A 144,179-nucleotide genomic window follows, 5' to 3' on the forward strand; every position below is an offset into this window, starting at 1 on the left:
TATGAATCTAAACAAAAAAAGTATAGGTTTCTAGTCGGAAAAATAAGTTACAAGTCGTTTTTGTAAAGGTAGTCATTTCAGTCGAAAGAACGACGTCTAGATGACCATTTTAGAAAACATACTTCCACTTTGAGTTTAACCATAATTTTTGGATATAGTTTCATGTTCATAATAAAAATCATTTTCTCAGAATAACAACTTTTAAATCAAAGTTTATCATAGTTTTTAATTAACTAACCCAAAACAGCCCGCGGTGTTACTACGACGGCGTAAATCCGGTTTTACGGTGTTTTTCGTGTTTCCAGGTTTTAAATCATTAAGTTAGCATATCATATAGATATAGAACATGTGTTTAGTTGATTTTAAAAGTCAAGTTAGAAGGATTAACTTTTGTTTGCGAACAAGTTTAGAATTAACTAAACTATGTTCTAGTGATTACAAGTTTAAACCTTCGAATAAGATAGCTTTATATGTATGAATCGAATGATGTTATGAACATCATTACTACCTTAAGTTCCTTGGATGAACCTACTGGAAAAGAGAAAAATGGATCTAGCTTCAACGGATCCTTGGATGGCTCGAAGTTCTTGAAGCAGAATCATGACACGAAAACAAGTTCAAGTAAGATCATCACTTGAAATAAGATTGTTATAGTTATAGAAATTGAACCAAAGTTTGAATATGATTATTACCTTGTATTAGAATGATAACCTACTGTAAGAAACAAAGATTTCTTGAGGTTGGATGATCACCTTACAAGATTGGAAGTGAGCTAGCAAACTTGAAAGTATTCTTGATTTTATGTAACTAGAACTTGTAAAATATATGAAGAACACTTAGAACTTGAAGATAGAACTTGAGAGAGATCAATTAGATGAAGAAAATTGAAGAATGAAAGTGTTTGTAGGTGTTTTTGGTCGTTGGTGTATGGATTAGATATAAAGGATATGTAATTTTGTTTTCATGTAAATAAGTCATGAATGATTACTCATATTTTTTTAATTTTATGAGATATTTCATGCTAGTTGCCAAATGATGGTTCCCACATGTGTTAGGTGACTCACATGGGCTGCTAAGAGCTGATCATTGGAGTGTATATACCAATAGTACATACATCTAAAAGCTGTGTATTGTACGAGTACGAATACGGGTGCATACGAGTAGAATTGTTGATGAAACTGAACGAGGATGTAATTGTAAGCATTTTTGTTAAGTAGAAGTATTTTGATAAGTGTCTTGAAGTCTTTCAAAAGTGTATGAATACATATTAAAACACTACATGTATATACATTTTAACTGAGTCGTTAAGTCATCGTTAGTCGTTACATGTAAATGTTGTTTTGAAACCTTTAGGTTAACGATCTTGTTAAATGTTGTTAACCCAATGTTTATAATAACAAAAGGGATTTTAAATTATTATATTATCATGATATTATGATGTACGAATATATCTTAATATGATATATATACATTAAATGTCGTTACAACGATAAACGTTACATATATGTCTCGTTTCAAAATCATTAAGTTAGTAGTCTTGTTTTTACATATGTAGTTCATTATTAATATAATTAATGATATGTTTACTTATCATAATATCATGTTAACTATATATATAACCATATATATGTCATCATATAGTTTTTTTTACAAGTTTTAACGTTCGTGAATCACCGGTCAACTTGGGTGGTCAATTGTCTATATGAAACCTATTTCAATTAATCAAGTCTTAACAAGTTTGATTGCTTAACATGTTGGAAACATTTAATCATGTAAACATCAATCTCAATTAATATATATAAACATGGAAAAGTTCGGGTCACTACAGTACCTACCCGTTAAATAAATTTCGTCCCGAAATTTTAAGCTGTTGAAGGTGTTGACGAATCTTCTGGAAATAGATGCGGGTATTTCTTCTTCATCTGATCTTCACGCTCCCAGGTGAACTCGGGTCCTCTACGAGCATTCCATCGAACCTTAACAATTGGTATCTTGTTTTGCTTAAGTCTTTTAACCTCACGATCCATTATTTCGACGGGTTCTTCGATGAATTGAAGTTTTTCGTTGATTTGGATTTCATCTAACGGAATAGTGAGATCTTCTTTAGCAAAACATTTCTTCAAATTCGAGACGTGGAAAGTGTTATGTACAGCCGCGAGTTGTTGAGGTAACTCAAGTCGGTAAGCTACTGGTCCGACACGATCAATAATCTTGAATGGTCCAATATACCTTGGATTTAATTTCCCTCGTTTACCAAATCGAACAACGCCTTTCCAAGGTGCAACTTTAAGCATGACCATCTCTCCAATTTCAAATTCTATATCTTTTCTTTTAATGTCAGCGTAGCTCTTTTGTCGACTTTGGGCGGTTTTCAACCGTTGTTGAATTTGGATGATCTTCTCGGTAGTTTCTTGTATAATCTCCGGACCCGTAATCTATCTATCCCCCACCTCACTCCAACAAATCGGAGACCTGCACTTTCTACCATAAAGTGCTTCAAACGGCGCCATCTCAATGCTTGAATGGTAGCTGTTGTTGTAGGAAAATTCTGCTAACGGTAGATGTCGATCCCAACTGTTTCCGAAATCAATAACACATGCTCGTAGCATGTCTTCAAGCGTTTGTATCGTCCTTTCGCTCTGCCCATCAGTTTGTGGATGATAGGCAGTACTCATGTCTAGACGAGTTCCTAATGCTTGCTGTAATGTCTGCCAGAATCTTGAAATAAATCTGCCATCCCTATCAGAGATAATAGAGATTGGTATTCCATGTCTGGAGACGACTTCCTTCAAATACAGTCGTGCTAACTTCTCCATCTTGTCATCTTCTCTTATTGGTAGGAAGTGTGCTGATTTGGTGAGACGATCAACTATTACCCAAATAGTATCAAAACCACTTGCAGTCCTTGGCAATTTAGTGATGAAATCCATGGTAATGTTTTCCCATTTCCATTCCGGGATTTCGGGTTGTTGAAGTAGACCTGATGGTTTCTGATGCTCAGCTTTGACCTTAGAACACGTCAAACATTCTCCTACGTATTTAGCAACATCGGCTTTCATACCCGGCCACCAAAAATGTTTCTTGAGATCCTTGTACATCTTCCCCGTTCCAGGATATATTGAGTATCTGGTTTTATGAGCTTCTCTAAGTACCATTTCTCTCATATCTCCAAATTTTGGTACCCAAATCCTTTCAGCCCTATACCGGGTTCCGTCTTCCCGAATATTAAGATGCTTCTCCGATCCTTTGGGTATTTCATCCTTTAAATTTCCCTCTTTTAAAACTCCTTGTTGCGCCTCCTTTATTTGAGTAGTAATGTTATTATGAATCATTATATTCATAGATTTTACTCGAATGGGTTCTCTATCCTTCCTGCTCAAGGCATCGGCTACCACATTTGCCTTCCCCGGGTGGTAACGAATCTCAAAATCGTAATCATTCAATAATTCAATCCACCTACGCTGCCTCATATTCAGTTGTTTCTGATTAAATATGTGTTGAAGACTTTTGTGGTCGGTATATATAATACTTTTGACCCCATATAAGTAGTGCCTCCAAGTCTTTAATGCAAAAACAACCGCGCCTAATTCCAAATCATGCGTCGTATAATTTTGTTCGTGAATCTTCAATTGTCTAGACGCATAAGCAATCACCTTCGTTCGTTGCATTAATACACAACCGAGACCTTGCTTTGATGCATCACAATAAATCACAAAATCATCATTCCCTTCAGGCAATGACAATATAGGTGCCGTAGTTAGCTTTTTCTTCAATAACTGAAACGCTTTCTCTTGTTCATCATTCCATTCAAATCTCTTCCCTTTATGCGTTAATGCAGTCAAGGGTTTTGCTATTCTGGAAAAGTCTTGGATGAACCTTCTGTAGTAACCAGCTAGTCCTAAAAACTGGCGTATGTGTTTCGGAGTTTTCGGGGTTTCCCACTTTTCAACAGTTTCTATCTTTGCCGGATCCACCTTAATACCTTCTTTGTTCACTATGTGACCGAGGAATTGAACTTCTTCCAACCAAAATGCACACTTTGAAAACTTAGCGTACAATTCTTCCTTCCTCAATACTTCTAACACCTTTCTCAAATGTTCACCGTGTTCTTGGTCATTCTTTGAGTAAATAAGTATGTCATCAATGAAAACAATGACAAACTTGTCAAGGTATGGTCCACACACTCGGTTCATAAGGTCCATGAACACAGCTGGTGCATTAGTTAAACCAAACGGCATGACCATAAACTCGTAATGACCGTAACGTGTTCTGAAAGCAGTCTTTGGAATATCATCTTCTTTCACCCGCATTTGATGATACCCGGAACGTAAGTCAATCTTTGAATAAACAGACGAGCCTTGTAGTTGATCAAATAAGTCATCGATTCTTGGTAGTGGGTAGCGGTTCTTGATGGTAAGTTTGTTCAACTCTCGGTAGTCGATACACAACCTGAATGTACCATCTTTCTTCTTGACAAACAAAACAGGAGCTCCCCACGGTGATGTGCTTGGTCGAATGAAACCACGCTCTAAAAGTTCTTGTAATTAGCTTTGCAGTTCTTTCATCTCGCTGGGTGCGAGTCTGTAAGGAGCACGAGCTATTGGTGCAGCTCCTGGTACAAGATCTATTTGAAATTCAACGGATCGATGTGGGGGTAATCCCGGTAATTCTTTCGGAAATACATCGGGAAATTCTTTTGCAATGGGAACATCATTGATGCTCTTTTCTTCAGTTTGTACTTTCTCGACGTGTGCTAGAACAGCATAGCAACCTTTTCTTATTAGTTTTTGTGCCTTCAAATTACTAATAAGATGTAGCTTCGTGTTGCCCTTTTCTCCGTACACCATTAAGGGTTTTCCTTTTTCTCGTATAATGCGAATTGCATTTTTGTAACAAACGATCTCCGCTTTCACTTCTTTCAACCAGTCCATACCGATTATCACATCAAAACTCCCTAACTCTACTGGTATCAAATCAATCTTAAATGTTTCGCTAACCAGTTTAATTTCTCGATTCCGACATATATTATCTGCTGAAATTAATTTACCATTTGCTAATTCGAGTAAAAATTTACTATCCAAAGGCGTCAATGGACAACTTAATTTAGCACAAAAATCTCTACTCATATAGCTTCTATCCGCACCAGAATCAAATAAAACGTAAGCAGATTTATTGTCAATAAGAAACGTACCCGTAACAAGCTCCGGGTCTTCCTGTGCCTCTACCGCATTAATATTGAAAACTCTTCCACGGCCTTGTCCATTCGTGTTCTCCTGGTTCGGGCAATTTCTAATAATGTGGCCTGGTTTTCCACATTTATAACAAACTACATTGGCATAACTTGCTCCGACACTACTTGCTCCGCCATTACTCGTTCCGACACCATTTGTTCCTTTCGTTCTATTAACCCCTGGTCCGTAGACCTCACACTTCGCCGCGCTATGACCATTTCTTTTACACTTGTTGCAAAATTTGGTGCAGAACCCCGAGTGATTCTTTTCACACCTTTGGCATAGCTGCTTCTGATTGTTGTTGTTGTTGCGGTTATTATTGTTGTTGGGATGATTGTTGTAGTTGCTGTTGTTGTTGTTGTTGTTGTTGTTGGGCCGTTTGTTGTAGTTGCGATTGATGTTGCGATTGTTGGGATAATTGTTGCGATTATTGTTGTAATTGCTGTTGTTGTTGTATTGGTGATTCTTATCACCGTTTTCCTCCCACTTTCTTTTGACTTGCTTCACATTGGCCTCTTCAGCAGTCTGTTCTTTAATTCTTTCTTCAATTTGGTTCACGAGTTTGTGAGCCATTCTACATGCCTGTTGTATGGAGGCGGGCTCGTGTGAACTTATATCTTCTTGGATTCTTTCCGGTAATCCTTTCACAAACGCGTCGATCTTCTCTTCCTCATCTTCGAATGCTCCCGGACACAATAGGCACAATTCTGTGAATCGTCTTTCGTACGTGGTAATATCAAATCCTTGGGTTCGTAACCCTCTAAGTTCTGTCTTGAGCTTATTGACCTCGGTTCTGGGACGGTACTTCTCGTTCATCAAGTGCTTGAATGCTGACCACGGTAGTGCGTACGCATCGTCTTGTCCCACTTGCTCTAGATAGGTATTCCACCATGTTAACGCAGAACCTGTGAAGGTATGCGTAGCGTACTTCACTTTGTCCTCTTCAGTACACTTACTTATGGCAAACACCGATTCAACCTTCTCGGTCCACCGTTTCAATCCGATCGGTCCTTCGGTTCCATCAAATTCCAAAGGTTTGCAGGCAGTGAATTCTTTGTAGGTGCATCCTACACGATTTCCTGTACTGCTAGATCCAAGGTTATTGTTGGTATGTAGCGCAGCTTGTACTGCGGCTATGTTTGAAGCTAGAAAAGTACGGAATTCCTCTTCATTCATATTCACGGTGTGTCGAGTAGTCGGTGCCATTTCCTTCAAAATAGTTAAATGGAACAAGTTAATCATACAGAATATTAAGAGTAGTTAATAGTATTTCGTAGCATAATATGAACTCATTTATAAAAGCTTTTTCTTCATATTAGCGTTTTATAAGTTTAAATTCGGGTAGTACCTACCCGTTAAGTTCATACTTAGTAGCTAATATACAATTCAACTACTACAATTCTATATGAAAAACTGATTATAATAATATTTCGCGTTCAAACTTTTATACAATATTTTACAAACTTACAATACCGCTTATTTTACATAAAGCATGAAATATAGCACACAATAACTTTGATACAAGATAGTTGTGAAGACAATTCTAGCTAGTACACAAGTCGTTCAGCAAAGGCAATAAAGACACGTAATTCATACGTCCAGAAACAAGTCATGCATTCTGGTTTTACTAGGACTACTTCCCATCCTTGGTCTTGTGCAACATAACCGTTATGGCCGTTGATAAGACAGCGTGTTGTAACGTCATCAAAGGGACGAGGGTTACGTAATGTCCAACAGTCCCGTAATAATCTAAAAACCTCATTTCTTACCCCAATTACCGACTCCGTCACTTGTGGAAACGTTTTGTTTAATAGTTGTAGCCCGATGTTCTTGTTCTCACTTTGGTGAGAAGCGAACATTACTAATCCGTAAGCATAACATGCTTCTTTATGTTGCATGTTAGCCGCTTTTTCTAAATCACGAAGTCCAATATTCGGATATATTGAGTCAAAATAATTTCTTAACCCGTTGCGTAAAATAGCATTTGGGTTCCCCGCAATATATGCATCAAAGTAAACACATCGTAACTTATGGGTTTCCCAATGTGATATCCCCCATCTTTCAAACGAAAGTCTCTTATAAACCAAGACATTCTTGGAACGTTCTTCGAATGTCTTACAAACTGATCTCGCCTTAAATAGTTGTGCCGAGGAATTCTGACCGACTCTAGACAAGATTTCATCAATCATGTCTCCGGGTAGGTCTCTTAAAATATTGGGTTGTCTATCCATTTTGCGTTTTTATACTGTAAAATAGACAAGAGTTAGATTCATAAAAAAAATACTTATTAATACAAGCAATTTTTACATATATCATAAAGCATAAGCACACTATATTACATATATTACACCACATGAATACAACTATCTTATTCCGACTCGCTGGTTTCTTCTTCTTCGGTTTTGGTTCGTTTTGCCAAGTTTCTAGGGATATATGATTTTCCCCTAATATGAGCCGTCGTTATCCACATTGGTTTAGAAAAACCTGGTGGTTTAGAGGTTCCTGGGTCATTGTTACAACTTAAGGACTTCGGGGGTTGACGAAACATATAAAGTTCATCGGGGTTGGAATTAGATTTCTCTATTTTTATGCCCTTTCCCTTATTATTTTCTTTTTCCTTTTTAAATTCAGTTGGGGTAATTTCTATAACATCATCGGAATTCTCGTCGGAATCCGATTCATCGGAGAATTGGTAATCCTCCCAATATTTTGCTTCCTTGGCGGAAACACCATTGACCATAATTAACCTTGGTCGGTTGGTTGAGGATTTTCTTTTACTTAACCGTTTTATTATTTCCCCCACCGGTTCTATTTCTTCATCCGGTTCCGATTCTTCTTCCGGTTCCGATTCTTCTTCCGGTTCCGACTCTTCTTCCGGTTCCTCTTCGGGAACTTGTGAATCAGTCCACAAATCATTCCAATTTACATTTGACTCTTCATTATTATTAGGTGAGTCAATGGGACTTGTTCTAGAGGTAGACATCTATCACATAATATCAAACGCGTTAAGAGATTAATATATCACATAATATTCACATGTTAAAAATATATAGTTTCCAACAAAATTTGTTAAGCAATCATTTTTCAAGTAAACACGGTCGAAGTCCAGACTCACTAATGCATCCTAACAAACTCGATAAGACACACTAATGCAAAATTCTGGTTCTCTAAGACCAACGCTCGGATACCAACTGAAATGTCCCGTTCTTATTGATTAAAAACGTTCCATATTAATTGATTTCGTTGCGAGGTTTTGACCTCTATATGAGACGTTTTTCAAAGACTGCATTCATTTTTAAACAAACCATAACCTTTATTTCATCAATAAAGGTTTAAAAAGCTTTACGTAGATTATCAAATAATGATAATCTAAAATATCCTGTTTACACACGACCATTACATAATGGTTTACAATACAAATATGTTACAACAAAATAAGTTTCTTGAATGCAGTTTTTACACAATATCATACAAGCATGGACTCCAAATCTTGTCCTTATTTAAGTATGCGACAGCGGAAGCTCTTAATAATCACCTGAGAATAAACATGCTTAAAACGTCAACAAAAATGCTGGTGAGTTATAGGTTTAACCTATATATATCAAATCGTAACAATAGACCACAAGATTTCATATTTCAATACACATCCCATACATAGAGATAAAAATCATTCATATGGTGAACACCTGGTAACCGACAATAACAAGATGCATATATAAGAATATCCCCATCATTCCGGGACACCCTTCGGATATGATATAAATTTCGAAGTACTAAAGCATCCGGTACTTTGGATGGGGTTTGTTAGGCCCAATAGATCTATCTTTAGGATTCGCGTCAATTAGGGTGTCTGTTCCCTAATTCTTAGATTACCAGACTTAATAAAAAGGGGCATATTCGATTTCGATAATTCAACCATAGAATGTAGTTTCACGTACTTGTGTCTATTTTGTAAATCATTTATAAAACCTGCATGTATTCTCATCCCAAAAATATTAGATTTTAAAAGTGGGACTATAACTCACTTTCGCAGATTTTTACTTCGTCGGGAAGTAAGACTTGGCCACTGGTTGATTCACGAACCTATAACAATATCTACATATACATATATATCAAAGTATGTTCAAAATATATTTACAACACTTTTAATATATTTTGATGTTTTAAGTTTATTAAGTCAGCTGTCCTCGTTAGTAACCTACAACTAGTTGTCCACAGTTAGATGTACAAAAATAAATCGATAAATATTATCTTGAATCAATCCACGACCCAGTGTATACGTATCTCAGTATTGATCACAACTCAAACTATATATATTTTGGAATCAACCTCAACCCTGTATAGCTAACTCCAACATTCACATATAGAGTGTCTATGGTTGTTCCGAAATATATATAGATGTGTCGACATGATAGGTCGAAACATTGTATACGTGTCTATGGTATCTCAAGATTACATAATATATAATACAAGTTGATTAAGTTATGGTTGGAATAGATTTGTTACCAATTTTCACGTAGCTAAAATGAGAAAAATTATCCAATCTTGTTTTACCCATAACTTCTTCATTTTAAATCCGTTTTGAGTGAATCAAATTGCTATGGTTTCATATTGAACTCTATTTTATGAATCTAAACAAAAAAAGTATAGGTTTCTAGTCGGAAAAATAAGTTACAAGTCGTTTTTGTAAAGGTAGTCATTTCAGTCGAAAGAACGACGTCTAGATGACCATTTTAGAAAACATACTTCCACTTTGAGTTTAACCATAATTTTTGGATATAGTTTCATGTTCATAATAAAAATCATTTTCTCAGAATAACAACTTTTAAATCAAAGTTTATCATAGTTTTTAATTAACTAACCCAAAACAGCCCGCGGTGTTACTACGACGGCGTAAATCCGGTTTTACGGTGTTTTTCGTGTTTCCAGGTTTTAAATCATTAAGTTAGCATATCATATAGATATAGAACATGTGTTTAGTTGATTTTAAAAGTCAAGTTAGAAGGATTAACTTTTGTTTGCGAACAAGTTTAGAATTAACTAAACTATGTTCTAGTGATTACAAGTTTAAACCTTCGAATAAGATAGCTTTATATGTATGAATCGAATGATGTTATGAACATCATTACTACCTTAAGTTCCTTGGATGAACCTACTGGAAAAGAGAAAAATGGATCTAGCTTCAACGGATCCTTGGATGGCTCGAAGTTCTTGAAGCAGAATCATGACACGAAAACAAGTTCAAGTAAGATCATCACTTGAAATAAGATTGTTATAGTTATAGAAATTGAACCAAAGTTTGAATATGATTATTACCTTGTATTAGAATGATAACCTACTGTAAGAAACAAAGATTTCTTGAGGTTGGATGATCACCTTACAAGATTGGAAGTGAGCTAGCAAACTTGAAAGTATTCTTGATTTTATGTAACTAGAACTTGTAAAATATATGAAGAACACTTAGAACTTGAAGATAGAACTTGAGAGAGATCAATTAGATGAAGAAAATTGAAGAATGAAAGTGTTTGTAGGTGTTTTTGGTCGTTGGTGTATGGATTAGATATAAAGGATATGTAATTTTGTTTTCATGTAAATAAGTCATGAATGATTACTCATATTTTTGTAATTTTATGAGATATTTCATGCTAGTTGCCAAATGATGGTTCCCACATGTGTTAGGTGACTCACATGGGCTGCTAAGAGCTGATCATTGGAGTGTATATACCAATAGTACATACATCTAAAAGCTGTGTATTGTACGAGTACGAATACGGGTGCATACGAGTAGAATTGTTGATGAAACTGAACGAGGATGTAATTGTAAGCATTTTTGTTAAGTAGAAGTATTTTGATAAGTGTCTTGAAGTCTTTCAAAAGTGTATGAATACATATTAAAACACTACATGTATATACATTTTAACTGAGTCGTTAAGTCATCGTTAGTCGTTACATGTAAATGTTGTTTTGAAACCTTTAGGTTAACGATCTTGTTAAATGTTGTTAACCCAATGTTTATAATAACAAAAGGGATTTTAAATTATTATATTATCATGATATTATGATGTACGAATATATCTTAATATGATATATATACATTAAATGTCGTTACAACGATAAACGTTACATATATGTCTCGTTTCAAAATCATTAAGTTAGTAGTCTTGTTTTTACATATGTAGTTCATTGTTAATATAATTAATGATATGTTTACTTATCATAATATCATGTTAACTATATATATAACCATATATATGTCATCATATAGTTTTTTTTACAAGTTTTAACGTTCGTGAATCACCGGTCAACTTGGGTGGTCAATTGTCTATATGAAACCTATTTCAATTAATCAAGTCTTAACAAGTTTGATTGCTTAACATGTTGGAAACATTTAATCATGTAAACATCAATCTCAATTAATATATATAAACATGGAAAAGTTCGGGTCACTACAAACTCTCTCTCCTTTCGACTCAAAGCATCAGCCACGACATTGACTTTTTCCCAGAATGGCTAAAGGAGTTCACAATCATAATCGTTCAACAATTCAACCCATCTTCGCTACCTCATATCCCACTGTCTTTGATCAAAGATATGTTGAATACTTTTGTGATCAGTGTACACTGTACCTTTGACCCCATATAGATAATGTCTACAAATCTTAAAGCGCAAACACAACAGCTCCCAACTCTAAATCATGGGTTATGTAATTCTGCTCGTGAATCTTCAATTGACGTGACGTGTACGCAATAACTTTCTTTCGTTGCATCAAAACACAACGAAAGCCTTGACGTGAAGCATCACAATAAACAACAAAATCATCATTACCATCAGGTAGTGATAATATCGGAGCGGTAGTCAATTTCTTCTTCAAAATCTGAAAAGCAGTCTCTTGTTCATCCTTCCACTCATACTTCTTCCCCTTGTGCGTTAAAGCAGTCAGAGGTTTCGCTATACGAGAGAAATATTGAATGAACCTTCTATAATAACCTGCCAACCCTAGAAACTGACGAATCTGAGCAGGAGTTTTCAGAATTTCCCACTTTTCAATCGCCTCAATCTTAGCAGGGTCAACTTGTATTCCCTGTTTACTAAAAATATGACCAAGGAATTGAACTTCTCTTAACTAGAAAGCACACTTAGAGAACTTATCGTATAACTCTTCTTTCCTCAACAGATCAAGCACTAACTTCAAATGTTCTTCGTGTTCTTCATCATTCTTAGAATAAATAAGGATGTCGTCGATGAAAACAATAACGAATTTGTCCAGATAGGGTCTACACACACGGTTCATGAGGTCCATGAACACAGCAGGTGCATTTGTCAATCCGAACGGCATAACAAGAAATTCAAAGTGACCATAATGGGTGCGAAAAGTAGTTTTCGAGACATCAGATTCTTTAACACGCAATTGATGATAACCGGAACGAAGATCAATTTTAGAATAAACAGACAAACCTTGAAGCTGATCGAACAGATCATCAATTCTAGGAAGAGGGTAACAGTTTTTAACAGTAAGCTCGTTCAACTCGCGATAATCAATACACAATCGGAACGAACCATCTTTCTTCTTAACAACAAAACAGAAGCTCCCCAAGGGGACGAACTGGGACGAATGAAATATAGTTGCAACAATGAAGGAAGAAATATATGGAGTAGTCGCATCGGTGGCATAGATATATATAAGGCAATTCTCTCAAAGGAGATAACGACGATCATGGACTTCAAAGTAAATTTTTATTACATTTCCGAAAGGAAGACGTACGAAAGGGGTGATATTTCAACGAGAGTGAACTTCCTTGTACAATGAGCGAGGAAATCTAGGATTCATCCATATTCTTAAATTTATGTGCAGATGAAAAGAACGTGAATCATGGGTTATAAAGAATGGTCGACTCCAGGTGAGATGAATCTCTAAAAATAATTTCGTATACCTCAAAGTATTGAATCCTATGATTGATGTTTACGAGGGTGTTGCGGTTGACAGCGAATATTGAGAGTAGAAACTCCTCAAATGGTTTAGTGTAATATATATCCATGATACCCACTATACAACAGTTGGGGTAGAAACCCACCTAGCGCCTTTTCTACAATAGGGTGACCACCGAGTGTACCCTAGAAAATTGATTTATCGGTCCGCGTTTCGGCCATGTCCAACCATAAGAGGGAAAATTTTATGAGCGCAAAGACTTTCCAACAAATTTTATAAACCGGCATCCAAAGTGGTGCAAGAGTTTTTATCAATAAACTTACTGGTAAGTTTCATCCTTAAACGGAGGATGAGAAGAGCCGTTATCCAAACATTCTGTAGAGTAATGCGAAAATTTGATAATATCAATCAAGGAGTTTTGAAAAAGCTTTAAACGTTTGATGTGACAACATATACGGAACGAAGTTCTTAGTAAATTTCGAAGTATGTACGATGTGTACCATTTTTTTTTAAACAAATTGACTTAATCAAACAGCTCAATAAATGAGTGGTTTTAAAATAATTTTGATGGTATGATTTAGTATATAGTAGCCAAAATAGGTAAGGGTAAATTTATTCATTTGAATCCATACGCACATATATGATTTTATAAATTGTATACATGACAAAATATTTCATTACTTCTATTCGCCCATAAATCCCGTGAGAACTGCCCAATTTAAACAAATGTGTAAAACTCCCGATGATAGGCAGAGTATCTGTATTTTAGAGGTTACAAGTTGAAGTAAAATAGTGAAAGATCGAGTAAAGGACTTGAATCGTCGTGTGACATTTGACCAACAAACGTTACGAGGTCATGAAAACCAATGTGTTAAATGTTGTTTTGACTATTATCAAGACATAAGTCCTTGGGCCAAAACTGTTCCCGACTGAAGCTGTTGCTAACAAGCGAGTTATGAAAGGATAGAGCATGAGATAGATAATCTGGTTAAAATGAGCTTCTCGTATATCCACAAATAAGATAATGAATATTTTTCCTATCCATGTAATACATCGGAACTTCTAAATGAGTAGTGTAAAAATTTTCCTTGACTCGCTTTATATTCCTCATGTCACAATATTGGGACTTCTCTATGAATTAACGTAACATAATCACGTTGGCCTGACGCCATTATATTTCACTAATTCATAGTTCCATTCCAATAGCACTACATGAGGCTAGGACACGCGATCAACCTCGGATTTCCACACAATTTCTCTAAAACAATTTCTTAAACAATGTGCTAAGGATAACACAAGAGACAAAACATCATAAGTATATAATATGGGTAACGATGACATAGAAATGTCTTCGAAGTACCAAAAATCTTTAAAAGTCAAGAATGACGTTTCCGGTTTGCAACCCAAAGCACAAAGGCACAATGGCACAAAGGCACGTAATATAACAAGAATGTTATATACCTAAACATAATAGCTGACATTGAAATGCCGAGCCCTTAGAAGTCAAGAATGGCATCTTGCGTAATATAACTCAAACGTCAAACACATAACCATAATAGATGACATAAGAATGTCGAGAATTTCACAAGTCAAGAATGACATCCCTCGGTCCGAGGTGTTCTTATAAAAGATAAACTCGCATGAGTCAGAGAATACATTTAAATCGGAATGGGAGTTCCTCCCGAATTCAGAACATAATAGAGATGTATGTATGATAACAATATACATACCAATACGATACAAATAATCACATATAATAATATATTATAGGCTGGGCTGTAGACTAGACTCACTAATGCACCTTATTGACTCGGGTAACGACATCAATGCAGCCTAATTCCCTACAACCAAAGCTCTGATACCAACTTTAATGACCCGTCAAAGTACACTTGACGACCATCGTTATCTTGGTCCCACAGCTTGATCATAACTCGATATGAATATAATAAATAACCTTGCATTCTTTATTTAAAAATGATTTCCTATAAAGGAAACCTATCAAAATATGTAAGTTTAGAAAAACCATACATTATTACTTAATCAAAAGTTGACCAAAACAAAGTCAACAACATCCACTATTAAATGTATCAAAATAGAATGCAAGTTAATGTTTAACAAAAGCTGCCATCATAAATATGCAGACTCTCTAAGCACAGCGGAAGCAATCAATCATGAACCTGAGAATAATACAAGCGAGTAACTGTCAACAAAAATGTTGAGTGAATTATAGGTTTAATATTTCAAATAATATTTAATTCAAACCATAAAAATTTATGTTAGAAAACATAAAAACTCCTTTTTGGGCCACAAAATTATATGCTAGAAAACATATAAAAACATTATTCCATTTTTCGTGAGCCACCTGGTAACTACTTAACCATTTATTTACCTTTACCAAACACAATAAATAATATACACTGAACAAGTGTATCTTCAACTAAATACGAAGTACTAATACATTCCGATTATAAATTGCTAACGCGACTAGCTCGAAATGGGGTTGTCAAACCCGATAGATCTATCCATAGGATTCGCGTTCACCAGTAGAAACCAGTAACTACAATTACCAGATTATGGAATATTTTTGTTCGACTCACAATGAATAATTTAAACCAACTTCCACTTGTGTCCAATATGAAAAATAAAATGCATGTATTCTCATCCCAAAAGATTTAAAATAGAAAAATGGGACTATAACTCACCTTAAAGCAAATGAAGTAACCACACAAAAATGCGAACAGCAAACGAAGTAAAGTGATCATGAATGATCACAACGCCAACCTATAAATAAAGCAGGTCGATATAAATAACTAACTTAGGTCAAGTCTTAGTATGATAGCTATTGTACATGTTGCAAGTTGATACAGAACAACACTCAACATGCATCGGTTTGATCGGAACAGCGTACGGACACACACTTTCTATTTTTAGAAAGTTTCTATTTTTAGCATGTTTTCATTTTTGGAAAGTTTCTATTTTAGGAAAGTTTCTATTTTAGGAAAGTTTCTATTTTTGGAAAGTTTCTATTTTTGGAAAGTTTCCTTAATTAGAAAGTCAACAAAAGTCAACTGAAAGTCAAAGTCAACTGAAAGTCAACTCAAAAGTCAACCTTGGTCAAACATAGTCATCATTGAAGTTAAAATGTAAATTATATTAATAATATAAGTTATAATGTTAATTAAAGTCAATTATGTATAATTGTGTCATAACATAAGTTTAATTAAATTAAAATGAATTATTAAAGTTAACATAAGTTTAAATGATATAATTAGTATAACATAAATATTTAATTAATTAATTAAATATTAATCATAATATAAGTATTATTAATTAATAATAAGTTTTAAATCGTATCATAAGTATTATTAATTAATAATGAATTTTTAATCATATCATAAGTTTCTAATTATAATTATTAAATCATAAGTATTTTATAATTAAATTATAATTAAATAATAACTAAGCCTTATAATAATTAAATAATTAATTAACCCTTATTATAAGTCTTATTATAATAATCTCATAATATAAGTTTAATACTTACCATAAGTATTTTTCATTAATAATAAAAGTATTATTAATCATAAGTTTAATTAAAGTTTCATTAATCATAATTAATTAATAAATGATATAATAAATATGTATATCATAAGTCTTAAATTAAAATAATTACTTTTTATATCATAAGTAATTTATTAATAATAAAAATCATTATTTTTATCATAAGTCTTATTTAATAACCATAAGTTTTAATTAAAAGTTCATCGGGTCATAACTTGAGCCCCGGGAATCAGTTTTTGGCGAGCCTTATATATATATTTGCCTAATCAAACCACCTGACACATTGGTGCACTCAAGAACACACCAAGAACAGTAACCAAGTCATGATGATCAGCCATTACACAACTTGGAACTTTAATTCGTTTCAAAACACGTTTTAGTCATAACGGGTGATCCGTGGCTCGGATTTCGATGACACGAACATGAAAGTTCATCCAATCATCAATCCTAACATACTAGTACACCCTAAACACTCTAAAAATGGTCACAAAGTCGGACCATACCTGTACCAATTCGTTTTCACATTTTAATTTCAATTAAACACCATTTTGATCATAACTTATGTTCCGGAAATCGAAATAACATGAATCCAGAGTCTAAAATTAATGTCTTGATGAGAGGAACTCATATAGACACTTTAATTTCACATTTACAACAGTCAAGTTTACAGAAATGGTCAAAAATGATGCTGTCCCAAAATAATCAAACCGAAATCATGCTATAACAAGTGTTTCTATGCATACAATCAACAATACAACAACATACAATCATCATACTATCATAATAACATATAAAAACAGTAAAATTCAATAAAAATTAAAAAGTTAGGGTTAGGGTTTATACCCTAATCAAGAATTGAAGGATATGAACATGTAGAGGAGAACGAGAGGAACGCGTTGATGTTAAAAGCCCTTTGATCCAAGCTCTAGATGATGATCAATTGAAGATGAGGATGATGAGAAAAATGGCAGCCCTAGGAGAGAAAAAGAGAGGAAGAGAGAAAAAAATAAAATGTGTTTTGGAAAAATGAAGTAGTGATTTAGGTTTAAGATTAAATCAAGTTCAAGAAATTGGCAAAACAAGTCCTCCCCCTCCCTTGGGAGATTTAGGCCGACCCCCATAGATGGGTGGGTCCCTCTTGGCCCATTTTTATGTTACTTGCAATTGCTTGTGGCCCGAAAGCTCGAACGAAGCCTGAAACGCGAAAATGCTACTACGCGATTGATTTTTCGAAGAGATAACAAATACGCTATGAATAAAATATAAAAACACTAAATATAAACATATGACATTAAAATATCATATTTAAAATAATTAGGACTTAAAAATCCCAAAAAATCGACCGTTAGTTTGAAAACCGAAAAGATTCGCCGGATAGAAATCCGCGAGACGTAGAAACGTACAACTTAAAATATGAATTCAAATATTCATATAACACATAATAATTAATATATTATTACAAAAATAATAATATAGGTCATAGAAATGACGTGGCATGAATAACAGTTAACGGTCGTTAAGTAATTAACGGTAAAAGATAACGGAAAAAGTAAGGTCGTTACACTTTGAAGCTCAAGTTATTTTTTCATCATTTCCAGTAGGTTTACCAACTTTACTTGAGGTAGTAATGATGTTCATAACATCATTCGATTCATATATATATAACTATCTTATTCGAAGATTTGAACATGTAATCACTAGAACATAGTTTAGTTAATTCTAAACTTTTTCGCAAACAAAGTTAATCCATCTAACTTGACTTTTAAAATCAACTAAATACATGTTCTATATCTATACGATATGCTAACTTAATGATTTAAAACCTGGAAACACGAAAAACACCGTAAAATCGGACATACGCCGTTGTAGTAACACCGCGGGCTGTTTTGGGTTAGATAATTAAAAACTATGATAAACTTCAATTTAAAAGTTTTTCTTCTGGGAAAATGATTTTTCTTATGAACATGAAACTATATCCAAAAATCATGGTTAAACTCAAAGTGAAAGTATGTTTTTCAAAATGGTCATCAAGATGTCGTTCTTTCGACGGAAATGACTAAATCATTAAAACGTAATAAAAAAATGTTGTGAATATATTTCGATCATACTTTGATATATATGCACATATTTGTTATAGGTTTGTGAATCGACCTGTGGTCAAGTCTTATTTCCCGACGAAGGAAAAATCTGTGAAAGTGAGTTATAGTCCCACTTTTAAAATCTAATATTTTTGGGATGAGAATACATGCAGTTTTATAAATGTTTTACAAAATAGACACAAGTACGTGAAACTTCTTTCTATGATTGAATGATTGAAGCCAAATATGCCCCTTTTTGCTTGGTAGCCTAAGAATTAGTAAACCAGTCTACTAATTGACGCGAATCCTAAAGATAGATCTATTGGGCCCAACAAACCCCATCTCTTGTAGAGGATGCTTTAGTACTTAGAAATTATCATGTCCGAAGGATGTCTCGGAATGATGGGGATATTCTATATGCATCTTGTTAATGTCGGTTACCAGGTGTTCACCATGTGAATAATTTTTATGCAGATTGCTATTATGCATGCATGTTGTTTATGAGAAATGAAAATATGAAATCTTGTGGTCTATTAATATAATTTGATAAATATATAGGTTAAACCTATAACTCACCAACATTTTTGTTGACGTTTTAAGAATGTTTATTCTCAGGTGATTGTTAAGAGCTTCCGCTGTTGCATGCTAATTTAAGGACAAGAATTGGAGTCAGCATGCTTGTAATATATTGTTTAAAAACTGCATTCAGAGATTTAAATCGATGTATAATATTATTGTAAACTAATATGTAATGTTCGTGTGTAAAATGTTATCTTTTAGATTATCATTACTTGATAATCTACGTTATGATTTTTAAACCTTTATCGATAAAATAAAGGTTATGGTTTGTTTTAAAATCGAATGCAGTTTTTGAAAAAAAAACGTCTCATATAGAGGTCAAAACCTCGCAACGAAATCAATTAATATGAAACGTTTATAATCAATATGAACGGGACATTTCAATTAGGATAACCGAACGTGTTCATGGAAGTCAAACCAACTTGGCCATGGTGTTCTTTATGGTTGAACTCTTTTTAAGGGTCTAACTATCTTTTAAAACCCAATCATTAACGAAAGCATCGAAACACATCACGGCTCTCAGATATGGCATACCTTGTATTTCATTGTGCTTAAGAAAGTTTAGATCTTTGTGGAATTTTAATAGGTTACCCAACCGAGTCGCTCAATTGGATGAGCCGTTTGAACGTGTATGCCTGTAGTCAGATTGCACGGGCATCGGGGGTAAGGGACGTTGCTGTCTATTCAGAATCTTCAAGCCTAACGCATTACCCAGTGGGTGTTAGGACCAGTGTAGTGAATGCAAGTTCAGTATCTATTCATGAGCCAGCATTCCATAATCTCAGCAAAGTAACTGACGAAACCATAGTATGTACTTGCTTTAACCTTATCTGAATTAAAAATTTTATCGCATTTACTTTTTTTATCTTATAAACTAGAAAACTCTAAATTAGGTAATAAACCACTACTCCTTCACTTTAGGATTATCTTAAGTTTTAGTTATAGGTTCGATTCTACTGATATCTTAAAAATTCGACCCTAGGTCATACCTCCCTTACTCACCATAATAAGGAGTAGTATGATTTAGACCCAGCTAAATATAAATTTAAAACTATTGCTCTCACCTCCCGATAGCTGATTCTGACGCCTTGCGGCCTAACGACACTGCATAAATAAAACCGTCCGTTTCTGTCACATCAGGAGGGAGGTAAGTTTTTGGCGCCGTTTCCCGGGAACTGGTATCAGACAATACTGCTTCTATCAAACCTAACCGCAAGCGTTTAGTGGTGTCTAAGAAAGACAATTATACACGGACTTGGTTGTTGGGTTTTCCGAACAGTCTCAAATTATATTGGAACTAAAAGGATCCTGCCTCTCCGTAGTCGGCCTGGCCACTTGGTTTGTTGAATAGTTCGTGCGAATCTCTGTTATCAAAATACCAGAGAATCAGTAGAAAGAACCAAAAACATAATTAAACCTAGGATAGTTAGCTTAGAATACCTTAGATTACCTTAGATTACTTTAGATTAAGATTGCCTTAGTTTACTTTTAGACTAAATTAGAAACTTAGTATATCTACTTAAAATTTAAAAACAAGAGGGCATACTCAGTGTATGACCCAAAACCGATCTAGACCAGGGCCGATGTTATTCGTACCTGATCCAGATGCAATAATCTCTAAAGCATGCAAAGAAGAGCGAATCAGAAATCGAATGGCGTTACGCGTTACTCTAACAAAAAACACCAAACCATCGATTGAAGGTCGAGGAGGACCAATCAGATTCCCGGAGATTCAAGGACACTCGTTCGAATTAAAGTATCACATTATACAGCTCATCCAAAATGGCTGTCAATTTCATAGACTACTGAATGATGATCCTAACTCTCACCTTGATAAATTCATATCTCTTTCAAACTCCTACAAATAGCCAGGGATAGGACAAGATATAGTCCAGCTATACTTGTTCCCCTAATCTCTCACTCCTCATGCACAAACATGGATTGAAGGATTGAAAAAAAGATTCCATCACGTCATGGACGGAGATGGCTACTAAATTTCTAACCAAATATTTCCCTCCTTCTAAACAAAACAAGCTTAAGAATGACATCATTAACTTTAAACAAAGTTATGATTAATCTCTTTACACCGCATGGGAGCGATTCAAACCTCTGCTGAAGAAATACCCTAATCACCAGCTAGAACGGTCAGCCCAAATCTGTACCTTCCACAATGGTCTTACGGTAAATCATAGGATGACGATCGACGGAGCAACTCAAGGAAATCTGTTGAACCAAACCGCAGACAAAGCATGAGAATTGCTCGAGAGTATGACAATGCGTCATCATGACTGGAACAGAGTAGAAACAAATTCATCTTCTATTTCACTCTCCGCACTTAATAATCAAATAGAGGCCATCAAATCCCTCACGGACAAGATGGAATCTCTTGCTAAACAACTAGGAGAATTGAAGACGCAACCGTAGCAGGTTAACCAGGCTCAGGCCTGTGTTAACTGTACTAACCCGCAAACTGCAACCCACTGAAGAATATCAAGTTGAGTACGAAAATCCTGACAGTTCAGCCTGTTACGTTCAATACCCATCTTGTCAATCAAATCCCGGATTCAATCAACAATCTAGGGTTAACCAATTTCAAAGAAACAACCAGCCTTTTTGCTATCGTTACCCACCTTATCCACCTCAATCTCAATTGACCTACGATCAACCACTTCCACTCGCTGGACCACCAGTTGAGGAAAATTCTCCAACCACCCAAATTACGAAAGTAACCAACCTTGCTCTCGGGACTGATGATCAGTTGACTCAGTTCATTCAAGGAAAACAACAGCTAAATCAGATAACTGTGTCTAGACAAGACCAGACAGAGATTCTCATGCGAAACTAATTGGATCTGCTCAAATGGCTGGAAATGTAGCCCGGACAGTTATCAAAACGCCTTGAAACCCGACCACAAGGAAAATTACCTAGTAATACTATCCAAAATCCCCACATAGAGGAAGCTAAGCAAATGGATTCTATAATTCTAAAGGAAGAACCACGGAGAAGGTCAGCTAGGCTCGAGAACAAATTAACATATACTCAGAAGCTGCTCACTCAAACTCCAGTTTGTGTACCTTATCCTGGAAGGCTACTGGAAGAACCATCCAAGCTTGATACCTACAAACTTGATAGGAGATTCCTGGACACCATGTCCAAAGTTCCCAACCAGAAGAGATACATTCGAAGGCTTCTCTCTACAAAGGAAAGGATACCAGATTCCAACAAAATTTCACTTAGTGGAAAAATGCTCGACATTGCTCATAAACTCTCTACCGAAAAAATAAGAGATACGGGCCGGTTCATTTTCCCATGTTCAATCTACCAATCTGGAACCATTCATGTACTGGCAGATTTAGGAGCAATTATCAACCTAATTCCCTATTCTCTCTACAAGAGATTAGAGCTAAGAGACTTGTCACCAACCAAAATGACAATCCAACTTACCGATCATACAATTCGATATCCTAAGGGCATAGTTGAGAACGTCTTGGTAAAAGTTGACAAATTCTTATATCCTACGGATTTCATAGTGATGGATATTAAGGAAGACCTACATACGCTGATAGTATTAGGGAGACCTTTCATGAATACGGCTAGGATTGTCATTGATGTGTACAATCAAACCTTGATCTTGCGATCAAATGGGGAGAGCGTTACCTTCAAAATTGACCGACCTACTTATCTTTCTGGACATGCATAGATGTTTGCTATTTCCACCAGACGGAACACTTCCGATGATGAGTCCCCACCACTTGATGTTATTAAAATGGGTTTCGAATCACAGTTTGTTGATGACCTAGAAATGAAAGACGGGGATCCCAGCGAAGAAATAGAGGAAGAGGAAGCATATGAGGAAGAAGAAGAAATGGGACACGTAAAAGAAACTGCGATAGTACCCTCTTAAAGCTTAGAACGTCACGAAGAATTAATGAGGCTAGAAACGGAGGATCACAGTTTAATTATTCGATTCAAAAAGAAAAATGCTAAGGCTGAAGTTAAAGATATAGAGATTGAACTAGCCAGTGTCGAAGTGAAACACCGGAATACTGAAGAAGCCAGTTCATCAGACGAATCTATAGAAGAAAACTATACCGATGATGACGAGGAAGAATAACAAAATGAATACATTCTGGATGATTCATATTCTCCACTCGCACCAGATCTATAGGAGCCAGACTCTTCTTCAAATCAGATTCTGGTTATATCTAATCACGCCGACATGATAACCTTCATCAATGACACCGATGAATTTGAAGATATTCTCGAAGCCATCGGTAAATCAACAATTGTTTTCACACCTCATTTAAAGGAGCGGATCAAGGCTATCAAAGAAGAATACAACCTTTATCTACAGAGAGAAGGTGATAATGTTGAAATCTTAGAAGAACGCATTCAAAACTTTATCAATACTCTTCATGATCATATCTACCATGAAGAAAGGCAACGAGAGTACAATTCATTGGTTCGCACTATTCTCGAGAAAAGATTTTGTCGAGATCGGAAGATCATTTACTCTAAGGTTTACAACGCCTTAGCCAGATCTGCACTTTTGTTCTCAGCAAACCAACGAGTGCTACTGACTCTCATCCGGAAACATATGGATCTTTTGATCGGTCGCCCAACTTATCACTCTGATTCGCAAATGATCGAAGATACTCACAGCCTCTTCATTCTCTTGGAAAGAGATAATTTCAAAAGCACACTAGACAGGCTAGTGATTTACGTAACAATTGATCACCATGCGGATCTAATTATCAAAGAGTTACGAGACATAGTAGCAGAAGAAGTAAGATGCAACAATCTGTTCTCACACCTTAAACCAGACCAAGTCAACATTGCCACCTTTGTTACGAAGCAATTAACACGTATTTTCCACGAATCTGCTGATCCTAGCTTTACATTCAAAGCTGGATGTTGGGAGATATATTCGAAGACGGTGACATTAATACTTGGGTCAGGACTGCTTTTCACTTCTTTTCAGCTTTGCCTCTTAACAAATTTGTGCAAATCTACAGACTCCTACTGTGGAGACCACCGTTTAGAAGATTTTGAGATACTGAAGATACAATTTTTGACACTATTTGAAGTCCTTCGAAATGAACATCCCGTCAGAGAAACAATCACTACAAGCACTGCCTCGATGATTGACATTCATAGATCAATTAGCATAGCCGTAGACCATGTTCTCATCGGACTTCAAGATTTTTCACTAGCAGAAACCGCACATTATCTCTCATTTAGAAGATCTTCGAGAGAAATATCGGATCTTCTACCACTCTTGGTCCTACACTTTCTCCAAATCTATCCACCAAGACTCACATTCTGTAACCACCTCACATTGGGCCTAGTGGTAATTGTCTTAATTACCCTTGTGTGTAATTATATGTTATTTTAATAATTATATGTATATAATTATTTAATTATATAGTTGAGACCAGTTTGTGACAAGGGTCACAGAACAGGTTTGGTTATTTAATTTGGACCTCATTTGGACCATTTAATGTGGTGTTTCGTAATTTACATAACTGGTAAATACCGTGTGTATCACGGAGTAGGATTCTTCACTGTGAAGAAAGCCTTGTTAAGTTAAATAACCATGCTTCCTCTTATTTTCCCTTTTTGGAAATATTCAAAAACCGAACTATTACTCTCAAATCCTCACAAACCCTAATTCTTGATTCTCGTTTTTGTGTTAAATTGAAGTTGGGAAATCATTCCTTGTGATTTCACGAATCCAATAAGGTAAACTAATCAGAATTTCATAGCCAAATCAGTTTGCAAAATGGGTTTTTGTTTAAGTTTTGGTAAAAGTGGATTTTTTGTCAAAAAGTGATTTGAATGTGTTGTTTATGTCAAATTAATGTTAGAAAACATTTGTATATGAGTTATATATGTTTCCTAAGTGATTTTTAATGTCAAAATAGTGTAAAAACGAGATTTGGGGCTCAAAATGACAAAAACAGCGACCTGATGCTGATGAACAGCTCCCGTACGGTTGCAGGATGCATTCGTATGGTTACGGGGTGTATCCGGGCCATTTAAGGTGCATTCATACGGTTTCAGGGTGAAATCGGGTGGTTGCAGGTGCAACCGTGTGGTTGCAAGTGCTCCCGCGCAGTTGCAGTCTGGCAGCTTTTTGGAAAAATTGTTTTGGCAGTAACTTTCAAACTGTAACTCCGTTTTTGATGAATAAACTACCATTGGAAACGTAATGAGATTTACTTTCTAATGGTAAAGTTTTGAAACACTGAATCAAAATTTAATTTGAGTCAAAATGATGGGATAGCGCGTATGCCTCGTTCTACACGCGTGGGAGAGTTGTAATTGGATGGGGAACCATGTAAACTTGTCATATATGGACATATTAGGCTATATGATGTTGTTTAGAATATGAATTGATGATATTATTAATTAGATATGTGCTAACTTTGGATATGATATTCTCAGGTAATAAGGGAACGGAGAAAGCTCAGTAATATAAGACTTCTGAGTTCTTGCTATTTATCAGGTGAGTGGGACTATCCTAACTTTTATATGTATGTAGTAGAGGGTTATGCTACTGATGTCCTACCTTTTATACCTAATTTTATGAGTATATGATATACTATATTGATTGATGCATATATGTGCACCTGGGTAGTGTCGGATAGTTTTCGACATCCAGCCTTGGGTTTTGGAGGCTGGGCAGAGGTCAACCTTGGGTTATGAGGTTGGGTTAAAAGTGTTACTATTCGTGGAGTATAGTATTGAATAACGCATCCCATGCGTTCGGATTACTATGCGAGGGAGACAGTAACAAGAACTATCGGTAAACTCTAGTTCGATCAGCTAGGTGTGGAATGGATTGTACAGCCGCCGATCCTCTGTTACTATGCTGATGGTTTATTTGCTGTTATGCAATTGTGCTTAGCTTGATACTAGATACCTATGACTGTTAGGATAATTCTATTCACTTAGCTTTATGCTAACCCCCCCACAGTTCCTCCCTTATAGGTTAAGCTTTGCATGCTATAGTTTTGGGAGTGGTATCTTTAGGGATATGTTTGACAGTATGTTTGACAGGCTACACTCTGATGTTTATATTTTGATATCTATATGTGTGTAAAAGCTTTTGGTTAATGTAACACCTGGATGACTGTAATAACTAAACCTTAGTTAATCACTTAAATATGTTTGTAATATAATATATGTTTATGTTTCCGCTGTGATTTAAAAAAAAAATGCACGGTGTTACAAGTTGGTATTAGAGCGTAGGTTTGGCAACGTGTACATACGGATGTCATGTTCCCAAACCTTGCTTATGTTGTGTCAAACATATATGTGGGGTAGAGTTAAGTGAATGTGGAAGTTGTATGTTAGTCTTAGGTACTAACGAGTTATCCACTGAGCTTTGGTGAGATGATGTGCAGTACAGGTTAAAGATGACTGATGATAACAGAATGTTCATGCTCCTCCGACCCCTGGTATCTTTAGAGCTCCGACAGAGGGTGAAATCTCAGACGAAGATCAAGGAGAATACATCCAGAGGTTGGAAATCGAGCTACAGGAAACTCGGGAAAAGATTACAGAACTAGAAAATACTCTTTCTTCACGTACCCTAGGGGCAAATGTGGAACCGCCACCTCCTGGTTTCCAATTCCCCAATATGAGCCTGCACCCACTGGGAGTTCATCTCAGCAATAACAACAGTACCAGTTTTTGTTACCTCCTCAATTCCAAACACTACAGCCTAATCTGATAGCCCTCCAAACTGGAAATCAATATCCTAACCAGTTTATGTACACTTACCCATTGCAAATGATATCGCAACCAGTTGTTGAAACCCGAAAGAAATGTACATTTAAACAGTTCATGGATTGTAAACCCCCAGAGTATTCTGGAAGTACAAACCTGACAGACACCTTAGATTGGTTGTGCGAAGTGGATCGAGCATTGGATGCTTGTCAATGCGAACCTGAATTACGTGTTACTTATGCAAGCTGACTTCTGAAAAAGAAAGCAATGGGCTGGTGGGATTCTTTGACCACCCAGGTATCCAAAAAACAGTTGAGTCAAGTCTCGTGGGAACAATTTTCAGCAAAGGTGTGCGAGCAGTATTGTACTCCTTACGAAATCTCCAAGATGAAGCGAGTGTTTATGAATTTAAGAATGACTGAGCAGATGTCAATAGATGAAGTGATCGAAAAATACACAGACAAACTCCATTTTGTACAACAATGGCTTCCTGATAAACAATCCTGAATTGATCAGTTTGTTGAAATGATATTGCTTGAATACCGATCGATGGTGAGATTAGCAACAACTTTGCCTCAAGTGTTTGCTATGGCAACAATGGTAGAAGGAGATGTCAAAGCCACCAAGAGTAAACAGAGAGAGCAGGTGTCGCAACCAAAACAAGCGACAAGCTAGACGAGTCAAATGAGCAATAAGTCTAGGAGGTCTCACGGTAACCAACAAAGAGGTAGGTTTACTCAAAGCAGTGGTAGTGGGAATAAGAAAGTACGGTGTAATGTATGCAAATCATCACATGTTGGTCCTTGTTCAGAGTTGACAAAAAGATTTATAAGGTGTGCAGTGATGGGTCATGATGTTCAAATTTGTTCATTCCGAGAGAATGTTTGTTGGAATTGCAAGAAACCGGGTCATCGATCAGCTGATTGTCCTTCTGCAAGGCGAGCGAGCTCTGGGGTAGGGGCTGGAGCAAGAACAATGTCAGTCAGAGGATCCTCTGCTTCTTCAACGGGATAGAAGCGAAATAATCCTGCACCACCTGAAGCGTGGGCCTTTCAAATGTCGGTTGATACAGCTACTGAAACCGACGATGCGATCAACGGTATGTTTCTGATAAATTCTTCGCCGGCTCATGTGTTATTTGATTTGGAGCGAATTGCTCTTTTATGTCTGTTACATTATGTGATAAGTTGAAATTGCCTATCAACGTATTATCTGGACATAGAAGTGGGTGATGGTAGAACAGTTCCATTCACAACCTCTGTGTCTGGAGTAACCATTGAAATAGATGGGAATGAATTCCCTATGACTTATCTTGTTATGCCTATACCGAGCTTTGATGCCGTATTAGGTATGGATTAGTTAAGCCGCCATAAGGCAAGTATAAAATGTGATAAAAAAATAATATATTTTCCTTTGGCCGATGGGACACGTGTTGTGGCCCGAGGTGAACGGGGTGGGTTTAATTGTCCATTAATTTCGATGATGAAAGCCAAGAAATCATTAGCCAAGGGATGTGATTCGTTTCTAGCATATGTGATCGATGCAAAGAAAGAGAAGAAATTCGTGTCTGATATCCTGATAGTGTCCGAATTCCCAGAAGTGTTTCCTGATGAATTACCCGGCTTACCGCTAGTAAGAGAGGTAGAGTACAAGATTGAATTATTGCCGGGTTCTACACCAGTGGCAAAAGCTCCGTATCGATTAGCACCGTCCGAGATTCGTGATATGATGTCGCAAATTCAAGAGTTGCTAGATCGTGGGTTTATTTGACCAAGTTCTTCGCCATGGGGTGTTCCAGTGTTATTCGTGAAGAAGAAAGACGGAACTCTCCGTATGTGCATTGATTATAGAGAATTAAATAAAAGGACAGTGAAGAACAAGTACCCGTTGCCGAGAATTGATGATCTGTTTGATCAGCTACAAGGGGCATTGTACTTCTCTAAAATTGATCTACGATCAGGTTATCACCAGGTTCGGGTAGCCGAGGAAGATATTCCAAAGATAGCTTTTCGTACAAGATACGGTCACTACGAGTTTTTAGTTATGTCATTCGGGTTGACAAATGCGCCAGCAATATTCATAGATTTAATGAATCGGGTGTGCCGACAGTTTCGCGACAAATTCGTGATAGTATTTATCGATGATATTTTGATTTATTCGAAAATAGAGGCCGAACATGCTACGCATCTGAGACAAGTGTTAGAACTATTGAAACGAGAAAGGTTATACACCAAATTTTCTAAATGTGAGTGTTGGTTAAGAGAAGTGCAGTTTTTGGGTCACGTTATCTGCCAAGAGGGTATCAAAGTCGATCCATCTAAAATAGAAGCGGTAATGAATTGGAATTCACCAAAGACTCCGACAGAGATTAAGTGTTTTCTTGGTTTAGCCGGTTACTACCGAAGGTTTATTAAAGATTTCTCAAAGATTGCAGGTCCATTGACCAAGTTGACCAGCAAAGATGTAACTTTTCGATGGAGTGATGAACAAGAAAATGCCTTCCAGACATTGAAACGGTTATTGTGTCAAGCTCCAATTTTAGTGTTACCTGAGGGTACAGATGATTTCGTTGTGTATTGTGATGTGTCATTAGCCGGACTGGGTTGTGTGTTAATGCAGAGAGAGAAAGTTATTGCCTATGCCTCAAGACAGTTGAAAACTCATGAGAGAAATTATCCGATACATGATCTAGAGTTGGTTGCGGTTGTATTTGCGTTGAAATTATGGAGACATTATCTTTACGGCACTCATTGTGTGATTTGTACTGACCATAAGAGTCTTCAGCATAACTTTTCGCGGAAAGAATTAAACATGCGTCAGAGACGGTGGCAAGAGCTGATCAATGATTATGATTGTGAGATTCGAAATCATCCAGGAAAGGCAAATGTCATTGCAGATGCTTTGAGTCGAAAGAAATCCACTAACAATGTGAAATTCATACGAATGAAGATTGTGTTAGACTTGATTGGTCGATTAAAGATAGCACAATTAGAAGCCTTGAAGGATGAACATTTGAAATCTGAGATATTAGTAAAGCGAAAAGTGGATTTAATTGACGATTCTCGTGGATTAAAGACTTTGAGTAACAGAATTTGGGTTCCTTTGCTCGGAGGATTAAGGGATTTAATCCTGAATGAAGCGTACAAATCGAGATTGTCTATCCATCCTGGAAGCACGAAGATGTATCATGATCTGAAACCTTTATATTGGTGGCCAACAATGAAGAAAGATATCATGCATTACGTGGAAAAGTGACATATATGCGCTCAAGTAAAAGCTGAACATCAGAAACCTTACGTGTCGTTACGTCAACTCGAGATTCCTCAGTGGAAGTGGGAGCACATAACGATGGATTTCGTGATAAAGTTACCCCAAACCCAGAAGGGTCATGACATGATTTGGGTGATAGTTGATAGATTGACTAAAAGCGCGCATTTTCTAGCTACAAGTGAGACAGCTTCGCTCAGTAAGTTAGCTCAATTATATGTAAATGAGATTATAGTTCGACATGAAATACCATTATCTATTGTATCAGATAGAGATTCGAGGTTCGTATCTAATTTTTGGCAGAGTTTACAGGAGAATTTGGGTACTCGAGTTAATCTCAGCACAACGTATCATCCTCAAATAGACGGTCAAAGTGAACGTACTATTCAGACGTTAGAGGATATGTTAAGACCTTGTGTATTAGAGTATGGAGGATCGTGGGATTCTCATCTACCTTTGATTGAATTCACTTACAACAACTCGTATCATTCTATTATAGGCATGCCGCCCTATGAAATGCTTTATGGTCGTCAATGTAGAACGCCGACTTGTTGGTTAGAAGCTGGAGAGAAACAGTTTGCGGGTCCAGAGATTGTACAGTTGACTGCAGAGAAAGTAGCTATTGCACGCGATAAATTGAAAGCCGCAAGAGATAGACAAAAGATGTATGCCAATCCGTGCAGACGGCCAGTTATTTTCACAGTAGGTGAGCAGTTATACTTGAAAGTATCGCCCTGGAAAGGAGTCATTCTTTTTGGTAAAAGAGGCAAGTTAGCTCCGAGGTACATTGGGCCATTTAGAATACAACAGGTGTTGAATGATCAGAAAGTAGTATTAGATCTTCCTGTTGAGTTAGCTGGTATTCATAACACATTCAATGTATGTTATCTTTGTAAGTGCAAGGTAGAAGATGAAAGTCAGATTCTACCACTGCAAGATTTGAAAGTTGATATGAATAAGAAGTTAGTGGAAGAGCCTGTAAGAATTGTAGACAAGAAGATTACTAAGTTACGGCATAAGCAGATACCGATGGTATTAGTTAAGTGGAAGCACAACTTAGGTTCAAACCTGACATGGGAGACAGAAGAGTTGATGAGAACTCGTTACCCTCATTTGTTTAACCTTGACCAGATTCCAAGGACGGAATCTCCTTTAAGAGGGGTAGATTTGTAACACCTCACATTGGGCCTAGTGGTAATTGTCTTAATTACCCTTGTGTGTAATTATATGTTATTTTAATAATTATATGTATATAATTATTTAATTATATAGTTGAGACCAGTTTGTGACAAGGGTCACAGAACAGGTTTGGTTATTTATTTTGGACCTCATTTGGACCATTTAATGTGGTGTTTCGTATTTCAAATAACTGGTAAATACGCGTGTGTATCACGGAGTAGGATTCTTCACTATGAAGAAAGCCTTGTTGAGTTAAATAACCCTGCTTCCTCTTATTTTCCCTTTTTGGAAATATTCAAACACCGAACTATTACTCTCAAATCCTGATAATGCTAAAAACGAACATATATTTTATAGCATTATTCCTCAAGAAAGACAAGCTTGTAGTTGCAATTGTTCTATTTACAAGTGATATTAGTTTAAATAATAAAAGGTGAAGACAAAAGACAGATTCGACGAATTGAAGACGCAAATGACCAAAAAGCTCAAAAGTACAAAATACAATCAAAGAGGTTCCAATTATTGATAAGAAACGTCTCGAAATTACAAGAGTACAAGATTCGAAACGCAAAATACAAGATATTAATTTGTACGCAAGGACGTTCGAAAATCCGGAACCGGGACCAGAGTCAACTCTCAACGCTCGACGCAACGGACTAAAAATTAAAAGTCAACTATGCGCATGAATATAATATAATATATAATTAATTCTTAAAATTTATATATATTATAATATATTTAAAAATCGTCGGCAAGAAAGGTTCCAAATTAGTGTGAGCTGGAAAAACACACTCCGCGAGTTGCGGAGTTTACAGTGCAAAAATTACGCGATTCACGGAGTTTCCCTGGACTCAAATCCCTATAAAAGGCAACGCAGTTTGATCGCTTTTAATATCATATAATCTATCTCTCTCTCAATATATACGTAATTATATATATATATATATATATATATATATATATATATATATATATATATATATATATATATATATATATATATATATATATATATATATATATTTTATATTTTAATTTTAATTTTAAATCCTAATAATAAGGGTATGTTAGCGAATGTTGTAAGGGTGTAAGTCGAAATTCTGTCCGTGTAACGCTACGCTATTTTTAATCATTGTAAGTTATGTTTATATTATTTTCGTTAATGTCTCGTAGCTAAGTTATTATTATGCTTATTTAAATCGAAGTAATCATGATGTTGGGCTAATTACTAAAATTGGGTAATTGGGCTTTGTACCATAATTGGGGTTTGGATAAAAGAACGACACTTGTGGAAATTAGACTATGGGCTATTAATGGGTTTTATATTAACTAAATAATACCTTGTTAATTTAATATACAAACTTATAATTTGACGTATTTATATATAACCACATACGCTTGACTGGGTACGGTGGGCGGGATATCTATAAATACCAATAATTATTCATTTTACCGGACACAGAACTGGATTAATAGTTAATAGACTTGTTGAAATAGGGGTGAATTACATTCAAGGGTAATTGGTGTAATTGTTAACAAAGTAGTAAAACCTTGGTTTACACGCAGTCGATAACCTGGTGTATTCATTAAACAAAGTATTAAAACCTTGTTACAATTCGAATCCCCAATTAGTTGGAATATTTGACTTCGGGAATAAGAATAATTTGACGAAGGCTTTCGCTCTTTATATTTATGACTGATGGACTATTATGGACAAATCTGTATGGACATATTAAATAATCCAGGACAAAGAACAATTAACCCATGGGCATAAAAATAAAATCAACACGTCAAACATCATGATTACGAAAGTTTAAATAAGCATAATTCTTTTATTTCATATTTAATTTCCTTTATTTTATATTTAATTGCACTTCTAATTATCGCACTTTTATTTATTGTTATTGTATTTAATTGCACTTTTAATTATCGTACTTTTTAATTATCGCAATTTTATTTTATTGCACTTTTATTTATCGCAATTTCTTTATCGTTATTTACTTTACGCTTTAAATTAAGTCTAGTATTTATTTTTAATATTTTACATTAGGTTTTAACTGCGACTAAAGTTTTAAAATCGACAAACCGGTCATTAAACGGTAAAAACCCCCCTTTTATAATAATAATATTACTTATTTATATATTTGTATTTTTATAATTTAAAACTAATATAGCGTTAAGCTTTGATTAAAAGATTCCCTGTGGAATGAACCGAACTTACTAAAAACTGCACTACTGTACGATTAGGTACACTGCCTATAAGTGTTGTAGCAAGGTTTAAGTATATCCATTCTATAAATAAATAAATATCTTTTGTAAAAATTGTATCATATTTAATAGTATTTTCCTGCTAAAATTTAATAGTATTTTATACCCCTTAGCTTTGACATCAAGTATTTTTGGCGCCGCTGCCGGGGATCTTAAAATCTAGCTTAAAAGCCGGAAGCGCAACGCTAATATAAAAAAAAAAGATTTTTATTTTTAGTTTACTTTTATAAAAATACGTTTTTATAAAAATACGTTTTAAATATCCGAAAACATAAAAAGAAAACAAAAATATAAAAATATTTTTAAGAGTTTGTTAAATATTTAAGTTTTATAAAGTTTCTTTATTTTTATTTTATAAAAATATAAGTTTTATTTAAATATTTTGTTTTTATTTAAAAAAAACCGAAAAAAATAAATATATATAAATCTATTTTTTTAGATTGTTATTTAGAAAATTATAAAGTATTCTATTTTTATTTTAGTTTTTAAATATAATTTTTTATTTAAATTATATAAATATTTTATATAAATATTAAAACAGAAAAATATAAAATAAATATATATAAAAAAAAAACCGAAACCTGTCAAACGAACCCACCAAAACTGAAATTCCAAAGCCCGCGACTTGCGGCGTTTGTAGCCACGAGGCACCGCGACTCGCGGAGCCGTCTGACACGGGTGACCAGAAACCCTAAAAGCATTTATTACGGAGTAATTATTAATTATTTATTATTATTAACCCTAATTACTTAATTATTATTATAATTAGTTTTAAATTTTTAAAATAAATTGTATTTTAAATTTTAATTAGTTTATAAAATTAATAGTTTTATAAAATAAATAATATAAAAATAATATTTTTATAAAAATTGTAATTTTTGCAACTTTTAGTATATTTTTATAATTTGTTCCTTTTTATTCATTTTAGCGTAACTTTTGTACTTTTCGCTCGTATTTAGTTTTAAGCTTAGTTTTTGCCATAGTTATTTTTACTTCTCGATTTTTAGGCTTTGCCGTAAAATCCCTTAAGTGCTTTTTCTTTAGACTAAGATTAAAGTGCTTTAGAATTTTGCGACGCCTTTTTAAGTTTTAGTTCCTTTTTAAGATATTGCCATTTGGGATATAGTTTTACTTGTAAGCTTTAATATTTTTAGAAGCAACTTTTAATTTTTAGTTTTTAGTGCCTTTTTAAGTTTCAACACGCTACTTTCTTATTTTTATTTTTCGACGCCTTTTACCTATGTATCAATTATCACTCCAATTAGTAATCTCAATTTGCGATTATAATTTTAAGTTAGTGATAGTAATAAGGTTGGGTTAGTCGAGTGTTTTTAAGTTCTATAAGTCATTTTTTTTATTTCTTATTTTTCGACGCCTTTTATTTTTCGATCTTTTCTTTTTCGACCTTTTTCGACGAGCTCTTTTTCTTTCTTATTTCTCGCTATTCTAGTTTTAGGACATAGATTTTTATTCTACTTCTTATCTAAATTTCTTAAAATTACGAAAATTTATTTTAAGTGGTTAAATTGATAGACATCAAAATTTTCTGGTTCGTAGTAATAGTTGGATTTGTACGTGGACCGGGTTATTGGAGCCAAACAGTCCTGAATTATATTGAGACCAAACGAATCCTGCCCCTCTGCTGCATCTTTTGGCTATTCGAAACGTGGGTAAAATCAGAAAAGTCTATTAATTGGATAACTTATATAATTTTTCTTTCCTTTTAAAAAACTAATAGGATATTCAGTGAATGCACCGAGCAAGACGTTCACCACCTTTTGTACGTTCACCACCTGTAACTCGATCAAGACATCTAGCTAATATTGTCGCCGTTGATTTTTCTTTAGAATCGTCATCCAGTCGACCAAGTACTCCAGTTCAAATTTCCGATAATCCATTTTTTGAACCCGACCTCACAATTGAGAATCCGGAGAATATTCAGGGACGATTCATAGATCCTGAACCATTAATTTTTCCTCTGGAACCACCAATCATTCAAACAGAGATTGTTGAGGAACGAACCATTAAATCAGAATCCTCTAGTGATTCCGATTCAACAAATTCAATTACGGAGAATCTGGAACCTTTAAGTATGGAAGACCGAATGAGAGCTAAACGCACTGGCCAAGGTCACGCAATTACTCATCCTGACATTAATGCGCCAGATTATGAAATCGAAGGACAAATTCTACACAAGGTGACTAATCAATGCCAATTTAGTGGTGCGCCGAAGGAAGATCCAAATGAACATCTTCGTACCTTTAATAGGATCTGCACACTATTTAAAATAAGAGAAGTTGAGGATGAACAGATATATCTCATGTTATTTCCCTGGACTTTAAAGGGAGAAGCCAAAGATTGGTTGGAATCGTTACCTGAAGGGGCGATTGATACATGGGATGTTTTAGTTGAAAATTTTCTTAAACAATTCTTTCCGGCATCTAAAGCCGTAAGACTTCAAGGACAAATTGTTACGTTCACACAGAAACCAAATGAAACTCTATATGAGGCATGGACAAGATTTAGAAAGTTATTAAGAGGATGTCCGCAACATGGTTTAGACACTTGTCAAATAGTACAAATATTCTACCAAGGATGCGACATCACTACAAGGAAAGACATCGATATAGCAGCTGGTGGTTCCATTATGAAGAAAACAGAAACTGATGCTTACAAAATTATTGATAACACTGCTTCCCACTCACATGAGTTGCACCAAGAAAAAGATATCGTTAGATCATCTAAAGCAGCTAGAGCCGATTCTAGCCATGACTTAGATTCCATTTTTGCAAAGATAGATGCTGTCGAGAGACGGATGGAAAAGATGACTAAAGATATACACTCAATACGAATTAGTTGTGAGCAATGTGGAGGACCACATTTGACAAAAGATTGTCTCAGTATTGAACTAACAATGGAACAAAGAGAGAATATTTCATACATAAACCAAAGGCCTGGAAATAATTATCAGAATAATTATCAACCGCCAAGACCAATTTACAATCAAAACCAGAATTATAATCGAAATATTCCATACAACAACCAACAAGGTCCTAGCAATCAACAAGTATCCAACAATACTTACAATCAGCAAAGACCTAATTTTCAAAATAAACCACCACAAACCGATGATAAAAAGCCGAATTTAGAAGATATGATGACGAAGCTAGTTGAAACTCAAACGCAGTTTTTCACATCTCAGAAACAAACTAATAAACAAAATGCTCAAGCATTTAGAAATCAACAAGCTTCTATTCAAAATTTGGAACAAGAAGTAAGTAACCTAGCAAGGTTAATAGGTGAAAGAAAACCGGGAAGTCTACCTAGTGATACAAATGCTAACCCCCGGAATGAAACAGCTGAAGCCATTACCACAAGAAGTGGTACAACACTTAAACCACATGAAATACCTGTAACTTCTAATGAAGCTATTCCTACTCCACAAGAACCACAACCTGAACAAGATAAGGAAACAGAACCGGTAGTTGAAAAGGTTAATGAAGATAACACAGTTAAGCCTAAACCTTATGTTAAACCATATCAACCACCACTTCCTTACCCGAGTAAAATGAAAAAAGAGAAACTTGAAGCAGAGCAATCCAAATTCTTGGATATGTTTAAACAGATAAATGTAAATCTTCCTTTCATTGATGTGATTTCAGGAATGCCTAGATATGCTAAATTCTTGAAAGATCTAATCACAAATAGAAAGAAAATGGAAGAACTCTCGGCTGTTACTATGAATGCTAATTGTTCAGCAGTGCTGTTGAATAAGATACCAGAAAAATTATCTGATCCAGGAAGTTTCACAATTCCATGTTTTCTGGGTAGTCTTAGTTCAATAGAAGCATTGGCAGACTTAGGTGCTAGTATAAATGAAATGTCCCGTTCTTATTGATTAAAAACGTTCCATATTAATTGATTTCGTTGCGAGGTTTTGACCTCTATATGAGACGTTTTTCAAAGACTGCATTCATTTTTAAAACAAACCATAACCTTTATTTCATAAATAAAGGTTTAAAAATCTTTACGTAGATTATCAAATAATGATAATCTAAAATATCCTGTTTACACACGACCATTACATAATGGTTTACAATACAAATATGTTACATCGAAATCAGTTTCTTGAATGCAGTTTTTACACAATATCATACAAACATGGACTCCAAATCTTGTCCTTATTTTAGTATGCAACAGCGGAAGCTCTTAATATTCACCTGAGAATAAACATGCTTTAAACGTCAACAAAAATGTTGGTGAGTTATAGGTTTAACCTATATATATCAAATCGTAACAATAGACCACAAGATTTCATATTTCAATACACATCCCATACATAGAGATAAAAATCATTCATATGGTGAACACCTGGTAACCGACATTAACAAGATGCATATATAAGAATATCCCCATCATTCCGGGACACCCTTCGGATATGATATAAATTTCGAAGTACTAAAGCATCCGGTACTTTGGATGGGGTTTGTTAGGCCCAATAGATCTATCTTTAGAATTCGCGTCAATTAGGGTGTCTGTTCCCTAATTCTTAGATTACCAGACTTAATAAAAAGGGGCATATTCGATTTCAATAATTCAACCATAGAATGTAGTTTCACGTACTTGTGTCTATTTTGTAAATCATTTATAAAACCTGCATGTATTCTCATCCCAAAAATATTGGATTTTAAAAGTGGGACTATAACTCACTTTCACAGATTTTTACTTCGTCGGGAAGTAAGACTTGGCCACTGGTTGATTCACGAACCTATAACAATATATACATATATATCAAAGTATGTTCAAAATATATTTACAACACTTTTAATATATTTTGATGTTTTAAGTTTATTAAGTCAGCTGTCCTCGTTAGTAACCTACAACTAGTTGTCCACAATTAGATGTACAGAAATAAATCGATAAATATTATCTTGAATCAATCCACGACCCAGTGTATACGTATCTCAGTATTGATCACAACTCAAACTATATATATTTTGGAATCAACCTCAACCCTGTATAGCTAACTCCAACATTCACATATAGAGTGTCTATGGTTGTTCCGAAATATATATAGATGTGTCGACATGATAGGTCGAAACATTGTATATGTGTCTATGGTATCTCAAGATTACATAATATACAATACAAGTTGATTAAGTTATGGTTGGAATAGATTTGTTACCAATTTTCACGTAGCTAAAATGAGAAAAATTATCCAATCTTGTTTTACCCATAACTTCTTCATTTTAAATCCGTTTTGAGTGAATCAAATTGCTATGGTTTCATATTGAACTCTATTTTATGAATCTAAACAGAAAAAGTATAGGTTTATAGTCGGAAAAATAAGTTACAAGTCGTTTTTGTAAAGGTAGTCATTTCAGTCGAAAAAACGACGTCTAGATGACCATTTTAGAAAACATACTTCCACTTTGAGTTTAACCATAATTTTTGGATATAGTTTCATGTTCATAATAAAAATCATTTTCTCAGAATAACAACTTTTAAATCAAAGTTTATCATAGTTTTTAATTAACTAACCCAAAACAGCCTGCGGTGTTACTACGACGGTGTAAATCCGGTTTTACGGTGTTTTTCGTGTTTCCAGGTTTTAAATCATTAATTTAGCATATCATATAGATATAGAACATGTGTTTAGTTGATTTTAAAAGTCAAGTTAGAAGGATTAACTTTTGTTTGCGAACAAGTTTAGAATTAACTAAACTATGTTCTAGTGATTACAAGTTTAAACCTTCGAATAAGATAGCTTTATATGTATGAATCGAATGATGTTATGAACATCATTACTACCTTAAGTTCCTTGGATAAACCTACTGGAAAAGAGAAAAATGGATCTAGCTTCAACGGATCCTTGGATGGCTCGAAGTTCTTGAAGCAGAATCATGACACGAAAACAAGTTCAAGTAAGATCATCACTTGAAATAAGATTGTTATAGTTATAGAAATTGAACAAAAGTTTGAATATGATTATTACCTTGTATTAGAATGATAACCTACTGTAAGAAACAAAGATTTCTTGAGGTTGGATGATCACCTTACAAGATTGGAAGTGAGCTAGCAAACTTGAAAGAATTCTTGATTTTATGTAACTAGAACTTGTAAAATATATGAAGAACACTTAGAACTTGAAGATAGAACTTGAGAGAGATCAATTAGATGAAGAAAATTGAAGAATGAAAGTGTTTGCAGGTGTTTTTGGTCGTTGGTGTATGGATTAGATATAAAGGATATGTAATTTTGTTTTCATGTAAATAAGTCATGAATGATTACTCATATTTTTGTAATTTTATGAGATATTTCATGCTAGTTGCCAAATGATGGTTCCCACATATGTTAGGTGACTCACATGGGCTGCTAAGAGCTGATCATTGGAGTGTATATACCAATAGTACATACATCTAAAAGCTGTGTATTGTACGAGTACGAATACGGGTGCATACGAGTAGAATTGTTGATGAAACTGAACGAGGATGTAATTGTAAGCATTTTTGTTAAGTAGAAGTATTTTGATAAGTGTATTGAAGTCTTTCAAAAGTGTATGAATACATATTAAAACACTACATGTATATACATTTTAACTGAGTCGTTAAGTCATCGTTAGTCGTTACATGTAAATGTTGTTTTGAAACCTTTAGGTTAACGATCTTGTTGAATGTTGTTAACCCATTGTTTATTATAACAAATGAGATGTTAAATTATTATATTATCATGATATTATGATATATAATATATCTTAGTATGATGTATATACAGTTAAATGTCGTTACAACGATAATCGTTACATATATGTCTCGTTTCAAAATCATTAAGTTAGTAGTCTTATTTTTACATATGTATTTCATTGTTAATACACTTAATAATATATTTACTTATCATTTAACATAATTAACCAAGTGTATCAATATCTTAATATGATTCATATGTACCTAGTAAGACGTTGTTATAACGATAATCGTTATATATATCGTTTTCGAGTTTCTTAAATTAATAGTCTCATTTTTATGTATATAACTCATTGTTAAAATACCTAATGAGATACATACTTATAATAAAAACATGTTAACTATATATATAACCATATATATGTCATCGTATAGTTTTTACAAGTTTTAACGTTCGTGAATCACCGGTCAACTTGGGTGGTCAATTGTCTATATGAAACATATTTCAATTAATCAAGTCTTAACAAGTTTGATTGCTTAACATGTTGGAAACATTTAATCATGTAAATATCAATCTCAATTAATATATATAAACATGGAAAAGTTCGGGTCACTACAGTACCTACCCGTTAAATAAATTTCGTCCCGAAATTTTAAGCTGTTGAAGGTGTTGACGAATCTTCTGGAAATAGATGCGGGTATTTCTTCTTCATCTGATCTTCATGCTCCCAGGTGAACTCGGATCCTCTACGAGCATTCCATCGAACTGTAACAATTGGTATCTTTTTTTGCTTAAGTCTTTTAACCTCACGATCCATTATTTCGACGGGTTCTTCGATGAATTGAAGTTTTTCGTTGATTTGGATTTCATCTAACGAAATAGTGAGATCTTCTTTAGCAAAACATTTCTTTAAATTCGAGACGTGGAAAGTGTTATGTACAGCCGCGAGTTGTTGAGGTAACTCTAGTCGGTAAGCTACTGGTCCGACACGATCAATAATCTTGAATGGTCCAATATACCTTGGATTTAATTTCCCTCGTTTACCAAATTGAACAACGCCTTTCCAAGGTGCAACTTTAAGCATGACCATCTCTCCAATTTCAAATTCTATATCTTTTCTTTTAATGTCAGCGTAGCTCTTTTGTCGACTTTGGGCGGTTTTCAACCGTTGTTGAATTTGGATGATCTTCTCGGTAGTTTCTTGTATAATCTCCGGACTCGTAATCTGTCTATCCCCCACTTCACTCCAACAAATCGGAGACCTGCACTTTCTACCATAAAGTGCTTCAAACGGCGCCATCTCAATGCTTGAATGGTAGCTGTTGTTGTAGGAAAATTCTGCTAACGGTAGATGTCGATCCCAACTGTTTCCGAAATCAATAACACATGCTCGTAGCATGTCTTCAAGCGTTTGTATCATCCTTTCGCTCTGTCCGTCAGTTTGTGGATGATAGGCAGTACTCATGTCTAGACAAGTTCCTAATGCTTGCTGTAATGTCTGCCAGAATCTTGAAATAAATCTGCCATCCCTATCAGAGATAATAGAGATTGGTATTCCATGTCTGGAGATGACTTCCTTCAAATACAGTCGTGCTAACTTCTCCATCTTGTCATCTTCTCTTATTGGCAAGAAGTGTGCTGATTTGGTGAGACGATCAACTATTACCCAAATAGTATCAAAACCACTTGCAGTCCTTGGCAATTTAGTGATGAAATCCATGGTAATGTTTTCCCATTTCCATTCCGGGATTTCGGGTTGTTGAAGTAGACCTGATGGTTTCTGATGCTCAGCTTTGACCTTAGAACACGTCAAACATTCTCCTACGTATTTAGCAACATCGGCTTTCATACCCGGCCACCAAAAATGTTTCTTGAGATCCTTGTACATCTTCCCCGTTCCAGGATGTATTGAGTATCTGGTTTTATGAGCTTCTCTAAGTACCATTTCTCTCATATCTCCAAATTTTGGTACCCAAATCCTTTCAGCCCTCTTCCCGAATATTAAGATGCTTCTCCGATCCTTTGGGTATTTCATCCTTTAAATTTCCCTCTTTTAAAACTCCTTGTTGCGCCTCCTTTATTTGAGTAGTAATGTTATTATGAATCATTATATTCATAGATTTTACTCGAATGGGTTCTCTGTCCTTCCTGCTCAAGGCATCGGCTACCACATTTGCCTTCCCCGGGTGGTAACGAATCTCAAAGTCGTAATCATTCAATAATTCAATCCACCTACGCTGCCTCATATTCAGTTGTTTCTGATTAAATATGTGTTGAAGACTTTTGTGGTCGGTATATATAATACTTTTGACCCCATATAAGTAGTGCCTCCAAGTCTTTAATGCAAAAACAACCGCGCCTAATTCCAAATCATGCGTCGTATAATTTTATTCGTGAATCTTCAATTGTCTAGACGCATAAGCAATCACCTTCGTTCGTTGCATTAATACACAACTGAGACCTTGCTTTGATGCATCACAATCAATCACAAAATCATCATTCCCTTCAGGCAATGACAATATAGGTGCCGTAGTTAGCTTTTTCTTCAATAACTGAAACGCTTTCTCTTGTTCATCATTCCATTCAAATTTCTTCCCTTTATGCGTTAATGCAGTCAAGGGTTTTGCTATTCTGGAAAAGTCTTGGATGAACCTTCTGTAGTAACCAGCTAGTCCTAAAAACTGGCGTATGTGTTTCGGAGTTTTCGGGGTTTCCCACTTTTCAACAGTTTCTATCTTTGCCGGATCCACCTTAATACCTTCTTTGTTCACTATGTGACCGAGGAATTGAACTTCTTCCAACCAAAATGCACACTTTGAAAACTTAGCATACAATTCTTCCTTCCTCAATACTTCTAACACCTTTCTCAAATGTTCACCGTGTTCTTGGTCATTATTTGAGTAAATAAGTATGTCATCAATGAAAACAATGACAAACTTGTCAAGGTATGGTCCACACACTCGGTTCATAAGGTCCATGAACACAGCTGGTGCATTAGTTAAACCAAACGGCATGACCATAAACTCGTAATGACCGTAACGTGTTCTGAAAGAAGTCTTTGGAATATCATCTTCTTTCACCCGCATTTGATGATACCCGGAACGTAAGTCAATCTTTGAATAAACAGACGAGCCTTGTAGTTGATCAAATAAGTCATCGATTCTCGGTAGTGGGTAGCGGTTCTTGATGGTAAGTTTGTTCAACTCTCGGTAGTCGATACACAACCTGAATGTACCATCTTTCTTCTTGACAAACAAAACAGGAGCTCCCCACGGTGATGTGCTTGGTTGAATGAAACCACGCTCTAAAAGTTCTTGTAATTGGCTTTGTAGTTCTTTCATCTCGCTGGGTGCGAGTCTGTAAGGAGCACGAGCTATTGGTGCAGCTCCTGGTACAAGATCTATTTGAAATTCAACGGATCGATGTGGGGGTAATCCCGGTAATTCTTTCGGAAATACATCGGGAAATTCTTTTGCGACGGGAACATCATTGATGCTCTTTTCTTCAGTTTGTACTTTCTCGACGTGTGCTAGAATAGCATAGCAACCTTTTCTTATTAGTTTTTGTGCCTTCAAATTACTAATAAGATGTAGCTTCGTGTTGCCCTTTTCTCCGTACACCATTAAGGGTTTTCCTTTTTCTCGTATAATGCGAATTGCATTTTTGTAACAAACGATCTCCGCTTTCACTTCTTTCAACCAGCCCATACCGATTATCACATCAAAACTCCCTAACTCTACTGGTATCAAATCAATCTTAAATGTTTCGCTAACCAGTTTAATTTCTCGATTCCGACATATTTTATCTGCTGAAATTAATTTACCATTTGCTAATTCGAGTAAAAATTTACTATCCAAAGGCGTCAATGGACAACTTAATTTAGCACAAAAATCTCTACTCATATAGCTTCTATCCGCACCCGAATCAAATAAAACGTAAGCAGATTTATTGTCAATAAGAAACGTACCCGTAACAAGCTCCGGGTCTTCCTGTGCCTCTGCCGCATTAATATTGAAAACTCTTCCACGGCCTTGTCCATTCGTGTTCTCCTGGTTCGGGCAATTTCTAATAATGTGGCCCGGTTTTCCACATTTATAACAAACTACATTGGCATAACTTGCTCCGACACTACTTGCTCCGCCATTACTCGTTCCGACACCATTTGTTCCTTTCGTTCTATTAACCCCTGGTCCGTAGACCTCACACTTCACCGCGCTATGACCATTTCTTTTACACTTGTTGCAAAATTTGGTGCAGAACCCCGAGTGATTCTTTTCACACCTTTGGCATAGCTGCTTCTGATTGTTGTTGTTGTTGCGGTTATTATTGTTGTTGGGATGATTGTTGTAGTTTCTGTTGTTGTTGTTGTTGTTGTTGGGCCGTTTGTTGTAGTTGCGATTGATGTTGCGATTGTTGGGATAATTGTTGCGATTATTGTTGTAATTGATGTTGTTGTTGTATTGGTGATTCTTATCACCGTTTTCCTCCCACTTTCTTTTGACTTGCTTCACATTGGCCTCTTCAGCAGTCTGTTCTTTAATTCTTTCTTCAATTTGGTTCACGAGTTTGTGTGCTATTCTACATGCCTGTTGTATGGAGGCGGGCTCGTGTGAACTTATATCTTCTTGGATTCTTTCCGGTAATCCTTTCACAAACGCGTCGATCTTCTCTTCCTCATCTTCGAATGCTCCCGGACACAATAGGCACAATTCTGTGAATCGTCTTTCGTACGTGGTAATATCAAATCCTTGGGTTCGTAACCCTCTAAGTTCTGTCTTGAGCTTATTGACCTCGGTTCTGGGACGGTACTTCTCGTTCATCAAGTGCTTGAATGCTGACCACGGTAGTGCGTACGCATCATCTTGTCCCACTTGCTCTAGATAGGTATTCCACCATGTTAACGCAGAACCTGTGAAGGTATGCGTAGCGTACTTCACTTTTTCCTCTTCAGTACACTTACTTATGGCAAACACCGATTCAACCTTCTCGGTCCACCGTTTCAATCCGATCGGTCCTTCGGTTCCATCAAATTCCAAAGGTTTGCAGGCAGTGAATTCTTTGTAGGTGCATCCTACACGATTTCCTGTACTACTAGATCCAAGGTTATTGTTGGTATGTAGCGCAGCCTGTACTGCAGCTATGTTTGAAGCTAGAAAAGTACGGAATTCCTCTTCATTCATATTCACGGTGTGTCGTGTAGTCGGTGCCATTTCCTTCAAAATAGTTAAATGGAACAAGTTAATCATACAGAATATTAAGAGTAGTTAATAGTATTTCGTAGCATAATATGAACTCATTTATAAAAGCTTTTTCTTCATATTAGCGTTTTATAAGTTTAAATTCGGGTAGTACCTACCCGTTAAGTTCATACTTAGTAGCTAATATACAATTCAACTACTACAATTCTATATGAAAAACTGATTATAATAATATTTCGCGTTCAAACTTTTATACAATATTTTACAAACTTACAATACCGCTTATTTTACATAAAGCATGAAATATAGCACACAATAACTTTGATACAAGATAGTTGTGAAGATAATTCTAGCTAGTACACAAGTCGTTCAGCAAAGGCAATAAAGACACGTAATTCATACGTCCAGAAACAAGTCATGCATTCTGGTTTTACTAGGACTACTTCCCATCCTTGGTCTTGTGCAACATAACCGTTATGGCCGTTGATAAGACAGCGTGTTGTAACGTCATCAAAGGGACGAGGGTTACGTAATGTCCAACAGTCCCGTAATAATCTAAAAACCTCATTTCTTACCCCAATTACCGACTCCGTCACTTGTGGAAACGTTTTGTTTAATAGTTGTAGCCCGATGTTCTTGTTCTCACTTTGGTGAGAAGCGAACATTACTAATCCGTAAGCATAACATGCTTCTTTATGTTGCATGTTAGCCGCTTTTTCTAAATCACGAAGTCCAATATTCGGATATATTGAGTCAAAATAATTTCTTAACCCGTTGCGTAAAATAGCATTTGGGTTCCCCGCAATATATGCGTCAAAGTAAACACATCGTAACTTATGGGTTTCCCAATGTGATATCCCCCATCTTTTAAACGAAAGTCTCTTATAAACCAAGACATTCTTGGAACGTTCTTCGAATGTCTTACAAACTGATCTCGCCTTAAATAGTTGTGCCGAGGAATTCTGGCCGACTCTAGACAAGATTTCATCAATCATGTCTCCGGGTAGGTCTCTTAAAATATTGGGTTGTCTATCCTTTTTGTGTTTTTAAACTGTAAAATAGATAAGAGTTAGATTCATAAAAAAATACTTATTAATACAAGCAATTTTTACATATATCATAAAGCATAAGAACACTATATTACATATATTACACCACACGAATACAACTATCTTATTCCGACTCGCTCGTTTCTTCTTCTTCGGTTTTGGTTCGTTTTGCCAAGTTTCTAGGGATATATGATGTTCCCCTAATACGAGCCGTCGTTGTCCACATTGGTTTAGAAAAACCTGGTGGTTTAGAGGTTCCCGGGTTATTGTTACAACTTAAGGACTTCGGGGGTTGACGATACATATAAAGTTCATCGGGGTTGGAATTAGATTTCTCTATTTTTATGCCCTTTCCCTTATTATTTTCTTTTGCCTTTTTAAATTCAGTTGGGGTAATTTCTATAACATCATCGGAATTCTCGTCGGAATCCGATTCATCGGAGAATTGGTAATCCTCCCAATATTTTGCTTCCTTGGCGGAAACACCATTGACCATAATTAACCTTGGTCGGTTGGTTGAGGATTTTCTTTTACTTAACCGTTTTATTATTTCCCCCACCGGTTCTATTTCTTCATCCGGTTCCGATTCTTCTTCCGGTTCCGATTCTTCTTCCGGTTCCGACTCTTCTTCCGGTTCCTCTTCGGGAACTTGTGAATCAGTCCACGAATCATTCCAATTTACATTTGACTCTTCATTATTATTAGGTGAGTCAATGGGACTTGTTCTAGAGGTAGACATCTATCACATAATATCAAACGCGTTAAGAGATTAATATATCACATAATATTCACATGTTAAAAATATATAGTTTCCAACAAAATTTGTTAAGCAATCATTTTTCAAGTAAACACGGTCGAAGTCCAGACTCGCTAATGCATCCTAACAAACTCGATAAGACACACTAATGCAAAATTCTGGTTCTCTAAGACCAACGCTCGTATACCAACTGAAATGTCCCGTTCTTATTGATTAAAAACGTTCCATATTAATTGATTTCGTTGCGAGGTTTTGACCTCTATATGAGACGTTTTTCAAAGACTGCATTCATTTTTAAAACAAACCATAACCTTTATTTCATAAATAAAGGTTTAAAAAGCTTTACGTAGATTATCAAATAATGATAATCTAAAATATCCTGTTTACACACGACCATTACATAATGGTTTACAATACAAATATGTTACATCGAAATCAGTTTCTTGAATGCAGTTTTTACACAATATCATACAAACATGGACTCCAAATCTTGTCCTTATTTTAGTATGCAACAGCGGAAGCTCTTAATATTCACCTGAGAATAAACATGCTTTAAACGTCAACAAAAATGTTGGTGAGTTATAGGTTTAACCTATATATATCAAATCGTAACAATAGACCACAAGATTTCATATTTCAATACACATCCCATACATAGAGATAAAAATCATTCATATGGTGAACACCTGGTAACCGACATTAACAAGATGCATATATAAGAATATCCCCATCATTCCGGGACACCCTTCGGATATGATATAAATTTCAAAGTACTAAAGCATCCGGTACTTTGGATGGGGTTTGTTAGGCCCAATAGATCTATCTTTAGAGTTCGTGTCAATTAGGGTGTCTGTTCCCTAATTCTTAGATTACCAGACTTAATAAAAAGGGCATATTCGATTTCGATAATTCAACCATAGAATGTAGTTTCACGTACTTGTGTCTATTTTGTAAATCATTTATAAAACCTGCATGTATTCTCATCCCAAAAATATTGGATTTTAAAAGTGGGACTATAACTCACTTTCACATATTTTTACTTCGTCGGGAAGTAAGACTTGGCCACTGGTTGATTCACGAACCTATAACAATATATACATATATATCAAAGTATGTTCAAAATATATTTACAACACTTTTAATATATTTTGATGTTTTAAGTTTATTAAGTCAGCTGTCCTCGTTAGTAACCTACAACTAGTTGTCCACAATTAGATGTACAGAAATAAATCGATAAATATTATCTTGAATCAATCCACGACCCAGTGTATACGTATCTCAGTATTGATCACAACTCAAACTATATATATTTTGGAATCAACCTCAACCCTGTATAGCTAACTCCAACATTCACATATAGAGTGTCTATGGTTGTTCCGAAATATATATAGATGTGTCGACATGATAGGTCGAAACATTATATACGTGTCTATGGTATCTCAAGATTACATAATATACAATACAAGTTGATTAAGTTATGGTTGGAATAGATTTGTTACCAATTTTCACGTAGCTAAAATGAGAAAAATTATCCAATCTTGTTTTACCCATAACTTCTTCATTTTAAATCCGTTTTGAGTGAATCAAATTGCTATGGTTTCATATTGAACTCTATTTTATGAATCTAAACAGAAAAAGTATAGGTTTATAGTCGGAAAAATAAGTTACAAGTCGTTTTTGTAAAGGTAGTCATTTCAGTCGAAAAAACGACGTCTAGATGACCATTTTAGAAAACATACTTCCACTTTGAGTTTAACCATAATTTTTGGATATAGTTTCATGTTCATAATAAAAATCATTTTCTCAGAATAACAACTTTTAAATCAAAGTTTATCATAGTTTTTAATTAACTAACCCAAAACAGCCCGCGGTGTTACTACGACGGTGTAAATCCGGTTTTACGATGTTTTTCGTGTTTCCAGGTTTTAAATCATTAAGTTAGCATATCATATAGATATAGAACATGTGTTTAGTTGATTTTAAAAGTCAAGTTAGAAGGATTAACTTTTGTTTGCGAACAAGTTTAGAATTAACTAAACTATGTTCTAGTGATTACAAGTTTAAACCTTCGAATAAGATAGCTTTATATGTATGAATCGAATGATGTTATGAACATCATTACTACCTTAAGTTCCTTGGATAAACCTACTGAAAAAGAGAAAAATGGATCTAGCTTCAACGGATCCTTGGATGGCTCGAAGTTCTTAAAGCAGAATCATGACACGAAAACAAGTTCAAGTAAGATCATCACTTGAAATAAGATTGTTATAGTTATAGAAATTGAACCAAAGTTTGAATATGATTATTACCTTGTATTAGAATGATAACCTACTGTAAGAAACAAAGATTTCTTGAGGTTGGATGATCACCTTACAAGATTGGAAGTGAGCTAGCAAACTTGAAAGTATTCTTGATTTTATGTAACTAGAACTTGTAAAATATATGAAGAACACTTAGAACTTGAAGATAGAAATTGAGAGAGATCAATTAGATGAAGAAAATTGAAGAATGAAAGTGTTTGTAGGTGTTTTTGGTCGTTGGTGTATGGATTAGATATAAAGGATATGTAATTTTGTTTTCATGTAAATAAGTCATGAATGATTACTCATATTTTTGTAATTTTATGAGATATTTCATGCTAGTTGCCAAATGATGGTTCCTACATGTGTTAGGTGACTCACATGGGCTGCTAAGAGCTGATCATTGGAGTGTATATACCAATAGTACATACATCTAAAAGCTGTGTATTGTACGAGTACGAATACGGGTGCATACGAGTAGAGTTGTTGATGAAACTGAACGAGGATGTAATTGTAAGCATTTTTGTTAAGTAGAAGTATTTTGATAAGTGTATTGAAGTCTTTCAAAAGTGTATGAATACATATTAAAACACTACATGTATATACATTTTAACTGAGTCGTTAAGTCATCGTTAGTCGTTACATGTAAATGTTGTTTTGAAACCTTTAGGTTAACGATCTTGTTGAATGTTGTTAACCTATTGTTTATTATAACAAATGAGATGTTAAATTATTATATTATCATGATATTATGATATATAATATATCTTAGTATGATGTATATACAGTTAAATGTCGTTACAACGATAATCGTTACATATATGTCTCGTTTCAAAATCATTAAGTTAGTAGTCTTATTTTTACATATGTATTTCATTGTTAATACACTTAATAATATATTTACTTATCATTTAACATAATTAACCAAGTGTATCAATATCTTAATATGATTCATATGTACCTAGTAAGACGTTGTTATAACGATAATCGTTATATATATCGTTTTCGAGTTTCTTAAATTAATAGTCTCATTTTTATGTATATAACTCATTGTTAAAATACCTAATGAGATACATAATTATAATAAAAACATGTTAACTATATATATAACCATATATATGTTATCGTATAGTTTTTACAAGTTTTAACGTTCGTGAATCACCGGTCAACTTGGGTGGTCAATTGTCTATATGAAATATATTTCAATTAATCAAGTCTTAACAAGTTTGATTGCTTAACATGTTGGAAACATTTAATCATGTAAATATCAATCTCAATTAATATATATAAACATGTAAAAGTTCGGGTCACTACAATAAATTTAATGCCGTATTCACTATACGCTAAACTAGACCTTGAAGAATTGAAACCAACAAGAATAAGCATACAACTAGCCGATCGATCAATAAAATATCCTAGAGGGATAATGGAGAACATGCTAGTTAAAGTTGGTACTTTAGTATTTCCAGTAGATTTTGTTGTTCTGGACATGGAAGAAGATTCTCAAGTTCCTCTCATATTAGGAAGACCATTCTTAAACACGGCTAAAGCAATGATAGACGTGTTTGGTAAGAAACTGACCCTAAGTATAGAGGACGAGAGTGTTACCTTTTTAGTTGATAGAGTAATGCAACAACCGCAATCTGCAGATGATACATGTTATTATATTCAAACTATAGATTCACATGCAGAATTATTAGAAGAATTTCCAGAATTACAAGGAACGGGAGAATGTTCTTTAGGAGAAGGAACTGAACCAATTGATGAAGCTGAAATGTTAGCTACACTAATAGCTAATGGATATGAACCAACAACAGAAGAAATTCAAATGCTAAAAGAAGAAGACAGATATCGATATAAATCATCGATAGAAGAACCTCTGACATTAGAGTTAAAGCCACTTCTTAACCATTTGGAATACGCTTATTTACATGGTGAATCTGAATTACCTGTAATAATATCGTCTTCTCTTACTAAAAATGAGAAATCACAACTCATTTCTGTGTTGAAAGCTCATAAACCAGCCATTGCATGGAAGATTCATGATATTAAAGGAATAAGTCCTTCGTATTGCACACATAAAATCCTTATGGAAGAAGGTCATAAAACGTATGTGCAACGCCAACGAAGTCTAAATCCTAATATGCAAGATGTAGTTAAAAAAGAAATTATTAAACTGCTTGATGCAGGTTTAATTTATCCAGTTTTTGATAGTCCATGGGTAAGCCCAGTTCAATGCGTGCCTAAGAAGGGTGGCATGACTGTCATCACAAATGAGAAAAATGAGCTTATTCCTACTAGAACTGTAACAGGATGGCGTGTATGTATTGATTATAGAAAATTAAATGACCCTACCAGAAAAGATCACTTTCCCTTACCGTTCATTGATCAAATGTTGGAAAGACTAGCCGGAAATAGTTACTATTGTTTTCTTGATGGATTTTTCGGATATTTTCAAATTCCAATAGCACTCGAGGACCAAGAGAAAACCACATTCACGTGTCCTTATGGTACTTTTGCTTACAAACGCATGCCATTTGGACTTTGCAACGCCCCTGCAACCTTTCAAAGGTGCATGATGGCGATTTTTCACGACATGATAGAAGAATGCATGGAAGTTTTCATGGATGACTTTTCAGTCTTCGGTGATACTTTTGAATCATGTCTAGTTAATCTGGAACGAATGCTTATTAGATGCGAACAATCAAATCTAGTACTTAATTGGGAGAAATGCCATTTCATGGTTAAAGAAGGCATCGTTCTTGGTCATAAAATTTCAAAGGAAGGAATTGAAGTGGATAGAGCTAAAGTAGATGTAATTGCTAAACTTTCACATCCCACCAATGTTAGAGGAGTTAGGAGTTTTCTAGGGCATGCCGGTTTTTACCGACGTTTCATAAAAGATTTTTCTAAAATTGCCACTCCTATGAATAAACTCCTAGAAAATGATGCTCCATTCATCTTTTCAGATGAATGTATCAAATCTTTTAATATTCTTAAAGAGAAACTCACTAATGCGCCGATCATGATAACACCAAATTGGAATCTACCATTTGAACTAATTTTCGATGCAAGTGATTTTGCAATGGGAGCCGTTTTAGGACAAAGGATTGAAAAACGATTTCAACCTATATATTATGCTAGTAAGACGTTACAAGGAGCACAAACAAATTACACAACTACTGAAAAAGAACTCCTTGCTATTGTCTTTGCTTTTGACAAATTTCGTTCATATCTCGTTCTAGCAAAAACGGTGGTCTATACCGACCATTCTGCTCTTAGATACCTATTTTCGAAACAAGATGCCAAACCAAGATTAATCCGTTGGATCTTATTCTTACAAGAGTTCGATATTGAAATCCGAGATAAAAGAGGAGCAGAAAATCTCGCCGCCGATCATCTTTCTCGTCTTGAAAATCCCGAATTAGAAGTTCTAAATGAATCGGCCATACAAGACAACTTTTTTGATGAATATCTATTGAAGATAGATTATAATGAAATTCAATGGTTTGCAGACTATGCAAACTACTTAGTATGTGGATTCCTTGAAAAAGGATTGTCGTACCAAAAACGAAAGAAATTCTTTAGTGATATAAAACACTATTTCTGGGAAGATCCACATTTGTTTAAAAGTTGTCCAGATGGAATAATACGCCGATGTGTATTCGGAGATGAAGCCAATCAAATCTTAAACCATTGTCACACAGGACCAACAGGAGGGCATTATGGGCCTCAACTAACAGCAAGAAAAGTTTATGATGCTGGATTCTATTGGCCTACAATTTTCAAAGACGCACACCTTCTTTGCAAATCCTGTGATGCTTGTCAAAGGGCCGGAAAAATAAGTCAACGTGATGAAATGCCACAAAATGTCATTCAAGTATGTGAAGTATTTGACATTTGGAGTATTGACTTTATGGGTCCATTTCCAAAATCTCATAATAATCTCTACATTCTCGTAGCCATTGATTATGTATCTAAATGGGCGGAAGCACAAGCTCTCCCAACTAACGATGCACGAGTTGTAGTCAACTTTTTAAAACGTCTTTTTGCAAGGTTTGGAACACCGAAAGCTTTAATAAGTGATCGGGGAACTCATTTCTGTAATAATCAACTTGAGAAAGTTCTCAAAAGATATGGAGTAACTCATAAAATCTCCACTGCATATCATCCACAGACAAGTGGACAAGTTGAAAATACCAACCGAGCTTTAAAACGTATTCTAGAGAAAACCGTAGGATGAAATCCGAAGGAATGGTCCATTAAATTGGAGGATGCACTCTGGGCTTTTAGAACAGCCTACAAAACTCCAATTGGAACCACACCTTTTAAACTCGTTTACGGAAAAGCATGTCATCTTCCAGTAGAAATTGAACACAACGCATTTTGGGCTTTGAAGACATGTAATCTTGATTTACATGAAGCTGGACGTCTACGGTTAAGTCAATTAAACGAATTAGAAGAATTAAGACAAGAAGCATACGAAAATTCGTTAATCTATAAGGAAAGAATGAAGAAATGGCATGATAAAAGAATCAGAAGTTCAAAAGAATTCAAAGAAGGAGACAGAGTTCTTCTTTTCAATTCACGATTCAAGCTATTTCCTGGAAAATTGAAATCAAGATGGTCTGGACCATTCATAGTCAAAAGAGTTTTCCCATACGGAACAGTAGAATTAATAAATTCAAATGGGATTGAATTTAAAGTTAATGGTCACAGAGTTAAACATTACATACATGGTCCGATGGAAGTCGACAACGAAGTTAATCACAATTTCGATACCACAGCTAACTAAGTGTGGGGAGAATCAAGTCTTTAAAGGATAATATATATTTCTGTTAGAGTTAGATTTTCTGTTTTCGTGTAGTTCTCAAAAATGGAACTCGAATGGTCTTTCCCTAGCAGACCCTAAAGAACTAGTCTTCTCCCCCCATTCCGAATTTTTATTTTTTTAGGTTTTTACGAAATGAAGACTTCCTGTGAACTAAACCATGGTCTAATGCTACACGCTTTGATCACTAAACGTACTAATGACACACTTCCAAGTGAACTAGTATCAGTAATCAGAGAAAGATTGGACGGAGTAAGAAAAGAATCCAGATGCAAAGATAATAAGTTACAATTTGGTAAAGGAAAATCAAAATCCGCAGCGAAAAGAAGAGCACGACACCTAGAAAGATGTCACAAATGCGGAAAATGGTCACATGGAGGTAAATGTTTAAATAATCAAACCTATTCAAACACCGAATTTGTTACTTTATGCAGAGACGAACCGTTCATATGTTTAGAAGGAAAAACACTGAATGCTCAAGGTTACGCCTATGTAGCCATGGAAAACCAATTAAACCAACTATCTTATGAATGGGATAGATCGTATCACTAAGAATACTATCTCACAGGTAAGTCTGTACAGCTTTTATTTTTTATTTTCATTTTTAACCTTTTGATAATAAACGCTGATTTGTTCGCTATAAAGTATTAAATTGGTATTCGATGAAATTAGGTTTGGCGACCGAAATTATTGATATCATTCAAAAATTTATTACATCACTACGAAATTTAACGTTTATTCTTAAGGTATAAATATCTTTAATCAATCAACACAAAATATTTCAAAAATTCGTCATGAGTTAAATTAGGTCATGGAACCGAAATTACTTTACCGAAAAGAGGGGCGCATGTTTTTGATAATATTTGATTGATTAAAGTGAGATAAAAGCCAAAAAAAATTTTAATTTTATTTTTACTTTATTTTTAAAATTAATATATTTAAAATTGTAAATATTTGAAAAATTGATATTTTTAATATAAGTTTGTATGTATAAAAACAAAATTAAATTTAAGTTTGGTGTGAATTTTTAATATTAATTTTTAATTTTATTCATTTTAAATTTAAGTTTGGTGTGAATTTTTAATTTTAAATATGAATTTTGAATTTTATGCATTTTAAATTTAAGTTGTGTGAATTTAAAAACCAAAATTTACTTTTTCTCATTAAGTTAAAAATATGATTTTTAAAATTCGTCGTGAGTTGAAGACTAGGTCGTTGAACCGAAATTGCTTTACCCGAGGGAGGAACGAGAACTTTTATTATCATTATATTTAATCTTATTGAATTAAAGTATGCCAAAAACATTAAAAAACCAAAAAAAAAAAATCTAAGCTTTTAAAACAATCGCTACAAAAAGACAAATTTTAAAATTTTGTCGAGGGAGGGACTAGGACATTGTTCCGAAACGACCTCGTCCTAAATAACAAGGAAAACAAAATTTTAAAATTAATTACTTAATTGTTTTATAAGTTAAAGATTGTAAAAAAAAAAAAAAAAAAAAAAAAAAAAAAAAAAAAAAAAAATTCAAACACCGCGACTCGCGGAGTTTGTAAGGGTCAAACACAGCGACTCACGGAGGACCAAAAATACAGAAAAAAATATAAGCTGCCCGAACAGATCAGTCAACACCCACACCCACAAAAATACTGCGAAAAACCCGAAAAAACACTCTAAAATCCGAAATTTTTCACCAAAAATCATCACATTTTTTACTAAAATCATGTTGAGAAGGATGCTATCAAGGAATTACTCAAGGAAAACGGTAAATTTCTACACCTAAACACCATTTAATCCGAAAATTAGTGTTCTTGAGCAATTTTTTACCCAATTCGATTTTGATGCTTTTTAGTGTAATTATGCTTAAATTGCTTATGTATTATGCTTGTATAACCTAGATTGATGCTATTTAACATGATTAGAAGCCTTAAACTTCAAATTTTTAGTAATCTAGGGTTTGTGTTCTTGAGCAAATTTGGGGCTTTTTGATATAAATAGGTTATGGCCGATTTTTGTCATGAATTATTGCTAAATTAAGTAGTGTAACATGTTTAGGTAGTTAAATGATCCAAACTTTGAGCCTAAACATGATTTTTGAGAATTAAAGTGGACTTTTTCAAGTCTAAAATTCATGAACTTGATTTTTGAAAGATAATGCCATTTGAAACTTGTTTAATTGCTAGTAATGATTATTTTGACATGTTATTTGAGTTGAATGCTTATGAACTTGGCGAACATTTTCGTGTATGCTTATTTGAAAAAGTGTAGATTTGATAAAAATATGAAAATGAGCATAAGTTTGATATAAATTGGACATGTCATTGTAATTATTTTGATTGATGATTTTGCTGACACTAATGCATATTTGGATGTACAAAAATTGTGTTTGATGTGTTTTGCAGACTGAAAGGGGTGAATCTTCATCCCAAGCTCGCAATGCTCCTCCTGAGAATGCGGAACAACAGGATGTTGATAGCTATTACAAACAAGATATACCTCATCCAGTTATGACATTTTCAGATATGCACTTGGAAGATTTGCACCCGAACTTGAGATTTGACAGACGTTGGATAGATTATCCAAAATACCAAAGGGGCTTGCATACTCTTCATTCTAAAGCTGTTGAAGTACCTAGGGTAATAGAATGGGAACCATTAGAAGCCGTAGAATTAGCCGAGCCAATTAGGGATTACTTGCACAGAGGTATGGTAATTCTACTTTTAACGATTGGGTACGATTATTCAACATGCGTAGACCTGTATATAAAGTATGGTGTGAAGATTTATTGTGTAGTATAGAAATAAATGATTGGGTAGCTAGTTTAACCAATCGATCTTTTATTAGATTTTTGTTAGGAGGTTCGATGCACCACATGTCTTTACTAGACATGGCTCAGGCCTTACGTATATATACGCCTGAGGAGTTAGCATCTGCCGATTGTCGAGGGTTGATATTGAACGGTAGGAAAATTGATGAAAATTTTGATACGCATGGTGTATGGAGTCAAATGACTAGCCATCACCGATTTAAAGGGGGAAATTACTCTTATTTGGATATAGATAGAGCTGAATTAAGAGTAATCCATAGGTTTTTAGCCAACTCGATTACACAACGAGGTAAGAATAAGGAAAAGGTAAATGAACAGGATTTGTTTTACCACATGTGTATTCGAGACCCACAAAGCGCTGTAAGTATACCTTATTGTGTGGGTTATTATTTATCAGCTATGGTTAGAGGGATGAGACCGCACAGTATAATAGGAGGTGGTATATTTATTACTTTGATTGCTGAATATCTCAATGTGGATATAAGTCGGGGGGATTATTAATCGAAGAACCAGATCCGCACGATACAATTGGTTTAAATGTATATCATGGTGCAAAGGTTTTGAAAAGGCGAAATAACGCCGCACTAAGATATAATGGAAGACATTCACAGGTTGAGAGAAATCAACAGCCAGGTAATGTGGGAGGGGGAAATGAAATGACAGAAATGCAAAGGTTTATAGCTTCACAAGAGTATGAAAATGCTAGATATCGAGCATTTGAAGATTGGCAAATTCATCAAAACCAAATCATAGCTCATTGCCAACATGTAGGTAGAAACTATATTCCTACTCCATCGCCCATATTTCCTCCCTGGTCTATAGAGATGCAACCACCGTATCCTACTTATAACCCAGCTGAAGCATTTTATAACACATACGGTTATGCATGGAACCCCTACTGGTATCAGTAATAACCCTAGTCTACTTAGTTTTATTTATTTTATTATTTGTAATGTTGATACATTTAATACTTATGTTAATATTGTAATAGTTTTTATAATTTTCTAACTTTTATTATTAGATTTTAATAATTTTTGAATGTGGGGTAATATACCAAACATCAAAAATATGTATATATGTTTGCAGTTTATCTTATGTACACAACAGGGTAAAACAACGCATTTTCAAAGACTGGCATTAAGTTCAGCAAAAGCAACTAATTTTGACGACAAGATGAAAAATAAATGTGATGTAACAACAAGACGGAATGAACAAATGATATGCACCATTTATCATTCAGCAAACAAACGCCAATATGTTTGGAAACTTTGGTAAAATTTAATCATTTTTCTACGCTAATCACCCTCAATAATTTAAATTGTTACTGATTTCTTGCAAATGAGGGCATTGCAAGATCTTAAGTGTGGGAAGAGGTTAAATTCTTTCGGAATTTTAAAATTTTTTACTTTATACACTTGGTTACCATTAGAAATACTAGTAAAGCAGTAGTTGTATTAGAATCTAGTGCTCTCTGATAATAAAGAACAGCCCTAGTCTTATATACTGACTACCCAATTCTAGTAAAAATTTTCAAAATTTTCAATTAAATGAACTCAAAATCATGTTTATACATATTTATGAACGATAAAACTAGGTGTTAACACCGAAATTATTGTTACCTCGGAAAGGGCATAAATTGAGAAACAAACCAAAATGTTAGAATTCATTTAAGAATGGAATAGAGGAAAATAAAAAGGCAAAGAAAAGAAAATAAAGGCCAAGTGTGGGAAATTTTTACCAAGTTATTCAAAATATATATCACATATTTCTGTAACAAATAATTGAAAATACTTTTGTTTTGAACAATAATTAACTATTTTACCCGATTTACTGTAAGAAAGATGGATCTACACGATGAATCAATTCCATCATTAAAAGGAAGTAAAGTCTTCCGAAAAAGAAACGCGCTTCTTGATTTAGGTCATGAAGTTGTCGTCCAGACCAGCTGTAGGTTGATGAAAAATCTAGAGAAGTCATCTCTAAAATCAGCAGGAAATCCACGGACCTCAGCATCAAACAGGGTCGCCAAGTGGTCAGACTTATCCTAACCATGAGAGGATCTGTCTTGTAAAATGGGGAGGACACCGTGCAAATTAGCTGGATAAGACTAATGAATCAGATCCCCAGAAAGGATAATCTCCTTAAAGATTAAAAATCAGCTTTTAAGACTGATATTACTCAATCCTTGAGATTGACCTTAAAGATTGAGAATTCAAACTCATGGAATTCAATGATATCTAAACTCAAGCTTGAACGAGAAAATATTTTGATCAAAAATTACAAACCGATTTGTTTTCTGAAAACCTATTTTCAATGCGTTCATTACCATTGAACGTAAAATCCTAAGAATTCACCTGGAATTCATTAGGTCACCTGAACCAAATCGGGTGTCAACCGTAAGAACGGTGGTTGCATAGCATGGTCAAAGACAGGACCTTGTGCCAGACCGACAAATTATAAGGGTGAGCTTTACTATTGCTCCTACAAAGGATAGTAATTGCGTCCGACACGTTATAGACCATAATCAAAAGCATGTCAGGGGACATTGCCTTAACAGTTGCTTGTTCAACGCTTTCCTTTACAACCGGACGGTAGTTTACCGAAAGGTAATATACGGAGCAAGTATATTGGACGTGTTGCTTTCCTAATACAAGGTTAGCAAGTGGGTGACACAAAACCATAAGTTTTGAGCCAAAATTTTCAAATCTAAAACCCACCAAACCCACAAAAAGAATTTGCAAACACCGGTGAAGGGTTATTCCGGAAAACTTATGTAGGGTAAAAGCTAGATTTAATTTTCAAAAGATCAAATGTTTTCATAAAGATCCAATTTCTTAATGGATCTAAATTTTTATAGTCATGTGAGACTGTAAATGACATCGTTACTACCATTGTTTATACCGCCGTAAAGAAATCACTGATGTACAAAGTGTGAAAAATAAAGAAGTGATTCTAGTATTTCAAGACTATATTGCTTGAGGACAAGCAACACTCAAGTGTGAGAATATTTGATAATGCTAAAAACGAGTATATATTTCATAGCATTATTCCTCAAGAAAGACAAGCTTGTAGTTGCAATTGTTCTATTTACAAGTGATATTCGTTTAAATAATAAAAGGTGAAGACAAAAGACAGATTCGACGAATTGAAGACGCAAACGACCAAAAAGCTCAAAAGTACAAAATACAATCAAAGAGGTTCCAATTATTGATAAGAAACGTCTCGAAATTACAAGAGTACAAGATTCGAAACGCAAAATACAAGATATTAATTTGTACGCAAGGACGTTCGAAAATCCGGAACCGGGACCAGAGTCAACTCTTAACGCTCGACGCAACGGACTAAAAATTACAAGTCAACTATGCACATGAATATAATATAATATATAATTAATTCTTAAAATTTAAATATATATTATAATATATTTAAAAATCGTCGGCAAGAAAGGTTCCAAATTAGTGTGAGCTGGAAAAACGAACTCCGCGAGTTGCGGAGTTTACAGTGCAAAAATTACGCGAGTCGCGGAGCTTCCCTGGACTCAAATCCCTATAAAAGGCAACGCAGTTTGATCGCTTTTAATATCATATAATCTATCTCTCTCTCAATATATACGTAATTATATATATATATTTTATATTTTAATTTTAATTTTAATTTTAAATCCTAATAATAAGGGTATGTTAGCGAATGTTGTAAGGGTGTAAGTCGAAATTATGTCCGTGTAACGCTACGCTATTTTTAATCATTGTAAGTTATGTTTATATTATTTTCATTGATGTCTCGTAGCTAAGTTATTATTATGCTTATTTAAATCGAAGTAATCATGATGTTGGGCTAATTACTAAAATTGGGTAATTGGGCTTTGTACCATAATTGGGGTTTGGATAAAAGAACGACACTTGTGAAAATTAGACTATGGGCTATTAATGGGTTTTATATTAACTAAACAATACCTTATTAATTTAATATACAAACTTATAATTTGACGTATTTATATATAACCACATACGCTTGACTGGGTACGGTGGGCGGGATATCTATAAATACCAATAATTATTCATTTTACCGAACACGGAACTGGATTAATAGTTAATAGACTTGTTGAAATAGGGGTGAATTACATTCAAGGGTAATTGGTGTAATTGTTAACAAAGTAGTAAAACCTTGGTTTACACGCAGTCGATAACCTGGTGTATTCATTAAACAGAGTATTAAAACCTTGTTACAATTCGAATCCCCAATTAGTTGAAATATTTGACTTCGGGAATAAGAATAATTTGACGAAGGCTTTCGCTCTTTATATTTATGGCTGATGGACTATTATGGACAAATTCGTATGGACATATTAAATAATCCAGGACAAAGAACAATTAACCCATGGGCATAAAAATAAAATCAACACGTCAAACATCATGATTACGGAAGTTTAAATAAGCATAATTCTTTTATTTCATATTTAATTTCCTTTATTTTATATTTAATTGCACTTCTAATTATCGCACTTTTATTTATTGTTATTGTATTTAATTGCACTTTTAATTATCGTACTTTTTAATTATCACAATTTTATTTTATCGCACTTTTATTTATCGCAATTTCTTTATCGTTATTTACTTTACGCTTTAAATTAAGTCTTGTATTTATTTTTAATATTTTACATTTGGTTTTAACTGTGACTAAAGTTTTAAAATTGACAAACCGGTCATTAAACGGTAAAACCCCCCCTTTTATAATAATAATATTACTTATTTATATATTTGTATTTTCATAATTTAAAACTAATATAGCGTTAAGCTTTGATTAAAAGATTCCCTGTGGAACGAACCGAACTTACTAAAAACTACACTACTGTACGATTAGGTACACTGCCTATAAGTGTTGTAGCAAGGTTTAAGTATATCCATTCTATAAATAAATAAATATCTTGTGTAAAAATTGTATCATATTTAATAGTATTTTCCTGCTAAAATTTAATAGTATTTTATACCCCTTAGCTTTGACATCAAATCCTCATAAACCCTAACCCTTGATTCTCGTTTTTGTGTTAAATTGAAGTTGGGAAATCATTCCTTGTGATTTCACGAATCCAACAAGGTAAACTAATCAGATTTTCATAGCCAAATCAGTTTGCAAAATGGGTTTTTGTTTAGGTTTTGGTAAAAGTGGATTTTGTGTCAAAAAGTGATTTGAATGTCTTGTTTATGTCAAATTGATGTTATAAAACGTTTGTATATGAGTTATATATGTTTCCTAAGTGATTTGTAGTGTCAAAATAGTGCAAAAACGAGATTTGGGGCTCAAAATGACGAAAACAGCGACCTGATGCTGATGAACAGCTCCCGTACGGTTGCAGGATGCATCTGTACTGTTATGGAGTGTATCCGGGCCATTTTGGGTGCATCCGTACGGTTGCAGGGTGCAACCGAGCAGTTGTAGGTGCAACCGTGCGGTTGCAAGTGCTCCCGCGTGGTTGCAATCTGGCAGCTTTTTGGAAAACTTGTTTTGATCGTAACTTTCAAACTGTATCTCTGTTTTTGATGAATAAACTACCATTGGAAATGTAATGAGATTTAATTTCTAATGGTGAAGTTTTAAAACACTGAATCAAAATTTAATTTGGGTCAAAATGATGGGATAGCGCGTATGCCTCGTTCTACACGCGTGGGAGAGTTGTAATTGGATGGGGAACCATATAAACTTGTCATATATGGATATATTAGGCTATATGATGTTGTTTAGAATATGAATTGATGATATTATTGATTAGATATGTGCTAACTTGAGATATGATATTCTCAGGTAATAAGGGAACGGAGAAGGCTCAATAATATAAGACTTCTGAGTTCTTGTTGTTTATCAGGTGAGTGGGACTGTCCTAACTTTTATATGTATGAAGTAGCGGGTTATGCTACTGATGTCCTACATTGTATACCTGATTTGATGAGTATATGATATACTATATTGATTAATGCATATATGTGCACCTGGGTAGTGTCGGATAGTTTTCGACATCCAGCCTTTGGTTTTGGAGGCTGGGCAGAGGTCAACCTTGGGTTATGAGGTTGGGTTAAAAGTGTTACTATTCGTGTAGTATAGTATTGAATAACGCATCCCCTGCGTTCGAATTACTATACGAGGGAGACAGTAACAGGAACTGTCGGTAAATTCTAGTCCGATCAGCTAGGTGTGGAATGGATTGTACAGCCGCTGATCCTCTGTTACTATGCTGATGGTTTATTTGCTGTTATTCAATTGTGCTTAGCTTGATACTAGATACCTATGACTGTTAGGATAATTCTATTCACCTAGCTTTATGCTAACCCCCCACAGTTCCTCCTTTGCAGGTTAAGCTTTGCATGCTATAGTTTTGGGAGTGGTTGCTTTAGGGATATGTTTGACAGGCTACACTCTGATGTTTATATTTTGATACCTATATGTGTGTAAAAGCTTTTGGTTAACGTAACACCTGGATGACTGTAATAACTAAACCTTAGTTAATCACTTAAATATGTTTGTAAATATAATATATGTTTATGTTTCCGCTGTGATTTAAAAAAAATGCACGGTGTTACACATTCCCTCGAGAAGACCACGATTACAACTACTTGAGGGGATTGTATGCTTTTTAGGCATCATAATGGTCGAGCCAACGACCTTAAACAAAAGCGCTTCTCTGGAGGCAACCCGTTCAATAAATTAGAGTAGAACAATAAAGGATGACGAATAAGCCGATCAATAAAGGGCGTAACTTCCAAGATTGCTGAAACAACCTGCCTTCACAAGCCAGCCAGTTTCCTCAAGCAACCACGACAATCCGCTGAGGAGTACTCATTCCTTTCCACTTGTTACTAGCTCAAATTTTAATTATGCCACATCCTAGCTTATCACCAAGTGTGGGATTCCAACCCAAATAAACACTAGACAAATATTCCCAAAAATCTTTAACTAAAACTCCTAAGTGTGGGATACTGATAATGCCAAAAATGAACACATATTTCATAGCATTATCCTTCAAGAAAGACAAGCTTTTAGTTGCAATTGTTCTATTTACGAGTGATATTCGTTTAAATAATAAAAGGTGAAGACAAAAGACAGATTCGACGATTTGAAGACGCAAACGACCAAAAAGCTAAAAAGTACAATCCAAGTGGTTCAAATTATTGATGAGAAACGTATAGAAATTACAAGAGTACAAGCCACAAAAAGCAAAGTACAAGATATTAAATTATACGAAAAGGCGTTCAAAAATCCGGAACCGAGACATGAACCAATATCAGCACGCGACGCAACGGACCAAAAATTACAAGCCAACTATGCACAAGAATATAATATAATATATAATTAATTATATATATTATTATATATTATAATTAAAAGCAGCCCACGTTTAAATCACTATGGTGAGCTGGAATCAGCTGTGATGAAGAAAAGGACCGCAGTCGCGGAGCACAACAGTTTAAAGTGGGCCTATAAAAGGCCGCGCATTCTGATCGATTTCAACACACCTTTTTCTTTTCCTTTCTCATATCATATACGATATATATATATATATATATATATATATATATATATATATATATATATATATATATATATATATATTTATATTTATATTTTATAATTATAATTTTAACTTAAGTTTAATAATAATAAGGTTATGTTGGCGAATATATTAAGTTTGTAAGTCGAAATTCTGTCCGTGTAACGCTACGCTATTAATAATCATTGTAAGTTATGTTCAACCTTTTTAAATTAATGTCTCGTAGCTAATTTATTATTATGCTTATTTAAATCGAAGTAATCGTGATGTTGGGCTAAATATTAAAGATTGGGTTATTAGGTTTTGTACCATAATTGGGGTTTGGACAAAAGATCGACACTTGTGGAAATTAGACTATGGGCTATTAATGAGCTTTATATTAACTGAACGATACCTCGTTAATTTAATATAAAGGTTACAATTTGACGTATCTATATATAACCACATACGCTTAATCGGGTACAGTGGGCATGATATTTATAAATACAAATTATTGTTCATTTGACCGGACACGGGGATGGATTAATAGTCACTGGACTCATTAAAATAGGGGTGAATTACTCAAGGGTAATTGGTGTAATTGTTAACAAAGTATTAAAACCTTGGATTACACGCAGACGATAACCTGGTGTATTCATTAAATAAATTATTAAGACCTTGTTACAGTTCGAATCCCCAATTAGTTAGAATATTTAACTTCGGGTAATAAGATTAATTTGACGAAGACTCTTGCACTTTATAATTATGACCGATGGACTATTATGGATAAAACCAGATGGACATATCGAATAATCCAGGACAAAGGACAATTAACCCATGGTAATAAATTAAAATCAACACGTCAAACATCATGATTACGGAAGTTTAAATAAGCATAATTCCTTTATTTTATATCTCATCGTACTTTTAATTATTGCAATTTTATTTATCATCATTTTATTTATCGCACTTTTAATTATCGCACTTTTATTTATCGTCATTTACTTTATGCTTTAAATTAAGTTGTATTTATATTTAATATTTTACATTAGGTTTTAATTGTGACTTAAGACATAAAATCGACAAACCGGTCACTAAACGGTAAAAGCCCCCTTTTATAATAATAATAATAATATTACTTATATATATATATTGATACAAATATAGTTTAAAATAAATATAGCGTTAAACTCGGCTAGCTCTCTGCGGAACGAACCTGACTTACTAAAAACTACACTACTTTACGATTAGGTACACTGTCTATAGTGTTGTAGCAAGGTTTAAGTATATCCACTCTATAAATAAATAAATAACTTGTGTAAAATTGTATCGTATTTAATAGTATTTCGCAATAAAAATATAACTCTTTCGTATACACCTCGCATAACATCAGATACACTAGGAACATTGGGGACAACGTCCGTCTAAGTGTGGGATGTTGGTATAATATTTTTATGCTGTATTAAAATAACCCATTACAAAGATTCCAAATTCTTAAGTCAAATTTCAAAAATTTTAACACAATAAAGTCTTTCCGAAAAAGTACTTTCGAAAACCAAAAACGTTTGTAAATAAAAATTAAGGCTTAAGTAAGGTAGAAATCTTATTGGGAAGAAATGAATCTCTAATAGAGCATTGCATGACTAGGCATTGTCGACCTAAATTGATTATGGTGAGGCACCCAAATAAGACCATATAAGCATTCATCTTTAATGCTTCACTGTTTTCCGTTAAGAGTGCCGATGTCTATACTCAGAATCAGAACTTGCTCTTGATCTGAATTTCCAAGTAATGAAATGTGATTCGTGTATAATCAGAAGAGCTAGCCATTTGTCAAGTAAACCTCTCACACCCTTCACCACTTTTACCACATCCACATCATCTTTACTATCACTCAAAAAATCCAGAAAATGAGATTCTTTCCGAAAACCCGATGTTATAAACTTCCCAAGTATCATGGTAAAGGTCTTGCAAAAATTTTACTGGCAAAAAGTTTCTCGAGATAAAATCTCTAAAAAAATGTGTATTTCAAAAGTTCTGAGAAAAGGAGCAGAACTTATAAAGAGAAACGCCGAAGAAGAACTCGACCTCATAATGTCTATCACCCCAAAAGGAGAAAAGTTCAAAAGTGCTTCTCAAAAATATCAGCACTCCTATCTATCTTTCATTTTCGAAATTCAGAATATAAGTCTTTAAAAAGACTATATTACCCTTTCTCACCCCTTAAAATAACTTCATCACCACTCTAAAATTTGCATCCTTCTTAATTGAAAAATGACCTATAAGCTATGGTTATTACTGTTTTTGCATTAGTTGCAATGATTTGAGTCTTTATCAAGCCTATGACAGTAGGTGTAACATGACTGGCTATGAGTGAATTCGATTCTTAGATCTATAGGGAACCCTAAAAACTTGTGTGATTTAAGTGACCCATGAAGCATGCTTGCAGAGATAGTTTTATCCCTAACATAGATAACTTACTTTATTTTTTGCGCACTTATAATAAAAAGCAAACCGCTTAGGCTAATAGAAATGAAACTCCAAAAAAGATTTCTTGAGTAAAAATAAGAAGTTTGCTTGAGGACAAACAAAGTCTAAGTGTGGGATATTTGATATCAGCTAAAAAGTCACGTTTTCACACCGGTATTTGTAGTGACCCGAACTTTTCCATGTTTATATATATATATATATATATATATATATATATATATATATATATATATATATATATATATATATATATATATATATATATATATATATATATTAAATGAAATTGTTATTTACATGATTAAATGTTTCCAACATGTTAAGCAATCAAACTTGTTAAGACTTGATTAATTGAAATAGGTTTAATATAGACAATTGACCACCCAAGTTGACCGGTGATTCACGAACGTTAAAACTTGTAAAAACTATATGATGACATATATATGGATATATATATAGTTAACATGATATTATGATAAGTAAACATATCATTAAGTATATTAACAATGAACTACATATGTAAAAGCAAGACTACTAACTTAATGATTTTTTGAAACGAGACATATATGTAACGATTATCGTTGTAACGACATTTAATGTATATATATCATATTAAGAGATATTCATACATCATACTATCATGATAATATAATAATTTAAAATCTCATTTGATATTATAAACATTGGGTTAACAACATTTAACAAGATCGTTAACCTAAAGGTTTCAAAACAACACTTACATGAAATGACTAACGATGACTTAACGACTCAGTTAAAATGTATATACATGTAGTGTTTTAATATGTATTCATACACTTTTGAAAGACTTCAAGACACTTGTCAAAATACTTCTACTTAACAAAAATTCTTAAAATTACATCCTCGTTCAGTTTCATCAACAATTCTACTCATATGCACCCGTATTCGTACTCGTACAATACACAACTTTTAGATGTATGTACTATTGGTATATACACTCCAATGATCAGCTCTTAGCAGCTCATTTGAGTCACCTAACACATTGGGAACCATCATTTGGCAACTAGCATGAAATATCTCATAAAATTACAAAAATATGAGTAATCATTCATGACTTATTTACATGAAAACAAAATTACATATCCTTTATATCTAACCCATACACCAACGACCAAAAACACCTACAAACACTTTCATTCTTCAATTTTATTCATCTAATTGATCTCTCTCAAGTTCTATCTTCAAGTTCTAATTGTTCTTCATAAATTCTACAAGTTCTAGTTTCATAAAATCAAGAATACTTCCAAGTTTGCTAGCTTACTTCCAATCTTGTAGAGTGATCATCCAACCTCAAGAAATCTTTCTTATTTACAGTAAGATATCTTTCTAATATAAGGAAATACTCATATTCAAACTTTGATTCAATTTCTATAACTATAACAATCTTATTTCGAGTGGAAATCTTACTTGAACTTGTTTTTCGTGTCATGATTCTGCTTCAAGAACTTTCAAGCCATCCAAGGATCCTTTGAAGCTAGATCCATTTTACTTATTTCCAGTAGCTTTATCCCGAAACCTTGAGGTAGTAATGATGTTCATAACATCATTCGATTCATACATATAAAGCTATCTTATTCGAAGGTTTAAACTTGTAATCACTAGAACATAGTTTAGTTAATTCTAAACTTGTTCGCAAACAAAAGTTAATCCTCCTAACTTGACTTTTAAAATCAACTAAACACATGTTCTATATCTATATGATATGCTAACTTAATGATTTAAAACCTGGAAACACGAAGAACACTGTAAAACCGGACATACGCCGTCGTAGTAACACCGCGGGCTGTTTTGGGTCAGTTAATTAAAAACTATGATAAACTTTGATTTAAAAGTTTTTCTTCTGGGGAAATGATTTTTCTTATGAACATGAAACTATATCCAAAAATCATGGTTAAACTCAAAGTGGAAGTATGTTTTCTAAAATGGTCATCTAGACGTCGTTCTTTCGACTGAAATGACTACCTTTACAAAAATGACTTGTAACTTATATTTTAGACTATAAACCTATACTTTTTATGTTTAGATTCATAAAATATAGTTCAATATGAAACCATATCAATTTGATTCACTCAAAACGGATTTAAAATGAAGAAGTTATGGGTAAAACAAGATTGGATAATTTTTCTTGTTGTAGCAACGTGAAAATTGGTAACAAATCTATATTAATCATATCCTAGCTAACTTATATTGTATTATACATATATTCTAATATATTATGTAATCTTGGGATACCATAGACACGTATACAAATGTTTTGACATATCATATCGACCCATGTGTATATATTATTTGGAACAACCATAGACACTCTATATGCAGTAATGAGGAAGTTAGCTATACAGAGTTGAGGTTGATTACAAAAATATATATATATTGAGTTGTGATCTAGCCTGAGACGTGTATACACTGGGTCGTGGATTGATTCAGATAATATATATCAATTTTTTTCTGTGCATCTAATGTTGGACAACTAGTTGTAGGTTACTAACGAGGACAGCTGACTTAAAACATCAAAATGTATTAAAAGTGTTGTAAATATATTTTGAATATACTTTGATATATATTTACATATTTGTTATAGGTTCGTGAATCGACCAGTGGCCAAGTCTTACTTCCCGACGAAGTAAAAATCTGTGAAAGTAAGTTATAGTCCCACTTTTAAAATCTAATATTTTTGGGATGAGAATACATGCAGGTTTTATAAATGATTTACAAAATAGACACAAGTACGTGAAACTACATTCTATGGTTGAATTATCGAAATCGAATATGCCCCTTTTTATTAAGTCTGGTAATCTAAGAATTAGGGAACAGACACCCTAATTGACGCGAATCCTAAAGATAGATCTATTGGGCCTAACAAACCCCATCCAAAGTACTGGATGCATTAGTACTTCGAAATTTATATCATATCCGAAGGGTGTCCCGGAATGATGGGGGTATTCTTATATATGCATCTTGTTAATGTCGGTTACCAGGTGTTCACCATATGAATGATTTTTATCTCTATGTATGGGATGCGTATTGAAATATGAAATCTTGTGGTCTATTGTTATGATTTGATATATATATAGGTTAAACCTATAACTCACCAACATTTTTGTTGATGTTTAAAGCATGTTTATTCTCAGGTGAATACTAAGAGCTTCCGCTGTTGCATACTAAAATAAGGACAAGATTTGGAGTCCGTGTTTGTATGATATTGTGTAAAAACTGCATTCAAGAAACATATGTTGATGTAATATATTTCTATTGTAAACCATTATGTAATGGTCGTGTGTAAACAGTATATTTTAGATTATCATTATTTGATAATCTACGTAATGCTTTTGAAACCTTTATTGATAAAATAAAGGTTATGGTTGTTTTAAAAATGAATGCAGTCTTTGAAAAACGTCTCATATAGAGGTCAAAACCTCGCAACGAAATCAATTAATATGGAACGTTTATAATCAATATGAACGGGACATTTCAGTTGGTATCCGAGCGTTGGTCTTAGAGAACCAGAATTTTGCATTAGTGTGTCTTATCGAGTTTGTTAGGATGCATTAGTGAGTCTGGACTTCGACCGTGTTTACTTGAAAAATGATTGCTTAACAAATTTTGTTGGAAACTGTATATTTTTAACATGTGAATATTATGTGATATATTAATCTCTTAACGTGTTTGATATTATGTGATAGATGTCTACCTCTAGAACAAGTCCCATTGACTCACCTAATAATAATGAAGAGTCAAATGTAAATTGGAATGATTCGTGGACTGATTCACAAGTTCCCGAAGAGGAACCGGAAGAAGAGTCGGAACCGAAAGAAGAATCGGAACCGGAAGAAGAATCGGAACCGGAAGAAGAAATAGAACCAGTGGGGGAAATAATAAAACGGTTAAGTAGAAGAAAATCCTCAACCAACCGACCAAAGTTAATTATGGTCAATGGTGTTTCCGCCAAGGAAGAAAAGTATTGGGAGGATTACCAATTCTCCGATGAATCGGATCCCGACAAGGATTCCGATGATGTTATAGAAATTACCCCAACACAATTTAATAAGGCAAAAGAGAACAATAAGGGAAAGGGCATAAAAATAGAGAAATTTGATTCCAAACCCGATGAACTTTATATGTATCGTCAACACCCGTATTTCTTAAGTTGTGACAATAACCCGGGAACCTCTAAACCACCGGGTTTTTCTAAACCAATGTGGAAAACGACGGCTCGTATTAGGGGAACATCATATATCCCTAGAAACTTGGCAAAACGAACCAAAACCGAAGAAGAAGAAACGAGCGAGTCGGAATAAGATAGTTGTATTCGTGTGGTGTAATATATGTAATATAGTGTGCTTATGCTTTATGATATATGTAAAAATTGCTTGTATTAATAAGTATTTTTTTTATGAATCTAACTCTTGTCTATTTTACAGTATAAAAACACAAAATAGATAGACAACCCAATATTTTAAGAGACCTACCCGGAGACATGATTGATGAAATCTTGTCTAGAGTCGGTCAGAATTCCTCGGCACAACTATTTAAGGCGAGATCAGTTTGTAAGACATTCGAAGAACGTTCCAAGAATGCCTTGGTTTATAAAAGGCTTTTGTTCGAAAGATGGGGGATATCACATTGGGAAATCCATAAGTTACGATGTGTTTACTTTGACGCATATATTGCGGGGAACCCAAATGCTATTTTACGCAACGGGTTAAGAAATTATTTTGACTCAATATATCCGAATATAGGACTTCGTGATTTAGAAAAAGCGGCTAACATGCAACATAAAAAAGCATGTTATGCTTACGGGTTAGTAATGTTTGCTTCTCACCAAAGTGAGAACAAGAACATCGGGCTACAATTATTAAACAAAACGTTCCCACAAGTGACGGACTCAGTAGTTGGGGTGAGAAACAAGGTTTTTAGATTGTTATGGGACTATTGGACATTACGTAACCCTCGTCCCTTTGATGATGTTACAACACGCTGTCTTATCAACGGCCATAACGGTTATGTTCCACAAGACCAAGGATGGGAAGTTGTCCTAGTAAAACCAGAATGCATGACTTGTTTCTGGACGTATGAATTACGTGTCTTTATTGCCTTTGCTGAACGACTTGTGTACTAGCTAGAATTATCTTCACAACTATCTTGTATCAAAGTTATTGTGTGCTATATTTCATGTTATATGTAAAATAAGCGGTATTGTAAGTTTGTAAAATATTGTGAAAAAGTTTGAACGCGAAATATTATTATAATCAGTTTTTCATATAGAATTGTAGTAGTTGAATTGTATATTAGCTACTAAGTATGAACTTAACGGGTAGGTACTACCCGAATTTAAAATTATAAAATGCTAATATGAAGAAAAAGCTTTTATAAATGAGTTCATCTTATGCTACTAGATACTATTGACTACTCTTAATATTCTGTATGATTAACTTGTTTCATTTGACTATTTGAAGGAAATGGCACCGACTACTCGACAAACCATGAATATGAGCGAAGAGGAATTTCGTAACTTTCTTGCTACACACATAGCCGCAGTACAGGCTACGCTACATACCAACAATAACTCCGAATCTAGCAATGCAGCTAACGGCGCAAGAAATCGTGTAGGATGCACCTACAAAGAATTCACTGCCTGCAAACCTTTGGAATTTGATGGAACCGAAGGACCGATCGGATTGAAACGGTGGACCGAGAAGGTCGAATTGGTGTTTGCCATAAGTAAGTGTACTGAAGAGGACAAAGTGAAGTACGCTACGCATACCTTCACAGGTACTGCGTTAACATAGTGGAATACCTATCTAGAGCAAGTGGGACAAGATGATGCTTACGCACTACCGTGATCAGTATTCAAGAACTTGATGAACGAGAAGTACCATCCCAGAACCGAGGTCAATAAGCTCAATATAGAACTTAGAGGGTTACGAACCCAAGGATTTGATATTACCACGTACGAAAGACGATTCACAGAATTGTGCCTATTGTGTCCGAGAGCGTTCGAAGATGAGGAAGAGAAGATCGACGCATTTGTGAAAGGATTACCGGAAAGAATCCAAGAAGATATAAGTTCACACGAGCCCGCCTCCATACAACAGGCATGTAGAATGGCTCACAAACTAGTGAACCAGATTGAGAAAAGAATTAAAGAACAGGCGGCTGAAGAGGCCAATGTGAAGCAAGTCAAAAGAAAGTGGGAGGAAAACGGTGATAAGAATCACCAATACAACAACAACAGCAATTATAACAATAATCGCAACAACTATCCCAACAATCGCAACATCAATCGCAACTACAACAAACGGCCCAACAACAACAACAACAACAACAACAACAACAACAACAGCAGCAGCAACAACAACAACAACAACAACAACAACAACAACAACAACAACAACAACAACAACAACAACAACAACTACAACTACAACAATCATCCCAACAACAATAACAACCGCAACAACAACAACAATCAGAAGCAGCTATGCCAAAGGTGTGAAAAGTATCACTCGGGGTTCTGCACCAAATTTTGCAACAAGTGTAAAAGAAATGGTCATAGCGCGGCGAAGTGTGAGGTCTACGTACCAGGGGTTAACAGAACGAAAGGAACAAATGGTGTCGGAACGAGTAATGGTAGAGCAAGTAGTGTCGGAGCAAGTTATGCCAATGTAGTTTGTTATAAATGTGGAAAACCGGACCACATTATTAGAAATTGCCCGAACCAGGAGAACACAAATGGACAAGGCCGCAGAAGAGTTTTCAATATTAATGCGCAGAGGCACAGGAAGACCCAGAGCTTGTTACGAGTACGTTTCTTATTGACAATAAATCTGCTTACGTTTTATTTGATTCGGATGCGGATAGAAGCTATATGAGTAGAGATTTTTGTGCTAAATTAAGTTGTCCATTGACGCCGTTGGATAGTAAATTTTTACTCGAATTAGCAAACGGTAAATTAATTTCAGCAGATTATATATGCCGGAATCGAGAAATTAAACTGGGTAGCGAAATATTTAAGATTGATTTGATACCAGTAGAGTTAGGGAGTTTTGATGTAATAGTTGGCATGGACTGGCTGAAGAAGGTAAAAGCAGAGATCGTATGTTATAAAAATGTAATTCGTATTATACGAGAAGAAGGAGAACCCTTAATGGTGTACGGAGAAAAGGGCAATACGAAGCTACATCTTATTAGTAATTTGAAGGCACAAAAACTAATAAGAAAAGGTTGCTATGCTGTTCTAGCACACGTCGAGAAAGTACAAACTGAAGAAAAGAGCATCAATGATGTTCCCGTCGCAAAAGAATTTCCCGATGTATTTTCGAAAGAATTACCGGGACTACCTCCACATCGATCTGTTGAATTTCAAATAGATCTTGTACCAGGAGCTGCACCAATAGCTCGTGCTCCTTATAGACTCGCACCCAGCGAGATGAAAGAACTGCAAAGCCAACTGCAAGAACTATTAGAAAGTGGTTTCATTCGACCAAGCACATCACCATGGGGAGCTCCTATTTTGTTTGTCAAGAAGAAGGATGGTACATTTAGGTTGTGTATTGACTACAGAGAGTTGAACAAACTTACCATCAAAAACCGTTATCCACTGCCGAGAATTGATGACTTATTTGATCAACTACAAGGCTCTTCGGTTTATTCGAAGATCTATTTACGTTCTGGATATCATCAAATGCGAGTAAAGGAGGATGATATTCCAAAAACTACTTTTAGGACGCGTTATGGTCATTACGAGTTTATGGTTATGCCGTTTGGATTGACTAATGCACCAGCTATGTTCATGGACCTTATGAACCGAGTGTGTGGGCCATATCTTGACAAGTTTGTCATTGTTTTCATCGATGACATACTTATTTACTCAAAGAATGATCTAGAGCACGAAGAACATTTGTGAAAAGTTCTAGAAGTATTGAGGAAAGAAAAACTGTACGCTAAATTTTCAAAGTGTGCATTTTGGTTGGAAGAAGTTCAATTCCTCGGTCACATAGTGAACAAAGAAGGTATCTAGGTGGACCCGGCAAAGATCGAAACCGTTGAAAAGTGGGAAACCCCAAAAACTCCGAAGCATATACGTCAATTTTTAGAATTGGCTGGTTACTACAGAAGATTCATCCAAGATTTCTCCAAAATAGCAAAACCCTTGACTGCATTAATGCATAAAGGGAAGAAATTTGAATGGAAGGATGAACAAGAGAAGGCGTTTCAATTATTGAAGAAAAAGCTAACTACGGCACCTATATTGTCATTGCCTGAAGGGAATGATGATTTTGTGATTTATTGTGACGCATTAAAGCAAGGTCTCGGTTGTGTATTAATGCAACGAACGAAGGTGATTGCTTATGCGTCTAGACAATTGAAGATTCACGAGCAAAATTATACGACACATGATTTGGAATTAGGCGCGGTTGTTTTTGCATTAAAGACTTGGAGGCACTACTTATATGGGGTCAAAAGTATTATATATACCGACCACAAAAGTCTTCAACATATATTTAATCAGAAACAACTGAATATGAGGCAACGTAGGTGGATTGAATAGTTGAATGATTACGACTTTGAGATTCGTTACCACCCGGGGAAGGCAAATGTGGTAGCCGACGCCTTGAGCAGAAAGGACAGAGAACCCATTCGAGTAAAATCTATGAATATAATGATTCACACTAACCTTACTACTCAAATAAAGGAGGCGCAACAAGGAGTTTTAAAAGAGGGAAATTTAAAGGATGAAATACCCAAAGGATCGGAGAAGCATCTTAATATTCGGGAAGACGGAACCCGGTATAGGGCTGAAAGAATTTGGGTACCAAAATTTGGAAATATGAGAGAAATGGTACTTAGAGAAGCTCATAAAACCAGATACTCAATACATCCTGGAACGGGGAAGATGTACAAGGATCTTAAGAAACATTTTTGGTGGCCAGGTATGAAAGCTGATATTGCTAAATATGTAGGAGAATGTTTGACGTGTTCTAAGGTTAAAGCTAAACATCAGAAACCATCAGGTCTACTACAACAACCTGAAATCCCGGAATGGAAATGGGAAAACATTACCATGGATTTCATTACTAAATTGCCAAGGACTGCAAGTGGTTATGATACTATTTGGGTAATAGTTGATCGTCTCACCAAGTCAGCACACTTCCTGCCAATAAGAGAAGATGACAAGATGGAGAAGTTAGCACGACTGTATTTGAAGGAAGTCGTCTCCAGACATGGAATACCAATCTCTATTATCTCTTATAGGGATGGCAGATTTATTTCAAGATTCTGGCAGACATGATAGCAAACATTAGGAACTCGTCTAGACATGAGTACTGCCTATCATCCATAAACTGATGGGCAGAGCGAAAGGACGATACAAATGCTTGAAGACATGCTACGAGCATGTGTTATTGATTTCGGTAACAGTTGAGATCGACATCTACCGTTAGCAGAATTTTCCTACAACAACAGCTATCATTCAAGCATTGAGATGGCGCCGTTTGAAGCACTTTATGGTAGAAAGTACAGGTCTCTGATTTCTTGGAGTGAAGTGGGGGATAGACAGATTACGGATCCGGAGATAATACAAGAAACTACCGAGAAGATCATCCAAATTCAACAACGGTTGAAAACCGCCCAAAGTCGACAAAAGAGCTACGCCGACATTAAAAGAAAAGACATAGAATTTGAAATTGGATAGATGGTCATGCTTAAGGTTGCACCTTGGAAAGGTGTTGTTCGATTTGGTAAACGAGGGAAATTAAATCCAAGGTATATTGGACCATTCAGGATTATTGATCGTGTCGGACCAGTAGCTTACCGACTTGAGTTACCTCAACAACTTGCGAATGTACATAACACTTTCCACATCTCGAATTTGAAGAAATGTTTTGCTAAAGAAGATCTCACTATTCTGTTAGACGAAATCCAAATCAATAAAAAACTTCAATTCATTGAAGAACCCGTCAGAGGTTAAGAGACTTAAACAAAACAAGATACCGATTGTTAAGGTTCGATGGAATGCTCGTAGAGGACCCGAGTTCACCTGGGAGCGTGAAGATCAGATGAAGAAGAAATACCCGCATTTATTTCCAGAAGATACGTCAACACCTCCAACTGCTTAAAATTTCGGGACGAAATTTATTTAACGGGTAGGTACTGTAGTGACCCAAACTTTTCCATGTTTATATATATATATATATTAAATGAAATTGTTATTTACATGATTAAGTGTTTCCAACATGTTAAGCAATCAAACTTGTTAAGACTTGATTAATTGAAATAGGTTTCATATAGACAATTGACCACCCAAGTTGACCGGTGATTCACGAACGTTAAAACTTGTAAAAACTATATGATGACATATATATGGATATATATATATAGTTAACATGATATTATGATAAGTAAACATATCATTAAGTATATTAATAATGAACTACATATGTAAAAGCAAGACTACTAACTTAATGATTTTGAAACGAGACATATATGTAACGATTATCGTTGTAACGACATTTAATGTATATATATATTATATTAAGAGATATTCATACATCATATTATCATGATAATATAATAATTTAAAATCTCATTTGATATTATAAACATTGGGTTAACAACATTTAACAAGATCGTTAACCTAAAGGTTTCAAAACAACACTTACATGTAACGACTAACGATGACTTAACGACTCAGTTAAATTGTATATACATGTAGTGTTTTAATATGTATTCATACACTTTTGAAAGACTTCAAGACACTTATCAAAATACTTCTACTTAACAAAAATGCTTACAATTACATCCTCGTTCAGTTTCATCAACAATTCTACTCGTATGCACCCGTATTCGTACTCGTACAATGCACAGCTTTTAGATGTATGTACTATTGGTATATACACTCTAATGATCAGCTCTTAGTAGCCCATGTGAGTCACCTAACACATGTGGGAACCATCATTTGGCAACTAGCATGAAATATCTCATAAAATTATAAAAATATGAGTAATCATTCATGACTTATTTACATGAAAACAAAATTACATATCCTTTATATCTAATCCATACACCAACGACCAAAAACACCTACAAACACTTTCATTCTTCAATTTTATTCATCTAATTGCTCTCTCTCAAGTTCTATCTTCAAGTTCTAAGTGTTCTTCATAAATTCTACAAGTTCTAGTTTCATAAAATCAATAATACTTCCAAGTTTGATAGCTTACTTCCAATCTTGTAGAGTGATCATCCAACCTCAAGAAATATTTCTTATTTACAGTAAGATATCTTTATAATATAAGGTATTACTCATATTCAAACTTTAATTCAATTTTTATAACTATAACAATCTTATTTCGAGTGGAAATCTTACTTGAACTTGTTTTTTGTGTCATGATTCTGCTTCAAGAACTTTCAAGCCATCCAAGGATCTTTTGAAGCTAGATCCATTTTTCTCATTTCCAGTAGCTTTATCCAGAAAACTTGAGGTAGTAATGATGTTCATAATATCATTCGATTCATACATATAAAGCTATCTTATTCGAAGGTTTAAACTTGTAATCACTAGAACATAGTTTAGTTAATTCTAAACTTGTTCGCAAACAAAAGTTAATCCTTCTAACTTGACTTTTAAAATCAACTAAACACATGTTCTATATCTATATGATATGCTAACTTAATGATTTAAAACCTGGAAACACGAAGAACACTGTAAAACCGGACATACGCCGTCGTAGTAACACCGCGGGCTGTTTTAGGTTAGTTAATTAAAAACTATGATAAACTTTGATTTAAAAGTTGTTCTTCTGGGAAAATGATTTTTCTTATGAACATGAAACTATATCCAAAAATCATGGTTAAACTCAAAGTGGAAGTATGTTTTCTAAAATGGTCATCTAGACGTCGTTCTTTCGACTGAAATGACTACCTTTACAAAAATGACTTGTAACTTATATTTCCGACTATAAACCTATACTTTTTCTGTTTAGATTCATAAAATATAGTTCAATATGAAACCATATCAATCTGATTCACTCAAAACGGATTTAAAATGAAGAAGTTATGGGTAAAACAAGATTGGATAATTTTTCTTGTTGTAGCAACGTGAAAATTGGTAACAAATCTATATTAATCATATCCTAGCTAACTTATATTGTATTATACATGTATTCTAATATATTATGTAATCTTGGGATACCATAGACACGTATACAAATGTTTTGACATATCATATCGACCCATGTGTATATATTATTTGGAACAACCATAGACACTCTATATGCAGTAATGAGGGAGTTAGCTATACAGGGTTGAGTTTGATTCCAAAAATATATATACTTTGAGTTGTGATCTAGCCTGAGACGTGTATACACTGGGTCGTGGATTGATTCAAGATAATATATATATCAATTTTTTTCTGTACATCTAACGTTGGACAACTAGTTGTAGGTTACTAACGAGGACAGCTGACTTAATAAACTTAAAACATCAAAATGTATTAAAAGTGTTGTAAATATATTTTGAATATACTTTGATATATATGTACATATTTGTTATAGGTTCGTGAATCGACCAGTGGCCAAGTCTTACTTCCCGACGAAGTAAAAATCTGTGAACCACTTTTAAAATCTAATATTTTTGAGATGAGAATACATGCAGGTTTTATAAATGATTTACAAAATAGACACAAGTACGTGAAACTACATTCTATGGTTGAATTATCGAAATCGAATATGCCCCTTTTTTTTAAGTCTGGTAATCTAAGAATTAGGGAACAGACACCCTAATTGACGCCAATCCTAAAGATAGATCTATTGGGCCTAACAAACCCCATTCAAAGTACCGGATGCTTTAGTACTTCGAAATTTATATCATATCCGAAGGGTGTCCCGGAATGATGGGGATATTCTTATATATGCATCTTGTTAATGTCGGTTACTAGGTGTTCACCATATGAATGATTTTTATCTCTATGTATGGGATGCGTATTGAAATATGAAATCTTGTGGTCTATTGTTACGATTTGATATATATATAGGTTAAACCTATAACTCACCAACATTTTTGTTGACGTTTAAAGCATGTTTATTCTCAGGTGAATACTAAGAGCTTCCGCTGTTGCATACTAAAATAAGGACAAGATTTGGAATTCATGTTTGTATGATATTGTGTAAAAACTGCATTCAAGAAACATATGTCGATGTAATATATTTCTATTGTAAACCATTATGTAATGGTCGTATGTAAACAGTATATTTTAGATTATCATTATTTGATAATCTACGTAATGCTTTTGAAAACTTTATTGATAAAATAAAGGTTATGGTTGTTTTAAAAATGAATGCAGTCTTTGAAAAACGTCTCATATAGAGGTCAAAACCTCGCAACGAAATCAATTAATATGGAACGTTTATAATCAATATGAACGGGTCATTTCAGTATTGAGGCCCAAAAACAATAAAGTTCCAAGCTTTATCGCCAAAATACTCGCTTTGTCGGTTAAAAGTGAAGATCAAGTGATTACGAAGCCGGTGCAAAAATCAAGAGAATCGGAGCTAAAAGGAAGATTCTAGAGCGAAAACGGTGACAGACAAGTTACGACCCTGGAAACCAAGTTACGATCCAGCAAAAACAGCAAACCAGGGCAGCCATACGGCTTGCCATCTAGGCTGCCATACGGCTTGCCACATGGGAAACGGCCTGTCATGCATTTGGGCACAAGAAACGATTTGTCGTGCCCTACGGGCAGGCCATACGGCTTGCCATACGGCCTACTAGCCGTATGACAGCAAAATCCATTTCTATTTAAAGGCCATTTGTCAACTATTTTTACACACACTTCAATTTACTTCTTTCTCTCTCTCTCTCTCTCTCTCTCTCTCTCTCTCTCTCTCTCTCTCTCTCTCTTTCTACAATATTAGTCATACTTTCAAGGTCTTCGACTCCGTGCGGGAAACCTAGTACCCGGAGAAGAATGCTGAAGATTGTATTAGGAGCGGTCTGGAGTTTGAAGTTGTCACTTTTGTATTTGGAATTCGTTTAATCTACTGGTACTCTTATCCTTTGTATTTATATAATATCTTCTATCATTATGATTTGTGATATTGTTACCATGATTATCGAGTAGTTATCTTTAGTGTATGCTATGATGTAGCTAGTTATAATGCCGAAGTAATATTATGGTTTGTGTATGTTTTTGAAATGCCTTTCGATTATGCTTTAAACTCAATCGCTTTTCCAACTAATAGAACGTAGTTATAGACTCTGTTATTGGGAAGTCACGAACCCCGATTCAGAGTACACTATTTGTGTCACCCCTTGGTAAGAGAAGTCTATCAGATACAACGTAAGTTTGACTGATGCACACCAGTTGTAGTAAGTCCACCGAGCCTTGGATTCCGACTGAGGACTCTTTCGTAGTGAAATATCTAATTAGGCCCATAGTACATTATCGGTCCTAGACCATGCTAGTGTAGTAACCAAGTATATAAACTTCGTACGTGCACGCTGAAGCACAACGGTTGTTGTAAGCTGTACCTCTGCTAAGTAAGGCCATGAAACCCGGTCAGTGCTGATTAGTACACTTTACCATAATGCGGTCTCAAACATTGCACCCCGCTTGAGGGATTTTTAGTTAATTAAGGAACTGTTTGTTTATACACATAAAGGATAGGACCGTTAGGATAACCGAACTTGTTCATGGAAGTTAAACCGACTTGGCCATGGTGTTCTTTATGGTTGAAATCCTTTTAAGGGCATAACTATCTTTTAAAACCCAATCGTTAACGAAAGCATCGAAACACATCACGTCTCTCGGATATGGTATACCTTGTATTTATTTGTGCTTAAAGAAAGTTTAGACCTTTGTGGAATGTTAATACGTCACCCAATCGAGTCGCTCAATTGGATGAGCCGTTTGAACGTGTATGCCTGTAGTCAGACTGCACGGGCATCAGGGGGTAAGGGATGTTATTATCTATTCAGAATCTACAAGTCTAACACATTAACTAGTGACATGTCTTATGACAGGGGCATTAGGACTAGTGTAGTGAATGCAAGGTCACTACCTATTCATGAGCCAACATTCCATAATCTCGGGAAAGTAACTGACGAAATGATAGTATGCACTTGCTTTAACCTTATCAGAATTACAAATTTTATCGCATTTACTTTATTTTATCTTATAAACTAGAAAACCCAAAATTAGGTAATAAACCACTACTCCTTCACTTTAGGATTATCTTAAGTTTTAGTTATAGGTTCGATTCTACTGATATCTTAAAAATTTGACCCTAGGTCATACTTCCCTTACTCACCATAATAAGGATTAGTACGATTTAGGCCCGCAAAATATAAATTTAAAACTATTGCTCTCACCTCCCGATAGCTGATTCTGACGCCTTGAGGCCTAACGATGTCGTATAAATAAAACCGTCCGTTTCGGTCATATCAACGTGGTATATGAGGTCATAATTGTTCAGGTCAGCATATGACCATGTTAAAAATTGAAATATGATGAGTCCGAACCAAATTAGGTTCGCACATAACCAACTAAAAAATGAAATATGATGAGTCCGAACAAAGTCAGGTTCGGACTCGTTCGGAAGAAGTACACAACAGGGGCAGATGTATTATATAATGAGTTGTAGCACGAGACACCTGTATAGATTTCTAGAGTAGAGATCTAGCAAGGCATTTGAAGCACAGATCATTGGTATTGGATATATCGTTAGGTTGTGTCGAGTTAAATCTGCTTCATTTTCTTTTTCCGTTGCAGAAAAAAGATCCCTTCCCCCGCTTTCAAAAATTATGAATATGAAGTCCAAGAGGCTGCAGGTACTATGGATCCTCTGACTCCCAATCGGATTACCTTCCTAGGTCTTGCCGGTGTTACCTATAAGTCGTTATGTGCCTTGAGATGGCCGTCTCCTGCCCCCCACCCCCACTGGTGGGGAATCCGCTCCACGAGGGCTGCCCTTCTTCCCCTCATTGTGCTTTCCCTAATATGAACCTTGAGTAATCAAAACCTTTCTGACTCGGCCCGACCCGGTAGCCCTACGCGACTGGCGCCTTAAAAGGTGAAACTCTCGTCGTAGTTTGGCGACCTAAGGGGCGGACACTTTTTGTTATCTAAGGGCGAAGAATCTGAAGTGGGCGAACACTCGGCCCAGAGGGCAGACATGCCGGGCTCCGGCTCCGCGCACCTGCCGACACTTTTCGAAGCACTTTCTAGTGTGCGCTTTAGTTTTTAAATGTCTCCTTCAGCGTTACGAGTCTACAAGCCTTTCTCAATTCAGTGCTCGCCCTTTGAATCGTCGGCTGGGGACTTTAGTATTTTGATTAGAGTAGGGGTCGTGAGAGAGCAGAGCGTACCGCCCTGCCATGTCGCGAATCTGTTTATAGTCGCGATTGTTTTCATAGTTAACAAGGTTGAAACTACCAAAAAAAACTTCGAATTGGGGGGGCGATCCTCAAGGTGAACTAACCGTACCCCAAACCAACACAGGTGAACAAGTAGAATATACTAGGGCGCTTGAGAGAACCATGTTAAAGAAACTCGGAAAAATGACCCCGTAACTTCGGGAGAAGGGGTGCTCTCCTATCTTTTGATTAGGAAAGCGGCAAATACCAGGGGGTAGCGACTGTTTATTAAAAAACACAAGACTCTGCTAAGTGGTAACACGATGTATAGAGTCTGACACATGCCCGGTGCTGGAAAGTCGGAAGGAGAAGTGTTATAAGATTTGAATGGAAGCCCCCATAAACGGCGGCAGTAACTCTAACTGTCCTAAGGTAGCGAAATCCCTTGTTGCATAAGTAGCGACCTGCACGACTGGTACCCATTCTGTCAACCTTATTACATGACAAACAAAATCGACTTTTTGAGCGATATCAAGTGCCAAGTTTTCGCTTTTAAAGATCCAACATTTATGCCCCCCATCATATGGTCAAAGATCGAATTGTGTCTCATTTTTTCCAGGACACTTTATAACACTCGCCTGTAGTCCCCCAAAAAAAGTTTCGCCTCATACCTTAGAGATTTTTCATAACACGAGAATGAGCTGGGAAAAGAGAGAAGAAATAAAACGACAAACTACTCAAGTCTAATTTTACAAGTGTCAATCGATCTCCAAACAACATCGAACGCGCTTTCCAATCGGCTAACCTCTTCCTAAATTTCTCAAACCCATGATCCATTACTTAGTGTACTTCATTTTTGCACCAATTGGAAGACCGAGATATATGAAAGGGGAATTTTTTTTTTATTTACATCCAAACCAATTTTCCATACATTCAATTTCCAACTCTTCCATACCTACCCTAAGAACGCAACTTTTGTTTAAATTCACCTCTAGCCCAGAAATTTCCCCAGAACAGTTCAATGTTTTTATCAAGTTTTGAAAAGTTCCTTTTGTTCCATTCTCCAAACAATACTGTATTATAGGCATATCGGAGGTGTGTTAATACACATTATCTCACCCAATCACAGAGGCAAAGATCGACCGTTTTTTAACCATGAACTTTAAGCCTTCTGCTACTATTATGAAGAAGTAGTGGAGAGCAGATTAACTTGATGAACCCCACTTCCTATCTGAAATTGCCTTGTGGGGGAACCATTGACTAATACCGAGATCGGTCGAAGTAAGACGCACATATCTATTTAGTCTATTTACACCCAAATCTCATTGTGCTCATAATCTCGACTAAGCACTCCAAATTTAGCGAATTAAATGCCTTTTCAAATCCGCTTTAAATATAAAAGCCTTCTCGCGGTTACGAATTATATTGTTGAGTGACTCGTTAGCTACCAAAACACCATCAAGGATATGCCGGACCTTTATAAAGGCGCTTTGTTCTTCTCCGGCCACATGAGAAATATGACCTTCCTTAATCAGGTTGAAAGCACCTTTGTGAGTATTTTGCAATAACTCCCGATGATGTTAATTGGATGTAGTCGGCAAGGCTTAACGGATCTTTTTTCTTGGGAATTAGAGAGATGAATGATGCATTACATCTCATGAAATTTCTTCATATTCCCAAAAACATTGGAAGGATTTCATTATATCGTCTTTAAAAATATTCTAAAATTTGATGTAGAATTTGAGGATAATTTTGTCTCGTCCCGAAGCTTTGGAGCCTCCACAACTTTTAATGGCTTGCAATATTTCTGATTCGAAGGGTTCTTCCATGTTGTTGGCATAACTTGCCTCCAATCTATTGGTGTTCGAATTTTCCAGCCTTGCTTCGCTTTGATTACGAGTAGCAGTGGCTAATCCATGATGAAAATTCAATGAGGTCCTAATTTTTTTTTCGAAACTAATTATATTTAAAGGGTATTTTAGTGATTGTTTACCTCCAAAAAACCTTACATTTTAAAAATATATGAGGTCCTATAGCTAAATTTAGTGGTGTCCTATACAATTTGAAGTGTACATTGTATAAAAAATGTTTTCCACTAATGGGGTCATAGGACCCCACACCTTATGGTGTAGATTCGCCCCTGACGAGTAGACAACTCCTTCTGATAGAAATTATAAACATCTTCTTTCATAACCAACGAGTTTTCACACCATAGCCCATTTAGATTTAACCCTCGAAGATTGTTTTCAGTTTTTTTTTCGCATAATGATGGTGTGGAAATACTTGCAATTTTCTTCCCCATCAGCCGCCCACTTGATCCTCACTTTTGTTTCAACAATCACGCCTTTTCTTTGTCCACTTGGTGGCATTTTCTTTTCGCCTCCAATAATTTCGTCGTGTCACTACTCACTTGCATTTTAAGTTGTTGATATCAGCCCTTCCTTCCCGTTCCATTGTGTCACTTGGATATAATTTGACATGAATATCGTGTCAAGAATTACAAAACCCGTCTCATATGTAGTTTTCATAAATGGATAGTAGGTTTTGTCATTTGCCTAAATTAAAAGGGGTCACTTGTAAGATTTTATTTGTATATATACATGTGCATCTATCTGAAGTGTGTACATCATAACATCTTCTATCTCACAATGAGGAAAAATAGTGAAATGAAGCTTCTTGGAACCGTTGCTAGTCCATTTGTTAACCGAGTTCAGTTCGTCCTTAACCTCAAGTCTATTGAATACGAATTTATACACGAAAATCTCTTTAACAAAAGTGAGCTCTTATTGACATCAAACCCTTTTTATAAAAAGGTTCCTGTTCTGTTTCATGCAAATAAATCACCAATTTTTGAGTCCTCTATTATAATCGAGTACCTTGATGAAATCGAACCCAACGTCCACCCAATACTCCCTTCGGACCCTTTGCTTCATGCTCATAATAGATTTTGGGCAAACTACATTGATACCAAGGTATGTGACTAAATAAGCATTCAATTTCATATAATGGATATGTTGAATCACAGTAAACATTCAAATTTTATATGATAATAAATGTGTTTCCATCCAAATATCATATGTTTGCATCGCAAGATATGAAGTTTTGATTCTTTGAATTCTCTTATCTTAACAGTTCTCTGAGTTTCACCCTATTATTTATATATATATATATATATATATATATATATATATATATATATATATATATATATATATATATATATAATTTCTATTAAAATCCTATAATGATGATGTCATTATTAGTCTAATTTCTTTGTTAAGAAAAAATCAAAAAGAAAAAGAAAAAAATCTAGGTCACTTAGATGATGTCATTAATCTTTTATATTTTATTATTAAAAAATTGTACTTATAGTAACTAATTATTTAATAACTTAAATAATGAAGTCATTATTATTTTATATATTAATTACTTAATTAAAAATTAGAAAAAACAACATAAAAACAAATAATATTTTTAAAACATGATCTTTCTGTTGAAGTATTTTTAGTCGAAATATTAAGGTTATGTTTTTATTCTAATTCATCTTTAATTCTTTTCTAATTAAAGATATGTAATATATTATACGGAGTGTATATATATTAGATATAAATAAATAAACCCCAAAGATTTTCTTGGTGTGTTAGGCGTAAAAGATGAGCAGAAACAAAAGGTCAAGTTTTAGTATTATTTTTTTCGTTCGATAAAGATAAGATAAACTGAGTATTTGTTTTTGTAAAAAAAAAAAAAAAAAAAAGTATTGTAGTAAGTTTTACTTCGATTTTCAAAGTTACAAACAATATTGGATATTGTTTTCGGGTTATATAGGGACTAACATCCGATTGGTGTTGTCGTTCATTTATTCTGACCAAGTTAAGTAAAACAATATGTTTGTAAAAATAACGACAAATTTCTTAGTTGGAATCCGTGGTTCCACGGGTAATTAAACTAAATGACTTTAACATTTACATTACATTGAACTGTTTCGTTTAAACAAACCCGTGATACCACGGGTCATTTCACTAGTATATATATATATATATATATAGATATATATATATAGATATATATATATATATATATATATATATATATATATATATATATATATATATATATATATATATATTGTAAGAATTTAGAGAACTTTTGATTGAAGAGAACACATAGAATCATGTATTTTTTTATTTATTATAGAATTGAGTCTTGAATTTAATTATAAAATGTCAAAAATACCCCTACACATAATAGGTTCTTCAAGGATATATATATATATATATATATATATAGTGGTAGGATCAAGAGGGAAGTAACCATTCGGGGGGAAGCAGGGGGAAGCAAAAACTTTTTTTTTCGTTTTTTGAAAAAACTTTGTTCACGAACATTATAGATGAGATGAAAATATGAACATTTAGTAGAGGCACTTTGTGATAAATGTTTTTATTTTGGCGAGAAAACGCTCGAAAAAGTAATATATAACAATTATTGTGTTTTTCGAGCGTATTTTGAGGTTTTAGCTATTGGGGTTTAGATATTAGGGTTTATAGGGTTTAGATATTAGGGTTTAGAAATTTAGGGTTTAGGGTTTAGATTTAGGGTTTAGATTTAGGATTTAGATTGAGTTTTTAGTACTAACGGTTTAGAGTTTTGGGTTTAGGGTTTGGTGTTTTGGGTTTTGGGTTTATGGAATAAACCCAAAACACCAAACCCTAAACCCTAAACCCTAAACTCTAAATCGGGCTAAATTTTACTTCACAAATCATGGGAAAAAAAAACGTTCATATTCTTCATGAACAATATTATCTTGAATGTTATTTTTGTCGATCGTTTTCCCGCCTAAATAATAACATTCATCACGAAGTGTCTCTTCTAAATATTCATACTTTTGTGTGATCTTGATGCTGGAAAAAAAAAATTCAAAAAAAACGGAAAAAAAAAATTTCGCTTCCCCCCGATTGGTTACTTTCCCATTGATCCTGCCCCTATATATATATATATATATATATATATATATATATATATATATATATATATATATATATATATATATATATATATATATATATATATATATATATTAGGGGTGTTCAATACCGGATATCCGAAAATTCGGATATCCGAATTTCGGATATCCGAAAATTCGGATAGTGAATTTGGCCATCCGATATCCGAATCCGAATTTCCGGATATCCGAAAATCGGATATCCGAAATTTCGAATTCGGATATCGGATTATCCGAATATCCGAATTTAAATGCAAAGTTAGTAGTTCCAATGAAAATTCTGAGTTCCAGACCTTTCTTCACATTTCCTTCAACATATATTAAAAAAATTGAAAAACTATTATAAACAACAATGATAATGATAATATTAGATGTATGCACACAGACCTCACTTAAATGATAGCTTACTGTATTATACCTCCAACTAGGCTCAAGCTCTTTCACTATCCATTTTGCAAAAGCATTTCAAATGATAAAATACAAAATTGTTCCAAGTTAATTTTAAAGAACAAAAAAACTCGAGATAAACAAATATGTAAAGTAAGACATGCTCTTCAATTATCTTCGTATATCTCAAATCTCAATCGATGAGTGCACATTTAATTACATGTATCGAACTCGATATACTTAATTTGAGTCCTCTGTATGTTGCACTGAAATTTTGGAATCGAATTGGAGTAACTAGTGGTTAATTGGTTATAGGCTTATAACTAAGAATTGAGTAAAACTAACAAATAAAATGTAGTGATGGAGGATGAAGATTGGCGATTAGATGAAAAGAGGCGCATATTACCTTTCTAGATCTAAGGGTTTTTGTTTTACAGTAACTTTAAAGCTATGTTTCCCTCATATACTTCTACATTTATACCCAATTTATAAAATAATAATATAAAATATAGTATAAATTTAAATATATTGAAAATGAGTTTATTTAATTTCGGATATTCGGATATCCGAATATCCGATTTTTTTCGAAAATGACATCCGATATCCGAATCCGAAAATCCGGGTATCCGATTTTCGGATATCCGAAAATCCGGATATCCGATTTTTCGGATATTTTCGGATCGGATTTTCGGATTATTCGGATTGCGGATTCGGATACGGATATTTTGAACACCCCTAATATATATATATATATATATATATATATATATATATATATATATATATATATATATATATATATATATATATATATATATATATATATATATATATATATATATATATAATGGATTGCTGATAAAATGATATTCTTAATATTATATTAATAGATTTTAGATAAATGCATTGCGACATCCTAATATATGTTCTAATTATAATATTATTCTAACTGAATTGTTTAATTTGGGCCACTGCTTGACTAGACTTTGTAAGCCCACTTTTATAATAATTTTAGGTCATTCGTTGGCCACTTGACCCAATACAGTAAAATACAATACGATATATATGGTCTTTCGAGCCCTTATTATTATTATTATTATTATTATTATTATTATTATTATTATTATTATTATTATTATTATTATTATTATTATTATGATTATTATTATGATTATTATTATTATTATTATTATGATTATTATTATTATTATTATTATTATTATTATTATTATTATTATTATTATTATTATTATTATTATTATTATTAAAATAAAGTCATATAAGAACAGTAAATAAATCGGAGGATGATGATTTGATGACTAAATGCTGAGACCGGATTGAAAGTGAGATTACCTATAGATCAATATATTGTTATAAAATGTCACCATTGTTATAATAATAATAATAATATAGATATGGATAGTCAATTTTGGTGTATACATATAGTCAATTTTGGTACACAAAGTATGTATTTTTATATTGAGATTTTAGGCTATAAATACTCATGAATGCAAGCATTAAACTTGCACCATTTCTCACACTTACAAAGTGTTTCTTTCTTTCTCTCCATTATCATCTTTGTTCTTACACTTCATTATTAGTATTCTAAATCAAGAATCAAATCACTAAAGGTAGTTATAAGCCTACTGAATTATAACATCAAGAATCAAACCACTAAAGGTAGTTATAAGCCTACTGAATTATAACATCAAGAATCAAACCACTAAAGGTAGTTATAAGCCTACTGAATTATAACACGTTATCAGCACGATAATCTTAATACTAAATATGGTTGGCTCTGCCACCAAAATGATATATGGTCGGTTATACCACCAAAATGATATATGGTCGGTTATACCACCAAAATGATATATGGTCGGTTATACCACCAAAATGATATATGGTCGGTTATACCACCAGAATGATATAGGTCGGTTATACCACCTGAAAAAATATATGGTCGACACTGTCGCCAAATTTTCATTTATGTTTACTAATATTTATATTTTTGTTATATAACATTTATTTATGATTGCTTACACATGGTCGACACTGTCACCTACTTATCATTTATGTTATATTAAATTTATGTTTAATGTTTATATACTTATGAATATAAATTGACTCTAATTTATCATGATGTTTGTTTTAATTTTTGATAATAGAAAATGTCGAATCTGGAAAAGCTTAAATTTACTCCTTTAGAATCAACTGGAAACAACTACATGCCATGGGTTATAAAAGTAAAAATGCATCTTAAATCAATGGGCATTCTTGAAACCATAAATGAAAACAACACTTGTTCTGAAAAAGAACAAGCTACGGCATGTTGCTTTATTCATCAGCATATTGATGAATGCTTACAAAATAATTATGTGACTGTAGAAGATCCCCATGTTTTATGGGAAGGTCTCAAAAGCAGATTCAATAATCAAAGAGAAATTTTACTTCCAGCTGCAATGGAACAATGGAGAACATTAAGGTTCCAAGACTTTAAGAAAGTAAATGAATACAGCTCAGCTCTGTATAATACATGTTCACAACTTAAATTCTGTGGACATGAAATTAGTGATGCAGACATGATGGAGAAAACTTTCTTCACAATGAATGCTGCAAACATCACAGTGCAAAGAAATTTGAGAATGCTAAAGTTCAAAACATATCCTGAACTTAATTCATATCTCTTAGTTGCAGAGCAAAATGATGAGCTATTAATGAAAAATCAGCAATCCCGTCCTACTGGTACACTTGCAATCCCTGAAGCAAATACTGCAAATAATTATAAACAGGGACAAGGACGCGGGCAAGGTCGTGGTTATAATAACCATCACCATCATCATGCCAAAAGCCATAACTATGGTAGAAACCATCCTTATGGTAATGGTAATGGGCGTGGACGTGGTCGTGGTCGTGGCCGTGGTGGTCAAAGAAATAGTAATCCACGAAAATATAAATATCAACCACAAAACAAGCCCATTAAACAAGATGTTGAAGAAAATTCTTCTAAAAATTCTGAAGAATCTTGCTACAGATGTGGTAGAATGGGCCACTGGGCTAATACTTGCCGAACATCTAAACATCTTGTTAAGATGTATCAGGATTCGCTGAAAGGTAAAGAAAAGGAAGTAAATTTTGTGGATAATATTGATCCAACAGTCACTGAGAAACCATCTGATTTATATGAAGATTTCTTGAATGTTTAAGTTGTGTGTCTTTTGAAAAATAAACGATTTAATATCGTCTGTCTTTGTCATTATGTTTGCTAAATGTTTCAGTACTATCTATTTGCGTTTAAAATATTGTGTAATATTAATGTACTCACTATTTATTTCTTATATATGAAGTTCAATATGAATTTTGCTGGAATACAACATCAATCAAGTGGTGGAGATCTCTGTATAGCAGACAGTGGAACTACACACACTATACTTAAATCCGAGAAATATTTTATTGATCTAAAACCAACGGAAGGAACTATACATACAATATCAGGACCTGCTAACTTGATAAAAGGGATAGGAAAGGCAAATTTCATACTACCAAATGGTACAAAATTTTTAATAAATGATGCCTTATTTTCTCCCAAGTCAAGCAGAAATTTATTGAGTTTCTCCGACATATACCTTAACGGGTATGATTATCAGTCAGTGACAACAGAAAATGAGAAATATTTAAGTATCACTGACAAGAGTCATGTGGTTGAAAAACTGCCAAGACTTAGTTCTGGATTACATTATACACATATAAATGTACCAGAAATACATATGGTAGTTAACGAAAAATATATTGATCCTGGTGTATTCAGTTTATGGCATAACAGATTAGGCCATCCAGGATCAACAATGATGAAAAGGATTATTGAATGTACTCATGGACATCCACTAAAGGATAGAAAAATCCATCATGATACAATGGTTCCATGTACATCTTGCTCTCTTGGAAAATTGATAACTAGACCCTCACCACTTAAGGTTGAGAAAGAATCACCAATGTTTCTTGAAAGAATTCAAGGTGATATATGTGGACCAATTCATCCACCATGTGGACCATTTAGATATTTCATGGTTCTAATAGACGCATCTAGCAGATGGTCTCATGTTTGTCTGTTATCAAGCCGTAATGTGGCATTTGCAAAATTTCTTGCCCAAATTATTAAATTGAGAGCTCATTTTCCTGATTACACCATTAAAAGGGTGAGACTTGATAATGCTGGTGAATTTACATCTCAAGCATTTAATGACTATTGCATGTCTATAGGAATTGTTGTTGAACATTCTGTTGCTCATGTGCATACACAAAATGGTTTAGCCGAGTCATTGATTAAACGTTTACAGTTAATCGCTAGACCATTGATAATGAGAACAAAACTCCCTGTATCTATATGGGGTCATGCAATTTTACATGCTGCTGCATTGATTCGCATCAGACCAAGTGCAAGTCATAAATATTCCCCCCTACAACTTGCTTTTGGTCAAGAGCCAAATATTTCCCATCTTAGAACATTTGGTTGTGCAGTGTATGTTCCAATTGCGACACCACAACGTACAAAAATGGGTCCTCAAAGGAGGTTGGGAATATATGTTGGATATGAAACATCTTCAATATTAAGGTATATTGAACCTATGACAGGTGACGTTTTTACAGCACGTTTTGCTGATTGTCATTTTAATGAAACATTGTTCCCTAGATTAGGGGGAGAAATGAAAAATAAAGAAAATGATGTTTCATGGTGTGAACCTCAATTAAAGTATCTTGATCCTCGCACAAAAGAATGCGAGACAGAAGTTCAAAAGATAATGCATATACAAGAACTTGCAAATCAATTGCCTGATGCATTTACAGATACAAAAACGGTGACAAAATCATATATACCAGCAGTAAATACTCCAGCTCGAATTGAAATTCCAAAAGCTGGCAATAACGTCACTCATGAATCTTTGCCACGTCAGAAACGTGGAAGACCAATCGGTTCAAAGGATAAAAATCCTCGAAAAAGAAAATCAGCTGATAATGAAGTAAAAGAAAGTGTTCAAGAAGAACCACAAATCAGTACTCCTACTGCAGAGGAGATTGATGATGTCAATACAGAAATTGCAATCAATTATGCATATTCAAAAATATTATGGAACCGAAATGAAATGAAAAATCTTGATGAGAAATTTTCATTTAATGTTGCATATGACATCATGAATAATGATGATGATCCAGAACCAACATCTATGGTTGAATGTCAAAATAGACATGATTGGGCTCAATGGAAAGAAGCAATACGAGCTGAATTAGAATCACTCAATAAAAGAAAAGTTTTCGGATCCATCATTCTCACTCCTAAAGATGTGAAACCTGTAGGATACAGATGGATTTTTGTCCGAAAAAGAAATGAGAAAAATGAAGTTACAAGGTATAAAGCTAGACTTGTAGCTCAAGGTTTTTCTCAAAGACCGGGAATTGATTATGAAGAAACTTATTCTCCTGTTATGGATGCAATTACTTTTAGGTACTTAATCAGTCTGGCAGTTTCTAAAAATTTAGAAATGCATCTCATGGATGTTGTGACTGCTTATCTATATGGATCACTTGATAGTGATATATATATGAAGTTACCTGAAGGATTTAAGGTACCAGAAGCATCAAATGCAAAACCCAAAGAAATGTATTCGATTAAATTACAAAGATCTTTATATGGGTTAAAACAATCGGGACGTATGTGGTATAACCGATTAAGTGATTACTTGATAAGCAAAGGGTATACAAATAACCTTACTTGCCCTTGTGTTTTCATTAAGAAAACAACATCCGGATATGTGATCATAGCTGTTTATGTTGATGATCTTAACATCATAGGTACAAATAAAGAGATCTATGAAGCCATTCAACTTCTAAAGAAAGAATTTGAAATGAAAGATCTCGGAAAAACCAAGTATTGCCTTGGTTTACAAATTGAGCATATGCCTAATGGTTTACTTGTACATCAAACAACATATACTGAAAAGATTTTGAAACGTTTCAATATGGACAAGGCAAAACCATTAAGTACTCCTATGGTTGTTAGATCACTCAATGTTGAAGCTGATCCATTTCGTCCATGTGAAGATCAAGAAGACATTCTTGGACCAGAAGTACCATATCTTAGTGCAATTGGAGCTCTTATGTATCTTACAAATTGTACAAGACCTGACATTTCTTTTGCAGTTAATTTGTTGGCAAGGTTCAGCTCTGCTCCTACCAAAAGACACTGGAATGGGATCAAACACATATTTCGATACCTTCGAGGAACTACTGATTTAGGATTATTTTATTCTAACGAATCAAAAAAAGATTTGGTTGGTTATGCAGATGCAGGTTATTTATCTGATCCACATAAAGCTAAATCTCAAACTGGATATGTATTCCTAAATGGAGGTACTGCAATATCATGGCGTTCTCAAAAACAAACACTTGTTGCTACATCGTCAAATCATGCCGAAGTGATTGCATTACATGAAGCTACTCGAGAATGTTTTTGGTTGAGATCAATGACACAACTCATTACTGATTCTTGTGGACTAGAACGCGATAAAAGTCCAACAACTATCTATGAAGATAATGCAGCTTGCATAGCACAGATGAAAGAAGGGTATATCAAAAGTGACCGAACAAAACACATACCACCTAGATTCTTCTCATACACTCAAAATCTCATTAAGGACAACCAGATTGAAATGAGATATGTGCAATCTAGCAAAAACTCTGCTGATCTTTTCACGAAAGCACTTCCAACTGCTATTTTCAGAACACACGTTCATAACATTGGCATGAGACATGTTCAAAAGATGTAACAGCTGAAGCGATGTCTACTTGAGGGGGAGTCAACTCCATGCTGCACTCTTTTTCCCTTAGCTAAAGTTTTTTCCCACTGGGTTTTCTTTAGCAAGGTTTTTAACGAGGCAGTAATTTATAGTTGATCTTCAACAAAATAAAATTGCTATCCAAGGGGGAGTGTTATAATAATAATAATAATATAGATATGGATAGTCAATTTTGGTGTATACATATAGTCAATTTTGGTACACAAAGTATGTATTTTTATATTGAGATTTTAGGCTATAAATACTCATGAATGCAAGCATTAAACTTGCACCATTTCTCACACTTACAAAGTGTTTCTTTCTTTCTCTCCATTATCATCTTTGTTCTTACACTTCATTATTAGTATTCTAAATCAAGAATCAAATCACTAAAGGTAGTTATAAGCCTACTGAATTATAACATCAAGAATCAAACCACTAAAGGTAGTTATAAGCCTACTGAATTATAACATCAAGAATCAAACCACTAAAGGTAGTTATAAGCCTACTGAATTATAACAACCATAATATTAATTTGTCAAATGTTACTTCTTCAAATAATTAAGGAATGTCAATTAAATATTATACATACACAGGGCCAGTCCAAAGTTTTTTATGCCCCAGGCGAAATGATTATAAAATGCCCCCAACACAATTGTGTTGCGCAAACATATATCTTTATGAGGTTTAAACTATGGAGGTTGACCACTTATATACGTCTACGATAGACTTAACAAACACTGTTTTTTGACATAAAATTAGTTATAATGTTTTTTTAAGTATTTTTTTTAAAGAAAAAAATGATATCTAATTGAAAGTTAAGAGCTAATAAAACCAGAATTATTTAAAAATAATGCATTAGTCAAGTTTCGAACATGTAGCATTTTAAAATAAGTTACATATTAGATGTTCATCCTAGCGAACTGGGCTACAAATAATTATGTTACGTAGTGGCACAAATATTATATATTAAATTTCTATTAATAATTGTTTTTCGAAATGATGCACCTAATCGCGTGATGCCCCGGGCCGCCGCCGCTTCGCCCATAGTATTATCCGGCCCTACACACACACACACACACACACACACACACACACACACACACACATATATATATATATATATATATATATATATATATATATATATATATATATATATATATATATATATATATATATATATATATATATATAATTATAACAATTATTATAATTAATAATAATTATTATAATTTATAATAATAATAATTATTATTATTATAAAAGAAATTAGCTACATCAAATTTTATATGAGATTTTAATCACCTTACATATGTTATATGTTGATGGTTTACTTGAATTATTATTATTATTATTATTATTTTTTTGTCGTTGTTGGATGATGTTTTGAAATTCTGTCAACGAATTTTAAATTCCCTATTCACTCGATACTATTACACGTATATTTCTTTCATTCGTTAACAGTCGTGTAGTGCACGAACTCAAAGCTCGATATTTAAATTTGTAATAACGTAACTTTATAACTTCAGCTGCTAATGTGGCAGCTTATTATTCATCCATGCTCACATGGTAGTACAATTAATCTCATTTTAATTACAATTATCAATTTAATTATTTCAATTTAATTATCAACGTATTTGACCTGCAAACGGATAGTAAACCCCCTAAACAATTTTCACCATCTCTCAAATTTTTATGGTACATTTTGAAGTTCTTGCAGATATATATTCAATTTCAGACATACTTTTTGAGTTGTATACTTTAATTTTTTTCGAAAGTTTCCAACTATATGTGGTCTTGTGATTTATGAGTGATTTCATCTGATAATTCTTATATTTTTTCTATTTTTTTAGTATCGCTATTTACATACGAATATGAACTGCAAATTATATTTTTTTGTACGGATTTTTACACACTCGTACATCGCACGGACTTACATACGTGGTGTTTGGTTTGTTACGGGTGGTTGGCTCTTTGCTTGCGCAACAACTTCCACCCGGCATACCTTTCGAGTTCTGTTTACAAGGTCCCTTGGCTTTATTTATTGAGGCAACATCAAACGTCGATTAAGTGGCGTCTTGACTGCCGTTTAGAGCCTAAATTGATTTCCAGACAGGCTTTTAAACCCATGAAAATTTGATTCTACTATTTTCATGACGTCTCAATTTTATTTATAATTTTATTTTACTATTTTTTATTAAAAAAAAAAGGCCGGAGGTTCACTCGGAAGCAATCTCTTTATCCGCCGAATAAAGAGAAGGATGTGGAGAAATGACTTGTTTTTATTCTCGGGTAAGGGAAAGATTGTCTACATCTCACCTCCCCCATACACCACTCATGTGGTATTGGGTACTGTTGTTGTTGTGTGTGTGTGTGTATATATATATATATATATATATATATATATATATATATATATATATATATATATACAACAAAAATTTTGATTAATTTTTAACGATGTAATTATAGTATACATTATTTCCACCAAGTATCTGTACCAGTTTATAAATGAGTGGTAGCCTGGATTTTTAAATGGGTGATGGCAATCGAATTCAATATATGATTTGAATTATACCAAAGTCCAATGATATAAGATTTTCTTTTTCTAAAAGAACAAATTGAAGTTGAGATATTTTTAGTATGGAAATTGACACAGTACAATTATTATACGAGTTTCATGAGAAAAATTATTTTTTAACTTTTTATGACAACATACACTATACGTTTTATATGAGTTTCATGAGAAAATTTACTTTCTAACATTTTGTGATAACATACACTACACGTTCGCATAACATTTGTTCGAACTATTTCAAACGTAGTACATAAAGTCGTAAAATAACTTTCGATAGCGACTCCTTATTGGTTTGAGTTGAGTCGGTACATGACGAGCCAAAACTAAAATATGCTGAGTCCGAGTAAAATTAAGTTCAGACTCGTTCGGACGTGGTATAGAAGTCATAATTGTTCGAGTCAGCATATGACCTTGTTAAAAATTGAAATATGATGAATCCGAACCAAATTAGATTCGCACATCACCAAGTAAAAAAATGAAATATGATGAGTCCGATCAAAGTTAGGTTCGGACTCGTTCGGACGAAGTACACAACAGGGGCGGATGTAATATATAATGAGTGGTAGCACGAATAAGCACGGGACATCAATAAAATACATAATATAGTGGAATTTTTTTGAGTTTTTTTAACTAATGACACCACTGGATAGTGTAAATTTTTTTAAGTGACACTATTGAAATACTCATCTAGTAGAAAAGTATTTTGGATTTCCAGTGACTATTATTTCTAGATCCACGACTTGTACACGAGGTTGTAAAATAATGGGTACAAACGTTTTAGAATAAACAGATCATGAGGACTCCGAACAATGATTGTTCGGAAGAATGATGTATTTTGTTAAAAACATTCTAGAAAGTGTATTTTCTAATAAAGCTTTTCTAAAAATTGTATTCGGGCACCGAGTTGCCCAATGAAACACACCATCCGAGTTTAATTCCTGACTATGTCAAATTGTTCAAAAAGAGAGTGTGACTAGAGGGTGCGCATAATGCGCAATTCCCTCGGTACCAGGTCTCGCGCTCGGGTGACTTGATTACCTGAGGTTTTACCTTCTATGAGAAAGCCAATGTGCTCGTTCATAGAAGAGTTTCCTTGTTTATCAAAAAAAAAAAAAAAAAACAAATTGTATTCGGGTCGATTTCCCTTGATATTAATTATTTGTAATTTGTATACAATGTTTTACAAGAATGTTAATTTCAAATCCAACCTTTTAATGATAACTTCGTTTAGAAGTTGGGATTCGTCTGTTACTTTTGTTTTACACCATCAATTCTATTTTTACAGTATTGTATAATGCTTAAAAACACGAAGAATAATGTATACACAAAAAAATGTTGAAAAAATCTCTCACTTAATTAACTAATAAGATCGATCTTTACCCACGTTGTATTAACAATATAACGTTTACTATTATTCGAAAACATAAGAAAATAAGACAATCTTCTTGATGTGTGCTACTGCTTATAACTTATAAATAGTGTTAATAGTATTATATAAATAATAATAGGAGCTTTGTACTTTCTAGTTTGGTAGTCTTGTAAATATCTCGTTGATTGATTAATAAAAGGTCTTTTACTTTTCTAGTTCTAGAAAATAATATTAATACGTTAATTATATAATAACTCGCATATGTAAAATTTTCAACAGTTTTTTCCGTTGTTCGAAGAATTGAGAAGAACACCAAGCAAGAATGGAAAAAACACTATAAAAATGCAAATGATTGAAGGAATTCAACTTTTAGAAGAAGAATTTGTCAAGTTTAGCAAAGGGAAAGCGTATTTCAGTGGAGAAAATGCAGGGTATTTAGATGTCGTTCTTGGATGTTTTCTCAGTTGGATGACAATTATTGAAAAAAATAACGATTTCAAGATGATTGATGAAGTTCGCACGCCAAAACTTGCAGAATGGACAAAGCGTATAAGATCACATGATGCGTTTAAGGATGTGTTTCCAAATAATGAAACACTAGTGAACTTTTATAAGATGCTTCAAATAGCTAAACCACCTTGTACTGCTTGAGATTAACTTTACGTTTCTATATCTTAAGTCGATACTTATCGTTGTCTTTGTATGTCAATTAGGTTTGAATCTATTCTGTTTCATTTTGTAAGGTAAAACTCACAATAGTGGCTTTTACTGTTTTTTGGTATTCAGTTAATTAATAAAAGTATGTTTACCTAATACTACGTATAAATTGTGAGAGGAAAAACAATTTGGTCCAAATTAAACACAAACAAAACTATCCTTCTTAGTATTTTGAGAAACTAGTATTATTTGAAGGAAAATGATAAACGTAACTCTTATACGTTTGAGCATCTCATAATATAACTAATTCTATATTTAAAACTAGTCGTTGTCATAAATAACACTAGTACCTGTTAGAAAACGGGTATGAAATTAATAATCCTTGATTGATTCTTAAATCATGAAACACTTTTCAAATTAAGTATTTCGACCATTTCTTGCCTCGGGTTGCACGAAATCTTAATTGCGATATGACAAAAAAGCAATTTGATTCTAGGCAAGAAGAGATCAAATTATAGTATTTGTGTGACTGTTTTGTTTTCTGTATATGTTGTAATGAAACGCAAATTTCCTAAATTCGAATTTGATATTATGTTGTAGGCAGTTAAAATGAAGGGATATAACCCTTCAATTTGGCGAGAATAACTGTTAGTTAACAGTGATGCCTTTTGGCGGAAAAATCGGTTGGAAGCACCTTCTCGGTATAGAAAAGTAGTGCATTTTCGGTACAGAACAGGAGCTGGATCCCATCCAGGGGCCCTGCCCCTTGGTCCCTGCCAGGGGCGCTGCCCCTTGGACCCCGCAAGGGGGCAACCCCCTTAACCCCCAGTATATTGCGACAGTGTCTAGTCAACCCTTACGGGCGTGTACTCCACACTATCCAAACCCGTTATTAAGTATAACTAGATAACTTTTGTTTTTTCAAGTAAATCTCAATTACCTAAAATGATTGTTAGATGACACTAAAATCACCAACAGTACCAAATTATATAACGAAAATCGATATTAAAAAATGAATGTTTATGTTTTGCAATTAATTTAACAGAGTTTTAAATATAGTATGATTAAAGAGCTACATTTAACATTCTCCTTATTTAAATACAAGTGAAATTATATTCCATCCATTTCACAACAAGTGTTCAACATAATATTTCTATTATCTCTAAAATAATTGTTCAATTGTAAAAAAAATTATTAAATATCACTAAACTTCTCAATTTATCCTCATTTATAAATTAAAAAAATTCAGTCAAGTTTATGTTTATAAGGTCATTAGAAAAACTAATTATTATTGTTATATTATTTTCTATTCAATATCTTTTAACGGTAACTCACACACCCAACAACTATTAATTCATTAATATGCCCACGACGGGGTTGAGTCTCAATCTCTTTGGTTAAAAGGTTCCTCAAATACCGCTAAGCTATAAACTCTTTTGATTAATTTTTCAATCAATTATCCTATACCCATTATATACCTAATGTAGTGTGTAATTAATTATTCCCTCCATATCAAATTTTAAGGTAACGAACAATGATCGTATGAGGCCCTATTGGCAAGAATGGGGTTAGCTAAGGAATTGGGGGTGAAAAAACTGCAAGCATACGTTGCTTCTCAGCTAGTTGCCAATCAGGTTGTCGGTACTTTTGACGCTAACGAAGGGTCAACGCAGTCATACTTAGCGTTGGTACACTCGTTGGCTGATGAATTCAATGATTTCAGAATCAGTTAGATACCGCGGAGTCAAAACAAGCAAGCAAATGTATTAAGCAAACTGGCGTTGACATTCAATTACTTAGAGAAAAAAGTCTTGGTTGAGTAAATGTTTAGAAAATCCACCAAGCCCGAGCCAGTCGTGGCTGTAATAGAAGAGGAAGAAAGTAATTGGATGACCAACATTATCGATTTCCTTATAACGGGTACCTTACTCCAGGGTGAGAAAAAGGCATACAAAATACGAGTACGAGCCCGATACTCCACTTCCGCATGATGAATTTTGAATTTTCGAAGAAATTTCTTCCTCTTCGCATCCCTAGAAAGGTCAGCGTCAAGTTTCTTCTGCAGTTCGGCCCTCTTCGTGGTCGCTCTGTCAAGCATGGCGCAGTGACTCATGATCATATCTCGTAGCATAGGTGATGTGCAAAAGTGTGTGCCATGTAGTGCTTAATTTGTTTCAACTTTTAAATTTATATTTTCTTAATCTACCTTTCTCTTTTAACACCCTTACGAGCAACAAAACCCGATCAAGGTAGTATAGTAATTAGTAAGTTAAGAATTCATCCCAAGAGATTACGGGTAGCGGATATAAGTTGTTTGTAGTCTAACTCTTATGGAAGAATTAAAATTAATTAATATTATTATTATATATTATCTTTATTTAGTTATGATAAGACTATCTTAGGAAAGATAGAATATGAATTGATTTGAATTAAATATATTAAAAGGAGGTGGTTACTTAGACTTATGAATTATAACGGGTTCTTTATTAAATAGTTTCATTACTCAAATAAATAATTAGCAAAATAATAATCATAGACCAATTATTATCCCTTAAATAAGTTGAAACTAAATATCAAATAAAGTTCACAAAGTAGGACCTAAAACACATATTAACTAAGTGGATGTTCAAACCAGAAACTGCCCAATTCAAAGTTCGAAGTCGGCGGCTCTTTGAGATCCAACCAGCGGCTAAGATCATCACAACTGGTGGCTTCATCTGGAATCCCAAATAATTTTAGTTTTCGTCCAAATTGTGACGACCCGGGAATTTCCGACCAAATTTAAACTTAATCTTATTATGATTCCGACATGGTAAGCAAAGTCTGTAATATTGAGTCTCAAAATTTTGAACTGTTTGCATATATGCAATTGACTTCGACTATCTCCGACGATTCACGAACAACTAATTGTAAATAGATGTGTATAAATAAATATATATGTATATAATAACTTGAAACAATATTATACGATTTAGTTGTTATAAATAAATATGTAAAATAGGATATAATAAAACTTGTTACTAAAACGTAATTATATATATTACTTTAAATAAATATTTAAAACTTTGGATACATTAAAAAAAATATAGAAATACTGAATTTTTGCGAGTTTCTTTAATTGAAAGCCATTTATGTTTCTAACCTATTCCACCCTTTTAAAATCTAAAAATTTTATGGTTATAATCTATCTATACTTCGCACTCGATATTAATATCTAGTTATGATATTACTTATAACATCTTATACAAACTCTAAATGATATATCTACAATTTATAATTAGATTATCTTGTGTACTCTTGTAATTAATTTGTAACTTATATGCAACTTAAATAATAATGTTCGCTTAATAATTATATTTGTTGAATACTTTAATCTATTTTTTTTCTGAAATGTTTAGCCTTAATATTCATCTTATATCTTATATAAGAAACATATTAATCATCTAATCAAATTTTGGCCCTCCTAATCCATATCTTCAAGTTCCGCTAATCGACTCCCTCACCAAAAGCACTTGAAACATATATGCATATATCACCATTAAATTATTAATAGTGTTTTCATTTTACCATGCCCTACCCGACAACCATCACAAATTTTTTTGTTTAATTAATACTAAAAACCAATACACTTTCAAAAGCAAATCACGGATGCTAACTGTTAAATTATCAAAGTTGATTACTTTTTTATGTTTGTTTTTGGTTTCAAATTCACATGCATCTCCATACTTATATTTATATAATTATAGATGTTAGGTATATGTACATAAGAAAAATTGAACCACCACTTGTCTTCTTCTTTTTGCTTCTAACTCAAACAACCACTAGTTTCTTTCCTTCTTCTATTTTCGTTAGGCAATTATCTTCTTTAAACACCACGTTTCCCAATCCTTTTCCTGTGTTGTTTTCAATTAACAATACATAACAATTATGCACCTCATCATCTAATTTTTTTTATCATTTACAAGAATGATCACCATATCATCATCACCTTCATCAACTATATTACTCAATCATCGACCCATGATCACATCTTCAACTAACTACCATTGAGCCACTTTTACTAACACTATTTGACTTCTGTTGCTATATTTTTGTTGTTACAAACCAAAAACTACACAAGCCTACAGCTCGATTACTACTGTAGTGTTCGGTTTGCAACCCAAAATCGAACCATCATGGTTATTAATGTTGCCAATGAGACACAAACCCACAAATATATCACCTACTATTTTGAGCTACTATTGTGTACCATCATCACCCTCATCAACCGTCCACATAAACAACCACCCATTTAACTACTATCGATTCACCACCTTAGACCACAATCACCATCCTCTAGTCGCTACCACCATTCTTCATCTCTTTCTCTCTCTATTTTCTTCTATGAACATCATCACCATCACAAACCCACCACCTTTTAAACGCCACCATCAAAGTTTGATCGCCTTCCACGGCCAACACCTTCAATCACCATGAACAAAACGACACCATCACCATTCGGAGTTCCATCACCTCGTTCTATAAATATATATACGTACACTTATATTCTGGTATCTTTTCAAACCAACGGAACAAACCCACACCATATCGCAACCTTTCTTCTTCGACTTACCAACACAACAATCATCATCATTAAAACACCCTCACCACCACCTCTCTCTCTCTTAGTTGAAACCACGAAACTGCCACCTTTGATCACCTCATAACCGTCACCCTGCTGCACTCCTGTTTCTTGTTTCTTTTATTACTCACTACTATAGTTGCTCCTGCTACTGCTCTTCTATTCCGTTACTGATAAGAGACAACATTGATATAAAATAAAAATGGAACTATGAATGGAGCAAAGTAGATAAAGACAATGATTGATAAAGGTTAAGGTTGATTACAGCTGTAGTACTACTAGCATCATGTGCTCCTATTTTAACTACATTAAACAATCATAAGAAGCCCCACTTCAATCACCTAACCCCACTGAATTGTTTTGATCGAATTACTTGTGTACCGAATTTTATTTTTTTGCTTGATGGGCCGTTAACTTTCCTAGTGAAATTGGGCCGTTAAATTTCCTAATGAGTTTGGGCCGTGAACCTTGTTTTTTTTTGAAACTGGACTGAGACAACCATTTAAACTTAAGTTGGGCCGAAGATTCTTGCTCTCTGATGGACTGAACTACGCAAGAACTGGTGGATGGAAATGGTAACAAGATGATATTTATCATCACATAAAATGACGGGCTATATGAGGATGATGATTGTGATGTTTGTGTTTGATTAGGATGATGAGTTACGTACTACGATAGAAGATACGTATGATGATGATGACGAATGAATATGTTGATGATAAGAAAATGATGTTGATATGATGATAGTATGATGTTATGATGATAGTTGTGAGACGATGATGATAACGTGATTATTATGATGGTGATGAAGCGAGATCATAATGATTATGATTATGTTAGGTGATTATGTTAATGATAATGATGTTGCTGATGATTTAAAAAAAAGAGAAAAAGAAAATGAAAACGAAAATATAAGCTTTATAAAATATTAAGTATGAATTAATTCAAGAAATGAGGTAACAGAGGGATGGTTAGGACGTTGATAGGTTAAACGAGAGGTCGCGGGATCGAGCCTTGTCTAGGACATTTTATTTTTGGGAAAAGTTTTTGAGGTTCATGAATCCGAGACCAACCCTACACTTATTCAATGACGTCATATGTATTTTTACTACAAAATACAGTATGGTGAGTTTCATTTGCTCCCTTTTTAAATGCTTTTGCAATATATTTTTGGGACTGAGAATACATGTGCTGCTTTTATGAATGTTTTACGAAATGACACAAGTAATCGAAACTACATTCTATGGTTGGATTATCGAACCGAATATGCCCCTTTTTAGCTTGGTAGCCTAAGAATTAGTGTTTATTATAATTGCCACTAATTGACGTGAATCCTAAAGATAGATCTATGGACCTTGACACGTCCCATTCGGGTTACGAATGCTTTAATACTTCGATTATCATGTCCGATGAGAGTCCCGAAATGATGGGGATATTCTATATAAATCCTGTTAGTTCGGTTATCAAGCGTTCACCATATGAATGATTTTTTATCTCTATGCAGTTTGTGAAATGCCTGATATGAGATTATGTTTAAGAAAAACTGAAATATGAAATCTTTTGGTCTATTAAAATGATGGAAATGAATGTTTATGATAAACTAATGAACTCACCAACCTTTTGGTTGACACTTTAAAGCATGTTTATTCTCAGGTTTGAAAGAAATCTTCCGCTGTGCATTTGCTCATTTTAGAGATATTACTTGGAGTCATTCATGACATATTTCAAAAGACGTTGCATTCGAGTCGTCGAGTTTATCAAGATTATTATTAAGTCAATTATAGTTGGATGTATTATGAAATGGTATGCATGCCGTCAACTTTCATTGTAAAGAAAGTTTGTCTTTTAAAAAAAAACGAATGCAATGCTTGTAAAATGTATCATATAGAGGTTAAATACCTCGCGATGTAATCAACTATTTTGAATCGTTTATAATGTATATGAACGGGTCCTTTCAGTTGGTATCAGAGCGGTGGTCTTAGTGAACCAGGCCTTGCATTAGTGTGTCTAACTGATAGTTGTTTACATGCATTAGTGAGTCTGGACTTCGACCGTGTCTGCATGTCAAAAGTTTTGCTTATCATTTCGTATCGAAAATCATCTACTTATCATCCTTAGAAAATTACCTGCTTATCATTCCTAGTCTAGACACATCTTACTGCATCGATTGCATGAATAGTGTATAGACAAATCCATATCTTAGCGTATCTGTTACTGTAGACTTTATCTGACACGTTTCCTTAATTTCCTCCGTAATCTACGGGATCTTCTGTACTATATTAGATATTCTATATAATTAGAATATTATCCGATAACCGCAAATCATATCATATCGAAAATCCTCTAACTGATCATAAGAGATGGATCCTACACCTAGCTTAGATTCCATTAGTTTCGGAAGCAATTTCGAGATGCGTATTGAAGAAGACTTCGAAGTCAATGAACCCGAAGTGTCTCTACCGTTTAGTTATTTTTCTTTCTGGAGGAGATGAGGGTGGGTCCGAGACTTTCTCACTTGATGGAGAAATGATAAAGGCGAGCCCTACCGCGAACCAAACTTACCTCCTAACATCGGAGAAAACGATGTCCTCACCGGTGAACCTATGCACAACACTGTATTCACCCTTCTTGTTAAAGTTTTCCACCTCGAAGTTCGCATTACTGCAATCTCAGAAAATATTCAACCTCTACTTCCGAATACCAATCGAAGGGGAACATTAGAAGAAGTTAGGGAACTTCAAATTGATAATCAAGATCTATCGAATCATATGAGTGGATGGATAGAAATGATAGAGGGTAGGATAGAAACCCTGACAAGAATGGTGCGTGATTTACAAGCTATACTTACTACACCAACATCATCACCAACCTCAGCACTAACAACACTTGTAGAACCGACAGCAACAGTACCACCATCAGCAGCACCGGCAGCATAACCAGTACCAATAACAACAACATCATCACACATCTCAACCTCGCAATCTATACCTCAAGCATAATCATCGTTCTACGAATCTTTCTACATAAACTATCTTCGTCCTTCATGGCGATTATGTAATCTCTAATATTTTAGAGATTATGTACTCTAGTTCTAGCCGTAAATCTGATGAGTTTAATATCACATTGACTCATTAAATCCATGATTACGTCTGAAGAAAATATATATGTATATATGTTTTCATAAAGATTGTAATTAAAATTTTTATTGTACAAACTGTTAATGATAAAAATATTTTAACGGGTAGGTAATAACCGAGGAATATTTAAATTTCACATTAATAAGTTACACTGTGTATTCTTCGAATTTGATTCAACGATCATTTACTATCCTACTTACAATCCACCAATATACGTATTCGTTCACCACAGAATAACCATTTTCATTCAATTTCATATTTGGATTTTGACTTATCAGAATTCAACAAGTGGCATAATGAAGAAAATAATGAACAAAATAAAATTGATTAGTAACCAATTAATTAACTACGTAAAATTTTAAATCTATAATAACCAAATCCTAGCTGACTATTCCTAGCTAACTGTTCCTATATGACGATATCCTTATCATATACTAGTTTTGGTTGAACTATTGGACTATTGGACTACTATCATGGACAATTAAAAAGTATTAAAAGAGTAGAAAATATTAATTACAACACTTTTTTATTTAAAAGATCATAAATAAATTACATCTACTACAGTTAAATATTTCCTCAAGTTTGCCACTTGATTTCATCTTAAACATCCTTTGTAACTTGATTTCATCTTAAACCTCATTTTTATCTTGACGATTACAATCTGCATTCAAACCTTTCATGATTCTTGAATACACCTCAATCGAGAGGATGAACCAACCGCACATCATCTACGGAAGAAAAAATTGATGCATATAGTTATGCACCTTAAAACACTCGGAACCTGAGTAAACGTTTAACACATATCTGTGTTAGATCCTTTGGCATTGTTATTACCGAAAATAACTTTACAATCCTTCTCCAAATTAGCCAGTTTTGTCACAGCTCCAACAAGTCAACTTCGACTTTTCGTTCGAAATAACATTACTCTAACCTTGATTTATATGCGTGCTCTTTTATTGTTACCGGAGAACCTTTTATATTCCACCATATTACCATCAGTGTTTAATCATCTAAAAACACAATTCTCTTGAACCCACCTCGGATTGATAACCGGTGATTCGGATATGGTAGCATTAAATGCAGAGGAAACAGCAAAATGGTAGATGGTCTAAACGACCAAAAGTTTGATAATAAAAAAATGAAATGTTGGGAACACTCGATAGAAAATTTGGTACTGAAAAATGGATTGAGCAAACCACGAAGGAGACTGCGGACAAATACAAGGACCAAACCCTATATTCAAAGAATCCAGGTAATTCTAGATCCAATGAAATCTTTAGAGAATATCTTGCTCCAAAGTCATGTTAAAATCTTGCGGAAAATTCTTCTTCATCAACCTTCGAACTTAGTAATTTCAAAATATCATCATAAATATCTTCGATATTTCTGAGGATATTTTCATAAATATTCTTGTCCGAAATTATCTACCTCTTCGTGTTTTTCTGTATTTCATTATATTGGAAACTTCTGTAAAATCTAAGTATAAATTATAAATGAATTGTGGAGAAGTGTTGGGAATTGAAGCATGGGTTAGTATAATATAATGACGTCCGGCCAACGTGATTATATTACAGTAAGTCATGCTGAGTTTCTAATGAAACGTGATGATGGTTCATAGTAGATCATACCATCATCATGTGTCATGTTACATAACTCTTTCATTCTACTAAACCTCCAAACATATCAAGAAAAATATATTCTTGATAGTTCTATCTTCTGTAATTCTGGTAATTTAACCAATCAAATCATACTATTACAATTCTTCTGCTTAGTATATTTTGATCATTCAAAAACTTCATACATATGAATTCTGGACCATTATTCGCTTGACTTGGAGTCGGGAAGAGAAAACAAGAGCTTGGAGCTCCAAAATATAAAGAAAAATATAAAGCCGATCACAAACACATAAATTACAAACCTTGTATATCAATGCGAATAACAACATAAAAATGCGGGAAAATGAAAAACGCTATCACCCCAAGGTAATAGTAGAAGTTAACAGATTTCTCCGGTGATAGATGAAAAAAGGAGGAAGACATAAGCGATTGTCAGAAGAAGGACAAGGATCAGTACGGGATTAAGTATGTTTACAATCTTTAAAGGAATGGATTAAGGAAGAAAGTATAGAAATGGTGAGAATAACAAAACGGAAGAGGTAAATTATAATGGAAACATCCGACAGAGCAAATCGAGGCAGATCATCGCATTTAATTAAAGAGATCCTAATTTTCTCAATTAACGAAGAATCATATCTTATAGATTTCGAAGATCTTCTTTAAATTCCTTGAATTCCGGAATTCAACCAAGACAACGTCAAAAGTTACGATGCACCTTATTTTCTGAATTCAACAATGACTACATCAAAAGTCAAGATGAATCTTTATTTCTCATTTCACTCTTTTGTGATAGCTTCACTCGTACGCTTCGAGTAATCGAATTGTTTATCCATATTAACCAATAATGATAAAACTCTATTTATCAACTCATATTCGTCATGAAAACATTTTTATTGTTAGCCATGACCACCTCACTCAAATTTCGTGACGAAATTTCTTTAACGGGTAGGTACTGTGACGACCTGGGAATTTCCGACCAAATTTAAACTTAATCTTATTATGATTCCGACATGGTAAGCAAAGTCTGTAATATTGAGTCTCAAAATTTTGAACTGTTTGCATATATGCAATTGACTTCGACTATCTCCGACGATTCATGAACAACTAATTGTAAATAGATGTGTATAAATAAATATATATGTATATAATAACTTGAAATAATATTATACGATTTAGTTGTTATAAATAAATATGTAAAATAGGATATAATAAAACTTGTTACTAAAACGTAATTATATATATTACTTTAAATAAATATTTAAAACTTTGGATACATTAAAAAAATATAGAAATACTGAATTTTTGTGAGTTTATTTAATTGAAAGCCATTTATGTTTCTAACCTATTCCACCCTTTTAAAATCTAAAAATTTTATAGTTATAATCTATCTATACTTCGCACTCGATATTAATATCTAGTTATGATATTACTTATAACATCTCATACAAACTCTAAATGATATATCTACAATTTATAATTAGATTATCTTGTGTACTCTTGTAATTAATTTGTTACTTATATGCAACTTAAATAATAATGTTCGCTTAATAATTATATTTGTTGAATACTTTAATCTATTTTTTTTTCTAAAATGTTTAACCTTAATATTCATCTTATATCTTATATAAGAAACATATTAATCATCTAATCAAATTTTGGCCCTCCTAATCCATATCTTCAAGTTCCGCTAATCGACTCCCTCACCAAAAGCACTTGAAACATATATGCATATATCACCATTAAATTACTAATAGTGTTTTCATTTTACCATGCCCTACCCGACAACCATCACAAATTTTTCTGTTTAAGTAAAACAAAAAACCAATACACTTTTAAAAGAAAATCACGGATGCTAACTGTTAAATTATCAAAGTTGATTACTTTTGGATGTTTGTTTTTGGTTTCAAATTCACATGCATCTGCATACTTATATTTATATAATTATAGATGTTAGGTATATGTACATAAGAAAAATTGAACCACCATTTGTCTTCTTCTTTTTGCTTCTAACTCAAACAACCACTAGTTTCTTTCCTTCTTCTATTTTCGTTAGGCAATTATCTTCTTTAAACACCACGTGCCCCAATCCTTTTCCTGTGTTGTTTTCAATTAACAATACATAACAATTATGCACCTCATCATCTATTTTTTTTTATCATTTACAAGAATGATCACCATATCATCATCACCTTCATCAACTATATTACTCAATCATCGACCCATGATCACATCTTCAACTAACTACCATTGAGCCACTTTTACTAACACTATTCGACTTCTGTTGCTATATTTTTGTTGTTACAAACCAAAAACTACACAAGCCTACAGCTCGATTACTACTGTAGTGTTCGGTTTGCAACCCAAAACCGAACCATCATGGTTATTAATGTTGCCAATGAGACACAAACCCACAAATATATCACCTACTATTTCGAGCTACTATTGTGTACCATCATCACCCTCATCAACCGTCCACATAAACAACCACCCATTTAACTACTATCGAGTCACCATCTTAGACCACAATCACCATCCTCTAGTCGCTACCACCATTCTTCATCTCTTTCTCTCTCTATTTTCTTCTATGAACATCATCACCATCACAAACCCACCACCTTTTAAACGCCACCATCAAAGTTTGATCGCCTTCCACGGCCAACACCTTCAATCACCATGAACAAAATGACACCATCACCATTCGGAGTTCCATCACCTCGTTCTATAAATATATATACGTACACTTATATTCTGGTTTCTTTTCAAACCAACGGAACAAACCCACACCATATCGCAATCTTTCTTCTTCGACTTACCAACACAACAATCATCATCATTAAAACACCCTCACCACCACCACCACCTCTCTCTCTCTCTCTCTCTCTCTCTCTCTCTCTCTCTCTTAGTTGAAACCACGAAACTGCCACCTTTGATCACCCCATAACCGTCACCCTGCTGCACTCCTGTTTCTTGTTTCTTTTATTACTCGCTAATATAGTTGCTCCTGCTACTGCTCTTCTATTCCGTTACTGATAAGAGACAACATTGATAAAAAAGAAAAATGGAACTATGAATGGAGCAAAGTAGATAAAGACAATGATTGATAAGGGTTAAGGTTGATTACAGTTGTAGTACTACTAGCATCATGTGCTCCTATTTTAACTACATTAAACAATCATAAGAAGCCCGACTTCAATCACCTAACCCCACTGAATTGTTTTGATCAAATTACTTGTGTACCGAATTTTATTTTTTTGCTTGATGGGCCGTTAACTTGCCTAGTGAAATTGGGCCGTTAAATTACCTAATGAGTTTGGGCCGTGAACCTTGTTTTTTTTTTAAACTGGACTGAGACAACCATTTAAACTTAAGTTGGGCCGAAGATTCTTGCTCTCTGATGGACTGAACTACGCAAGAGCTGGTGGGATGGAAATGGTAACAAGATGATATTTATCATCACATAAAATGACGGGCTATATGAGGATGATGATTGTGATGTTTGTGTTCGATTAGGATGATGAGTTACGTACTATGATAGAAGATGCGTATGATGATGATGACGAATGAATATGTTGATGATAAGAAAATGATGTTGATATGATGATCGTATGATGTTATGATGATAGTTGTGAGACGTTGATGATAACGTGATTATTATGATGGTGATTAAGCGAGATCAGAATGATTATGATTATGTTAGATGATTATGTTGATGATAATGATGTTGCTGATGATTTAAAAAAAAGAAAAAAAAAGAAAATGATAACGAAAATATAAGCTTTATATAATATTAAGTATGAATTAATTCATGAAACGAGGTAACAGAGGGATGGTTAGGACGTTGATAGGTTAAACGAGAGGTCGCGGGATCGAGCCTTGTCTAGGACATTTTATTTTTGGGAAAAGATTTTGAGGTTCATGAATCCGAGACCAACCCTACACTTATTCAATGACGTCATATGTATTTTTACTTCAAAATACAGTATGGTGAGTTTCATTTGCTCCCTTTTTAAATGCTTTTGCAATATATTTTTGGGACTGAGAATACATGCGCTGCTTTTATGAATGTTTTACGAAATAGACACAAGTAATCGAAACTACATTCTATGGTTGGATTATCGAACCGAATATGCCCCTTTTTAGCTTGGTAGCCTAAGAATTAGTGTTTATTATAATTGCCACTAATTGACGCGAATCCTAAAGATAGATCTATGGACCTTGACACGTCCCATTCAGGTTACGAATGCTTTAGTACTTCGATTATCATGTCCGATGAGTGTCTCGGAATGATGGGGATATTCTATATGCATCCTGTTAGTTCAGTTATCAAGCGTTCACCATATGAATGATTTTTATCTCTATGCAGTTTACGAAATGCCTGATATGAGATTATGTTTAAGAAAAACTGAAATATAAAATCTTGTGGTCTATTAAAATGATGGAAATGAATGTTTATGATAAACTAATGAACTCACCAACCTTTTGGTTGACACTTTAAAGCATATTTATTCTCAGGTTTGAAAGAAATCTTCCGATGTGCATTTGCTCATTTTAGAGATATTACTTGGAGTCAATCATGACATATTTCAAAAGACGTTGCATTCGAGTCGTCGAGTTCATAAAGATTATTATTAAGTCAATTATAGTTGGATGTATTATGAAATGGTATGTGTAGCGACCCGACAAAATCGTCATTGACGGCGCCGTCTACTTAGGTCCCGTTACTTGGTCATAAGTCTTTAAAATAACGTTTGACCAAAAATATGTCGCATTCATTTCAAATGTAAAGATTGTTTCAAAGTTTACAAGAATAGTTCAACCATTAGTTACGTTACAAAGTTATAAGTACAAATGAAACCTATGCGACACAGTTTAAAATAAAGTCAAAAGACGCTCCATGTATGCATATATACTCGACATCCAATGCAAGTATCAAAATAATGAGCGGAAGCATGTATCACATATCGTTTCAAGACCTGAGAAAAACATTGAAATCTGTCAACAAAAACGTTGGTGAAATCATAGGTTTAAGTAAGTAAGTGAGTAAATAAGTAAGTTGAATCACAAGATTTGCAAGATTGAAATAATAGTAACACATTACAAAAGTTAATATTCACGAGCACCCAATTATCAAGGCTTAACATTCCTTCCATAGAACCCCATCACAATAGTGTTAGAACATACACTGTTTCTCGAAAATATATTTCATTCGTAGACGGTAGCGAACCGTCTGAATGAGGGTTTGTCAAACCCATATGGATCCATACAACATAAGTTCTCGCTTACACCCGGCAAGTGTAACTAATGATAATCGAATTGAGAATTTTGTTCTAAACTCGTATGTAGAATGTTTGTTTTCCTGTACTTGTGTTCACTTAGTAAAAAGAAACGTTTATGTTTTCTCATCCCAAATGTAAGTTCAAAAGAGTAAAAGTGGGACTATGATCTCACCTTGAGTGCACGAGTAATAAAGTACTTCAAAAGTAAACGTGTGCAAGAAAGAATGCTAGTCTCGACCTAAACAAATAGGTTGTATCAATAACGGTAAACACGATTGGTCAAAGTGTTCAATTAGTCCTATGGCTCGTTTCGACTCGATTATTATAGCATGTGAATCAAATTGTCAAGTTTCATGCAAGGTACAAGTATAAAAACATGTTAGAATGGTTGCATAAGTATTTGGTTAAGTTTGATTAAAAGTCAACTTTGGTCGGGTCAAAATCAACGAAAAAGTCAACACGTTCAGGTCTGTTCCCGAACTATTTTTCTGAGGTTTTTAATCATATATAAGTATGTTAGAACAAGTTACATGTGAATCGGAGGTGCGTAGCATATCAAACATTTTTCGTAAAAGTGTAAGTTTGATCAGAATCCAAATACGCCTAATGCCGCGCCGCGACCAAGGATGGCCGCGCCGCGACAATCAACTTGAGCTGGTAACTGGGCTGGTGCAAGTGTTCAAGTCTCGAGCCAAAACTCATTTTATCATAACAAATGAACCGTAAACACTTAAAACGCATACCATACATTGTTGGAAAGGTATTTTGATGAGGAATACAACTAATCACATATCATCAAATAATTGCATCATTTAAATGACCAAATGCTCATCGAATGATCGTTAAAAGTTCATCATTGAAGTTTCAAGTTTGTAAAACGCATTTTATGATTCGGGAATTCAATTTACGCATACGATATGTCGTTTCGAAGGTAATTAAACATACATTGCAACTAAACACTTACTAATAACATTAACAAGCATTCAATGCAACAAAAGTTCATTTTAAAAGCTATCAAACCCTAACCAAGAATCACAAAATCAATAATCAAGTTTATGAAGTTTTCTAAAGCAACCTACACATCAAATTGAAGCTAGTGATACTAGTAACACAATTAAAACATGAACTTTTAATATCTAACAACTTTTAAGCAACTAAATCTCAAGAACAACACACCAAAATTTAAGTTCATGCTAGTTACTTCAAAACAACAAGATCGAGCATACAAATCATTTATTCATGTTAGACTTGAGCCATAGACACTAATTAACACTTTTATAAGTTAAAAACTTCAAGAACACAAAATCTAGTGATTTTAGAAAGTTACCCAAATGAGATGAAATTGGTATCAAGTTGTAGAGGATGAAGAGAGGATTCCAAATATGTAATTTGTTTTGATGTTAGCCTCCAAAATTGAATTTAGATGATGAATTAAGGATTTGAAAGTTGAGAGAAAATAATGGAAGTATGAAGGAAAGAAGGAGATGAATGAGTGGAGGTGGTGAATGTTGACCATTTGACGTAGTCAAAACTTTGGTCATTTGGCAACATTGGTCCCTCAAGTTTGTAGTCGGGTGCGAGAATTAACCGAACGAATTATTTTGAATTACACGAGAGTACGGGAGATGTTATAATCCGATAACGAAAATATTAAGAATGTTAGCTAACGGAGGATACGAATCTAGATACGAAGGGTATTATTAAAATAAAACGACGGGCGTTAAAATAATTTAACGGAAAAATGTGGGATGTTACATTACCCACACCTTAAAAGAAATTTCGTCCCGAAATTTAGTTGGAAGTAATAGTCGATGTCTCTTACTCAGGACCTTGTGTTGTCCAATTTACAAATAAGTGAAGATACGTTGTACCGGTTCTCCTATGAAGTGGAGTTTGTCATCAAAGATAAGCTTAACTAGAAGAATAACATGTTCCTGTTCTGCGGGACACGTCTCTAAGTTTGTCACATGGAATGTAGGATGAACGGAAACTTAATTGAGTTGTATGATTTAAACGGTATGTAGCGGGTCCAATACGCCCCAAGATTTCAAACGGATCAATATTGCTGATTCAACTTCATTCGTTTTCCCAAAACGGATTACACCTTTCCAAGGTGCGAGTTTTAGCATTTCGTGGTTACCCATTTGAGATTCGAGAGGCTTACATCTAACATCGACACAACTCTTTTGGCGACTAAGGGCCGTCTTGAGCCCTTCTCGGACTTGAACAATCTTAACGGTTATTTCTTGAATGAGTTCGGATCTGGTGATTTTCTTGTCACATACTTCGGTCCAACGAATTGGAGAACGATAATTTCGGCCAAATAAAGTTTCGGAGAGGTGCGGCGTTAATACTCGTGTGATAACTATCATCGTAAAAAGGAATCGGCTAAAGGTAACAATACAAGTTCGTAATATGTCTTCTGAAGTTTGAATCGTATGTTCGCTTGATCTGTCAGTTTCTGAATAAGTTCGATTAGATTATTCCCCCTTTCGTGGTGAATACTGGTATGGTGTGCGGAGTCTCTCTCCATTGAGAGATTGGATGATAAGATTTCCTTATACGAAAGTACGAGTGAAAAGATAAGAGTGAAATGAGAATTTAGAGTAGGATGAGTTTACATCTTGATGTAGCCATATCATGCACCTTGTGGCCAAATGTCGACACTTGGTGGGAACGAGATAGTACCCGTAGTTGTACAGTTCGGAGTTGAGTAGTAGTAGGCCATATATCAGCAGCATAAGGATGATAAGTCAAAGAAGAAAGGGGTATCCTTGGGTTGTGTGTTATCTTAAGTTCCAGTAATATCATACTACAACAGTGAAATAACGGAGTTATATATCGTGGTACCTGGTGATGAGAAAGTTGATCGGATCCATAATCAAGTTTTCAAATTCTTCGTGTAAAATAACGAATTTTAGTTTCCTTGATTTCGAGTTGAGAGAGTATGCCTTTCAGGCGTTCACGTGGAAATATTTCCATATTTAAGTTCCATTTTGTGCTACACGAATTTGGCTAGCAAGGGGGTATGAATAATCACGTTCAAGGTCCGAACATGGAGAGGTTTAAATCTTTCCTTTGGGCACAAGGCATCGGCTACAATATTTGTCTTGCCTGGATGGTAATCATTTAATGTTTCAGTCCGTCGTCGTTGTCTCGGGTTGAGTTGTTTTTGATTGAAAATGTGTGGAGGCTTTTTGTGGTTGGTGAGAATGGTACCTTTGGTTCCATAAAGATAGTGTCTCCACATCTTAAGTGCAAAGACAACAGTTCCTAATTTCAGTTCGTGTGTCAAGTAGTTTCGTTAGTGAGATATCAATGGTCTAGAAGAGTAGGCAATAACTTTCCTTCGTGGTATTAACACACACCCAAAACCTTCTTTGGAGGCGTCACAACATGCAACAAAATCAGTGCCTTCGGGAAGAGATAGGATATGTGCGGTGGTTAACTTCTTCTTAAAGATACGAAATGTCGATTCTTGTTCGACGGACCAAACGAATTTCTTTCCTTCGTGAGTTAACAAGGTTAAGTGTCGAGAATACAGAAAAGTCGGAAATGAATCTTTGGTATACCCGGCGAGATCCAAAAATTTACGAATATAAGTCGGAGTCGTGAGGGTTTCCCAATTACGTATGGCTTGATTTCTGCGGGATCGACTTTTATACCTTGACTACTAATAACATGGTCTAAAATTTAGACTTCGTTAGCCAAAACTCACACTTGGAGACTTTGGCATAGATTTGTTCCTTCTCTAGAGTTCGTGCGTAAGACGGAGATGTTGTTCGCTTTCTCCCTCGCTTGAATTGAATAGGTTAAGACATCACCTATGGATATGATAACGGATTTGTCTAGATAAGTTTACATACGCGATTTATAAGGCCCATGAATACGGATGAAGCCTTAGTTAAACTGAACGATAATAAAAGAGATTCATATCTATTGCAATGAGTTCGGAAAGCGGTTTTTGAGACATCTTCTCCCTTAACCCTTAATTGATGATAACCCGAATGGAGGTCGATTTTTGGAATACACACAGAATCCTTGTAATTGATCAGGAGGTCATTGATACGGGGGAAAGGATATCGGTTCTTAACCAAAAATTATTTAGTTCACGATAATCAATACATATTTGTGGGGAAACATTTTCTTCCTAACGAATAGGTTTCGAGCTCCCTAGTTCTATAGGTATCAAGTCAAAATTCAAATTCTTCACCCACAAAGTTTAACGTAACAGTTTTCCATCGGTCACTTGAATGGCATAGTAGTGTCTAGGGGAAGTGGTGGAGTGCAAAGAGTACGAGTCAAAGCCTTGATTATAAAACGTCTAATGGTACCCGAATCGAATAAACATGAAACTTAAGAGTTGTTGAGGAGAACGTACCCGTGACTAGTTCCTTGTCATCTCGGGCATCCTTGGCGTTGATGTTGAAAGTTCAACCGCGTGCGTTGGTTTTAGCTTTATTCTTTGGGCATGCATTTCTAAAATGACCCGGTTGGCCACATTTATAACAAACACCCGTTTTCGGTACATTGTGCCCCTTTTGAGCGACGGGGGCGGTACTTTCACAACTATGGGCCACATGGCCACTTCCTTGACACTTGATGCAAAATGGCTTGCCACATTTTCCATAATGATGGTTGCGGAACTTGTTGCAAAATGGTTTGCTACATTCACCATAATGATGTTTGTGGCACTTGTAGCAAAAAGGTCGAGTTCCGGCATAACTCTTCATGCCGCCGAGGGTGAAAGGCTTCTTGGTGGAGTCGTTGTAGTTGTGGTTGCTTGATGGAGAGGCTTCCTGTTTTCTTTTGTTGTTGCCCGGTTGGGCCTCGGCCGTTGGTGCCGGCGCTTTAATTTCGTCCACCGTTTTTATAAATCGGCGGGCTATCATCACAGCCTCTTGTAGGTCGGCGGGTCTTGATGGCATTACCCCGTGTGGAATGCTCTTAGGGAGGCCATCCATGTAAAACTCAACTCCTTGGGGCCCGGGAGCCCGGAGGTTTGGACAAATTGAGGTTAGTTCGGCAAACCGTTGATTATAGGCTTCGAGGTCATTTCAAGCTATTTTTAAATTTCTTGGCCCCTATTCGATCCTTCGAGTCTCTTCGTGTGAAAAGTATTCGGTGATCATTCTTTCTCTTAATTCGGTCCAAGAGAGTGTAAGGGCTTCATCGATACCCACCGATTGTACATACGTGTTCCACCATGAGAGAGCAATACCAGTGAGAGTGAGGGTGGAAAACTTAACCTTATCTTGGTCCCGACAACCGCTTATGCTAAAAACGGATTTCGTTTGTTCGAACCATCGGGTGAGAGCAACCGGTCCCCCGGTTCCATCGAAAGTGGGAGGGTTGTACTTCATGAAGTTTTTGTAGGAGCTCCCCTCGTTTGAATTACCGACCCCATGATTGTTGTTGTTGTTGTTGTTGTTGGAGAAATGACCGGCCACGGCCTCTCCCACGGCGGTGGCTATCATTCATTGAAGAGCTTGTTCGAGAGTTTTGGGAGGAGTATTGTGTTGACCTTGGTGAGCCATCGTTCCTTCATGACACAAAGATATCGTTGATAAGTATTCTCAATAATACTAACCGTGATATGGAATAAGGATAGAGAGAAAATTTAACTTGACTCGCCTTAAATTCTTTATGTCATAATGTTGGAATGTCCACATGAATCACCATAATATAATCCCGGCAATTATATTATCCTAATTCACGTGTGCATTTAACATTGCTTCATAAAGTCAAGGTGGCGCGTCAATCAAATTAAACAACGTGCGATTAAGATGAAATAGAGTTAGATGTGAATAGATTAGTTCGAGTATAAATGCACAATTAGTCAAGTAATTCCTACTTCAAATCTATATGTTGGTTGTAGTCTAGATTCACTAATGTACCCTATGACTCGGGGTCGACAACTCTAAATCCCTACAACCAACGCTCTGATACCATCTGTAGTGACCCGACAAAATCGTCATTGACGGCGCCGTCTACTTAGGTCCCGTTACGTGGTCATAAGTCTTTAATGTAGTGACCCGAACTTTTCCATGTTTATATATATATTAAATGAAATTGTTATTTACATGATTAAGTGTTTCCAACATATTAAGCAATCAAACTTGTTAAGACTTGATTAATTGAAATAGGTTTCATATAGACAATTGACCACCCAAGTTGACCGGTGATTCACGAACGTTAAAACTTGTAAAAACTATACGATGAAATATATATGGTTATATATATATAGTTAACATGATTTTATTATAAGTATGTATCTCATTAGGTATTTTAACAATGAGTTATATACATAAAAATGAGACTATTAATTTAAGAAACTCGAAAACGATATATATAACGATTATCGTTATAACAACGTCTTACTAGGTACATATGAATCATATTAAGATATTGATACACTTGGTTAATTATGTTAAATGATAAGTAAATATATTATTAAGTGTATTAACAATGAAATACATATGTAAAAATAAGACAACTAACTTAATGATTTCGAAACGAGACATATATGTAACGATTATCGTTGTAATGACATTTAACTGTATATATATCATACTAAGATATATTATATATCATAATATCATGATAATATAACAATTTAACATCTCATTTGTTATAATAAACAATGAGTTAACAACATTCAACAAGATCGTTAACCTAAAGGTTTCAAAACAACATTTACATGTAACGACTAACGATGACTTAACGACTCAGTTAAAATGTATATACATGTAGTGTTTTAATATGTATTCATACACTTTTTAAAGACTTCAAGACACTTATCAAAATACTTCTACTTAACAAAAATGCTTACAATTACATCCTCGTTCAGTTTCATCAACAATTCTACTCGTATGCACCCGTATTCGTACTCGTACAATACACAGCTTTTAGATGTATGTACTATTGGTATATACACTCCAATGATCAGCTCTTAGCAGCCCATGTGAGTCACCTAACACATGTGGGAACCATCATTTGGCAACTAGCATGAAATATCTCATAAAATTACAAAAATATGAGTAATCATTCATGACTTATTTACATGAAAACAAAATTACATATCATTTATATCTAATCCATACACCAACGACCAAAAACACCTACAAACACTTTCATTCTTCAATTTTCTTCATCTAATTGATCTCTTTCAAGTTTTGTCTTCAAGTTCTAAGTGTTCTTCATAAATTCCAAAAGTTCTAGTTTCATAAAATCAAGAATACTTCTAAGATTGCAAGTTTACTTCCAAGTTTTCTAAATCCATTCCAAGTAATCAACCAAGATCAAGAAACCTTTGTTACTTACAGTAGGTTATATTTCTAATACAAGGTAATAATCATATTCAAACTTTAATTCAATTTCTATAACTATAACAATCTTATTTCGAGTGGAAATCTTACTTGAAATTGTTTTCGTGTCATGATTCTGCTTCAAGAACTTTCAAGCCATCCAAGGATCCTTTAAAGCTAGATCTATTTTTCTCATTTCCAGTAGGTTTATCCAAGGAACTTGAGGTAGTAATGATGTTCATAACATCATTCGATTCATACATATAAAGCTATCTTATTCGAAGGTTTAAACTTGTAATCACTAGAACATAGTTTAGTTAATTCTAAACTTGTTCACAAATAAAAGTTAATACTTCTAATTTGACTTTTAAAATCAACTAAACACATGTTCTATATCTATATGATATGCTAACTTAATGATTTAAAACCTGGAAACACGAAAAACACCGTAAAATCGGATTTACGCCGTCGTAGTAACACCGCGGGCTGTTTTGGGTTAGTTAATTAAAATCTATGTTAAACTTTGATTTAAAATTTGTTATTCTGGGAAAATGATTTTTATTATGAACATGAAACTATATCCAAAAATTATGGTTAAACTCAAAGTGGAAGTATGTTTTCTAAAATGGTCATCTAGACGTCGTTCTTTCGACTGAAATGACTACCTTTACAAAAACGACTTGTAACTTATTTTTCAAACTATAAACCTATACATTTTCTGTTTATATTCATAAAAATAGAGTTCAATATGAAACCATAGCAATTTGATTCACTCAAAATGGATTTAAAATGAAGAAGTTATGGGTAAAACAAGATTGGATAATTTTTCTCATTTTAGCTACGTGAAAATTGGTAACAAATCTATTCCAACCATAACTTAATCAACTTGTATTGTATATTATGTAATCTTGAGATACCATAAACACGTATACAATGTTTCGACCTATCATGTCGACACATCTATATATATTTCGGAACAACCATAGACACTCTATATGTGAATGTTGGAGTTAGCTATACAGGGTTGAGGTTGATTCCAAAATATATATAGTTTGAGTTGTGATCAATACTGAGATACGTATACACTGGGTCGTGGATTGATTCAAGATAATATTTATCGATTTATTTCTGTACATCTAACTGTGGACAACTAGTTGTATGTTACTAACGAGGACAGCTGACTTAATAAACTTAAAACATCAAAATATATTAAAAGCGTTGTAAATATATTTTGAACATACTTTGATATATATGTATATATTGTTATAGGTTCGTGAATCAACCAGTGGCCAAGTCTTACTTCCCGACGAAGTAAAAATCTGTGAAAGTGAGTTTCATTAATCCCTTTTTAAATGTTTTTGCAATAAATATTTTTGGGACTGAGAATACGCGCAGTTTTTATAACTGTTTTACGAAATAGACACAAGTAATTGAAACTATATTATATGGTTGAATGATCGAAATCGAATATGCCCCTTTTTATTAAGTCCGGTAATCTAAGAATTAGGGAACATACACCCTAATTGACGCGAACTCTAAAGATAGATCTATTGGGCCTAACAAACCCCATCCAAAGTACCGGATGCTTTAGTACTTCGAAATTTATATCATATCCGAAGGGTGTCCCGGAATGATGGGGATATTCTTAAATATGCATCTTGTTAATGTCAGTTACCAGGTGTTCACCATATGAATGATTTTTATCTCTATGTATGGGATGTGTATTGAAATATGAAATCTTGTGGTATATTGTTACGATTTGATATATATAGGTTAAACCTATAACTCACCAACATTTTTGTTGACGTTTAAAGCATGTTTATTCTCAGGTGAATACTAAGAGCTTCCGCTGTTGCATACTAAAATAAGGACAAGATTTGGAGTCCATGTTTGTATGATATTGTGTAAAAACTGCATCCAAGAAACTGATTTCGATGTAACATATTTGTATTGTAAACCATTATGTAATGGTCGTGTGTAAACAGGATATTTTAGATTATCATTATTTGATAATCTACGTAAAGCTTTTTAAACCTTTATTTATGAAATAAAGGTTATGGTTTGTTTTAAAAATGAATGCAGTCTTTGAAAAATGTCTCATATAGAGGTCAAAACCTCGCAACGAAATCAATTAATATGGAACGTTTTTAATCAATAAGAACGGGACATTTCAGTTGGTATCCGAGCGTTGGTCTTAGAGAACCAAAAAATTTGCATTAGTGTGTCTTATCGAGTTTGTTAGGATGCATTAGTGAGTCTAGACTTCGATCGTGTTTTCTCTTAAAAACTGATTGCTTAACATTTTTGTTGGAAACTTTATATTAATAACATGTATATATTATGTTATATATTAATCTCTTAACATGTTTGATATTGTGTGATAGATGTCTACCTCTAGCACAAATCCCATTGACTCACCTAATAATAACGAAGAGTCGAATATATATTGGACTGATTCACAAGTTCCCGAAGAGGAACCGGAAGAAGAATCAGAATCGGAAGAAGAATCAGAACCGGAAGAGGAGGAACCGGAGGAGGAAATAGAACCGGTAGGGGAAATAATAAAACGGTTAAGTAAAAGAAAATTCTCAACCAACCGACCAAGGTTAATTATGGTCAATGGTGTTTCCGCCAAGGAAGCAAAATATTGGGAGGATTACCAATTCTCCGATGAATCGGATTTTGACGAGAATTCTGATGATGTTATAGAAATTAACCCAACTGAATTTGAAAAAGCAAAAGAAAATAATAAGGGAAAGGGCATAAAAATAGAGAAATCTAATTCCAACCTCGATGAACTTTATATGTATCGTCAACCCCCGAAGTCCTTAAGTTGTAACAATGACCCGGGAACCTCTAAACCACCAGGTTTTTCTAAACCGTTGTGGAAAACGACAGCTAGTATTAGGGGAACATCATATATCCCTAGAAACTTGGAAAAATGAACCAAAACCGAAGAAGAAGAAACGAGCGAGTCGGAATAAGATAGTTGTATTCGTGTGGTGTAATATATGTAATATAGTGTGCTTATGCTTTATGATATATGTAAAAATTGCTTGTATTAATAAGTATTTTTTTATGAATCTAACTCTTGTCTATTTTACAATTTAAAAACATAAAATGGATAGACAACCCAATATTTTAAGAGACCTACCCGGAGACATGATTGATGAAATCTTGTCTAGAGTCGGTCAGAATTCCTCGGCACAACTATTTAAGGCGAGATCAGTTTGTAAGACATTCGAAGAACGTTCCAAGAATGTCTTGGTTTATAAGAGACTTTCGTTTGAAAGATGGGGGATATCACATTGGGAAACCCATAAGTTACGATGTGTTTACTTTGACGCATATATTGCGGGGAACCCAAATGCTATTTTACGCAACGGGTTAAGAAATTATTTTGACTCAATGTATCCGAATATAGGACTTCATGATTTAGAAAAAGCGACTAACATGCAACATAAAGAAGCATGCTATGCTTACGGGTTAGTAATGTTCGCTTCTCACCAAAGTGAGAAAAAGAACATCGGGCTACAGCTATTAAACAAAATGTTCCCACAAGTGACGGAGTCGGTAATTGGGGTAAGAAATGAGGTTTTTAGGTTATTACGAGACTGTTGGTCATTACGTAACCCTCGTCCCTTTGACGACGTTACAACACGCTGTCTTATCAATGGCCATAACGGTTATGTTCTGATGTTTCGCGAGGTGTATATAAAATAGTTATTAAATTTTAGCAGAAAATACTATTAAATACGATACAATTTTACACAAGATATTTATTTATTTATAGAATGGATATACTTAAACCTTGCTACAACACTTATAGGCAGTGTACCTAATCGTACAGTAGTGTAGTTTTTAGTAAGTCCGGTTCGTTCCACAGGGAAATCTTTAAGCAAAGCTCAACGCTATATTAGTTTACTTTTATAAAAATACAAATATATATATATAAATAATATTATTATTATAAAGGGGGGTTTTTACCGTTTAATGACCGGTTTGTCGATTTTAAGATTTTAGTCGCAGCTAAAACCTAATGTAAAATATTAAATAAATACAAGACTTTAAATTAAAGCGTAAAGTAAATAACGATAATGAAATTGCAAATAATAAAAATGCGATAAAATTAAATTGCAATAATTAAAAAGTACGATAATTAAAAGTGCGATAAAATAAAATAAAAATGCGATAATTAGAAGTGCAATTAAATATAAAATAAAGGAAATTAAATATGAAATAAAAGAATTATGCTTATTTAAACTTCCGTAATCATGATGTTTGACGTGTTGATTTTAGTTTTATGCCCATGGGTTAATTGTCCTTTGTCCTGGATTATTCAATATGTCCGTCTGGTTTTTGTCCATAACAGTCCATCAGTCATAAATATAAATTGCAAGTGTCCTTGTCAAATTATTATTATACCCGAAGATAAATATTCCAACTAATTGGGGATTCGAATTGTAACAAGGTTTTAATACTTTGTTTAATGAATACACCAGGTTATCGACTGCGTGTAAACCAAGGTTTTACTACTTTGTTAACAATTACACCAATTACCCTTGAATGTAATTTCACCCCTGTTTTAATTATTCTAGTGGCTATTAATCCATTCCCGTGTCCGGTTAAATGAACGATTATTCGTACATATAAATACCCCGCCCATCGTGTCCGATCGAGTGTATATGGTAATTTATAGGGACGCCCAATTGTAAATCTTTATATTAACATTAACAAACTTTCATTTAGTTAAACAAATATAAAGCCCATTAATAGCCCATAGCCTAGTTTCCACAAGTGTCGTTCTTTTGTCCAAACCCCAATTATGGTACAAAGCCCAATTACCCAATTTTAGTAATTAGCCCAACATCATGATTACTTCGTTTTAAATAAGCATAATAATAACTTAGCTACGAGACATTAATATAAAAAGGTTGAACATAACTTACAATGATTAAAAATAGCGTAGCGTTACACGGACAGAATTTCGACTTACACCCTTACAACATTCGCTAACATACCCTTATTATTAGAATTATAATTAAAATTAAAATATAAATTATAAATATAAATATATATTACTTCGTATGAATGAGAAGAAAAAAAAATATGGTGTTAATTTTGATCAGAATTCGGGTTGATTTATAGCCAGGAATGATTTTTGGGGCTCCGCGACTCGCGGCAAAAAGCCCTTCAAACTCCGCGAGTCGCGGAGAGGTATTTTCAATTCACACCCTTGGAGTTTCTGGCTGCCGACAGTTTTAAATATATATATATAATATATATATAATTAATATAATTAATTATATATTATATTATATTTATATATATAGTTAACTTGTAATTTTTAGTCCGTTGCGTCGAGCGTTAAGAATTGACTCTGGTCCCGGTTCCGGATTTTCGAACGTCCTCGCGTACAATTTAATATCTTGTACTTTGCGTTTTGAATCTTGTACTCTTGTGATTTCGAGACGTTTCTTATCAATAATTGGAACCTTTTTGATTGTCTTTTGTACTTTTGAGCTTTTTGGTCGTTTGCGTCTTCAATTCGTCGAATCTGTCTTTTGTCTTCACCTTTTATTATTTAAACGAATATCTCTTGTAAATAGAACAATTGCAACTAAAAGCTTGTCTTTCTTGAGGAATAATGCTATGAAATATATGTTCGTTTTTAGCATTATCAAATATTCCCACACTTGAGCGTTGCTTGTCCTCAAGCAATATCGTCTTGAAATACTAGAATCACTTTTTTATTCTTCACACTTTGTACATCAGTGATTTCTATACGGCGGTATAAACAATGGTAGTAACGATATGGTTTACAGTCCCACATGACTATAAAAATTTAGATCCATTAAGGAAATTGGATCTTTATGAAAACATTTGATCTTTTGAAAATTAAATCTAGTTTTTACCCTAGATAAGTTTTCCGGAATAACCCTTTACCGGTGTTTGCAAAATATTTTTGTGGGTTTGGTGGGTTTCAGATTTGAAAATTTTAGCTCAAAACTTGCGGTTTTGTGTCACCCACTTGCTAACCTTGTATTTGGAAAGCAACACGTCCAGTTTACTTGTTCCGTATATTACCTTTCGGTAAACTACCGTCCGGTTGTAAAGGAAAGCGTTGAACAAGCAACTGTTTAAGGCAATGTCCCGTGACATGCTTTTGATTATGGTCTATAACGTGTCGGACGCAATTACTATCCTTGGTAGGAGCAATAGTAAAGCTCACCCTTATAATTTGTCGGTCTGGCACAAAGTCCTGTCTTTGACCATGTTATGCAACCACCGTTCTTACGGTTGACACCCGATTTAGTTCAGGTGACCTAATGAATTCCAGGTGAATTCCTAGGATTTTACGTTCAATGGTAATGAACGCATTGAAAATAGGGTTTTCAGAAAACAAATCGGTTTGTAATTTTGATCAAAATATTTTCTCGTTTAAGCTCGAGTTTAGATATCATTGAATTCCATGAGTTTGTAATTCTCAATCTTTAAGGTCAATCTCAAGGATTGAGTAATATCAGTCTTAAAAGCTGATTTTTAATCTTTAAGGAGATTATCCTTTCTGGGGATCTGATTCATTAGTCTTATCCAGCTAATTTGCACGGTGCCCCCCCATTGTACTTGATAAATCCTTCTCATGGTTAGGATAAATCTGACCACTTGGCGACCCTGTTTAATGCTGAGGTCCGTGGATTTCCTGCTGATTTTAGTGATGACTTTTCTAGATTTTTCGTCAACCTACAGCTGGTCTGGACGACAACTTCATGACCTAAATCAAAAAGCGCGTGTCTTTTTCGGAAGACTTTACTTCCTTTTAATGATGGAATTGATTCATCGTGTAGATCCATCTCTTCTTTTCTTTCATTGGGTAAAACAGTTTAGTTTAGTTCAAAGCAAAAGTATTTTCAGTTATTTGTTACAAATATATGTGGCATATGTTTAAAATAACTTGGTAAATTTTCCCACACTTGGCTTTTTATTTTTCTTTTTATCGTCCTCTATTCCATTTTAAATGAATTTTAACATTTTAGTTTGTTTCTCAATTTATGTCCTTTCCGAGGTAACAATAATTTCGGTGTTAAAACCTAGTTTTATCGTTCATAAATATGTATAAACATGATTTTAATTTATTTAATTGAAAATTTCGAAAAATTTTACTAGAATTGGGTAGTCAGTATATAAGACTAGGGCTGTTCTTTTTATCAGAGAGCACTAGATTCTAATACAACTACTGCTTTACTAGTATTTTTAATGGTAACCAAGTGTTTAATATAAAAATTTTAAAATCCGAAAGAATTTAATCCCTTCCCACACTTAAGATCTTGCAATGCCCTCATTTGCAAGAAATCAGTAACAATTTAAATTATTGAGGGTGATTTGTGTGAAAATGATTAAATTTTTACCAAAGTTTCCAAATATATTGGCGTTTGTTTGCTGAATGATAAATGGTGCACGTCATTTGTTCATTCCGTCTTGTTGTTATTTCACATGTATTTTGCATCATTGTCGTCAAAATTACTTGCTTTTGCTGAACTTAATGCCAGTCTTTGAAAATGCGTTGTTTTACCCTGTTGTGTACATAAGATAAACTGCAAACATATATACATATTTTTGAAGTTTGGTATATTACCCCACATTCAAAAATTATTAAAATCTAAGAATAAAAGTTAGATAAATATAAAAATGATTACAATATTAACAAAAAATATTAAACATATCAATAATTACAAATTACAAAATAAAAATAAAAATAAGTAAACTAAGGATGATATTGGTACCAATAGGGGTTCCACGCATAACCATAAGTGCTATAGAATGCCTCGGCAGGGTCATACGTAGGATATGGTGGCTGCATCTCTATCGACCAAGGAGGGAAGACGGGTTTCGGTGTAGGAATATAGTTTCTACCTATGTGTTGGCAATGCGCTATGATCTGGTTCTGATGAACTTGCCAATCTTCAAATGCTCTCTGTCTAGCATTTTCGTATTCCTGAGAAGCTATAAACCTTTGCATTTCTTGCATCTGGTTCCCCCCTCCTACATTACCTTGTTCCTGGTTTCTCTCTACCTGTGGATGTCTACCATTGTATCGTACTGCGGCGTTATTTCGGCGCTTCAACACTTTCGCACCATGGTATACATTTAAACCTATAGTGTCGCGGGGTTCCGGCTCTTCTACTAATAATCCCCCCCGACTTATATCCACACCGAGATATTCACCAATCAAAGTAATAAAAATACCACCTCCTATTATGCTATGTGGACGCATCCCTCGAACCATAGCTGATAAATAATAACCCACACAATATGGTATACTTACAGCGCTGTGTGGGTCTCGAATACACATATGGTAAAACAAATCTTGTTCATTTACCTTTTCTTTGTTTTTACCCCTTTGTGTAATCGAGTTAGCTAAAAACCTATGTATTACTCTTAATTCGGCTCTATCTATATCCAAATAAGAGTAGTTTCCCCCTTTAAAACGGTGATGGCTTGTCATTTGACTCCACACACCGTGTGTATCAAAATTTTCATCTATTTTCCTACCGTTTAGTATCAATCCTCTACAATCGGCAGACGCTAATTCCTCAGGCGTATATATACGTAAAGCCTGAGCCATGTCTAGTAAAGACATGTGGCGCATCGAACCGCCTAACAAAAATCTAACAAAAGAACGATCGGTTAAACTAGCTACCCGATCATTCAACTCTATACTACATAACAACTCTTCACACCATACTTTATATACAGGTCTGCGTATGGTGAATAAACATATCCAGTCATTAAAAGAAGAATTACCATACCTCTGTACCAGTAATTCCCTAATTGGCCCGGCCAATTCTACAGCTTCCAAGGGTCCCCATTCTATGACCCTTGGTACCTCAACAACCTTAGAGTGAAGAGTATGCAAACCCCGTTGATATTTTGGATAATCTATCCAAAGTCTGTCAAATCGCAGGTTCGGGTGCAACTGTTCCAAGTGCATATCTGAAAAGGTCATGACTGGATGAGGTACATCCTGCTTGTAGTAATTATCTACCTCCTGTTGTTCCAAGTTCTCAGCAGGAGCATGGCGGGCTTGGGATGAAGATTCACCCCTTTCATTCTGCAAAACACATCAAACACAAATTTTATGCATCCAAATATGCATTAGTGTCAGCAAAATCATCAATCAAAATAATTACAATGACATTATCAATTTATATCAAACTTAAGCTTATTTTCACATTTTTATCAAATCTACACTTTTTCAAATAAGCATATACGAAAATTTTCGCCAAGTTCATAAGCATTCAACTCAAATAACATGTCAAAATAATCATTACTAGCAAATAAACAAGTCTCAAATGGCATTATCTTTCAAAAATCAAGTTCATGAATTTTGGACTTGAAAAAGTCCACTTTAATTCTCAAAATCATGTTTAGGCTCAAAGTTTGGATCATTTAACTACCTAGACATGTTACACTACTCAATTTAGCAACAATTCATGACAAAAATCGGCCATAACCTGTTTATATCAAAAAGCCCCAAATTGCTCAAGAACACAAACCCTAGATTCTAAAGATTTTGAAGTTTTTGGCTTCAAATCATGTTAACAAGCATCAATCTAGGTTATACATGCATAATATACTAACAATTTAACACTAATTACACTAAAAATTAACAAAATTCAAATTATGAAAATATGCTCAAGAACACACTAAAATTCGGATTTAAAGGTGATTTGGGGTGTAATTGTACCTGTTTTCTTGAGTAGTTCCTAGATATCATCCTTCTCAACATGATTGTAGTGAAAAATTTGAAGATTAACGGTGAAAAATCGAGTTTTTGGGATGATTTTCGTGGGTTTTTCGGGGGTTCTTTTCGCAGAAAATTTCTGTGTTTTTGGTGGTGGGAGTAAACTGATCGAGCAGCTCCTTATATTTTTTTCTGTAATTTTGTCCCTCCGCGAGTCGCGGAGGTTTTCACTCAAAATCCGCGAGTCGCGGAGTTATTTTTTTTTTTTTTATTTTTTTTTTTTTTTTATAATCTTTAACTTATAAAACAATTAAGAAATTAATTTTAAAATTTTGTTTCCCTTGTTATTTAGGACGAGGTCGTTTCGGATTGATGTCCTAGTCCGTCCCTCGACAAAATTTTTAAAATTTGTCTTTTTGTAGCGATTGTTTTAAAAGCTAAGATTTTTGGGTTTTTTCAATGTTTTTGGCATACTTTAAATCAATAAGATTAAAAATAATGATAATAAAAGTTCTCGTCCCTCCCTCGGGTAAAGCAATTTCGGTTCAAAGACCTAGTCTTCAACTTACGACGAATTTTAAAAATCATATTTTTAACTTAATGAGATAAAGTAAATTTTTGTTTTTAAATTCACACAACTTAAATAATAAATTCAAAATTAAAAAAATTAAAAATTAAAAATTCACACCAAACTTAAAATTTGAAATGCATAAAATTAAAATTCATATTTTAAAAATTAAAAATTCACACCAAACTTAATTTAAAAATTCATAAATTCATATCAAACTTATATTAATTTTTCAAATATTTGCAATTTAAAAATCTTTTTGTCTTTTTATCCCACTTTAATCAATCAAATATTATCAAAAATATGCGCCCCTCTTTTCGGTAAAGTAATTTCGGTTCCAAGACCTAATTTAACTCATGACGAATTTTTAAAATATTTTGGGTTGATTGATTAAAGATATTTATACCTTAAGAATAAACGTTAAATTTCGCAGTGATGTAATAAATTTTTGAACAATATCAATAATTTCGGTCGCCAAACCTAATTTTATTTAATACCAATTTAATACTTTTTAGCGAACAAATTAGCGTTTATTATCAAAAGGTTAAAAATAAAAATAAAAATAAAAACTATACAGACATACCTGTGAAATAGATTTCTTAGTTATATGATCTATTATATTCATAAGATAGTCGGTTTAATTGGTTTTCCATGGCTGCATAGGCGTAACCTCGAGCATTCATTGTCTTTTCTTCTAAACATATGAACGGTCCGTCTCTGCATAAAGTAACAAATTCGGTATTTGAATAGGTTTGATTATTTGAACATTTACCTCCATGTGACCATTTTCCGCATTTGTGACATTTTTCTAGGTGTCGTGCTCTTCTTTTCGCTGCGGATTTTGATTTTCCTTTACCAAATTGTAACTTATTATCTTCGCATCTGGATCCTTTTCTAACTCCGTCCATTCTTTCTCTGATTACTGATACTAATTCACTCGGTAGTATGTCATTATTTCTTTTAGTGATCAAAGCATGTAGCATTAGACCATGGTTTAGTTCACAGGCAGTCTTCATTTCGTAAAAACCTAAAAAATAAAAATTCAGAATGGGGGGAGAAGACTAGTTCTTTAGGGTCTGCTAGGGAAAGACCATACGTGTTCCATTTTCGAGAACTACACGAAAACAGACAATCTAACTCTAACAGAAATACATATTATCCTTTAAAGACTTGATTCTCCCCACACTTAGTTAGCTGTGGTGTCGAAATTGTGATTAACTTCGTTGTCGACTTCCATCGGACCCTGTATGTAATGTTTAACTCTGTGACCATTAACTTTAAATTCAATCCCATTTGAATTTATTAATTCTATCGTTCCGTATGGGAAAACTCTTTTGACTATGAATGGTCCAGACCATCTTGATTTCAATTTTCCAGGAAATAGCTTGAATCGTGAATTGAAAAGAAGAACTTTGTCTCCTTCTTTAAATTCTTTTGAACTTCTGATTCTTTTATCATGCCATTTCTTCGTTCTTTCTTTATAGATTAACGAATTTTCGTATGCTTCATGTCTTAATTCTTCTAATTCGTTTAGTTGACTTAATCGTAGACGTCCGGCTTCATGTAAATCAAGATTACATGTCTTCAAAGCCCAAAATGCTTTGTGTTCAATTTCTACTGGAAGATGACATGCTTTTCCATACACAAGTCTAAAAGGTGTGGTTCCAATTGGAGTTTTGTAGGCTGTTCTAAAAGCCCAGAGTGCATCCTCCAATTTAATGGACCATTCCTTCGGATTTGATCCTACGGTTTTCTCTAGAATACGTTTTAAAGCTCGGTTGGTATTTTCAACTTGTCCACTTGTTTGTGGATGATATGCGGTGGAGATTTTATGAGTTACTCCATATCTTTTAAGAACTTTCTCAAGTTGATTATTACAGAAATGAGTACCCCGATCACTTATTAAAGCTTTCGGTGTTCCAAACCTTGCAAAAAGACGTTTTAAAAAGTTTACTACAACTCGTGCATCGTTAGTTGGGAGAGCTTGTGCTTCCGCCCATTTAGATACATAATCAATGGCTACGAGTATATATAGATTATTATGAGATTTTGGAAATGGACCCATAAAGTCAATACCCCAAATGTCAAATACTTCACATACTTGGATGACATTTTGTGGCATTTCATCGCGTTGACTTATTCTTCCGGCCCTTTGACATGCATCACAGGATTTGCAAAGAAGGTGTGCGTCTTTGTAAATTGTAGGCCAATAGAATCCAGCTTCATAAACTTTTCTTGCTGTTAGTTGAGGCCCATAATGCCCTCCTGTTGGTCCTGTGTGACAATGGTTTAAAATTTTACTAGCTTCATCTCCAAATACGCATCGGCGTATTATTCCATCGGGACAACTTTTAAACAGATGTGGATCTTCCCAGAAATAGTGTTTTATATCACTGAAGAATTTCTTTCGTCTTTGGTACGATAATCCTTTTTCAAGGAATCCACAAACTAAGTAGTTTGCATAGTCTGCAAACCATGGGATTTCTTTATAATCTATCTTCAATAGATATTCATCAGGAAAGTTGTCTTGTATGGCCGATTCATTCAGAACTTCTAATTCGGGATTTTCAAGACGAGAAAGATGATCAGCGGCGAGATTTTCTGCTCCTTTTTTATCTCGGATTTCAATATCAAACTCTTGTAAGAGTAAGATCCAACGGATTAATCTTGGTTTAGCATCTTGTTTTGAAAATAGGTATTTAAGAGCAGAATGGTCGGTATAGACCACCGTTTTTGCTAGAACTAGATATGATCGAAATTTGTCAAAAGCAAAGACAATAGCAAGGAGTTCTTTTTCAGTAGTTGTATAGTTCGTTTGTGCTCCTTGTAATGTCTTACTAGCATAATATATAGGTTGAAATCGTTTTTCAATCCTCTGTCCTAAAACGGCTCCCATTGCAAAATCACTTGCATCGCACATTAGTTCAAATGGTAGATTCCAATTTGGTGTTATCATGATCGGTGCATTAGTGAGTTTCTCTTTAAGAATATTAAAAGATTTGATACATTCATCTGAAAAGATGAATGGCGCATCCTTTTCTAGGAGTTTATTCATAGGAGTGGCAATTTTAGAAAAATCTTTTATGAAACGTCGGTAAAAACCGGCATGCCCTAGAAAACTCCTAACTCCTCTAACATTGGTGGGATGTGGAAGTTTAGCAATTACATCTACTTTAGCTCTATCCACTTCAATTCCTTCTTTTGAAATTTTATGTCCAAGAACGATGCCTTCTTTAACCATGAAATGGCATTTCTCCCAATTAAGTACTAGATTTGATTTTTCGCATCTAATTAGCATTCGTTCCAGATTTACTAGACATGATTTAAATGTATCACCGAAGACTGAAAAGTCATCCATGAATACTTCCATGCATTCTTCTATCATGTCGTGAAAAATCGCCATCATACACCTTTGAAAGGTTGCAGGGGCGTTACAAAGTCCAAATGGCATGCGTTTGTAAGCAAAAGTACCATAAGGGCACGTGAATGTGGTTTTCTCTTGATCTTCGGGTGCTATTGGAATTTGAAAATATCCGGAAAATCCATCAAGAAAACAATAGTAACTATTTCCGGCTAATCTTTCCAACATTTGATCTATGAAAGGTAAGGGGAAGTGATCTTTTCTGGTGGCGTCATTTAATTTTCTATAATCAATACATACACGCCATCCTGTTACAGTCCTAGTAGGAATAAGCTCATTTTTCTCATTTGTAATGACAGTCATACCACCCTTCTTAGGTACGCATTGAACTGGGCTTACCCATGGACTATCAGAAATTGGATATATCAAACCTGCATCTAGCAGTTTAATAATCTCTTTCTTAACTACATCTTGCATATTAGGATTTAGTCTTCGTTGGCGTTGCACATACGTTTTATGACCTTCTTCCATAAGGATTTTATGTGTGCAATACGAAGGACTTATTCCTTTAATATCATGAATCTTCCATGCAATGGCTGGTTTATGAGCTTTCAACACAGAAATGAGCTGTGATTTCTCATTTTCAGTAAGAGAAGACGATATTATTACAGGTAATTCAGATTCACCATGTAAATAAGCGTATTCCAAATGGTTTGGAAGTGGCTTTAACTCTAATTTCGGAGGTTCTTCTATCGATGATTTATATCGATATCTGTCTTCTTCTTTTAGCATTTGAATTTCTTCTGTTGTTGGTTCATATCCATTAGCTATAAGTGTAGCTAACATTTCAGCTTCATCAATTGGTTCATTTCCTTCTCCTAAAGAACATTCTCCTGTTCCTTGTAATTCTGGAAATTCTTCTAATAATTCTGCATGTGCATCTATAGTTTGAATATAATAACATGTATCATCTGCAGATTGTGGTTGTTGCATTGCTCTATCAACTGAAAAGGTAACACTCTCATCCTCTATACTTAGGGTCAGTTTCTTACCGAATACGTCTATCATTGCTTTAGCCGTGTTTAAGAATGGTCTTCCTAATATGAGAGGAACTTGAGAATCTTCTTCCATGTCCAAAACAACAAAATCTACTGGAAATACTAAAGTACCAACTTTAACTAGCATGTTCTCCATTATCCCTCTAGGATATTTTATTGATCTATCGGCTAGTTGTATGCTTATTCTGGTTGGTTTTAATTCTCCAAGGTCTAGTTTAGCGTATAGTGAATACGGCATTAGATTTATACTAGCACCTAAGTCTGCCAATGCTTCTATTGAACTAAGACTACCCAGAAAACATGGAATTGTGAAACTTCCTGGATCAGATAGTTTTTCTGGTATCTTATTCAACAGCACTGCTGAACAATTAGCATTCATAGTAACAGCCGAGAGTTCTTCCATTTTCTTTCTATTTGAGATTAGATCTTTCAAGAATTTAGCATACCTTGGCATTCCTGAAATCACATCAATGAAAGGAAGATTTACATTTATCTGTTTAAACATATCCAAGAATTTGGATTGCTCGGCTTCAAGTTTTTCCTTCTTCATTTTACTCGGGTAAGGAAGTGGTGGTTGGTATGGTTTAACATAAGGTTTAGCCTTAACTGTGTTATCTTCATTAACCTTTTCAACTACCGGTTCTTTTTCCTTATCTTGATCAGGTTGTGGTTCTTGTGGAGTAGGAATAGTTTCATCAGAAGTTACAGGTATTTCAGGTGGTTTAAGTGTTGTACCACTTCTTGTGGTAATAGCTTTAGCTGTTTCATTCCGGGGGTTAGCATTTGTATCGCTTGGTAGACTTCCCGGTTTTCTTTCACCTATTAACCTTGCTAGGTTACTTACTTCTTGTTCCAGATTTTGAATAGAAGCTTGTTGATTTCTAAATGCTTGAGCATTTTGTTCATTTGTTTGTTTTTGAGATGTGAAAAACTGTGTTTGAGTTTCAACTAGCTTCGTCATCATATCTTCTAAATTCGGCTTTTTATCATCGGTTTGTTGTGGTGGTTTGTTTTGAAAATTAGGTCTTTGCTGATTGTAAGTATTGTTGGATATTTGTTGATTGCTAGGACCTTGTTGGTTGTTGTATGGAATATTTCGGTTATAATTCTGGTTTTGATTGTAAATCGGTCTTGGCGGTTGATAATTATTCTGATAATTATTTCCAGGCCTTTGGTTTATGTATGAAATATTCTCTCTTTGTTCCATTGTTAATTCAATACTGAGACAATCTTTTGTCAAATGTGGTCCTCCACACTGCTCACAACTAATTCGTATAGCATGAATATCTTTAGTCATCTTTTCCATTCGTCTCTCGAAAGCATCTATCTTTGCGGAAATGGAATCTAAGTCATGGCTAGAATCGGCTCTAGCTGCTTTAGATGATCTAATGATGTCTTTTTCTTGGTGCCACTCATGTGAGTGGGAAGCAGTATTATCAATAATTTTGTAAGCATCAGTTTCGGTTTTCTTCATAATAGAACCACCAGCTGCTATATCTATGTCTTTCCTTGTAGTGATGTCGCATCCTTGGTAGAATATTTGTACTATTTGACAGGTGTCTAAACCATGTTGCGGACATCCTCTTAACAACTTTCCATATCTTGTCCACGCCTCATATAGAGTTTCATTTGGTTTTTGTGTGAACGTAACAATTTCTGCTTGAAGTCTTACGGCTTTAGATGCAGGAAAGAATTGTTTAAGAAATTTGTCAATTAAAACATCCCATGTATCAATCGCCCCTTCGGGTAACGATTCCAACCAATCTTTGGCTTCTCCCTTTAAAGTCCAGGGAAATAACATGAGATATATCTGTTCATCCTCCACTTCTCGGATTTTAAATAGTGTGCAAATCCTATTAAAGGTACGTAGATGTTCATTTGGATCTTCCTTCGGCGCACCACTAAATTGGCATTGATTAGTCACCATGTGTAGAATTTGTCCTTTGATTTCATAATCTGGCGCATTAATGTCTGGATGAGTAATTGCGTGACCTTGGCCAGTGCGTTTAGCTCTCATTCGGTCTTCCATACTTAAAGGTTCCAGATTCTCCATAATTGAATTTGTTGACTCGGTATCACTAGATGATTCTGATTTAATAGTTCGTTCCTCAACAATCTCTGTTTGAATGATTGGTGGTTCCGGAGGAAAGTTTAATGGTTCAGGATCTATGAACCGTTCCTGAATATTTTCTGGATTCTCAATTGTGAGGTTGGGTTCAAAAAATGGATTATCGGTAATTTGAACTGAAGTACTTGGTCGACTGGATGATGATTCTAAAGAAAAATCAACGGCGGTTATATTTGTTAAACGATGTCTTGATCGAGTTACAGGTGGTGAACGTACAAAAGGTGATGAACGTCTTGCTCGGTGCATTCACAGAATATCCTATTAGTTTTTAAAAGGAAAGAAAAATTATAATAAGTTATCCAATCAATAGACTTTTCTGATTTTGCCCACGTTTCGAATAGCCAAAAGATGCAGCAGAGGGGCAGGATTCGTTTGGTCTCAATATAATTGAGGACTGTTTAGCTCCAATAACCCGGTCCACGTACAAATCCAACTATTACTACGAACCAGAAAATTTTGATGTCTATCAATTTAACCACTTAAAATAAATTTTCGTAATTTTAAGAAATTTAGATAAGAAGTAGAATAAAATTCTAAGTCCTAAAACTAGAATGGCGAGAAATAAGAGAGAAAAAGATTGCGCGTCGAAAAATGTCGAAAAAGAAAAATGGTTGAAAAATAAAAGGTGACGGAAATAAAAGAAACTTATCAAAACTTAAAAATACTTAACTAATTTAACCTTATTACTACAACTAACTTAAAATTATAATCGCAAATTGAAATTACTAATTGGAATGATAATTGATACATAGTAAAAGGTCTAAAAATATTAAAGCTTACAGGAAAAACTAAATCCCAAATGAAAATAACTTAAAAAGAAACTAAAACTTAAAAAGGCGTCGCAAAATTCTAAAGCACCTAAATCTTAGTCTAAAGAAAAAGCACTTAAGGAATTCTACGGCAAAGCCTAAAAATCTAAAGTTAAAATAACTATAGCAAAAACTAAGTTTAAAATTAATTATGAGCTAAAAAATATACAAATATTATGCTACAACGATTAAAAAGGTACAAAATATAAAAATATACAAAAAGTTTTAAAAAGTACAATTTTTATAAAAATATTATTTTTATATTATTTATTTTACTAAACTATTAATTTTACAATTTAATAAAAACTTATTAAAACTAAATACATAAATATAAATAAAAATAAAACTTAAAACTAATAATAATAATAATAATAATAATGTTTAAATAATAATAATAAATAATAACCCGTGATTAATGCGGTTTTAGGGTTTTTGTCCGTGTGTCAGAAGCCCTCCGCGAGTTGCGGTGAATAAAGAGGAAAACCCCGCGAGTCGCGGGGTTCAGGAATTCAGTTGACAGGTTTTGTTTTTACGCGTTTTTTTCTTTTTATTTTTTTTTTATTATTTTCTGTTTTCTGTTTTTAATTTAAATAAACGATTTTTAATAAAATTTATATTTTTATAAATTAAAATAAAGATAAAGAAACTTATAAAACTTAAATATTTAACAAAATCCTAAAAATACTTATATTTTTGTTTTTCTTTTTATATTTTTGAATGATTAAAACGTAATTTTTACAAAAACGACTTTTAATAAAAGTAAATAAAAATATTTTTTTTTTTTTTTTTTTTATATTAGCGTTGCGCTTCCGGCTTTTAAGAGTTGTTCCCCGGCAGCGGCGCCAAAAATACTTGATGTTTCGCGAGGTGTATATAAAATAGTTATTAAATTTTAGCAGAAAATACTATTAAATACGATACAATTTTACACAAGATATTTATTTATTTATAGAATGGATATACTTAAACCTTGCTACAACACTTATAGGCAGTGTACCTAATCGTACAGTAGTGTAGTTTTTAGTAAGTCCGGTTCGTTCCACAGGGAAATCTTTAAGCAAAGCTCAACGCTATATTAGTTTACTTTTATAAAAATACAAATATATATATATAAATAATATTATTATTATAAAGGGGGGTTTTTACCGTTTAATGACCGGTTTGTCGATTTTAAGATTTTAGTCGCAGCTAAAACCTAATGTAAAATATTAAATAAATACAAGACTTTAAATTAAAGCGTAAAGTAAATAACGATAATGAAATTGCAAATAATAAAAATGCGATAAAATTAAATTGCAATAATTAAAAAGTACGATAATTAAAAGTGCGATAAAATAAAATAAAAATGCGATAATTAGAAGTGCAATTAAATATAAAATAAAGGAAATTAAATATGAAATAAAAGAATTATGCTTATTTAAACTTCCGTAATCATGATGTTTGACGTGTTGATTTTAGTTTTATGCCCATGGGTTAATTGTCCTTTGTCCTGGATTATTCAATATGTCCGTCTGGTTTTTGTCCATAACAGTCCATCAGTCATAAATATAAATTGCAAGTGTCCTTGTCAAATTATTATTATACCCGAAGATAAATATTCCAACTAATTGGGGATTCGAATTGTAACAAGGTTTTAATACTTTGTTTAATGAATACACCAGGTTATCGACTGCGTGTAAACCAAGGTTTTACTACTTTGTTAACAATTACACCAATTACCCTTGAATGTAATTTCACCCCTGTTTTAATTATTCTAGTGGCTATTAATCCATTCCCGTGTCCGGCTAAATGAACGATTATTCGTACATATAAATACCCCGCCCATCGTGTCCGATCGAGTGTATATGGTAATTTATAGGGACGCCCAATTGTAAATCTTTATATTAACATTAACAAACTTTCATTTAGTTAAACAAATATAAAGCCCATTAATAGCCCATAGCCTAGTTTCCACAAGTGTCGTTCTTTTGTCCAAACCCCAATTATGGTACAAAGCCCAATTACCCAATTTTAGTAATTAGCCCAACATCATGATTACTTCGTTTTAAATAAGCATAATAATAACTTAGCTACGAGACATTAATATAAAAAGGTTGAACATAACTTACAATGATTAAAAATAGCGTAGCGTTACACGGACAGAATTTCGACTTACACCCTTACAACATTCGCTAACATACCCTTATTATTAGAATTATAATTAAAATTAAAATATAAATTATAAATATAAATATATATTACTTCGTATGAATGAGAAGAAAAAAAAATATGGTGTTAATTTTGATCAGAATTCGGGTTGATTTATAGCCAGGAATGATTTTTGGGGCTCCGCGACTCGCGGCAAAAAGCCCTTCAAACTCCGCGAGTCGCGGAGAGGTATTTTCAATTCACACCCTTGGAGTTTCTGGCTGCCGACAGTTTTAAATATATATATATAATATATATATAATTAATATAATTAATTATATATTATATTATATTTATATATATAGTTAACTTGTAATTTTTAGTCCGTTGCGTCGAGCGTTAAGAATTGACTCTGGTCCCGGTTCCGGATTTTCGAACGTCCTCGCGTACAATTTAATATCTTGTACTTTGCGTTTTGAATCTTGTACTCTTGTGATTTCGAGACGTTTCTTATCAATAATTGGAACCTTTTTGATTGTCTTTTGTACTTTTGAGCTTTTTGGTCGTTTGCGTCTTCAATTCGTCGAATCTGTCTTTTGTCTTCACCTTTTATTATTTAAACGAATATCTCTTGTAAATAGAACAATTGCAACTAAAAGCTTGTCTTTCTTGAGGAATAATGCTATGAAATATATGTTCGTTTTTAGCATTATCATGTTCCACAAGACCAAGGATGGGAAGTAGTCCTAGTAAAACCAGAATGCATGACTTGTTTCTGGACGTATGAATTACGTGTCTTTATTGCCTTTGCTGAACGACTTGTGTACTAGCTAGAATTATCTTCACAACTATCTTGTATCAAAGTTATTGTGTGCTATATTTCATGCTTTATGTAAAATAAGCGGTATTGTAAGTTTGTAAAAAATTGTATAAAAGTTTGAACGAGAAATATTAATATAATCAGTTTTTCATATAGAATTGTAGTAGTTGAATTGTATATTAGCTACTAAGTATGAACTTAACGGGTAGGTACTACCCGAATTTAAACTTATAAAACGCTAATATGAAGAAAAAGCTTTTATAAATGAGTTCATATTATGCTACGAAATACTATTAACTACTCTTAATATTCTGTATGATTAACTTGTTCCATTCGACTATTTTGAAGGAAATGGCACCGACTACTCGACACACCGTGAATATGAATGAAGAGGAATTCCGTACTTTTCTAGCTTCAAACATAGCCACAGTATAGGCTGCGCTACATACCAACAATAACCTTGGATCTAGCAGTACAGGAAATCGTGTAGGATGCACCTACAAAGAATTCACTGCCTCCAAACCTTTGGAATTTGATGGAATCGAAGGACCGATCGGATTGAAACAGTGGACCGAGAAGGTCGAATCGGTGTTTGCCATAAGTAAGTGTACTGAAGAGTACAAAGTGAAGTACGCTACACATACCTTCACAGGTTCTGCGTTAACATGGTGGAATACCTATCTAGAGCAAGTGGGACAAGATGATGCGTACGCACTACCGTGGTCAGCATTCAAGCACTTGATGAACGAGAAGTACCGTCCCAGAACCGAGGTCAATAAGCTCAAGACAGAACTTAGAGGGTTACGAACCCAAGGATTTGATATTACCACATACGAAAGACGATTCACAGAATTGTGCCTATTGTGTCCGGGAGCGTTCGAAGATGAGGAAGAGAAGATCGACGCATTTGTGAAA

General features: G+C 34.1%; 2 protein-coding genes and 1 non-coding gene across 3 annotated transcripts; 2 read left to right on the top strand and 1 right to left on the bottom strand.

The window, feature by feature from the left end:
* The first annotated feature begins 29,444 nt into the window (after positions 1-29,444).
* Positions 29,445-62,973, top strand: LOC139849635 (uncharacterized). The gene is made up of 3 exons (XM_071839269.1): positions 29,445-29,871; positions 30,646-31,409; positions 62,821-62,973. The coding sequence occupies exons 1-3, from the start codon at positions 29,445-29,447 to the stop codon at positions 62,971-62,973; spliced, it is 1,344 nt and encodes a 447-aa protein (XP_071695370.1).
* On the bottom strand, positions 36,277-36,383 carry LOC139850854 (small nucleolar RNA R71). The gene has a single exon (XR_011760231.1). It is a non-coding gene; the product is annotated as a small nucleolar RNA R71 (small nucleolar RNA).
* A 23,546-nt stretch (positions 62,974-86,519) lies between the features above and the next one.
* Positions 86,520-100,685, top strand: LOC139849636 (glutathione S-transferase U17-like). Its single transcript, XM_071839270.1, has 2 exons — positions 86,520-86,843; positions 100,314-100,685. Exons 1-2 carry the CDS (start codon positions 86,520-86,522, stop codon positions 100,683-100,685), a joined length of 696 nt encoding a protein of 231 aa, XP_071695371.1.
* The last annotated feature ends 43,494 nt before the right edge of the window (positions 100,686-144,179 follow it).

The sequence above is a fragment of the Rutidosis leptorrhynchoides genome, chromosome 5, assembly GCF_046630445.1.
Source record: "Rutidosis leptorrhynchoides isolate AG116_Rl617_1_P2 chromosome 5, CSIRO_AGI_Rlap_v1, whole genome shotgun sequence".
Lineage (NCBI taxonomy): Eukaryota > Viridiplantae > Streptophyta > Magnoliopsida > Asterales > Asteraceae > Rutidosis > Rutidosis leptorrhynchoides.

What these genes read in the sequence shown, in the direction of transcription:
- LOC139849635 (XM_071839269.1), top strand. Translation starts at nt 29,445, where the DNA reads ATGAATTGGAATTCACCAAAGACTCCGACAGAGATTAAGTGTTTTCTT. An exon ending in CGGCACTCATTGTGTGATTT is followed by an intron (nt 29,872 to 30,645) that starts GTACTGACCATA and finishes CTATTGTATCAG; the next exon opens with ATAGAGATTCGAGGTTCGTA. An exon ending in GGCATAAGCAGATACCGATG is followed by an intron (nt 31,410 to 62,820) that starts GTATTAGTTAAG and finishes GTACGGTTGCAG; the next exon opens with GATGCATCTGTACTGTTATG.
- LOC139849636 (XM_071839270.1), top strand. Translation starts at nt 86,520, where the DNA reads ATGAGGAAAAATAGTGAAATGAAGCTTCTTGGAACCGTTGCTAGTCCA. An exon ending in CAAACTACATTGATACCAAG is followed by an intron (nt 86,844 to 100,313) that starts GTATGTGACTAA and finishes AATTTTCAACAG; the next exon opens with TTTTTTCCGTTGTTCGAAGA.